This window comes from Schistocerca piceifrons, chromosome 3 (genome assembly GCF_021461385.2).
Source record: "Schistocerca piceifrons isolate TAMUIC-IGC-003096 chromosome 3, iqSchPice1.1, whole genome shotgun sequence".
In the NCBI taxonomy this organism is placed as follows: domain Eukaryota; kingdom Metazoa; phylum Arthropoda; class Insecta; order Orthoptera; family Acrididae; genus Schistocerca; species Schistocerca piceifrons.
In genome coordinates, this window is record NC_060140.1 from 419,798,021 (window position 1) to 419,942,199 (window position 144,179).

Below are 144,179 nucleotides of genomic sequence, written 5' to 3' on the forward strand. Positions count from 1 at the left end.
GTTTTCAATTCAGAAAATTAATATTACAAGTGTACTTACAAATACTTCAGTCTTTCACACATTCATAACATTATCTTCAAACTAAATCATTTTTAAAATAGTGTGAGGACATGAGTGATAGAGGGCACACACACGAAGACAGATTTGGTGCACGGCAGGTGCACAGCACTTCCTCATTCGTAGTTGTCTGGTGGCTCCTCATTGGTCACTAGCTTGGTGCTCAGACTGTGTGGAGGTGAGATGACAAGAGCCCGGGTCAAGTCAGTACTTGCATGTCAGGAAGTGGGAGTGCTTACATGCATTCACCTGCGACTCTACCTCAAGGTGAAGAAAGAGAAAATCTTTTGCAACAACCAGTACCAATGACAGAACCATCATATGTTGCATAGAATCACCTGCATTCAGAGACCATGCCACTGCCTGTGAGCATAGTACCTTGTTTGCCATCTATTTTAGCACATGAAAGCCTAATTAGGCATAGACAATTTCCAGTATATTTGATGGAGGGCAAGAAAGCAAACCCTGTCATATTCATAAGGGAATTCCACAATGTGCTGCTACATAACTGGATGGAAGCACAAAAGATTTGATTTGTAGTAAGCTATACATAAGGTGATGCTTTTCTTAGGCCTGCTGACATGGCTGAGCCCTGCCCGTACTTACGAACAATTTGAGCACGCATTTCTTGAAAAATTCTGGTTGTCATTTGAGATGTTTAAACCTCAGCCCTTTAACAGTGAACAAAGAGAACTATGTTTATATTTTGAAAAATATCTTAATAAGATGTGTTATTGGATGAATCCAGTTTCACATGTTGACATCTTAAAGACACTCAAGAGCCGGCTGCCAGCACATATCAAGGAAAAATTGGCAGCAATAACAGAGAAGCATCTCGAGTACATCCTCTCTGGTCTATTCTTGACTTTATTGATCTCATTTATGAAGAGGAGCAACCTCCAGCTGAGAGCAGGCATATATAGCCTGATACATCACATAATGGAAAACACTTGAACTATAACAACAACAACAACAGTGCAAACAATCATACACTCCTGGAAATGGAAAAAAGAACACATTGACACCGGTGTGTCAGACCCACCATACTTGCTCCGGACACTGCGAGAGGGCTGTACAAGCAATGATCACACGCACGGCACAGCGGACACACCAGGAACCGCGGTGTTGGCCGTCGAATGGCGCTAGCTGCGCAGCATTTGTGCACCGCCGCCGTCAGTGTCAGCCAGTTTGCCGTGGCATACGGAGCTCCATCGCAGTCTTTAACAGTGGTAGCATGCCGCGACAGTGTGGACGTGAACCGTATGTGCAGTTGACGGACTTTGAGCGAGGGCATATAGTGGGCATGCGGGACGCCGGGTGGACGTACCGCCGAATTGCTCAACACGTGGGGCGTGAGGTCTCCACAGTACATCGATGTTGTCGCCAGTGGTCGGCGGAAGGTGCACATGCCCGTCGACCTGGGACCGGACCGCAGCGACGCACGGATGCACGCAAAGACCGTAGGATCCTACGCAGTGCCGTAGGGGACCGCACCGCCACTTCCCAGCAAATTAGGGACACTGTTGCTCCTGGGGTATCGGCAAGGACCATTCGCAACCGCCTCCATGAAGCTGGGCTACGGTCCCGCACACCGTTAGGCCGTCTTCCACTCACGCCCCAACATCGTGCAGCCTGCCTCCAGTGGTGTCGCGGCAGGCGTGAATGGAGGGACGAATGGAGACGTGTCGTCTTCAGCGATGAGAGTTGCTTCTGCCTTGGTGCCAATGATGGTCGTATGCGTGTTTGGCGCCGTGCAGGTGAGCGCCACAATCAGGACTGCATACGACCGAGGCACACAGGGCCAACACCCGGCATCATGGTGTGGGGAGCGATCTCCTACACTGGCCGTACACCACTGGTGATCGTCGAGGGGACACTGAATAGTGCACGGTACATCCAAACCGTCATCAAACCCATCGTTCTACCATTCGTAGACCGGCAAGGGAACTTGCTGTTCCAACAGGACAATGCACGTCCGCATGTATCCCGTGCCACCCGACGTGCTCTAGAAGGTGTAAGTCAACTACCCTGGCCAGCAAGATCTCCGGATCTGTCCCCCATTGAGCATGTTTGGGACTGGATGAAGTGTCGTCTCACGCGGTCTGCACGTCCAGCACGAACGCTGTTCCAACTGAGGCGCCAGGTGGAAATGGCATGGCAAGCCGTTCCACAGGACTACATCCAGCATCTCTACGATCGTCTCCATGGGAGAATAGCAGCCTGCATTGCTGCGAAAGGTGGATATACACTGTACTAGTGCCGACATTGTGCATGCTCTGTTGCCTGTGTCTATGTGCCTGTGGTTCTGTCAGTGTGATCATGTGATGTATCTGACCCCAGGAATGTGTCAATAAAGTTTCCCCTTCCTGGGACAATGAATTCACGGTGTTCTTATTTCAATTTCCAGGAGTGTAGTTTCCATCCTTATGCACCTCAGCAAAGTAACAAAAATAAGAACTACAGTAACAGCGGAAATTACAGGTACAAAAAAAGGGATAGGAGAGATCATGATCCAGATTTCCACTATGCAATTACCAATGGAAGAAAGGTGTCCAGGTATCATGTTTCAAGGTCCACCACCACTAGACAATAAAAATCGATTGGCCAGGACATACCAACAACAGGAGGCACCCTAATATAGTTAACAATGGTTACAGACAAGGAAAAAGGGGACACCAACATGAGAGTGGATAAGGACGAAGGGAAACTGACTAACAATCCAGGCAGGATACAAACTGGACAGATAATGATCGTACTATGCATATAGTAGAGGTAACGCAAAGGGACAAAATTAATGCATCATCTACACAGGAAAACAGAAGCTGATCACGATAATCCCTCATTCGCTGACTGTGGAGAGGAATGGGGGCATGCACTTATTTAGAAAGTGTTTTATACATTACTTTCAGGATAGTGATATTATGGAGGAATTGTGTATGGAAGACTAAATGATATTAAAAAAGCAGAAGAAATAGTACAGGCTATGATAATGGCTAAAACAGGCAATGTGACTGTACCCATTGTACAGGATACAGGGGTGTTGACTAATATTATTCTACAAAGTTTTTTCAATGAAATTAGAAAGGATATAGCGATACCAACTTTAACAGTACAAAATTGCTCTGTCTTGACTCAGGTGGGTATAGATCAAAGGGAATAAAATTACAGGCTTGTATACTCATAACATTTAAAGACATCACTATAGAATGTACCTTTTTGCCAGTGGGAAAACTGTTCGCCAATTGTTTAATGGGAATGGATGCTTTCAGATTATTCAAAGTACAGATTAATGTAGGTAAAGGTGTGTGTCATTTTACGGTGCATGAGCAAGAGATAACAGTAGATTTGGTGAGGGTAAGAACAATTCATAATAGCTGTAGAGAGATGGTAGTGTAAAAATACAATTATTATAGACTGCCATATTATTACTTGGTGAACAAAAACATGGACACTTTAACAGAGAGAACATAAATGTATTAGCAATACAGGCAAAAGTCAATGAATCTATTTGCTTATTAGAGGCACAATGGGAAGAGTTAAGTATACACATCCAACATTATTCTCATATGTTTGAGAAAAGCCTGGGAGTAATAAAAGAATATGTCCACAAGATGGACATCTACTCCCAGGAGATATTCCATTATCTGTCTCACTCCATATTGGGTCAAAAAAGGAAGCGGAAAGGAAGAAAACAGAATGTGTAATTGATTGTGGGGTAATAGAACCTTATTATCTACCCTGCTATAGTCCCGTATTAGCATCTGCAAAGCCAGATGGCAGCGTGAGGTTAATACTTGATGGAAGGGGCATAAATAAAATTATCGTCCCACTGAGGACACAACCAGAAAATTTACAACAATTGCTCAAGTTTCATGGAGTTCGCTTTCTTACCTTGATCAATTTCAAAGAATCCTACTGGCAAATAGCCTTGCACTGTGAGAACAAAATGTACACAGAATTTATATGTGCAGGAAGGAGTTATGAATTTCATGTGTTAGCTTTTGGCTTTGGCTTTGACGTAAGTGCTGGTGTCTTTGTTGCAAGTGTGGATAAGTTATTGGCCCAAGAGCTGCTTAGCCAAGTTATGGTAAACATAGATGACCTTTTCATTGTGGTTCCCACACAGCAAGAGCATCTATGTATAATAGCATAGGTACTTTACCGTTTCTCTGAGTGTGGAGTAACGGCAAACTTGAAAAAGTCCGAATTTGGAAAAGAAATGATTAAATTTTTAGGATACATTATTTCACCCCAGGGGATTTTTTCAGACCCAGGGAAACTGGATGGCATTAGATACTCTCTGCCTCCACTAAACAAGAAAGAGCTCAAGGAGTATTTTGGCCTGGCCTCATTTTTTCGGAAATTAATGTCCCTCCAACTCTTAATTTGTGACACACTGTTGAACTTACCAAGGAAAAACAATACTAGTTTATGGACAAGTCAGTGCCAAAAAGATTTTGAAAACATAAAGGAGACACTTGTCAATGCTGATATTTTAAATCACCCTCACATGAACCACTATTTTGTCTAAGTACAGAGGCATCATCACAAGGCCTGGGGCATGTCTTTTCAAAATTAAAGAACTAAATGGTAAACAAACACCAAGAATTATTAGTAGAAAGCTTACAGAGTGCTAGAGGGCGCACTCTGTAACTGAACTTGAAGCAATCACCTTCATGTGGGTGGTTCATAAATTTGTATGTTATTTATGGGCAGGCACATGAAGTTTTACTGTGATCATGAAGCCCTCTCATTTCTCCTAACTTGCAAAGAGTTACACAGAAGGATAGCTTGGTGGTGCCTATATTTACAAGAATTTAGTTTTGAAATAGTGTACATTAGGGGGGAAAAAAACATAATAGCCAATTCACTATCAAGACTACCATATGGTCTGAATGACTTTTTGGAAATTACTGGACTGACCTCAGATATTAAGGGTCTTACTAATGTAATGCAGAATGTGTTGACCACGACATGTCAAAATTTGTCACATCATAGGACAGCACTAACAAAATGTAAGGAAAAGTTATGGGAAGCTAGGGATACAAATGCAAACAAGTTCTACACGATATACCAAGGGTGCTATTTCATAGATGCACACCAGAACAAGAAAGTTGGTATATGTGTTTACCAGACCTTTGATCATAAATTTATTAAGTACACTCATAACTTATGGGGCACTGCAGTGTCTCCAAATGTAAGGGCAAAAATCACCACCTATTGCTAGTTCCCAAATATGGGATGTAGTATAATATGGGATGTACTATACAACAGATGATCAGAAAAGGTGTAATACGCCGAAAAGCCAAACCCACCAATAAGCCTAGGGTGAATGAATTACATCTTATCATTCTGACGAAACCTCTTGAGTTAGTATCAATGAACATATCTGCAAGGAAAGGGAGGAGTGAAATATGTGATAGCATTGTATGGTGTCTTTTCAAAATACCTAAAATTATATCCTATAAGGTCAGTAACATAAGGCTCAATCGTAAGGAAAATAGTGGAAGGATATTTCACCAGCACGAAATGGAAAGAATTTGTCAATAAATACAGCATTAAACACATACCAGTATCTCGTTTTCATCCAGAGGCCAGCCCCATCGTAAGAATATTTAGACAGTTCAACCAAATCATCCGTACATATACTCCACGGAAACACATAAAAGTGAATCGAATTTGTATCACCATTCCAGCAGATTGTAAATAATTTACCACACATATCTACTGGTTTCACACTCACAGAGTTGAGGTTCAACAAAGTTACAATATATGAATGGGTAAAACCATTGCCAAAGATACCTAAAATGGAAATGACTATGGAGAAGAAGATGAGATGAGCTCTAGGGGATGTGCTGCTACAGTCACATTGAAAAGTGACAAAATATAAGAATTTCAATCACAAGTGGCTACTATTGTATACTGGACCATTTATAATACCCATTATTCCACATGCAGGACTAGTGTATCCCAACAGCAGGAAGGGGAAGGGATTGTATATATATAGAGACCTGAAGGAGTTTGTTCATTGGCAGAAACCAATATAATCAGTACAAACAAATTGAACAGATGGACGATAAGGAAACACTTATCAGTTCTATAGCAAGCAAATCATACACCATGTATATGAGGAGACACCGTAAATGCGCTTTATGAGCATATCTTGTATTAAACACCTAATCAGAGCAATAAGATCAATTTGATAAAATTTAAGTAAGCTCTAGGTAATACAGAGGTAAGATTATTTTAAAGGATGTTTACTGACATAATTTGAAAAATGTATTCTGATCTATGGCACATGATTGCCTTGGAGGGGAGAAGCAGTTCTGATATATAGAAATCGTAGTGGGAGATGCGTGGACACCGCAAACACTACAGCACATGTCAGGAAACTTGACACATGCACAGAATGATATGGCTTAAATAACGAATTACACTGGTAAAATAATACTGTGGGTGGCACAGTCAGAAGAAATTTATTTATCCAGCAAGAGGAAGGGTTTAGAAGAAGATTCTGGAGCTGTTACTATTAAGAAGGTATGAGATAAAGGATAACTTACGAGGACATTACTTTGCAAGACATTAGTGAAATTAGTATTGCCACCGGTGAATGTAATAATAAAAGCTGCTCAATCTGACGTCCTCTCCATCTATCTTCAAAGATCTATTATTGTTTATACAAACTAAAAAAAAGTCATGTTGCCCCTACTTCAGAGTCAGTTAAATGAAATAAAAAGAAGGCAAGGATATTTGGTCTTACAAGGATAGGGTAATACCAATGGCAGCAAAAAATGTTACAACAGGAGTAGCATTTGTTATGAATAAGAAAGTAGGGTAGAAACTGTGCTACTTAGAACAGTTCTCTGTTAGAGTTGGTCTCATCAGATCCAACAGCAAACCAATGTCAATAGTAATAGTTCAGATATATAAGCTGACATCACAAACAGAAGATGAAGAGGTAGAAGAAGTTTATGAGAATACTGAATGGATACTTCAGTATGTAAAGGGAGATAAACATCTGATAATCATGGGGGATTAGAAAGGTGTTGATGGGGAGCGAGTGGGAGAGGGAGTATGGTAGAATATGGGCTTGCAGTATGAGTGAGAGAGGATTACGACTATCTGTTAGTAATAGCAAATACTCTGTTCAAGAATCTCACAGGCAGGAGATATATTTGGAACAGACAACATGGAGACACGGGAAGATTAAAGCTGAATTACATCGTGGTCAGGCAGAGATTTCAAAATCAGATACTGGATTGTAAAGTGTACCTTGGAGCAGATATAGATTCAGATCACAATTTACTTATGATGAAGAGCAGACTGACGTTTAAGAGAATCATCCAGAAGAATCAGCTTGGAAGGAAGTGGCACACCGAACTACTGAGGAATGATGAGATGTGTTTTAAGTTCACTAAGGTTGTAGATACTGCAATAAGGAATATCAGAGTAGGCAGTTCACTTCCAAATACTATTTGACATCTATAAAAATGGAAAAACAGATGTCAGACAGACAAACATAGGTACAAAGAAGGTAACTGTGGAACAACCTTCTCTAGCAGAAGATATACTACAGCTAATCAATGAAACAAGGAAGTACAAAAATGTTCATGGAAAGGTCGGAATATAGCAATGCAAGCCACTCAGGAATGTAGCAAATAGGAAGTGCAGGTAATGGCTAAATGGCTGCAGGAAAAGTGTGAAGACATCAAAAAAGAAATGATCCTCAAAAGGATGGTCTCAGCATACTGAAAAGTCAAAACCCTCAGTGAAATTTAAAGAAATGGTGAAACAGGAATTCCACTGTTAAATGGAGAGGAGTGAGTGAATAGGTGTAAAGAGCATCTTGAAGGCCTCTATGAGAGAGTGACTTTAAGAGGTAGGAGTAGACAGGAAAAGAACAGGTAGGAGTTGATAAAGAGATAGGGGATCTGGTGTTACAATCAGGATTTAAAGTTGGTTTGGATGACTTGAGATCAAATATGATTGAAAGGATGGATTTAATTCCATCAGAGCTGCTAAAATTATTGGTGAACTGACAACAAAACAACTATTCATGTTGGTATGTGGGATGTACGAACCTGGCAGTGTACCATCAGACTTTTGAAGAAAACATCATCCACACAATTCTGAAGATGTCAAGAGATGACAAGTGCGAGAACTATTGCACAATCAGCTTAACAGCTCATGCATACAAGGTGCTGACAAGAATAATATACAGAAGGATCGAAAATAAATTTGAGGTGGGAAAGGTAAAGGCACCAAAGAGTCAGTTCTGATGATGTGGCTCATAATGGAAGCAAGAATAAAGAAAACTCAAGACATGCTCATAGGATTTATAAACCCAGAAGAAGCATTTGACAAGGTAAAATGGGGCAAGATTTTTGAATTTCTGAGAAAAATAGGAGTAAGCTATAGGGAAAGACAGTTAAAAGAACCAAGAAGGAACAATAAAATTGGATGACCAAGAACAAAGCGCTGGAGTTAAAAATGACGTAAGACAGGGATGCAGCCTTCCATCTCTCCTGTTCGGTCTATTCACTGGGGAACAATGACTGGAATAAAAGGAATGTTCAAGAGTGGTATTACACTTCAAAGTGAAAGGATATCATTGACAAGATTCCCTCATGACATTGGTGTCCTCGGTGATAGCAAAGAAGAGTTACAGGATCTGTTGAATGGAATGAACGGGCTGATGAGTACACACTATGGATTGACAGGAAACTGCAAAAAGATGAAAGCAATAAGAAGCAGCAGATATAAGAGTAGCGAGAAACTTAACAGCAAAATTAGTAACCATGAAGTATTCGGGTTAAGGAATTCTGCTATCTTGAAAACAAAGTACCCCATGATGTACAGAGAAAGAAGGACATAAAAAGAAGACCCACACATACAAAAAGGTCATTCCTTGCTAAGAGAAGTCTGGTGGTATCAAACACAGGCAGTAATTGAGAAAGAAATTTCTGAAAATGTACACTTGGAGGACAGCATTGTATGGAAATGACTCACTGACAGTGGGAAAAACCAAAACGGAAGAGATTCAAATCATTGGGGATGTGATGCAATGGAAGAATGTTGAAATTAGGTGGACTGATGTGGTAAGGAATGAGGAGGTTCTCTGCATAATTGCTGATGAAAGGAACACATGGGAAACACTGACAAGAAGAGGGTCAGGATTATGGGACATGTGGTAAGACATCAGGGAATAACCCCTATGGTACTAGAGGTACCTGTGGAGGGCAAAAACTGTAGGGGAGACTGCAGTACATCCAGCAAATAATTGAGGTTGTAGGGTTTAAGTGTTGCTCTGAGATGAAGATGTTGGTGCAGGAGGGAATTTGTGGCAGACCATATCAAACCAGTCAGAAGACCGATGACTCACAAAAATGTGAAAAGATCTTTCAGAAAGTGGCCCCCAGCTACAATATTTTGTAAAACTCATAAATAGAAAATGGAGAGCAAAACCTGCTATCCTGAGAACACTGTCATAAGTAGTATCTAGTCTATGCCTGAATATACCTGCCCAGTACAGACTAGATCAATCCACATGAAATACATCGACATAAGCCTTCATGGAACATGCAAAATAACAACAGGTGTATGAAATCCATGCCCCTATCATACCTCTACAGAGCTACTGGTCTTGTCACTCACAGCTCCCAAAGAACATTTCACAAATTCACAGATAGGATCACACAAACCATCAATGATTGACATCCTCTCTTTGGCGTTCGAGTGCGAGGCTGAACGACTGAGATCCTGTAGAAGGTTCTTAGATACAGCCATTGAAGAATCGCTACCTGACTATCCATCAGCACAGGTAATGCCCAGTGGCTTCACAACAAACTGGAAAACATGGAGGACCATGCATTGCATAGGAACAGGGGCAGCTCCAATGAAAACATTATGGGGTCCTGATAATGTGGATGACAAGTGCAACCGTGAAGTTGTGCAAGAAATGGAGCACAACCTGGCCTCTCCAGACCGTCCCTACTGATGCTACCTTGGCGATCTGTGGCTGGACGAGGATGCAGTTATGGATGTGGCCCAATGCTGGGCTGAAATACTATGATTTGGTTCCTGGACACAAAAAGGTAAAGTAAGTTTTCATTCATTCATTTCTGAGACTGTGTGCTTACTGAAGTGAATGATGCTCAGATAAATCTATAACAAAGAGGAATTAAACATAATCAGTGTGTTCAAAAGCTGAAAGCACTGATTCTGTTTTGTGAGGAAAAGCATCACTCTCTAGTAACAAAAGTCGCTGAGAGAGCCATGGAGATATGGAACACATATGACACACTCGGCATTTATGTGAAAAATATTCCTAACTGAATGCTTCAGCTATGAATGCTGAAGTACATTGTATTAGATGCATATTTCTTTATTTAAATAAGTTCATGTAGAGGGGAACATTTTTGTATTTAATACTTTAGAATCATTAAGCTGGATTCTTAAATGGATGATGCAAGCGATTTTAATTAATATTGTTGTGACATTAGAATTTTTTAACAACCTCTGCACTACCTGTGAAAGAAGTTTTTACAGTTTAAAACTAATAAAGACCTGTTGGAGGATGATTGTGAACCAGGGAAGGTTGAGTAACCTTGCACTTTTATCAAGTGAAAGAAAATTTAATTTTTAACTATTTAGTAGAACAATTTGCCAGAATAAAATCTAGAAGATTTAAAAAAATTTAATTTATTTACTGAAATGCCCGATAATTAATGTTTGGTGTTTCCCTGCTGTGTTGTAATGGTACCTATTAACAGTTACAGTTTTGAAATAAACATTAATTACATTAGAGAAGTAACTTGCTTTGATAATTATAACTGTAGATTTAAAAAACTAATATTGTTAAAACTTGGATTTGTAGCAGCTTACGAGAGGGCACAAACTTTTAAATTGCTCCAAGTGCTCAGACCCCAGGGCATGCGGCACATTTGGATTGTTTCTAACAACGCAATCTGAGATTGTGCCGGATGAAATGAAAAAAGCATGAAGGAATCAATAGAAGAAGCCAAACTTCTTGGAATGACAATCAATGAAACCAGAAATATGCACATCCAAGAAATCACATTACATGATAGACTTAAAGTTTTGTGGGAAAACAAAGAGCTGGTCATGAAACCAGTTCTAGGGAACAAAAAGTATTTTTTCTGGAAACATCCATTTGTAAACCAGAAACAGTTTTGCATGATCATGTTAAAAATTTAGGTAGCTAGCTTATTCCATTGAGTAAAAACAATTAGTCCTAAATCTAGTGTGCAAATATGCTGAGCAACTAAAATAAAAGTTGTAAGAAAAAGATGAGACAAAGACTTGTACTATGATTTTATGAACAGACATAAGGGGCAGCTGAATACATGAGTTTGGAGGTGAGCAACATGTTTCAGAAAGCTCCAAGCTGACATGTTATTTGATAAATTAGGTGAGCTGATGGACAACTCCAAGTTTATGACTATTTACCGTATAATTAAAATGTTTTTTGCAACAATAACTATTTTATACACATAACATTTTCATGTCTGATACAGCCCTCCAAAAATTAACAACCAAGATTCGAATCATGGACAAAAATGTTAGAAATTTATTTATTTAGATCCCATAAATCCAATACAAAGGGTCATTTGCATGGATGTAGAACATATCAGATTATTACAAATTATACAAAAGGAACTCATAAAAAAACCCTTGCAAGAGGAGATGACAAAATACACACTAAGAGGTGCAGACTAAATTACACTTAAAAAAGTTAAAATAAAGATAGATCTTAGTAGCTACATAAAACACATAGCAATGTTACCAATGACTTCAACTAATGTAATGCATATTTTTAAGTACATCAGATTTAATTAAAAGAAAATTCAATTAGTGTTGACAAAATTGAAGTATTCTTCAACCGAATAAAAGGATTTATCTATTAGATAGTGTTTGAACTTTTGTTTAAATTTGGGAAGCTCGTGGACATGTGATTTCAGTGTTGATGGGAGAGCATTGAACACCTGCAGCTCATGTAATGGACTCCTCTTAATACAAAACTAAGGTTTTTTAATACATAATGGAGGTCCATCTTCCTCCTGGTATTGTGGGTATGGTATGAATCATTGATTTTGTGTAGTTGCTCATTTCTACCAATCAAACCTAACAGGGAGTAGATACTTTGACATGCAGTTGTCAGTATCCCTAATTTTCTAAAGAGGTTTCTACAAGATTGTTTAGGCTGGACTCTGCTCATTATGCTAATAACTCTCTTGGGGCACTGAATATTTTTAGGAAGTGGCTGATTACCCCAGAAGACTATGTCATACAACAATAGTGAATGGAAGTAATTAAAATAAGCAACTTTTGTGGTGTTTCAGTCACAGACAGTGGAAATAATATGAATAACGAATGTTGCTGAGTTGAGTTTTTTGAGAAGATGTAAAATATGTTCAGTTCATTTTTGATTGCTATCAAAGTGTACCACCAGGAACTTCGATGACTCAACTTGTAGTAACTCACTATCATTACATTTAATACTTAACTGATCCACCACTTCTTTACTTACTTCAAAATGAACAAACTGAGTCTTGTTTTAACCTTCAGTGATAACCCATTATTTTCAACCAATTAAGTACTTCATTAAAGACAATATTGCCTGATTCCTCAAGACTGTGGTTGGGAGTTTTGTTGAGGAGGACAGAGGTGTCATCAGCGAAAAGAATATAATGAGTTTTAAAGGTCGTACACAAGGGAAGGTCATTGATAAAGATGAGGAAGAGAAGGGGGCCAAGTACGGAGCACTGAGAAGCACCACAGCCAGTAGAACCCCAGCTAGATGACACAGAGTCCTCCTCAGAGTTATTCAGCAAGACCTTCTGCTTTCTTCCAGTTAGGTAGGATTTAATCCATGAGCCAGCTGATCCACTTATACCATAAAATTCAGTTTTTGGTAAGATGATTTCATGGTTAACACTATCAAAGAACTTAGAAAGGTCACAGAAGACACTGACAGGAGATTATTTATTATTAAAAGACTGATTTGATGGGTGAAGGAGAAAATAGTGTGTTCTTTTGATACACCCTGTTTCAATCCAAACTGGCTATTGTTTAAATATTATAATGAATGAGGTGGTCAATAAGTCTTTTGCGAACCAGTTTCTCAAGTATTTTGGATAAGGTTGTTAGGAGGGAGATAGAATTATAGATGGTAATGTCAAATTCATCATCTATTTGAAAGAGAGGTTTGACAATATGGTACTTTAGTCTCTCAGGAACATTCCAATGCTGAACAGAATCATTGAATATATGGCACAGTATTTTACTTATTGGCTTACAGCATTCCTTTAGTAATGTTGAAGCGATACCATCAATGCCTACAGAATCCTTGCTTTTCATCTCTCTAACTATATTCTCAGTTTCATGTACTGTGACAGGAGACATTTTAACCTGATTGTTTTTTTTTATTAATAGCTTTTGAAGGGATAACATGGCTTCATTAACAGAAACTGTTTTCCTGGTTTGGGCTGCTGATGCCAAAAAGTGGTTGTTAAAAATGTCAGTAATTATTTCAAGATTTTCACTAACTTTATCATTTGTTTTAATTTCAGTGGTGTTTTCTGCAGTTGGGATTTTACCTGTTTCCCTTTTTATTAAGCCCCATATGGTTTTAATTTTATTATTGGAGACATCAATTTCTGATTTTACAGAAATACTCTTTGCCCTTCTTAGAATGTTTTAAGTATAGAGCAGTATAATTTGAAGTGTTTAACCATATTTGAGTGAGGCATACACATTCCTTTTCCTTCTGCAGGAGGTTTTGATGCACAAAGTTAACCAGTTTTTATTAGAATAACTTTCACGTTCAAATTTCACAGTCCTTTTAGTTAAGGCCACTTCAAATAGCCAGATAAATTCATTTAAAAAAGGATAATACTTCTCATTAACATTGTCAAAGAGCACAAATTGGTACCAATCAGCTTCTTGTAGAAAATTACAGAAGGTATTGATTGATTGTGCATTAAATACTCTGAAAGTTTTACTGCAGGAACTGTTTTACTAAGAGGGCTAACACCTTCAATTGAAAGTATCTGATAATCATGGACTGAGAGCCCATTTAACATACATTTTACAGTTGTGTTTAGATTTCTGCTTCAGTCGAAGAAGATGTTGTCTGTTTGACTCATGGAATTGGCTGTGACTCTGGTGGAAAATCCACCAGTGCTGTTAAATTAAAAGAGTTCATCAATCAATCAAGAAATACAAAGTACTTGCATTATTAAGTGTTGTAATTCTATTAAGTAATGTGTAATATAATTATTTAGTGTGAAGGATATTCTAAAACAACCTTTGAATGCAAATCAAAAAGATATTAAACAATTAAACACCCAGGATGGAATAATGAAAATATTATGAAAAGGATAGGCTGCTACTCATTATGTAGTGGATGGAGATGTTGAGTTCCAGACAAGCACAACAAAAAGACTGCTAAATACGTAAGCTTTTGGTCAAAATGCCTTCTTCTGAAATAAACAACCACACTCAACAGCCAGAGACAGTTTTTGTGCATGTGTCACTTGTTTAGGACTCTTTTTGTTGTGCCTTTCTATATGGTGAGTGGCAATCTTTCCTTTTCATAATCAAACACTATATTTATAAAGTAAATTACTGCTCATAAAACACTGCATTATCATGAATGCTAATATAAGGCATAAGTAGTCAGCACGTTTTTAGTATTAGTTTAGGATGTGTGAGTTAAGCAGTAAGGTTACCTAGTTTCGCATGCTGTAATGTGTGGATTAAATGTAAGTTTGATTTGGTGAGACCTGCATCTGTACACCAGTGAAGGTAAGTGAGTGCCTCCTGCTGGGTTTCCCCTTGGTGTCAGGCACAGTACAGATACTGGTTTATCTGCCCTAGTTACTAAGTACCTTGAATAGACTAAACTGCATACATGTAAATCTATGATTATTCTGCTGTTTACACTTAAGTACCTGGTAGAGGGTTCATCCGAACAGGTTACATCAAATGAAAATATTTCATGGCAAAGACAAAAGCCTCATCCTATGTCAATCATAGCAGCTAAGAATCTCATGCTAGCAGAGGACAGAATAGCACAGTACAGATGGTTACTTTATGAGACATGTTAGACTTTCTAAGTATTCTGACAATAAAATACAGTCTGTAGTTTGCTACCTCAAAACATTATCCATGTCATTATTCTGAATTAGGTTGTTTGTAATTCTAATTCCAAGGTATTTAGTTGAATCGACAGCCTTTGGATTTACATTATGTATCGTGTTTCTGAAATATAACGGATTCCTTTAGTTCTCATGTGGATTACCTCATCTTGCAGGTATCTTGTCTAAATCATTTTCCAATTTGTTTCGGTCTTCTGATGACATTATTGGATGGTAAATGACAGTAAAATTGGCAAACAATCTACGATGGCTGCTCAGATTGCCTCCTGCATGATTTATATAGATTGGAAACAGCAGGGGCCTGCAACACTTCTTTGGGGAATGTCAGGTATCACCGCAGTTTTATTTGGTGACTTTCCATCAATTACTATGAACTATAACTTTCTGACAGGAAATCATAAAACCAGTTCCAAAACTGAGATTATATTCAATAGGCACACATTTTGAGTGGATCCCCTTGTGAGGGACGGTATCAAAAGTGTTTTAAAAACTAAAAATAGGCAATCAATTTGAGATCCCTTATTGAAAGCACTCATTACTTCATGTGAATAAACAGCTAGTTGTGTTTCACAAGACTAATATTTTCTGAATCTATTATATGTGTTATTAGTTAATTTATCTGTATATTTTGAAACAAATCTAACTGGTAAACAATCTGGACCAAAAGACTTGGCTTTATTAAGTTATTTAAGCTGCTTTGCTACGCCATGGATATCTACTTCTAAGTTACTTACTCATGTTGGCAGTAATTCATGATTCAAAGTCTGGAATATTTACTTCATCTTCTTTGATGAACAAATTTCAGGTAGTCACATTTTGTTGACACTGTTTCTTTGAATTCAAGCCACATTTATCATAGTCTTACGTAATTAGTTTGGAAGGAATTGAGGCTGTCTGTCTGGAAGGCATCAAGCAAATTTTTGTTTGCTTTTTTTTAAAATAGGTAGATTTAGTGTTTATTTCTGGTGGGCTTGGATTACAATATCCTGTACTGCTACAAAGATGTTGGTGATCACTAGTCCCTGGCATCTGCTGTAATGGTCCCTATTTGCTTTGGATTATTTCTTGCTAAGGGGTTGAGTATGTTTTTATAACCATTTGAACTTTTAGTGAGCTCCTGAATGAAATGTTAAAAATAATTCACAGAGAAAGGATTTAGTATGATTTTGGATGATGTTTTATACGTAGCATCCACTATAAACCTTTATTTTTGTCAATATATCAAGGGTAGAATGAAGTCACCATTAACTTTTAATTGTATGAAGGGAGTACCTGTTCGACATGACACTCAAATTTTCACTGACAGCAACTGTATGATCTGAGTCAGGAGGTCAGTAAAAGGAACCAATTATTAATTTATTTAAGTTGTTAAGGGAAACCTCGACCCGTACACCACCTCACATGAACTATCTACTTCAATTTCACTACATGATAGACTACTTCTAACAAGCAACACATATGCCACCAGCAACTGCATTTAATCTATCCTTTCTAATTATTGTTAAGCCTTTTTTAAGATTTCAGCTGAACTTATAATGATCAGTGCTTCAAAGTTTTCTATTAGCCTTTAGTACTCCAGTTCTTTCCCAAAGCAGCTACAACAAGTTACTACTATCATACCTGTGCTTCCTAGGTCTACTCTTGTCCTCTGTTTCACCTGAACCATTTGAGGCTGAAACCCTTTCGCTAGTTTCCTGAGACCCTGTAAACTAAAAAACCACCCAGCCCCTGTGTAGTTGTCTCCTGTGTGTAGTGGACCCATGACCTATGAAGCAGATGAACCCTACGCCATAAGTCAAGAAATCCGCAGCCAACACTGTCACAGAAGCATCTGAGCCTCTGATTCAGTCCCACTATTTGGCTTTGTACCAAAGGTCTGTAATTGGCCCTGTCGATGATGCTACAGATGGTGAGATCTGCCTACATCCTGCAAGCAAGACTGGCAGTCTTTTGCAATTCAGACAGATGCCGGAAACCGGAGAGACTCTCTCCTGATACAAAGTGACACACATATTTAGTACCAATATGAGACACCACCTGCAGCTGGCTTTTCCCAGTGCTCTTCATGGCATCTGTTAGGACCTGTTTCACATCTGGAATGACTCTTCACAGTATGCACACAGAGTGCAGACTGAACCAGATCATACTGGATATAACATATTTTTCAGTTTTTGGTACTGGAAATACCTTGTTCCCCATTACACACCAAGATGTACTCTCCTGCTGTACCTTTAAAGGAAACTGACACAAAAGTTTTCTAAGCTGAGCTGTGAGCTCATATCTTACATTTGTTGTCTTACATGCATTTCTTGCCAGGAATCATTAACACAATGAAACCCACACTCAAGAGTTCCTCTGTGACCATTTTCATGGCTTGTAACTTCTGTCCAAGCTATTCAGAACGTTGTTCCCCCACGTGAAACCAGTCTTGTAATTGTTCAGGTCCATTTAAATAAACCACAGGTGTTCATACTCTAATCTCTTGCAAGGTTCAGTATGGAATTTTGTACTCTAGTGCAAAAGTCAAAATAGGTTATCAATAAGCTGCAGACAGAAAATTAAAAATCCCCAAATATTTACAAACAAAGTAAACTAATATCTCATTAGCTACTTCTTCTTCAACTTATTAGAATACTTGTACTCACGAATGTAAAGCCTGCATGACTCTAATACTTGTATTACAGATCCAGACCCTGCCAGTAAATAGACAGTTGACAGTGGTCTACATAAACTTAAGTTTTTTTTCATTTCTTTTCTTTTTTTTTTTAAAGTATCAAGCCTTCTTTTAAGTATCAAATACAAACAGCAGCTGAGCAGTATATGTGTACGAGCAGTGCCTCTTTTCTAATAACATGATTATGATTTTGAGTAGATTAGTGCTAATCATAATTTGTTATTAGTGTACTTTACAGAAGTAGCGACCAATACCTGTTCTTGTCAGTGTATAATACGATTTACTCCACATCCCTGACAAGTGTCTCTCATGCTGATAATTTTAGATTGGCATGTGAAAGAGTGAATGACTGAGTACCAATATAAACTGCCTAATCAAGCTAAAAATTTATTAAGAAACTCAGGCCTTTCATCAAAATCACTTCTGAAATGCAAAGACAATTAAATTTTTTTTGTGAACTGTTTTGCTATTGTTGGTAACATTTAAAATATCCCACCTAGGAAATAGTGTGAACACAGTGTACTGTTCCTGAACTTTCACCATATTCACCTTCTAAGCCTTCAAACACTGTATCATTAAGTATATTGCATACCACTTTGAGATTATGTCTTTCTAAACCACTGAAGTTCAGTTATTTGTAAATCAATTTAGTAGCTAATTTCAACAGCTGGTGCAGTTCTTTCCTGTATGGGTTCTCTATGTCTGAAAATTTTTCCACTAGTACATCACTGGATGTTGAGTCAGAATGGGAACATTTAAATGTACTCCCACTGCTCCTCTGGTTCAACCAGTTGTTCTTATTTCCTTTGAAAATGTGGACAGTGTCTGACATTACAAACATAGGGAGGGGGGCATATTACAGGAACAAATATGGACAGGTAAATTTTTTAAAAGGCAAAACATAATACCTGTATCAATGATTTTGCTATCAGAAATAATAACAACCACAGGTGGACCACAAGGTGAAATTAAATACATCTCCAGTGTTAATCTGTGGAGCTCTGGTTCTGACATCTGTTTCAATAGGAACCAAGTGAATGACTTCTTTGGACTGCCATACAGATATGTTCTACACTGTTGTAACTTCTGAAAATTTTCAAGAATGTACCTTTATCCACATAGCTACATCCTGAAATTAGAGTGGGCAATTTGTTGAATGCATATGTTACTGCAAAAATTATATAATGCACAAATGTAGATTGCAACAGATGCTACAGTACAAAATACATTTCACATGCTACTTAGTGTTAAAAGAAACACAGGTTTTACAAAACATGCACAAGTTTTGATACAATCAATACCAAAAGCAAGTTAATATTTTACTTAAAATTTTATTATGTTAATAGAATTAGGCTGTGTTAACTAGGGATTAGTAGGAGTGTTAGTCCCACTAGCTTCGCAGAAGAACATCTGCAAAGTTTGGGAGGTAGGAGACTCGATACGGGTGGAAGTGAAGATGTATGGACAGTTCACAAATTGTGTTGTAGCTCAGTTGGTACAGCACTTGCCGCACAAGGGAAAGGTTCTGAGTGGGAGGCTTGGTCTGGGACACAGTTTTAATTTGCCAATAAGTTTCATATCAGCACACACTCTGCTAGAGAGTGAAAATTTCATCCTGTAACAGATGCCTGAATGATAAGAATGGGTGAGCACTTCATATTATTTGTATACCACTTTTTTTTAGTAATGAAACTTCCTTTCCCACAGACAAGTTTCCCTAGACCATTATTCCATATGTAAAGTGTATTAACTTCCTGATTTGTCTCTCCCCAAGATTTTCAATGATACAAAGTGCAAATGGGCTGAACTGAGTTGTTTGATAAGTACAGTTTTTTCCCTTTTTTCCCAGTTTAAATTCTTGTCAATATGGACAGCTATGAATTTTTAAGTTTTCACCCTTACTAATATTTCGTCACCATGTGTTACATTTATCACTTGTTTAGTAATTTCAGATGTGTGGAACTGAGTATGTTGTAGCATTTTAAAATTGGAAGTGAGATTGTCTGCAGAAAATCATTCGATACTACTTTTGAGAACATTATTTACCATTTCTTCTGTTGCTGTATGTGTATTTGATTCATTACAATTCTAGTGTCATTTTCAGAACCATCAAAATCTCTAGTTCAGGCTCACAACAAGGGGGTCAAAATGAGTTCTGGGAACAGTGCTGCAGTTCTTGATTTTGAGCTCAAATTAAAAGCAAAGTTATACCTAGCATACATCAAAATCTGCAGCCGGTTGTACTTTGTTCCCTTATGCACTGCTGGAACAGGCTCCTCAAAATACTGAATGACACCTTCAGGCACATACACCGAGTGTTCAGTGTGATTCTTACACTCACTTACTCAATTTTTCTACAGGTATCACTACTTATCTCACATCTGAACTGCTGATAAATGCTGGAGCTCTACCTTTCTGCATTTGGCTATTCTTGATGTGGGATACAGGTGGTTAACCAACAGGTGAAGTGAGTCTCACTGACATAGTTTCAGTTTCAGGGAAGATAGCACCACAGATATGTAGGCTGGGGGAGGGTGCAATACCCTAAGTTTATCCTGGTCCCCATCTCTCCTATACTAGACCCCATAAACCTACCACTAAGCACCGCCAGTCCTCTGTCACCATAAGCTCTGGGCATGCTTCAGTGACCACTGTATGGTGCAGCAGTGTAATGTTGTTTGTCACAGGGAACAGGAATATTAGTTTGACCACCCAGATTGTTAGGATGGAATAAACCTCTATAAAAAGAAAAAAAACCCTCTGTCTGCAGGTGTGCTGTGTGATGAGACACGTGGCTGTTGAGGTGGAATAGTCGTTAAAGGTCAACCCCTGTGGACCTGCAGTTATATAAGGCTTACTCAGACATGCAGGGCTCTGTCTCAGTGGACGCTTATTTTCCTAGCTGCTCGTATGACCAAAATGGATCCTCCAAAATTTTCTTTTCCTCCTCCCAGTGGAAAGGGCAGGCCACTGTTAGGCACTAGCACCCAGTCTAATAATGGGGCTCATACAGACAGTCCTCCTGATTCAGGGGTTATACATAGTTCTTCATTATATTGTAACAGGATAAATGCTGCTGGTCAGAATGTATTTTTAATTGTGAAGCTAAAAGAGGGCAGCTTTGAGAAGGTTTTGCCTTTTTATATTTAGAAAGGTTTAGAGGGGTACTCAGAAATCCATCAAGTGATGGCATAATGGAATGCTGTTGGTTGAAACAATTCACCAACCTCTGGAAAGCTAAGTGTCCTGGGGGATATGTCCTGGAAATGGAGCTCCAAACAACTTGAACTATAGCAAAGGTGTTGTGACATACATGATCTTGTCAACACTTCCAATGAGGAATTGAAGGACGAGTGGGCTCAGGAATGGATCATTGATGTGCAAAATATATTGAAAAGGGTGGATGGGGATCTCATAAAATCTGACTCCTTCACCAATACCATCAATAGCATGAAACTCCCAGAACATACCAGAGCAAGTTTCCTTCATCTACACATATGGTCATTTTGTCCCTAACCCCATGTGCTGTTTTAAATGCCAGCACTTTGGGAACAACACCATGGGATGCAAATTGTGAAGCCACTTGTGGCAAATGTGGCAAGGCCTCTCATAATGACATAGGCTGTTTCTCCCCTCCAAAGTGTGTAAATTGCTCTGGGTATCGCCCTGTGTGAAGTAGGGACTGCAGTGTCTTCCTTGAAAAATGGAAGATAGAGGAGATTAAGACATAGAAATGTGTCCCACATGGAGAGGCCGAGAAGATCTATAAGGCCATGCAGCCTCCCATATTCACTACATCTTTTGCTTTGCTCCTTAAAAAGGTTATTTCGACAGCCAGTGCTTCTACACAAATGGAGGTTGCTAGTGACAGCACTAGTATGAGGGGTGTATGAAAAGTCATTGCAAAACTAAAAATCACTCATGTGTTTGCGGTAAACCTTTTTTTATTTTTCGATATAGTCTCCTTTTAGACTTATACACTTTGTCCAACACTGTCGTAATTTGTTGATCCCTTCCAAATAATAGGAATTGTCCAAGTCTGCAAAATAGCTATTAGTTGCTGCAATCACCTCCTCGTCTGAATAAAAACTTTGTCCCACCAGCCATTTCTTCAAATTTGGGAACAAATAGTAGTCTGAGGGAGCCAAGTCTGGAGAAAAGGTGGGGAAGGGGGGATGTGAAACGAGTTGGAATCCTATTTCCATTACTTTTTGCAACCACAACTGCTGAGGTGTGTGCTGGTGCATTGTCATAATGGAAAAGGACTTTTAGCAGTCCAATCTCCGGCGTTTTTCTTGCAGCTTGGTTTTCAAATTGTCCAATAATGATGAATAATATTCACCTGTAATAGTTTTGCCCTTTTCCAGATAGTCGATGAGGATTATCCCTTGCAAATCCCAAAAGAGAGCTGCCATAATCTTTCTGGCCAAAGGAATGGTCTTCACCTTTTTTAGTGCAGATTCTCCCTTGGTAACCCATTGTTTAGATTGTTGTTTGGTCTCAGGAGTATAATAATGTATCCATGTTTCATCCACAGTGACAAAACGATGATTAAAGTTCTGCAGATTCTTGCTGAACAGCTGCAAAAACGTCCTTGCAACACGATTCCGTTTATGGTCAAGCGTGAGCAAACGCAGAACCCATCTTGCGAATAGCTTTCTCATGTCCAAATGTTTATGCAAAATATTATGTACCCATTCATTTGAGATACCCACAACACTAGGAATACCCATAGCAATAGGAATCTCAAGCACCTTAACTCTTCTGTCATCCATCACCATATCATGGATTTTATCAAACATTTCTGGAGTCGTAAACTCCACAGGGCATCCAGAATGTTCAGCGTCACTTATGCCCATATGGTCGCTCTGAAAATTTTGAAACCACTTATAAACTGTTCTACTTGAAGGTGCAGAGTCACTGTAATGTTTATCAAGCTTCTCTTTAGCCTCCTGAGGCGTTTTGCCTTTCATAAAGTAATGTTTAATCACCACACAAAATTCTGTTTCGTCCATTTTTTGAGAATCACTCGACTTCCTTGATTCACACAAACACCAAACACAAAGGAATAGACCAATGTCTTGGTGTGCATTCTTTCCAAAGATGCTACTAACTAAACATGACCTCAATACGCGCTGGTGGTGCCATCTCTCGGACTTTGCACAGACTTTTCAAACGCCCCTCGTATCTGCATTTGTCAGAGCAAACCTCAAATTGCAGTTGGTTCAGAGCCTATAGTCGTCCTGCGACTGACAGATAAAGAGGCAGTTGCCACCACTGCAGACCTTCCAGTACCTCTGAAGGCAGAGCCAAGTAAAAAATCTGGCACTGACTTTACTGCTGCTGTGGTAGGCTCCAAAGCCCTCCCATTCTAAAAAAGCAAATAGGAAGCTTCCACTACAGGCAAAAACAGGTGGTAAATTATCAGATACCATTGATGTCATTCAACTTGAAGGCTCTGTTAGTTCTGGTTCAGAGCCAATGGACTGTGAACTCTTCCCATCGCAACCATCTTGCCCCAAGGCTAAAATCCACCTGTTGTGAGCTTCTCACGCCAGCAGAAAGACAGGGTGAAAGTAAAACCTTCATGATATAGATGGTTCCCATATTACAGTGGAACATGGTTGGATTCAGGACTCATGTGGAGAAAATAAAACTCCTGGCACAGGCAAGACCCCTGTGCTTGTATTTACAGGAAACGTATTTCAAAGCTACTGACACCCCTCTGCTATTGGGCTATGTCCTTCATCAAAAGGATGTTCCGACTGCAGACAGAGCCATGGGAGGCATTGCTGTTTATGTCAATAACACACACCACTCCTCTGTCCTCTCCTTGGGTACTGCCCTACAAGCAGTAGCTGTTGCCACTCATGTGTGTCAGATCATCACTATCTGCTAGATGTATTTACCTCTGCAGAATCCCATACACTCTGAGGCTCTCACAGGCCTCACAGAGCAACTCCCCCTTCCGTTTCTCCTACTGGGTGATTTTAATTCCCATAATGTATTATGGGCCTCAAACTATACTTGCCCCAGAGTGAGTCTTGGAGAACCTCATTACGTCTCAGGATCTGTGCATCCTTAACACAAATGATCCCTCTCAATTCTTGGCTGTTACTGGGCAATCCTCAGCCATCGACCTCCCTTTCTGCTCTCCAGCTCTTGAAGACTCTGCACAGTGGGAAGCAAATGGTGACCTTCATTCCAATGACCACTTCCCACCGTAGATCCACCTACAGAGCGGAGGATTGGTTGAACAGAAGCCACCAAAATGGATGATCAGAGGGGCTAATCAGGTGCTGTTCAGGAAGCTGGCTATGCTTGAATGCTGCAACAGTGTCCAGGAATGAGTGTACTATATCACAAGAGTGATCCATCATGCCACTGACCTAGCCATCCCAAAGTCCTCAAGTCAACTTAGGAAGTGACCTATACCTTGGTGAACAGATGATTGCTGTTAAGCAATCTGGGACAGGCATACAGCTCTTCAATAGTTTATATGCCAGCCAACAGAGGACAAAGTCAGGGCCTTTTGAGTCATGAGCATCAAGGCTTGATGCATTATTAAGGAGAGCAAGGAAGTACATGATAAGCATTCCTGGACTCTATAGATCATTCCATTTGTTCTATGAAAGTATGGGAAGCCAACAGGAGGATTTACGGTAAACACAGTCATTTACCAATAGCAGCAGTAGTGAAACAGAGCTGTCTCTAACCAACATCTGGAGATTTATGAATGGTGGGCTTCATGGGGCTCCCAAGTTGTGCAGCGACCGTAAACCATAAAATTACCAAATAAGCAGCAACCAGTCACAAACTCATGTTTCATTTATTCACTTTTGCAAATCAATTTCAACTGATTAACAGCCATCATCGGTGCTTTCAATGAATATGTGCCCTGAGTAGTAAAACTGTCTTAAGCAGATTAGATTAGATTAGATTAGATTAATACTAGTTCCATGGAACATGAATACGATATTTCGTAATGATGTGGAACGAGTCGAATTTTCCAATACATGACATAATTAGGTTAATTTAACAATATACTTAAGTTAATATAACAACTTTATTTTTTTGTGTTTTTTTGTTTTTGACCTTTATGTTTGACCGCTGCTTAAGACAGTTTTACTACTCAGGGCACATAATCATTGAAAGCACTGATGATGGCTGTTAATCAGTTGAAATCGATTCACAAAAATGAATAAATAAAATATGAGTTTGCAACTGGTGCTGCTTATTTGGTAACATCTGGAGATGTCGCTCAAATACTGGCTGAGCATTTTGCAAACACTTCTGCCAGTGCAAGATAAGATCCAGCATTTTGTCGTTACTCTGAGACTGTTGAAAAGGGTGAATTGGACTTCATATCCAACAGTTCTGAGTCCTCCAACTCCCCTTTCTCCATGTGGGGCTGGAATCAGCACTGTCTGAGACTCATGATACTGCATCTGGTCTAAACCAAATCTGATACTATGTGCTGCAACATTTACCAGCAGCATCTAAGGAAATCCTCTTCAAATGTTTTAATCTTATATGGCAGACAGGCAACTTCCCCAACTCGTGGAGGGAGGCAATTTTAGTACCTCTCCTCAAACCAGGGAAGGACCACATGTGTCCCAGTAGTTACACGAGTATTGAGTAATGAACAGTGTAAGAAAGACCCTGGAGTGAATGGTCAACTGCCATCTTATCTGGTTGTTAGAGACCAGGCCATTCTCAGTGTGGATTCCTGAGGTTTTGGTCCACTGTCAACAACCTGGCCCTCCTAGAGGCAGCTATTCGCAGGCTTTCCTACACAAGCCTCACTGTAACAGCATATTCTTCAATATCAGTATGCCATACGATACTACTTGGAGACACAGTATTCTCGCACAACTGCATCAGAGGAGCTTTCTTGGCCACCTCCCCATCTTCCTATGGTCTTTCCAGTCTCAGCAGTTTTTTAGAAACTGAGTTGGTGACATGCTATCTTATTGTTTTGAGCAGGAAAATGGTGTCCCTCAGGGCAGTGTTTAAGTGTTACCCTCTTTGCCATGGCCATAAACAGTATCATGTCTGTGGTAGGGAGTCCTGTACAGTGCTCTTTATTTGTGGATACTTTTGCTGTTTTCTGTTCCTCCCCTAGTGTTGCAACAACAAGCTGTCAGTTGCAACTTACATTGTGGAGGATAGAGGAGAGGGCTGCAAATATTGGTTTTCAGTTTTCTCCAGATAAGTGTGTGTATGTTTATTTCAATTGTTCTTGTCATATTGCTAATTTACCTGAATTATGCAGGAGGGACACCATCCTACATTTTCAAGACTCAGTGAGACTGGGCATTATTTTTGACTCCAAATTGTTGTGGTTTCCACACCTGAGAGACCTGAAAGCCAGAACATTCAAGGCACTGAACATCATAATGTGTCTTACTTGTTAGCCACATATCTTGAGGAGCAGACAGGGCACGTCTGGTCCAGTTTTATAGGGCTTTCATGTGTTCCCAGATGGACTATGGGTGCATGGTGTATGGATCGGTGAGGCCTTCTTATTTGAAGATCATTGATGCTGTCCACCATGATGGGATTAGACTAGCCACAATGCCATCTTGGATCCATGTGCGGCATGTGCTGGAGTCACTTGCTGTGGATCAAGTCCAACTGCAACTCAGGGTTTTACCTGTCTGCGGCCCTGGTTACTGCAGACACCAAGAATAATTTTAGTTTGGGTCAGTACAGGAGAGATTGCACTCCTGCTTCTGTTTTTAACGTGATACTTTCTGATGTTTTATATAAGCACCACAACTATGTAGCTGTCTTTATGGAGGTGTCTAAACAGGAAGCCTGAGTTGAAGGCTCCACCATTTTTCTGGATCTTGTCCTCAAGACCCAACTGCCTCAAGAATTTATTGTCTTCGACACAGATTTATGTGCACTCCTGCAGGCAGTGGAGCAGATGAGACCTCTTCCAGTGCTAAATTTCTTCTCTGTTCTGATTCCCTGAATGTCCTTCATTCTCCAACATCGTAACTGGCATATAAAGTAGTCCATAATATTCAGGATGCCCTCCTCCAACTACAATAACTGGGAAGGTAAGGGTCTTTCTGCTGACAAGGGAACCTCCCCATCGCACCCCCCTCAGATTTAGTTATAAGTTGGCACAGTGGATAGGCCTTGAAAAACTGAACACAGATCAATTAGAAAACAGGAAGAAGTTGTGTGGAACTGTGAAAAAATAGGCAAAATATATAAACTGAGTAGTCCATGGGCCACATAAGCAACTTCATGACAATGTGAGCTCAGGAGCGCCGTGGTCCCGCGGTAGCATGAGCAGCTGCAGAACAAGAGGTCCTTGGTTCAAGTCTTCCCTCGAGTGAAAATTTTACTTTCTTTATTTTTGCATAGTTATTATCTGTCCATTCGTTCATTGGCATCTCTGTTCACTGTAATAAGTTCAGTGTCTGTGTTTTGTGACCGCATCACAAAACCGTGCGATTAGTAGACGAAAGGACATGCCTCTCCAATGGGAACCGAAAACATTTGATCGCAAGGTCATAGGTCAACTGATTCCTCCACAGGAAAACATGTCTGATATATTCTATATGACACTAGTGACGGCATGTGCGTCACATGACAGGCATTATGTTGTCGACCCACCTAACTTGTACACTTGGCGAATGGGTAAAAAGATTCTTCTACCTTGCCCGATTTAGGTTTTCTTGTGGATGTTATAATCACTCCCAAAAAAGTGATGAAAACATAAGAGTTTGTCACATAAACTGAAAATAAAAAATTAAACTTTTCACTCGATACTAGATTTGAACCAAGGACCTCTCGTTCCACAGCTGCTCACGTTACCACGAGACCACAGCGCTCCTGCGTTCCCAGTGTCCTTGATGTTGCATAGCTTCCCATGAACTACTCAGTTTGTATATTTTGCTTATTTTTTCACAGTTTCACACAACTTCTTCCTGTTTTCTCAATTGATCTGTGTTCAGTTTTTCAAGGCCTATCCACTGTGCCAACTTATAACTAAATCTGAGGGGGGTGCAATGGGGAGGTTCCCTTGTGAGTACCAGGGCACATGGGTACTGTGAGGAACAAAAGAGTGGATCTATCAGCCAAGGAGGTGTGTCATGATCCTCAGTTACTTCACTGTGCCATCCCCCTGCATGGTATCACCTCCCTGCTGAGAAACAAAGTCATGCATCGATGGCAAGAGGAGTGGCTCAACGTGACAGAAAACAATCTCCAACTAGTAAAGCCCACAATGGGGCAGTGACGCACCTCCTTCTAGCCATATTGTTGGGGCAATGTCCTCCTTACTCTTCTTCACATAGGACACAGCCCTATGACACACTGCTTCTTGCTACAGTGAGGGGACCATCCAATTTTTGGTGCTTATGGAATACAGATTACTGTGTACCACATTTTACTGGAGTGTGTTTTATTTTCAGACCAGCAGGCCAAGGTGGATTTGCTGCCGGATCTGCCCTCTATTTTAAGTTACAATGAAATTAATGTGGTTCGAGTTTTAAAGTTTGTCCAACATTTTTTCCAAGATTTTTAGGGAGAAGGTTTTAATGTGTTGACAGGGTGATTGGCTCAACCAAGTTTTTTTGTAAGTGGTTAGCCAGTCACATTTCCCTGTTCTTTTCTTTCAGCTCTTCTGTGTTTGGCTCAACCAAGTTTTTTTGTAAGTGGTTAGCCAGTCACATTTCCCTGTTCTTTTCTTTCAGCTCTTCTGTGTTTTGTTTTCTCTGTGTTTTAATTCCATGTATGGCTACTTTCCCTCTATCTAACAATGGAAAACCCAGGATGGAATGTAAGAATATTTTGAAAATGGAAGTTGCTACTGACCATACAGTGAAGATCCTGAGTTGCAAATAGGCACATCAAAAAGGATGTCGTAAATGAAGCTTTTGGCCAGTAAGGCCTTCATCAAAAATAGACAAAACACACACACACACACACACACACACACACACACACACACAAACAAACAAACCAACAGACTGCAGTCTCAGGCAACTGTAGCCACACTGTGAGCAGCAGCACCAGTTCCTTGCAATCTATCCCATGTTGCCGTAACCCTCCTGGCCTCAACCTCCATTAATCACTGTCCTCAGCCATCCAGCCTCCCTGTTCCCATTCCAGCATTATACAGCCGTCATTCCACCACTGCATCCAGTCTTTTTACTTCTCTTCTTTTCCACTATCCCCTCTCCCCTGCCCACCGTCTAACTTCCCAACTACATATAGCTGCCCTACCCTCTTCATCTCATCCTTGTGCGCCCACCAGCTACACTTGTGCTGCCTGCCACCTATGGTGTTCCAATGTTAAAATAATAGCACACATAAAGAATATTTATTAATAACAATAAATAAATCAAGAATAATTTTAATTGACTAATCAATAATAATATATTAAATTGGCATCCAAGTACAGGGCGTCCAACAATTAGCAGTTGTTGTGTATATTGTATTCCACTATTATATGCATGTACTAATCTGTGTATTGTATGTGTGTTTTATGTACAATAATTAATATTGGTGGAGTTCAGTTGTGTGAGCTGAGCAGTTCCGATCCCCACTGCAGAAATTCACATCACTATTTAAGGCAAGCACACACAATGATCAACATTGTTGTCCCAATCTGGGTCTATGATCAGAATAGTCCCAACCTGTACATTGTAGAATAGTGCTATATTTTCACTTCATTCCCGTATTTTTTTCAGAAGTAGTCATGGGCAATTATTCTGCGTATTCTTTTCAGGAGAATTTTTTATGTGAAGTAGTATAATTAGGTGCATAAAAGCACATAGGAATTTTGTTTTTATAATTGGGTTATGGTCAAGACTTGATCACAAATTAAAATGGATAAAGAGAAAGTTTCAGAAGTTCGGAAATCTGTGAAATTCATAGTGTAGAGGAGACTGCAGATTCATCTCAACAGCAGACAAATCCTCTAACTTTAAATTTGGAACAGCTGAGACTTTTATCTGTGTCAGTACTGAGAATATCACAAAAGCAAATGGATATGTCAGTAGTGGTGCAAGACATGTCACAGAAATAAGCTGATATGTCACAGAAACAAGCTGATATCTCATTGGTGGTAAAAACAGTATCACAAAAGCAAACTGATATGTCAGCAATGACACAAACTATATCACAGAAGTAAGCAAACATGTGTCAAAAACAAACTGACATTTTAGCTCCAAATGAGGTAATAGTTAGCCAGCAACAACAAATCTCATATGAGATAGCAGAATTGCGAAATATGCAAAAGCATTTCCTTTGGAAATTCAAAAGATTACCCAAAAAATGCAAACCATTAGATTGAAGCAGGAGGACATAGAAGTTTCTGTAGGAGAGGTAACAGAAACTCTGACTAGCGTGGTTTCTGATGTGATCAGTTGATACAAGCAAGTTAAAATAAGCACTCAATTAAACTAGATGAATGGACATCTGCTAAGTAACAGCAGGTGATGCAATGTGTAGAAAAAGCGTAAAAGAAGTGGTAAGCAAATTGCCTATTGAGAGATTCCATTTTCAGAGACTATTAAGGAAGATATTAAGGAGGTAAAAGAAAATTAGGAGCGAATTTCAAACAATGGAAGGATGAGATAGTCCATTCTGTAGAAAATATATCGAAAAATGTGGGACAGATTCAAGGGGCAGTAAAAGATTTTAGAAACGAGCTGCGTAAAGCAGAGTAAACACAGGCCTTGGGCCACGAATCATGTTTTGCTAACGGACATGCTTCGCCTATAGGAAATGCAAATTACAAAAGAATGCATGCAGTGCCAGAAGCTAATAATGTGTACGCTGCAATGCTAATGGAAGAAAAATTGTTGAAGCATTGCAGTTTCAGCTGTTCTCATCCAACCATAAATCAATAAACCCGGTTGTATTCGTACAAGGATTCGTGGAGTATTACCAAGGGCATGGACTGAAGCGCATAAGATTCACTATGTTTCAGGTCATATCTAAGGTGATGGTGCTCTATGGGCCATGGATACAATGGATACATGCGAAACTTAAGAGGAATTTGAGAAGGCATTTCTTGCTAAGTATTGGTCCTGTGGCATGTAAGAATAATTAAGGAAAGAAGTATTTAACCCGGAACATTTCTGTGCAAATTCTGGAAGTCTACAGCAATACTTTGTGATGTATTTAAACAATGGAAGATACTGAGATGAGACTATAATGCATAAGGATATTTTGCACATTTTGAAGGTGAAACTTCCAGCTGAGATGCGATAAAAATTAACACACACATCAGAGGAGAATTTAGAAGAATTTATGTCAGTCTTGGACTCCACTGACTTAATACAGGAAGACATTAAGGCAAGATCAAATACACACAGCTCATACTCACAGGCAAATAATGCCTATGGCAGCCATATGAGCAATCAGATGATTCAAGAAATAAATGCGAGTCATGCCCTGCTGCATTTTAATAATTATGACCAACATCGTAACCAGTATAGTGACAGTAGGAATAATTTCCGTTATAGCAAAAACAGATAGAATAGACATGATAGACGATACAGTCCAGGATATAATGTAAATCCAAATACTATGAACTGGCAAAACAATAACAGACAGATGTGGTCTGGGCCAATGAAGAATGACTGGAGACAACAGACACCAGTTATTACACAAGTGAGAGAGGGTGCGTTTCATGCAAATGAATCACACTCGGAAAACTAATTCCGACCAAATCGTGCCCTAGAGGAGCAGTCGAGGAAAGGCATAGGGGCTATGGGCAGGAAGTCTGTATGATGAAATATAATGAGGGAAAGTTAATAGATGCAGCATCTACGAATATATTTAATAAATTAACCAAGAAGACCCAGTTACTGACATTTCCTGCACAACACTGCAAGATGCTGGGAGCAGTTGGCATACCATCCCAACCAGTGAGGATGCAGACGATGCTAAAATTGAATCTAGGAAATGCAGTGATAACATGCATGTTTCTAGTAGTTGATAAGTTAATAGTCAACTGTGTTCTAGGATTAGAGACTATCCGAGAGAAGGACACAAAATTAGACTTCTCTACTGAGAAGGTAAATTTTTGGATCAACTGAGCCCTAGCCCAGGTAGACTTGCTAAGCAAAGAGTGAAAACTTGGAAGATACTGTTGAGGGACACGGTTACAATTAATAATAAAAGAGCACTGTGAAATCAAGACAAGTTTGATCAGAGTGATTCAAGTATTAGAAGTACCTGAGCAGATACAACAGAAGTTAAGTGAGCCAGAGCACATTAAGGAATGGCAAAGAACGCAATTGTCTGTTCTATTATGCAAGTATACGGGAGTAACTGCAGAGCAACCAGGTATCATCAAAGGTTATACAAGTAATCTAAACAAAAGGCCACACAGAACATACTGCCATAGTTTCTATCCCATTCCTTGGAAACAACGCAATGCAGTCGACCAATAAATATAGAGGATGTTAGACTGGAATCTGATTGAAACTTCAAATAGTCCCTATTGCAGTCTGTTTCTCACTGTGCCAAAACCAGGTGGAAAAATACATCTAGTACTTGATGCTTGTGTAATTAACACAATAATTGTACCAGTATGCACTCACCCAGAAAATATAGACGAGTTGATTCAAATGCTCAGTGGAGTGAGGTATTTTACAACTGATTTGCGTACTTCATACTGGCAAGTCAAGTTAGATAATGATTCAAGAAAGTATACTACATTTGTATACACTGGTATTAGTTATCATTTCAAGGTTCTTCCATTTGGTTTGAATATCAGTGCAGGAGTATTCATATCTGCATTAGATGCAGCATTAGGACCTGAACTAAGGAGTCAGCTAACATTTTTGTCGCTGACATCCTGATAACTACAGATACCTGGGATGAACATGTAAATATACTGACACGAGTATTAGAGAGATTTTCTATTGTAGGAATAACAGCAAATCTACAAAAGTCACATTTCTGGCTGGAGAAAATAAAATCCTTCGGACATTTGATAAATTCAAGGGGTATTTTATCCAATGAAAAGAAAATCAGTGGAATAAAAAATTTTCCTGCTCCTAGAACGAAAATGCAGTTAAAAGAATTTCTAGGTCTTGCATCATTTTTTCGTCGATTCATTGAGGATCGGTCAATGAATTCTGAGCCATTATTAAATTTGTTAAGGAAGAATGTTCATTGCCAGTGGATTGAGGAATGTCAACGAGCATTCGAAGCAATCAAGCATGCTTTGTCCAATGCGAAGGTTCTATATCATTCTGATATATCAATTGAATTTTGATTAATGACTGATGCTTTATCTGTTGGTTTGGGTATATGTCTATTCCAAATTCGAATAATAAATGGCAAGCCCACCTTTTGCCCAATAGCTTTCACTAGTAGGCCACTGTCAAGTTGCAAGAAATTTTATACTACAACAGAACGGGAGGCACTTGCAGTAGTTTTGGCGTTCAAAAAGCTTCATTATTATTTATATGGAGCAAGAACCACAGTATATTATGACCATCAAGCTTTTAGCTTTTTACAAACCTGTAAGCTACTACATGCGAGATTAAGAAGGTGGACGGTCACTCTTCAGGAATACCAATTTTATATTGTATATATCAAATATCATAGCAGATGTGTTATTCCATCTTCCAGAAGGATTAGAAGATGGCATCATCTCAGATGAAAAAGAAGACGAATTTCCAATATTACTGATGAGAGGTCAGGTAAACCAAAGATACTCTTTAGAGTTATGTGGAGATATGACAATACTGCAACAAAGTGATCCAACGTGGATAAACATTAGACAGAAATTAGAAGATCCACAAGAAGATAAAATAAGCCAGTACAACAAGGTAGTGAATGATGTACTATTTCATCGTCGGAGCAATATGAATCAGACTTGGTGTGTGTGTGTGTGTGTGTGTGTGTGTGTGTGTGTGTGTGTGCGCGAGAAGTTAATAATGCATACTCACAACACTTGGGGACATTTTGGTGTTGCAAAATGTGCAAACAAACTGAGAATGTATTATTACTTTCCAGTCTTACGTAGGAAAGTATGGAGGCTACTGAGAAAAAGTGTAATATATCAGAAAACAAAACCGAACAACAGATGTCATAAACGCCTGTTACATTTGATCATTCCTGAAAAACTGCTAGCTATTTTCTCGGTCGATATCTGTGGACCATTACCGAGGGCTAAAGGGGGCTGTAAATATACCATAGCTTTCTTGGATATATTTACCAAATATGGAAAGTTCTATCCAATGAAAACTGCTACAACAGCTCCAATTCTGAATCATCTGTTCAATGACTACATTGCACATGATGGGAAGCCGAATGCAGTTTTATCTGACAATGCTACAAGTTTTACCGGATATAGGTAGAAGCATGCATTAGCCTGAGCAAATATAACATAAATCTTGACTTCCAAACATAATATGGGTGCAAACCCGATTGGGTTTTTTGTGAATTAAACAGATTTATGCAAACCTATTGCCATGCAAAACAAACAAGATGGATAGAATATCTTGATACCATTGCGGAAATCATGAACAGTTTGCCTCATATGACCACAAGCTGTAAACCGACTGAACTAATGTTTGAGAGAATAGAAAGAAACGAATGGATGGATAAGATTCCAAAGATACCAAAAGAAGAAACCCACTGACACGATAAGATTAGAATAGCATTAATAAATCTTACCAAAAGGCACGAAAAAGGAAGATAGCTTTTGACAAGAGGATATTACGAAGACAATTGTTTTGCATTGAGGTAAGAGTATTATTATGCACAAATCCACATGTGTCATTACTGAACAAAAGAAATAAGAAATGGCAGTTAATGTACGAAGGACCATTTGAGGTAATTAGGATACCAAATCCAAGAGCATATCTATTAGGACATCCTTTACATCCACATCAAGATTTAAAAAAGCTTCATCCCTGGAGGAACAGAGGAATGGCAGAGAAAGAAAATAATTTTAATTACGAATCAGATGAGCAAAACACACACACACACACACACACACACACACACACACACACATAAACACACACTGTTCACGTTTTGCGTCGCACTTCACTTAGCGTAGACCGGGACTGTGTCCTAGGCATGCCCGATGTGAACTGGCCGGGCACGGCCCGTGCTGCCTGAGTAGTTGTTGCTGTTGTTGTTGTTCCGCTGGCAGAGATCACAGCCGAATTCTCGCGTGACCTCTGGTGGACGGGAGTCTACTTGCGGCAACTACCGTCCGTGATGCGCCGTGCCGATATGCGCCTCCCGCGATCTTTCTGGGGGCTACTGCACTCCTCCTCCTTTGGGGGGTGAAGCCACAGTGATCCACTGCATCGGAAGGTGGAGCGTCGTGCAGGAGCAATGACCTCCACATCCATCGGAAGGCTGGAGTCGAGGGGATCTGCCAACCCTCGAGCTGGAACCTTCGAATACGGCTGGAAGTGACCCACACGAAGAGGCCCCCGTCATCCCACCACTGGAGCCTGGGACAGAACAGGAGTCAGGGCGTCAAACTCCGGATCCTGGTCCACCCCGGGAAGGGCAAGACCCAGTGGCGGGGACGATGGGGAAGGGACAACCACAGGTGAACCAGCCTCCTAAGAAACCGGGCCTGCGAGGGGGGCCGGCTCTCGCTGGGGCATCACTAACGATGGCGATGCCAGTGCTGGAGCTACTGAAGGCTGCCAAGGCTGAGAGCCATCGCAGTGCAGCGAAATCACAGGGGGGAGGGGTGGTAGCGTCCCCGGACAAACCAACACAGGTGTTGGCAATGGGGAAACCGGTGCCCGAGGGGTAGGAGGGTGGGTGCCCAAACGTGGACGTAGCTGATATTGGTGATGACGTACCTCCCGGTCCCCCGTCTGCAAGGTATAGAGCCGGCAGCCATTTCAGCGCAGGACCACCACCGGTATCCAACATGGATTGCAACCAAACCCACGTGCCCAGACCGACATACCCGGTGGAAAGCCAGGTACTCCGTTTTGTGAAGACTGGCGAGGACCGGGCCAGAGGAGGTGCAACAGAGGCCTAGGTTGGTGCCCGTGGAGGAGCTCTGCGGGGCTGCGTTCTCCCATTGGTGTGGTCCGGTATGCTGTCAGGAAAAACGTCCAAGCCTCCTCCGCAGGAAATTCATGCACATACTTTTTCATCTGCGTCTTAAATGTGCGCACCATGCACTTGGCTTCCCCATTCGATTTTGGATGAAAGGGGGGAGAGCAAACGTGCCGAATGCCGAAGCGCCTACAAAAATCCTGCAAGGCCTGCGAAATAAACTGAGGTCCATTGTCCGAGACCAGGGTGACTGGCAGACCTTCCACAGAAAAGATTTTTGCTACTGCCTGGATTGCAACTTCTGAAGTGGTTGAGGAGCAGTGAACCACATATGGAAATCAGGAATAAGCATCAATGACAATGAGCCAAAAGCCAATGAGAAACGGGCCCGTAAAATCGATGTGAACACATTCCCATGCCTGGGAGCAGGCGGCCCTGAAGAGAACACTGACCTGGGAGATGCCCTGAAGAGAACACTGACCTGGGAGATGCCTGTTGGCTCGCACACTGGGAACAGGCGGCCACCAAGTGCTCGATTTCTCTGTCAATACCGGGCCAGTACACATGTCTGCGAGCCAACGTTTTAGTATGGGAAACACCCCAGTGCCCCTCATGTAATAACGTGAGGACTTCCCTTCGCAAACTTGCAGGAACAACCACGCGAGGAGCTGTATCATCGGTAGCCAGAAGGAGAACTCCTTCCAAGACGGAGAGGCGATCTCGTAGAACAAAATAATTACAAAGAGGGTCCAAGGCCTGGCCTGGAGGTTGGGATGACCACCTCTGCTGAATGAGGTGAACTACTTGCCGGAGAATCAGGTCAGCTGCCGTTTCCCTGGCAACTCTAGAACTAGTGATCGGGAAGCCATCAACCGCTTGGCGGGACGCCATATCCAAATGAGAACACAGAATCTCCTCTCGATCGAACTTAGGATCCGGGCCCACCGGAAGACGGGAAAGAGCGTCTTCGTGGGCATGCTGTTCGGTAGGGCGAAAATGAATGTCATAATGGTACTTAGAGAGGAACAAGGCCCAGCGCTGTAGTCTGTGGGCCACCCTATCCGGAATCTGAGAGGCGGGGCCAAATAACGTTATTAACGGCTTATGGTCAGTGATTAACTGAAACTTCATGCCATACAAGAAAGGGTGAAATTTGGTAACAGCGTAGACAATGGCCAAAGCCTCTTTTTCCACCTGGGGGTAATGGGCCTGTGCGCGACTAAGAGTTTTAGACGCAAACGCCAGTGGCTGCTCGGAACCATCCGCATTGCGATGGGCCAGGACTGCCCCCACCCCATACTGCGAAGCATCTATAGCCAGGACCAACGGCTTATGGGGGTCAAAAGTAGCCAAACAAGGCGCTGACGTGAGGAGGCCCTTCAACGAGGTGAACGCTTGCTTGCATGCAGGTGACCAATCAAAAGGAACACCCTTGCGCAAAAGGCAGTACAGGGGGCGGGCAATGGTGGAAACCCTGGGAATGAACCAGTGGTAATAGGCAATCTTGCCTAAAAAAGCTTGTAACTCCTTCAGCGAAGCGGGCCGCGGAAGGTCAATGATACCTTGGACCAAACTTCCTAGTGGCTGGACACCGTGCCGAGAGATTGTGTAGCCCACATACTCAATGGACGGTTGGAAGAAGTTCGACTTATGCAGGTTGCAACGCAAGCCCACGGACCCGAATTTGAGAAAGAGGGTGCGAAGGTTGTGCAAGTGTTCCTTTGTGCTGTGGCCCGTGACAATTATGTCGCCCAGGTAATTAATACAATGAGGGATTGTCAACGTGACGCGCTCAAGATAACGCTGGAATATCGCTGGGGCACTGGATATTCTGAAGGCCAACTGCTGGTATTGGTAAAGGCCAAACGGGGTGTTGACAACCGCCAGCCGATTGGAGTCCTCATCAAGAGGTATCTAATGATAAGCCTCCGAAAGATCGATTTTCGAAAAATATTGGCTTCCCGCCACGGCGGAGAACAATTCATCAGCACGAGGCAAAGGATAGATGTCCACCACCAATTGGGAATTAATGGTGGCCTTGAAATCGCCACAAAGATGTAATTTTCCCGAGGGTTTCCTGACAATAACGAGGGGCGAAGCCCACTCACTAGAAGAAATGGGAAGAACGACGCATAGGGCTGTCAGCCGGTCTAGCTCTTCTTTTACCTGAGGGCGGAGAGCCAAGGGGAACTGCCTCATGTGTAGAAAACATGGGCGAGCCGACGCCTTCAACGTTAAGTGAGCTTCAAAGTCTGAAACATGCCCCAGGCCCTCCTCAAAGATATCCGGAGAGTCAGAGATCAAAGATTCTAATGAATGATAGGGAACATCTTCAGAGACCAACTGTATGGTGTCAGTGATAGAAAAACCGAAAGCTCGAAAGGCATCCAAGCCAAAAAGGTTAGTGGAGCTCGCATCACTGACAACAATAAAAGTAATAGGCCTAGTGACTGATTTGTAAGTCACGTCGGTAGTGAATTGACCCAGTAGGGGAATGAACTGTTTACCATAACCGCGTAGACGCCGGTAAACTGGCGCCAACGGGGGCGACCCAAGGTCGGAGTAAGTTTGTGCATTCAACAAAGAAACTGCCGCGCCCGTATCTACTTGCAGTTGTAATCGGCACGACCGAACCGACACCTCGATAAAGAGTTTGTGTGCCGATGCGTCGGGAGCCTGGCCCGATGAATCTTCCTGAATGTCAACGTCCATGTCCTCTGTAACTGCTTCCTTCGATTCTTTTGAGGCCGAGCGGCAAACTTTAGCAATGTGTCCTTTTTTATTACATTTGCGACAAACGGCCCAATGCTGGGGGCACTCCGACCGATCATGATGTATACAGGGTGTTACAAAAAGGTACGGCCAAACTTTCAGGAAACATTCCTCACACACAAAGAAAGAAAATATGTTATGTGGACATGTGTCCAGAAATGCTTAATTTCCATGTTAGAGCTCATTTTAGTTTCGTCAGTATGTACTGTACTTCCTCGATTCACCGCCAGTTGGCCCAATTGGAGGAAGGTAACGTTGACTTCGGTGCTTATGTTGACATGCGACTAATTGCTCTACAGTACTAGCATCAAGCACATCAGTACGTGGCATCAACAGGTTAGTGTTCATCACGAACATGGTTTTACAGTCAGTGCAATGTTTACAAATGCGGAGTTGGCAGATGCCCATTTGATGTATGGATTAGCACCGGGCAATAGCCGTGGCGCGGCACATTTGTATCGAGACAGATTTCCAGAACGAAGGTGTCCCGACAGGAAGACGTTCGAAGCAATTGATCGGCGTCTTAGGGAGCACGGAACATTGCAGCCTATGACTCGCAACTGGGGAAGACCTAGAATGACGAGGACACCTGTAATGGATGAGGCAATTCTTCGTGCAGTTGACGATAACCCAAATGTCACCGTCAGAGAAGTTGCTGCTGTACAAGGTAACGTTGACCACGTCACTGCATGGAGAGTGCTGCGGGAGAACCAGTTGTTTCTGTACCATGTACAGTGTGTGCAGGCACTATCAGCAGCTGATTGGCCTCCACGGGTACACTTCTGCGAATGGTTCATCCAACAATGTGTCAATCCTCATTTCAGTGCAAATGTTCTCTTTACAGATGAGGCTTCATTCCAACGTGATCAAATTGTAAATTTTCACAATCAACATGTGTGGGCTGACGAGAATCTGCATGCAATTGTGCAATCACATCATCAACACAGATTTTCTGTGAACATTTGGGCAGGCATTGTTTGTGATGTCTTGATTGGGCCACATGTTCTTCCACCTACGCTCAATGGAGCACGTTATCATGATTTCATACGGGATACTCTACCTGTGCTGCTAGAACATGTGCCTTTACAAGTACGACACAACATGTGGTTAATTCACGATGGAGCTCCTGCACATTTCAGTCGACGTATTTGTACGCTTCTCAACAACAGATTCGGTGACCGATGGATTGGTAGAGGCGGAGCAATTCCATGGCCTCCACACTCTCCTGACCTCAACCCCTTGACTTTCATTTATGGGGACATTTGAAAGCTCTTGTCTATGCAACCCCGGTACCAAATGTAGAGACTCTTCATGCTTGTATTGTGGACGGCTGTGATACAATACGCCATTCTCCAGGGCTGCATCATCGCATCAGGGATTCCATGCGACGGAGGATGGATGCATGTATCCTCGCTAACGGAGGACATTTTGAACATTTCCTGTAACAAAGTGTTTGAAGTCATGCTAGTACGTTCTGTTACTGTGTGTTTCCATTCCATGATTAATGTGATTTGAAGAGAAGTAATAAAATGAGCTCTAACATGGAAAGTAAGCGTTTCCAGACACATGTTCACCTAACGTATTTTCTTTCTTTGTGTGTGAGGAATGTTTCCTGAAAGTTTAGCCGTACCTTTTTGTAACACCCTGTATAGCACAACACACAGGACAGTAATAGGGGCCGGCGGCCGGAACTCTGTTTACGCGCCGTGCGGGAGCGGCGGTAACGGCCGGATTGTGCCGCTCGCTCGTCGTCCACCCCGGACGCAGTGGACGCGGCTGCGCCACCCTGAACCACCGCGACGTCGCACCACACTTCCAACTGTTGACCTACGGCGTGAGAGACTTCATACAACAGGACTTCCTCAAGGGAAGGGTCTTCTAACTGCAGGGCCCGTTGTCGGACCTCCCTATCAGGGGCCGAACGAATAATGACATCGCGCACCATAATGTGGGCATACTACTCTCGCGACTGCTCCGTGACAAAATGACACTTGCGACTAAGACCGTGCAGGGTAGCGGCCCACGCCCGGTAAGAGTGATGGGGCTGTTTCTTGCATTGATAGAACTCGACCCTAGCTGCCACAACACGCGTGCGGCATCGATAATATGAAGACAGCAAGGAACACAACGCGTCAAAAGACAAGGACGAGGGTTCCTGCAACGGCGCTAGCTGCCGCGAAACTTGATACAGAGAGGGAGATATCCAAGACAAGAAAAGAGCACGACATACCTCCACATCAGCAACATGAAACGCCTGGAAATGCTGCAGTCGTCTCGTCGTACGGGGGAAAGGGAGGAGGGAACGGCGCTGGAGCAGATTGCGTGGAGAGCAACGCCGGAAGCACTTGTTTCATGGTGGCCATGAGCTCCGTCTGCTGCTCAACCAAAACCTGCACTAAATCCTCCATGCCATGGATAAGCTGTGAAACCGGGACAACGACGCAACATGCGAAAGAATGACCCTACTTGTCGCCAATTGTGTAGTAACACTGTTCACGTTTAACATCGCATTTCACTTAGCGTAGACCAGGACTGTGTCCTAGGCATGCCCGATGTGAACTGGCTGGGCACGGCCCGTGCTGCCTGAATTGTTGTTGATGTTGTTGTTCCGCTGGCAGAGGTCGCGGCCAAATTCTCACGTGCCCTCTGGTGGATGGGACTCTACTTGCGGCAACTACCGTCTGTGATGCGCCGTGCCGATGTGCGCCTCCCACTATCTTTCTGGTGGCTACTCCAAAATATATATATATATATATATATATATATTCAACAGAGTGCATAAGAGACGATTCATAGCGATGATTTAAATATATGTGGGTGCTTTGAGAAGTTCTCAGAATGGAATAGAAAAAAAGTACTTAAGTCATTGAAACTTTTTTTATTTGTCAATGTAGTCTCCTTGTAGATTAATATACTTGGTCCCACAATTTTCCAGTGCCTTGATCCCATTTCGAAAATGATTTTGCTCCAGGCCTGCAAAATAGTTCTCAATTCTGGCTATCAATTCTTCGTTTGAAGTGAATCTTCGGCCACCAAGAAAAATTTTCGGTTTTGGGAAAAGATGGGACTCTGACAGAGCCATATCAGGTGAATAAGGTGGGTGTGGCAACAATTCATACCTCAGTTCATGTAATTTTGCCACAGTGATGGCACATGTGTGCGGGTGCACATTGTCTTGATGGAAGATGACTTTCTTCGTTGCTAAACCTGGCCTTTTTTCATGATCTTTTGTTGCGATTTGTCCATGAGGTTAGCATAGTATTCTCAAGTAACTGTTTGTCCAGTGAGGAGATCATCTACAAACAGAATCCCCCTTGCATCCCAGAACACTGATGCCATGTCCTTTTCCGCCAAAGGAATTGTCTTTGCTTTCTTTGGTGGTGGAGAATCAGCATGTTTCCTTTGCTTTGACTGTTGTTTTCTCTCTGGGGTATAATAGTGTAGTAATGCACCCAAGTTTCATCTTTGGTAACAAACTGGCACAAAAAAATCTTGTTCATTTCTCCTAAAATGCGCAAAACATTGATCCGATATGTCAATTCTCATGCATTTTTGATCCACCTTCAAGAGTCACGGCACCCACCTTACAGATAATTTTTTCATTTCTAATTCTTCAGTTAAAATGTGATATACCCCTTCAGATGACATCTGGCAAGCATGAGCAATTTCACACACTTTCAGTCGGTGATCCTCCATGACAATTTGGGCATTTTTGCAATGATTTCTGGAGTAGTGACACACCTTGGTCGACCACTGCGCAGATCATCATCTAAGCTCTCCCAACCAAATTTAAATTCATTTGTCTGCTTGGTAACAGTTGAATATAAAGTAGCAGAGCCCCCCAGCGTATTCTGGATATCAGCATGAATGCTCTTTCTTTACAAAATCTCGATTTTTTCCATCTTCGCAAACAACTACGCGCAAACAACAACAGAGTCACATCACCACCACAGCTCTCTTACAAGAGCACTGATGTGGCATTTATTTACAGGCAACAGTCCAATGAATATCATGTGAACAACTCGTTGCGCTAGCGCTGAGTTCTCATGGTGATTCCGAGAACTTTTCAAACCAACCTCATATATGTTTTGTTTAAGCAAGATGATTTTTAGTTTTATTAAGGAAAAGTTAATTATGATGTTTCTTAATTTCAGTTCAGACTATTAGTTATCAGTGGATATCTGTATCAGTTTTTAAGAAACTGTTGGTGTTGTAGATTGGCCAGAGCGCCAGCCCACAATAGAGGAAGCCGAAAGGCACGCGTTTAAGCTCACGCACGCTGGCGTGAGGTCTGGAACAGTTAAAGGAATTGAGTCTAGTAAAAAAAGTACGGAGTTTCTGGAATACTTAACTTTAATCCATAATTGGTGAACATCAGTCTGACGGTACATGCATCACAAGATAAATAGCAATTGATAATGGCGCCTTGCTAGGTCGTAGCAAATGACGTAGCTGAAGGCTATGCTAACTATCATCTCGGCAAATGAGAGCGTAATTTGTCAGTGAACCATCGCTAGCAAAGTCGGCTGTACAACTGGGGCGAGTGCTAGGAAGTGTCTCTAGACCTGCCGTGTGGTGGCGCTCGGTCTGCAATCACTGACAGTGGCGACACGCGGGTCCGACGTATACTAACGGACCGCGGCCGATTTAAAGGCTACCACCTAGCAAGTGTGGTGTCTGGCGGTGACACCACAGTTGGTATTAGGCACACAAGAATATTCACATCAAGAGCATATGACTGCATATATTCAAGGAAATGGCATATGACTACAGATGATTAAATATTTTAAAGACAAAAGTCACTTCTTTTGGTGGAGTAATTATGAAATTTGGTTGAGACAGATTACAAATGAGGATATGAGGAAGGACAATGCTGGAACAGGTTGAGCGAGATATGTGTGATCATTGTGGGGTGTTTGAAATTAAGTTGTCATTATTTAAAGTAAGAGTTTTGACAACAGATTAAGAGAACTGACTGGGCTGATTTTATGTAGATTTGGAGGTAGTAAATAAATTTGTAATTGAATTCTGTAAAAGTTAGAATCAGTTTTGAAGACTGACAGAAGTACAGATTAGTGATACATACTGTGAACAACGAACATCCAAGGAAGTTTTGTGTGTAACCAGGTGGGAAATAAGTTATGAACATGTGGTGGTGCAGTGTCATAAAAAGTAACCATCAAAGAGACGCAAGAGTGATTATCTGTGTGTTGAAGAGCAAATATATACTCAAGTGTGGCATACATAATAATGATTATTGTGCTTCATTAAAATAGTATGTGAAGACACTAAAGGGAATTATTATTAGATTTTACCACAGACAATGTGTGTTGATATGGTACTCTGATTTTCATAACTGACTAAATAAAAACCAAAATTGGTAAATATGACGAATTATCCAAATTCTGGGTGATAAAGGTAGATACTACTTCTTCTGAAGCTCTGAATTCAGACCAGTAGTGTGAGAATGGAAAGTATAGATACCAACGCTTTCTCTCACAGCACTTTTCTATCAGTAATGATTAGCATCGATACTTGTTCCGGGGTATGTTACATGTTCACACATCACCACCCTGTGAATGGACATATGAGGGTCTGATCCAGCCTTTCTTCTATCTGAGGATCAACCCTGTTTCTGACCATCTCTACCATACCACACACAGTAGCAAGAGAGTCATCTTCCATCTCTACCCACACCCGCCCTGCACATTCCATGAGACATTGTGCTCACTTTGCTACCATGATATCTTCACACTTGTTTATACCTGACTCCACCATTGCTACAACACATTATCTAAAGACACTTTCAGATCTGTCAATTAAAATCTTAAATAATTTTTGTAAACTGCTGGGTGGAACGTAAGGTTAAATTAGCCTTGTTCCAAGTTTTACATGGTTTTCCTTAGGAACCCTCAACCGAATGGGAAGGCTATTCTCATTGAAAGTCCATGGTCACATTAGCTGTTTACAGTGTTACTTAAATGGTTAATGTCAAATTATTTAACCTTATGATCAGTAGCAGGTGATTACGAAAGCTACTCAGATTACATAAGCAGCAAAAGTTGTCAACTGCCGCAAGCACATTCCACTCAGTAATATTGTAGTAAAACAGTAGAGTCATCTTTTATTATAATTTAGGCCCATAATTGTTTAGGGAAAGAGGGTCAATATGGTGTACCAATGTACGCAAAACTCTAATTTGGTTTAATGAATTGATATTGTGGTGAATGGCACGTAACAACTGTGAGAATCAGACATTCTGTGCTACGAACACATCTGTGTCTTAACAAACCAAAAATTTGTTTTAGGGACTCTTTGGAAAGGAAATGGAGAGATTAGACATGTGAGAGGAGGAGAGAGAGAGATTGCATTAATGTGAGATTCCATTATGGTATATAGTAAATGTTCAAATAGTTTTCTGCGCAAAATAAAATACAATAACTAACATCAAGTATTCAAGGTGTGTATATCTCCATATCAAAATTAGTTAATTATCCCGGTACAAATATTACAAGACGTAGATCGGATGGAGGTGAAGTTTGGAATGACTGTGCGAACCTGCATTTTCTATGATCATAGTTTGTCAAGAGATTATCTCCAAATTAATAAATTTTAACTTACTAAATTGTTGGACCTATCACTCGGACTCATCAAACATCATACCACTCAGTTGTGCCGAACGATCTGCATAGCGAGTAAAGGTTTTAGAGATTTCAGGTGGAGCAGATAACGATGAGGAATTTCTGTGAGATCACTAATGCAGAATACACCTCTTACTCTCCTGTGATATTTAAAACAAATTATTTATATTTTACAGGTTTTGAGAGGAGTAAAGATAAAAGGAAATAAGGAACTAAGCTAAAGCAACTAAAACCAATAATTAAAATAAAAGCACACATAAAGAATATTCATTAATATTGTAAAAAATGTAATTATTTTGTGTAAAGAAAAGTTACGTTAAAGTGACATGTTCCACATCATTAGGAAAAGTTGTATCCATGATCTATGGAACAAGGATTAATATATGTATGTAATAATAAATAAAGGGTGATTTTAATTAACTAATCAATAATAATATATTAAACACCCCTGCGCTACTATCCTCCCCCTTCCCACGCTATGGTTCTAGGTGCTTCAGTCTGGAACTGCATGACCACTACGGTCACAGGTTCCAATCCTGCCTCGGACATGGATGTGTGTGACATCCTTAGGTGGTTCATTATGTTTAAGTAGTTCTAAGTTCTAGGGGACTGATGACCTCAGATGTTAAGTCCCATGGTGCTCAGAGTCATTTTTTTCTTCCCACCCTAACCTCCTCCTTACCTCCCCCCCCCCCCCCCCCCCACACACACACAACTGCCCAACTGCCACTCCCATCATGCACTGGCCCTGCTGCTTGCAGTGTGGCCACAGTCGCCGAGACTGCAGTCGTGTGTGTGTGTGGGTGTGTGTATGTGTCTGTTGTCTATTTTTGGCGAAAGCCTTACTGCCCGAAAGCTTTATTTGTGACAGGCTTTTTGTTGTCCCTATCTGTAACTCAACATCTCTGTTATTTGGTGAGTAGTAACTTTCCATTTCATAATGCCGACTGTTTAAAATATGTGTGAATTCCAGAAGTTGCTATAACTAACTGTATAAAAATTCTCAAGTCTCTTTTCATAGCATAAGCATAAATTTTACAAACAGCGTAGTAACAAATCAAAATTTCAAAGACATAAAAAATTTCTAATAACTACAACATATGCACACTGAGATAGCAAAAGCCATGGAATATCTTCTAATATTGTATCAAATCTCATTTTGACTGGTTGTAGTGAAGAAACTCAATATGGCATAGATTCATCAAGATGTTGGAATCCCCTGCAAAAATAATGAGTCATGCTGCATCTTTTTTTAAAATTTTCAGTGATCAGTCTTCTGACTGGTTTGATACGGCCTACCATGAATTCCTCTCCTGTGCCACCCCTTCATCTCACAGTACCACTTGCAACCTATGCCCTCAATTACTTGCTGGATGTATTCCAATCTCTGTTTCCTCTACAGTTTTTATCCTGTATAGCTCTCTCTAGTACCATGGAAGTTTTTCCTTGATGTCTTATCAACCTGTATCTTGTTCTTGTTAGTGTTTTCCATATATTTTTTCCTCTCTGATTCTGCAAAAAACCTCCTTCTTCCTTATCTTATCAGTCCACTGCCTCTATAGCCACCCATAATTGTGGAAGTTTTGCCAGTGCTTGTGCACAAACTGATCTCTCAATTATGTCCATAAATGTTCAGCGGGAGCCAAGTTGGGCAATCTGGATGGCCAAATCTTTTGCTTGAATTGCGCAGAATGTTCTTCAAACTAATTGCGAATAATTGTGGCCTGGTGACATGGTGCATTGTCATCCATACAAACTCCATCATCATTTGGGAACATAAAGTCAAGGAATGACTGCAAATTGTCTCCAAGTAGTTGAACATAACCAGAGGATCCAGTCCATTCAATGTAAAGGAGCCCATACCACTATGGAGCCACCAAAAACATGCACCATGCCTTGTTGACAACTTGGGTCCATGGCCTTATGCCTTCTGCACAACACCATCCGCTCTTACCAACTGAAGTCAGGAGTCATCTGACCAGGCCATGGTTTTCTAATCATCTATGGTCCAACCGACATGGCAACCAGGCCATTAAAGGTGCTGCAGACAATATCATGCGGCTAGCAAAGGCACATCAGTCGTCTGCTGGCGTATCCATTCATGTCAAATTTCACTGCACTGACCTAATGGATATGTTCATCATACGTCTCACATTGATTTCTGCAGTAATTTCACGAAGGGTTGCTTATCTCTTAGCTCTCACAATTCTATGCAAGCACCTCTGTTCTCAGTCATTAAGCGAAGACCATTGGCCATTGGGCCGCGCATGATACGAGGTAATGCCAGAAATTTGGTATTCTTGTCACACTCTTGACACTGTGGATCTCGAAATATTGAATTCCCTAATGATTTCCAAAATGGAAGGTCTCATGCATTCAGCCCCAACTAACATTCTGCATTCAAAATGGAAGGTCTCATGCATTCAGCCCCAACTAACATTCTGCATTCAAAATCTGTTAATTCCCATTGTGCTGTCATAATCATATCAGAAACCTTTACACATGACTCATTTGAGCACCAATGCTACTGTCCCATAACTTTTATCACATCAGTATATCTATGCACAGTGAATTCATTTTGCTTTAACGCAACTGGTCTGACCAATAATTATAATTTTTTTTATTCTGGCAAATGGATGACACATTTCAAATTCGTGAGACATGTTTTAAGTGATTTACAATATTCACAAGTTCTATCAACCCTTTCCCCCAGACTTACACAAGTATACAGTTTTCTCAAGGTCCCACAAGTACATGCCCAAAAATACACAGTTTTTACAGAAGAATAATACAAATGGTTTTAAAATAGCTGGTTAGTGGCAAAACAATAGTTACAGGATGTTTTTGGACCTGTTTTATTCATTACATGTTTTGGGATCTACCCATCTTCAGATGACCTGATAACATACATATTTTGTTACAACTGTATAAATGTAGATCCTATACTAAACGACCATACAGCAACAAGACATTTAAACATAAAACATACCCTTTGATACAAAATGAACATACAACTCTGACAAAGTTGTCAAGTAAGGTCAAAAGCAACACAAATTTTACAATTCCACACAGCAAAATGAGATTTCAAATATGTGCACTACTAACAGCTGAATGATGTGGCTGGTGGCCATTTCTGTTGGTGTTATGTGGCAAGCGTAAGTGCTAAGGTCCTACTATGTATGATGCAAACATAATTACAATTTGCAATTTATAAACACATTAGGTTGAACAATAGACTGTACATGAACTTTTTTCCTTCTCCCCTTTACGTTATACACACTAGACTATGCCAACATGAGAATAAACAGCTACAAACAAATTACAGATAACTGCGTAAATATACAATGAAAAGGAAAGACAGAGCTTATCTTGATACGTAAAAACGTTTACATGCACCACAATGCATACAGAAAAGCAATGCCCAACCAAGCAAAACATGGAGCTACAGCTACTTATTTATTTCATATTTACCCTCTATTTGAATCAAGAACTCATTTATGATGTATACAGGATTTTGTACTAAAACACATTTTTACAGAACATAGGGTAAAACTAGTAGCCTATGTTTCTAGCATTTGTAGACTTAGAGAAAGCTTTTGACAATGTTGACTGGAATACTCTCTTTCAAATTCTAAAGATGGCAGGGGTAAAATACAGGGAGTGAAAAGTTATTTACAATTTGTACAGAAACCAGATGGCAGTTATAAGAGTTGAGGGACATGAAAGGGAAGCAGTGGTTGGGAAGGGAGTGAGACAGGGTTGTAGCCTCTCCCCATTGTTATTCAATCTGTATATTGAGCAAGCAGTAAAGAAACAAAAGAAAAATTCAGAGTAGGTATTAAAATCCATGGAGATGAAATAAAAACTTTGAGGTTCGCCGATGACATTGTAATTCTGTCAGAGACAGCAAAGGACTTGGTAGAGCAGCTGAACGGAATGGACAGTATCTTGAAAGGAGGATATAAGATGAACACCAACAAAAGCAAAATGAGGATGATGGAATGTAGTTGAATTAACTCGGGTGATGCTGAGGGAATTAGATTAGGAAATGAGACACTTAAAGTAGCAAAGGAGTTCTGCTATTTGGGGAGCAAAATAATTGATGATGATTGAAGTAGAGAGGATATAAAATGTAGTCTGGCAATGGCAAGGAAAGCGTTTCTGAAGAAGAGAAATTTGTTAACATCGAGTATAGATTTAAGTGTCAGGAAGTCGTTTCTGAAAGTATTTGTATGGAGTGTAGCCATGTATGGAAGTGAAACATGGATGATAAATAGTTTGAACAAGAAGAGAATAGAAGCTTTTGAAATGTGGTGCTACAGAAGAATGCTGAAGAATAGATGGGTAGATCACATAACTAATTAGGAGGTATTGAATGGAATTGGGGAGAAGAGGAGTTTGTGGCACAACTTGACTAGAAGAAGGGATCGGTTGGCAGGACATGTTCTGAGGCATCAAGGAATCACCAATTCAGTATTGGAGGGCAGTGTGGAGGGTAAAAATCGTAGAGGGAGACCAAGAGATGAATACACTAAGCAGATTCAGAAGGATGTAGGTTGCAGTAGGTACTGGGAGATGAAGAAGCTTTCAGTCTGATCATTCTTTTTATTATAAAACTTCTACATAAATATGTTTAATGAAAGAACATGTCTCTTCAAAGCTATCTCTGTTACATGGTGCCATTAACTCAAGTTGGCCTTAACTCTTACCTACAATGTAGGAAAAATCTGTATATGTTCTATGCTGAACACAGTAAGACGTTAGAAGGTTATCAATTGGCATTATTTGCATTACACATATAGAAACTTTACTGCACTTAGGCCATCCTGCATCAGAGTTTTCATCTGTAAAAAAGTTGTGTATAACAATCCCTCAATATCTGCTTAATCTATCTTTGTGAAAGGTTAGTGTTAACAAAGTTAACTGTTCAGTCTACAAAAAACAAGGGCTTTCTTCCATACCTCATGTGGGTAGATTGGGTTTCTCCTATCTATTTGTTGGCTTACCTAACAACTTTTAACACAGGCTACTAGTTTTACCCTATGTTCTGTAAAAATGTGTTTTAGTACAAGATCCTGTATATATTGTAAATGAGTTATTAATTCAAATAGAGCATAAATATGGAAATAAATAAATAACTGTAGCTTATGTTTCACTTGGTTAGGCATTGCTCTTTTGTATGCATTGTGGTGCATTTAAAAGATTTTACATATCAACATAGGCTCTGCCTTTCCTTTTTATTGCAGTTTTTTTAAATAGTTTTATTGCAGTTATCTAGAAATTGTTTGTAACTGTTTATTCTCAAGTTGGCATAGTCTAGTGCATTCAACATAAGAGGGTGAAGGAAAGAAGAGTTCATGTAGATTCTGTTGTTCACTGTAATGTGTTTATAAATTGTAAATTGTAATTGTGTGTGCATCACACATGGTAGCACCTTAGCACTTACACTAGCCAGGATTGATAAGCACACTCTGTGAAATAAAACCATATATGACTTATGATTGTCTTCGTCTAAGGATGGTATGAAAAAAAAAAAAAAATACTGTTCATCAAAAAATTGCATAAATTTTGTAACTGATGATATTATTTTTATTTGTAATGACATGATGGTTGTACCACAGGGCATAGCCACCTAGTACCAACTGGCTCTCTTAAGTGGGAGTGGCTGCAAGCCACATCACTCGGTTGTTAGTAGTACATGTTTGGTTGAAATCTCATTTTGCTATGTGGAATTGTAAAATTTATGTCTCTTTTGACATTACTTTGACAATTTTGTCCAAATTGCATATTCATTTTCTATCAAAGGGTATGTATTACATCTTAAATGTCTTGTTACTATATGGAGCTTTGGCATAGGGACAATGTGTACAACACTTGTATAATTTTACAACACTGTAACAAAATATATTTGTCACTGTTTCATCTGAAGATGGGCAGAGCCTGAAATACGTAATGAATAAAATAAGTTCTGGAAATATCCTGCGACTATTATTTCATGACCAACCACCTATTTTAAAGCCATTTTTATTTTTGTGATTACAATGAGTGCAGATTACAAAGGTTGCATGCCTCTACCATCACTTTCAACCAATTCTATTTAGTTATTTATTTATTTATATCCCATAAATCCAATACTGTGAGGCATTCACATGGATGTAGAATGTGTCAGAAATATTACAAATAATACAAAAGGAATACATAAAAGTACCTCGTGCAAGAAGATATCTGGCATAAGACAAAATACACATTAATAGGTATAGAAAAAATTACATTAAAAAATATGGTAGATCTTAATAGCTAAATGAAAGACACAGTAATGTTAACAGTGACTGTATCACAACGCACAATAGCACATCAAATTAGTAAATGAAAAAATCAATTACAGTTAACTTTACTGAAATATTCTTCTACCGAATAGAAGGAATTATCTAATAAATACTGTTTGAGCTGTTGTTTAAATTTGGGAAGCTTGTGGATAAGTAATTTCAGTGATGGTGGGAGAGCACTGAACACCTTGCAGCTCATGTAATGGACTCCTTTTTATACAATAGTAAGGTTTTTTGATTCATAATGGAGGTCCATCTTCCTCCTGGTATTGTGGGTATGGTATGAATCATTAGTTTTGTACAATTGTCCATTTTTACCAATGAAACATAACAGGGAGTAGATATATTGGCACGCAGTTGTCAGTATCCCTAATTTTCTGAAAAGGTTCCTACAAGAATGTCTAGGCTGGACTCCACTCATTCTCCTAATAACTCTCTTTTGGGCAATGAATATTTTTTTTGGATAGTGGCTGATTACCCCAGAAAACTATGCCATACAGCAATAATGCATGTAAATAAATAAGCAGTTTTTGTGGTGTCTCGGTCACATACAGTGCAAATAATACGAACACTGTATGTGACCGAGCCACCACAAAAACTGTTTAGTTATTTCCATGTATTATTGCTGGGCTGCATTTTTTGTGGAGGTGCAAAATATGGTTTTACAGAAGAGAAAATGATACACAGAATTAAAAAATGCACCAAAAGTGCTAATTATTAAATGTATATTGTGATAGCCTAAAGTAGCGACTTTATGAATTCTTAGTGAAAACTAAAGGAATCACATGAAATACATACGAAAAATCAAGAACTTAATTACATAACTCTTTTGCTTTTCATTCCATTATCATGTGGTCTGCAACCACCTTCATCAACCTTCAGCTTCCTGACTACTGCCAGGTCAGTCAGGGAAGTTCTTGAAAAAAATGAAAAAGAAATAAAAAAATCAGTAAAATATATTACAGGGGGTTAACCTTCCATCTTCTCCTTTATCTTGCATCAGACATCTCCTTCAAATTTCATTCTCAAAAATCTTAACAACTGAAACTTGTGGTTTTTATTTGACAGTAACAAAAAAGCTATTTCAGTTTCACAGGGATCTCTTCCTCTCAATGTACTATTGTTTCCCAAGAATACTGACTACATAAACTTGGGGTTTGTTTATAATAGCAAGAAAAAATATTTGAGATTGGCAGGGGCAGAATTAGCTTTCATGTAGTTAAATGTTCACAGAAATCTCAAATTCAAAGTAATTAACTTCATTCTCCATCCTATACAAAATGGAACATAATGCACAAAGCATAGAACATAGCTACCTTTCTACTAAATTAAAATTATGAATAATCTGACAATGTCATATAATAAGTAAATTCCAGGTTCGTAGTGTTCATTTTAATTATTTTGTAACCATGAATTATTATTAGCATTTGTCCAACTATTCCGAAATATTATACTTCAGTGTCAATTATTTGTAGTTAGCTTATCATTATATCTAGCGTTTCATATGAATCAGTTTCAGATTTTAGATGAACTATTCTAGTTATTTTTGCCAGTCCATTACTCTATCATCACAATAAGATTACCACGCAACAATTTACATGTCAGACCTACAGTAAGCATCTCTATAATGTATTGACATAACCCTAGATTGCCTCCCACCTTACTACCCCATGATTAGATTAGATTAGTACTTGTTCCATAGATCATGAATACGACACTTCGTAATGATGTGGAACGTGTCAGGTTAACAAAAGGTGTCTATACAAGACATGCCATTAAGAAATTCTTTTAATTTCCTTTTAAATGCCATATGACTATCTGTCAGACTTTTCATGCTATTAGGTAAGCGACCAAAGACTTTTGTGGCAGCATAATTCCCAAAGAGTTGAGAACTGTAGGATCCCCCTAAATGTCTCAGGTGAGCACCACACATCAGACACTGCTTTACAGGTAGCTGACTGTGTGTACATACTTCATACTGTACTATACTGTGGGATCAGACACTTTATTAATCCCTAGTTGACACAGCCTAATTCTATTAACATCATAAAATTTTGTATAAAATATAAACTTGCATTTGGTATTGATTGTATCAAAACTTGTGCATGTATTGTAAAATCTGTATTTCTTTTAACACTAAGTACCATGTGAAATATATTTTGTATTACAGCATCTGTTGCAATCAACATTTGATTGTTATAATATTTTTTGCAGTAATGGGTGTAGCTATGTGAATAAGGGTAAAATCTTAAAATTTTCAGAAGTTGCAACTGTTATATAACATATCTGTATGGCAGTTCCAGAGATGTCAGTCACTTGGTTCCTATTGAAACATATTTCAGAACCAGATCTCCACAGATTAACATGGAAAGTGTATGTAATTTCTCCTTGTGGCCCACCTGTAATTATTATTTCTGACAGCAAAATAATTAATACAGGTAATATGTTCTCCCTTTTACAAAAATTTACCTTCTCATATTTGTTCCTGTAATATGCCCCCTCCCTATGTTTGTAATGTCGGATACTGTCCACGTTTTCAAAGGAAATAAGAACAACTGGTTGAACCAGAGGTGCTGTGGGAGTACATTTGAATGTTCCCATTCTGACTCAACATCCAGTGATGTAATAGTGGAAAAATTTTCAAACTTAGAGAACCCATGCAGGAAAGAACTGCACCAGCTCTTGAAATTAGCTACTCAATTGACTTACAAATAACTGAACTTCAGTGGTTTAGAAAGCCATAATATCAAACTGGTATGCAATATATTTAATGATACAATGTTTGGAGGCTTAGAAGGTGAATATGGTGAAAGTTCAGGAACAGCACACTGTGTTCATACTATTTCCAAGTGGTGGGATATTTTAAATGTTATCAACAATAGCAAAACAGTTCACAAAGAAAATTAATTGTCTTTGCATTTCAGAAGTGATTTTGATGAAAGGCCTGAGTTTCATAATAAATTTTTAGCTTGATTAGGCAGTTTATATTGGTACTCATTCATTCATTCTTTCACATGCCAATCTAAAATTATCAGCATGAGAGACACTTGTCAGGGATGTGGAGTAAATCGTGTTATACACTGACAAGAACAAGCATTGGTCGCTACTTCTGTAAAGTACACTAATAAAAAATTATTATTAGAACTAATCTACTCAAAATCATAAGTATGTTATTAGAAAAGAGCCACAGCTCATACACATATATTGCTCAGCTGCTGTTTGTATTTGGTACTTAAAAGAAAGCATTTATGTAAGTTTATGTAGACCACTGTCAACTGTCTATTTACTGATGGGTCTGGATCTGTAATACAAGTATTAGAGTCATGCAGACTTTACATTCGTGACTCAAAGTATTCTGATAAGTTGTAGAAGAAGTAGCTAACGAGATATTAGTTTAATTTGTTTGTAAATATTTGGGAATTTTTAATTTTCTGTCTGCAGCTCATTGATAACCTATTTTGACTTTTGCACTAGAGTACAAAATTCCATGCCGAACCCTGCAAGAGATTAGTTTATTTGAATGTACCTGTACATTTACAAGACTAATTTCACTCAGGGGAACAATGTTATGAATAGCTTGGACAGATGTTACAAGCCATGAAAATGGTTACAGAGGAACTCTTGAATGTGGGTTTCATTGTGTTAATGATTTCTGGCAAGAAATGTTGAATATAGAGCATGTAAGACAACAAATGTAAGATATCAGCTCACAGCTCAGCTTAGAAAACTTTTGTGTCAGTTTCCTTTAAAGGTGCAGCAGGTGTGTAATGGGGACCAAGGTCAGATTCAGATTCTTTATTGGTCATTCAGCAATAGATTTCATCAGTTCACTTAACCTATAATTTTACAAAATAAATTTTTACATATTTAAGTTGATTTTGTGCATTTCTAAGAATTCTTCTAATGAATAGAATGGATTAGTTAACAAGAAGTTATTTACATTTTCTTTAAATAATTTGTCAGGCTTGATTGACGCATTCTGAGACAATTTGTTACATATTTTAATTGCCATATACTTATGACTATTGTTAGTTTTAGCTAATGTATTTGGTGGCAACAGCAGAGAAGTACAGGTTCTTGCATAGTAGTCATGCCTGTGATTTGTTACACTTAAATTAGGTAGTTCAGCAAGTATGTGGTTAACGCCGTCAAGAATATATAAATTAATAACTGTTAAAATTCTATATTTAATGAACAGGGGTTTACAATTTGTCCTATTATCTACCTTAGCCATTACTCTGACTGCTTTCTTCTGGGTCACCATAATTTCAATTATTTTTCTGCTGTTTCCCCAGAGTATTAACCTATACCTTAAAACAGATTGAAAAAAGGCAAAGTATGCTGTCCTTATGTACTCAAATGTCACACAACAATTCAGTCTCTTCAACAAATATATAAATCTTGACAACCGAACCACTATGTGATCAACATGAGAGTTCCATGTTAGAATGTTGTGAAGTATGATAGTAAAAACCTTGCCTTTTGTTTTTCTATTTTTGGAGTCTTTGATAGACTAAGCCACATAGTCTGGGTCTTTTCCTCAATTAATAGTAGACCATTTGCATTAAACCATGATGTTGCATTTTCTTTTGCCAATTTCATACAGCTTAAAAGGTTATCAAATACATGGTTTACATATAGAAAAGTTGTATCAACTGCATACATATACGTCTTTACATCTATATTTCCTGGTAAGTCATTTATGTGTAGAAGGAAGAGAAGTGGTCCTAATTTAGATCCCTGCGGCACTCAGTGTTGAACCTTGAGTGTGTTTGACAGATGACTTCCTTAACTCACCACCTATTTCCTTTTTTTGAGATATGATTTGATAAGTTTTAAACTTTTATCACATATTCCATAGTACTCAAGTTTAGAGAGCAAAAGTGAGTGGTCAACACAGTCACAGTGGTCAACACAGCTCACATAAGGTTACCTGTGTGTGAGCATGGTCCTCGAATGCTGCTAAAATGTCTCCAGCTAAGAGCTCTATGGCACGTATAGCTGACCTTCCTTTTCTGTAACCAAACTGTGATGCACTTAACATATCATTTAGTTCTAGGTACTCATACATCTACTGATATATTGTGCCTTCAAAGACTTTTCCTAGTGCTGGAATTAGTGATATTGGTCTATAGTTTGCAGTATCTGATTTGATACCCTTCCTAACAACTGAAAAAGATGTTATATCCAGTATGATCTGGTTCAGTCTGCACTCTGTGTGCATACTGTGAGGAGTCATCCCAGATGTGGTACAAGTCCTACCGGATGCCAAGAAGAGCACAGGGAAGAGCCAACTGCAGGTGGTGACTCATGTTGGTACTAAATATGTGTGCCACTTTGGATCAGAAGAGATTCTCCCTGGTTTCCGGCACCTATCTGAATTGCAAAAGACTGCCAGTCTTGCTTGCAAGATGAAGGCAGAGCTCACCATCTGTAGAATCATCAGCAGGACCAATTGCAGACCTTTGGTACAGAGCCAAATAGTGGGACTGAATCAGAGGCTCGGATGGTTATGTGACTGTGTTGGCTGCAGATTTCTTGACTTATGACATAGGGTGCTCCTGCTTCATAGGTCATGGGTCCACTACACACAGGAGACTGCTACACAGTGACTGGGTGGTTTTTTTTTAGATTAGTTTCTCAAGTAACTACAGAAAGGGTTTCAACCTCAAATGGTTCAGGTGAAACGGAGGACAAAGGTAGACCTAGGAAGCATAGGTATGATAGTAGTAACAGCTGCTTTGGGAAAGAACCAGAATACTAAGCACTAATATAAAGCTTTGAAGCACAAATCATTATAAGTACTGAAAGCTGGCTGAAGTTAGAGCTGAGTTCAGCTGAAATCTTTAATCTTTAAAAAGGGCTTGACAGTGTTTAGAAAGGATAGAATAAATGCTGATGAGGGTGGCATGTTTGTTGCTAGGTAGGCACAGTCTATCACATAGCGAAATTGAAGTAGATAATTCATGTGATGCAGTGTTGGTATCAGTTCTAGTTGAGGGAAAGGGAAATTTTATCAAAATTCAATGAAGGCATGGATGGGCTATGAAATCTGGGGCTGCTGGCAGAGCATGGTAACAGTCGACAGCCACCGGGCCAGGCAAGGTGAACATGGCACTCACAGGTACGGAGCTACGATGGCTGTATTGCACGCACTATTTGATTTGAGTGGAGCAACAATGAGGCAGGAAACTGCAGCGTTGCTATAAGTTATTGCGATGTATGAGGCAGGGCACTAGGCCAGAGCCAATAGTGGAGATTTGTAAGTGGCTTATGTGTGGGAATTTATCCCTGCCATAGTTTCTGTCTCTCTCTGACACTACATTAAACGTGAGGGAGAAACTAATTTAAACAGACAGGCAATTTCAACTTGGGACAGAGTGTGCCAGGTCAGTTGAGTGTCGAGACGGACCTGTGCTGGTCTATGCTTATAGTGGCCAGTCTGGCAGCAATGTTATTAGTATTCTGCATAAACTTGTACTTTACTTCTACGTACTTGTTCAGGCTATATTCTGCCTCCAGGGACACAACACTGGGGTTTGAGTCCAGTCCTGTCCTAGGAGTAGTAGTGGCTTGAGGGTCGCGGGTGACCAGCACACCTACCTTCGTCCCATGGTCAGACAGAGCAGGCCAAACAGGGCGGAGGGCGGTAAGGACCAGGGACAGTAGCAGTCTCCGGAACTGCGGGCAACAACGTGCTGCAAGTCACAATGCATTGGCGGGTGGTGACCTGGAGAGTGCAGTCGACTTCCAGCAGGGCGGCCTTGATGATGGCAGCAGTGGTGTTGGCATACCAGATGTCTGCTGAGCTGGCTGCACTTGCGGGACAGAGCACGGATGGCACGCTGAGATTACGCTTCACCCATTGAGTACTGTAAATCATCAGAATAAACAAATGTTACCGAATACCGCTGTATCACTCTGCACTGCCCCTTGACACTCTTGAACTTGCTCAGCTTCCTGACAAAATATGGTGCGGCGGGTCCTGGCTTCAGCTCTGCCAACTGGGGTCGGGTTCAACCCGCCGACCCCGCAGCAGTGAGGTGGTATGGCAGACATCAAACTTGACAAGTGGAATAAATTAATAATTGGTTCCTTTTACTGGCCTTTTGACTCAGATCATACAATTGCTGTCAGTGAAAACTTGAGCTCATGTCAAACAGGTAACCCATTCATACAATTAAAGTTAATCGTAACTTCATTCTACCCTCAATATATTGACAAAGATTAATGTTTAAAGCAGATGCTATGCAAAAAACATCATCCAAAATCATACTAAATCCTTTCTCTGCTAGTTATTTTGAACATTTCACTCAGGAGCCCACTAAAAGTTCAAATGGTTTTAAAAACATACTCAACCTCTTAGCAAAAAATAATCCAAAGCAAATAGGGACCATTACAGTAGATGCCAGGGACTAGTGACCAAGATGCCTTTGTAGCAGTACTGGATACTGTAACATCCAAGCCCACCAGAAATAAACACAAAATCTATCTATTCAAAAAATTAAATAAATATTTGCTTGATGCCTTCCAAATTGAAAGCCTCAATTCCTTCCAAACTAACTATGTAAACATAGGACAAATGTGGCTTGAATTCAAAGAAACAGTGTCAATAACAATGAAGTTACTAAATATGATTACCTGAAATTTGTTCATCAAAGAAGATAAAGTAAATATTCCAGACTTTGAGTCATGAATTGCTGCCAACATGAGTAACTTAGAAGTAGATATCCGTGGTGCAGCAAAGCAGCTTAAACCACTTAATAAAGGCAAGTCTTTTGGTCCAGATTGCTTACCAGTTAGATTTCTTTCAAAATACGCTCATAAAATAACTCCATACTTAACAATCTTATAAAACCACTCAGTCAATGAAAGATCTATGCAAAACACTTTTGATACCATCCCTCACAAGGGGCTTCCAATCAAATAGTGTGCCTATTGAATATAATCTCAGTTTTGTACCTGGTTTTATGATTTCCTGTCAGAAAGGTAAAGTTCATACTAATTAATGGCAAGTTACCGAGTAAAACAGAAGTGATACCTGACATTCCCCAAGGAAGTGTTGCAGGCCCCTGCTGTTTACAATCTATATAAACCATTTAGGAGACAATGTGAGCAGCCATCTCAGATTGTTTGCCAATGATACTGTCATTTACAAACAACTGATGTCATCAGAAGATCAAAACCACATGGAAAATGATTTAGACAAGATATCTGCAAGGTGTGGTCGTCCACATGAGTACTAAAGGAATCCATTAAATTTCAGAAGCACAATAAATTAGATACATCCACCAAACACCTAGGAATTACAATTACAAACAACCTAAACCAGAACAATGATATGGATAATGTTGTGAGGAAGCAAACTACAGACTGTGTTTTATTGGCAGAACACTTAGAACAAGGGATTCTTAGCTGCTAGGATTGACAAAGGACACAAAAAAGAAGGGCAGCTTGCTTAGTGTTATCACTATAGGGGAGAGAGTGTCACAGATACGAAATCCAAGTTGGAGTGGCAGTCGGTAAAACATAGGCTTTTTTATTTGCCATGAAATCTTCTCATGAAATATAAAACTGATTCAATGAACCCTCTACCAGGCATTTAAGTGTGAACTGCAGAATAATCATTAAGATTTACATGTATGCAGTTTAGTCTATTCAAGGTACTTAGCAGCTAGAGCAGATAAGCCAGCATCTATGCTGTGCCTGACACCAAGGGCAAAGCCAGCAGGAGGCATTCACTTATCTTCACTGTTGAACAGGTGCAGGTCTCACCAAATCAAACTTACATTTAATCAACAAATTACAGCATGCGAAGCTGGGTAACCTTACTTCTTAACTCACACATCCTTAATTAAAATGAAAAACATGCTGACTTCTTATGACTTATATTAGCATTCACGATAATGCAGTGTTTTATGGCAGTAATTCGTTTTAGAAATGTAGTGTTTCATTATCAAAAGGAAATATTCCCATGCACCATACAGTGGAGATGTTGACACACAGAAAGCCACAACAAAAAGAGTGCTAAACAAGTAAGTTTTCAGCCAAAATGTCTTCTTCTGAAGTAGACAAAACACACACACACACACACACACACACACACACACACACAAACGTGCACTCGCAAAAACTGTCTCTGGCTGTTGAGTGTGGTTGTCTATTTCATAAGAAGGACTTTTGACCAAAAGATTACTTATTTAGAAGTCTTTTTGTTGTGCCTGTCTGGAACTCAACATCTCCATCCACCAAATAATCCTTTTCATAATACTGTCATTATTCCATCCTGGAAGTTTCATTGTTTGATATCTTTTTGATCTGCATTCAAGCACAATTTCTTTATGAAACTCTTTTTATTAATGTCAGCCAGTTGGTTCAAAAGCTGGATTATGAAATTATAATGTAATGCACATCACTAGGGTGGAGCAGCATTGTGGGGAAGAGAGGACAGCACAGTCGACGGGAAGTAAGCTAATAAAACTAGTGGGGAAAAACGTAATAAGCTGGCCAGGGGCATCAAGACTCAAGGGGATGAAAATGTGGAGGACATGTTGCTCAAATTCAATACAGTGAGGTGCACACTGTGTTTCCCTTGTATACAAGTTTGGTACTGCTCTGGGTCTATGTGGCAATTGGCAGAGATGGAGTATTCTCTCTCTGGCAAAGGGGTAATACCATGGCTATCAGCCACATGGAGAGGACGTTTTTTGTGAGCTGAGTTCAGGGTTGTTGGAGTACATGAGGTGAGGGCCAACAGCAGTGGAGGCAGCTTAGTATCCTGTCAAGAAGAGTACAGTCTTGGCATTTTGAAACTGATGGCTCACTGGTGATGAGTGTGCAGTGGTGGCTGTAATTTCTGACATGTTGGACATGGTAGGTTATTGCATGACCTGCAAGTAAATTTGAGTAGCACGTGCCTGGAGAGGTCATGCTTCCATCAGGTACTATAAGATGATGTTTATGGAATTCCACCCTAGATTAACCACAGTGATTGTATGCTTTTAATTTGCCAGAAACAGTTGGAATTTGTTTCATAGATGAGCTGGTCATTAGTAATCAGGTTACATACTACAGTGAATGAAGTTTTAATTGTATGTAATAGGTGAACTTTGTGAGGATGTCATTGTTGAAATTCATTTAACTTAAGGCTTTTGACTTGTCGTTGTGGCTTGGGTCTAATACTGATTTGTTTCAGGTAAACATATGAGTAGTGGTTGATTGTGTTGTATGCTGAATGAGCAAATAAGGATCAACTGTTTGCACAAAAAGGTGATGTAATCAGTCCGCATGTGAAATGGAAGAGGATAGATGTTAATAGGAGCCAAGTTTGAGCTACATTGTCATGGATCCAAACTGAGAACCACCACAGGGTCTCTTAAGGAGAAGCCATTTTTATAAAAATAGTTTTTTTTAAAATATAACTCACAGCTTCTTTATTTATTTTGAAGTTTGGTTTTAAATATTGCTTTTGCTATAAGTAAACTGTATTTTTAGTAATGGTATAGTTGCCAAGCTTGTTCTTTGACCATTTTAAAGACACTTTTAAATTCTTAAGAGGTGAAGTTGTGTCACTAATGAGCCTTGATTTTAAACCTGTAACGGTGTTTGCTCTCATCTTTATTTAAGTTGTTAGTCACTTGAGCTCAAGTAGATTTCAGAAATGAAATGGGATTTATTATCCTTCTTTAAGGTTGTTACACAAATAAAGTTATCAGTTGTTATTATTTGGAACCAAATTTGATCAGTTGGTCACAGACTTCCATCCTCCTGTCCAGCTGTGCAACACCATGGGGTAGCTGAGCATTCTTGATTGATTGACTTGTGTGACAGTACATGTGAATCAAGTTTTTCACAAATACTTGGTAATATGAAGGACACAGTTTTCCTACATAGAAGTGAGCTCATTTATGAGGTGCAAAGAAGGAAGTTAGAATCAAATGGAACCATTTGGGATCTAGTTGAAAAGTACATCAGAATAGCAAAAAATATGTTGTACAATGGATTACCATGTCAACTGAAATAAGTTTGGTTCGTGCCACAATCTGAGCTACCTTTTTGGAAATTTTGGAAGTTACTGAACTTGAGGGGATGTTTTAGTGGAAATCAAGAATGGAGATTGGAGGTCCATTTTAATCATTATGTAGAAAGAATGGGTGACATGGTGGGCAGGGAACAATGTTTAGGAACTTGCAGCAAAACTATTACGGAATGGTTTTGGACTTATAAGAGGACGTTAATTAAATCAGGAAATGAAGCCAATCAGAAAGATCAAAATTGTGGTGGCAAGGAAACGATTCTTGAATATGTTTTCACAAGAATTCAAAATTCATTACACGAATTTTTGAGTAAATATTCAGATCTTTCTTTAAATTTGGTAGAACAGATAAAATAAGTTTTAGATTTTACTGTTGAATTTCAGCACAGAGTGCAAGCTACGGAAATAAGAGCTTTAGCTGTGCTAACACTGATAGCAGCAGAGGTGAAGGTGATTTACTTGAAAATATACTACAGGACATACAGGAAAAGAACATCTTGAAGCTATTTTAGACTAGAATCTGCAAAATATTTCCTCTCGGAATGCTGTTAGAGTTAGTGTGTACCCAATGTGGCCATGAACCAGGAACTCAAAAATCAATGGTAAACTATGTAGAATGAATTAAAAAGAGTGTGATAGCTCTGGATCTTTCATCAGTGAAGTATAAGTGGTATTTCACAATTAATGGTGGTTAGCACCTGACAATGGACAAAGACCAGTATTTGGTAGTCTCCCCAAACAAAGCTACAGCATACTATAGTTATAAACAATTCTTCTATGTTATACTTTTTCTTAGTAAATTAATTTAAGTTATGAATTAATGAGGTAATCTGTTCATCAAAGCTTGTACAGATCATAACATCACATATACCACAAATAAAGGACATCATACTGTAGATAAAATTTTAGCAGACAAACCTACGCTAATATGTGCAAGAAAGAGCACTGCTATAGGCAACATATCACTGCATTACCTGTTGATAAAACAATGTGTGCTACATGTAAACTGTGTGCTGGGTAAAATTTTTCAAGATTTTTCCAAGATTTCATGGAGCAAAGAAATGAAATGAAATGACCATATGGCACTGATGGTGGGGAGTCCCCACCTGGAGAATTTCAGCCAATGCATTGCATTTCTTTTCAGTTGACACTTCATTGGGCAACTGTTGATGATGGTGAAATGATGATGACATCCAGTCCCTGAGTGGAGAAAATCTCCAACCTGGCTGGGAATTGAAACCAGGCCCACTGTCTGGCAGTCACAAATGTTGACTACTCTGCTAACGAGTTAGACTTCCATGGAGTATTTATGAAAAATACACTGCCTAAAACATTGTGAAAACTGAAAGAATGTGGAAGTGTGAATTTAGATGTTAATGGAGGACCTAGAAGTCACTGGGTGAGATGTGTGAAAAAGACCTGAAATAGTATATACCAGTTGACTTATTCTGAGATTCATGAATGCCTGAAAAATTACATTATTATTTTACCAGCAACTATGTGGCCTACAATTTTCAATGATGTCAAGACCTTAAGACATACATTATTGGACATTCATGACTCATGTTCCTCATGACAGCTGAGAAGAAGAGAAATTGTGAATAAAAACAAGCACTACACATCCAGTTGCCAATGTTCCGCCGATTGATTCATGCAAAGAATATTCAAGTACTGCACTGATCAGTTTAGAAACTTACATCATCATTCCTAGTATCACACTGCCGAAATGTAAAATAAAGTTCTGAAGAATCTGTATCGGGATGTGATACTGATGATGTAAACTCAAATTTAAAACAGTTCATACAAGGCTTTGAGTTATGTGCAAACATCAGTATGCTTAACACTGAAATATGAACAATGAAAGAAACAACAGAGATTTGGTAGGAAGGTTCCATAAGATCACTCTTAGGTTTCTCAAAGGAACAATGTTTGAGCTGAATCTTGATAAATTTTATGAATCACCTTACCAGTTGAGATTACAATTTGAGTCAAGTGTAATATTGCAAAATATGCACATGTCAATTATACTCTGATACACAGATTTACTCCTACTGTGAGTCAACAGTACAAAATTGCTGAGATACCTTCCAACATCATACACCCTCCACCTATTGGCCAGACGTTAGACAATCTTGAACTGAATATGTAGGCCATAATGGCCATCTTGTTGACTTCTGAGGTGAAGAAATTGTAATATGTTTACATTTAAACAATGAAGAAACATGGGAGAACAATGTAAAACCAATATACACAGCCTTCAGTGTACCAGTTTACAGCTGAAGCACTGTATTTTATCACAAAAAAACTACAATTTAATTAAATCCATAGATCTCAAACAATGCAGTGACATTACTCAATATAACTACATCAGTGGGCTACACGGACATGATAAGAATACTCAGGACTTTTGACTATAAAGATACAATTATTTATGCTAAAGGTGGGGTTAAAACAACTTGGGTACATGCCATATACAAAAACACCTCAATATAGAATCAATGTGAGTATGGATGGCCTACACTGTGCATTTTGATGGACAGCAATAACTTTATTTTCACTTCAGAATATGTAAAAATATTATTGAGTTGGATGGCGAATAAATGATATTTAAGAAAAGAATAATATCATCTACATTACTTAAAGACTTGCTGTCACCATGAACCCTGTGCTATATACTACTCATTGACAGCTTTCACTTGAGTGAAGATGAAGCAGCACCTCGGGCCACATACCCTCCCAGCAGCACCAACAGATGGGCAGTGTGGAATTTATAAGGGAGTAAGTTCATGGATATTTTATAATTACCACAATGAAAAGTGCTAATAGCAACGGAGACACAGCTAGCTGCAGTAGCACTCAGCAAGTGTGCTGAGAAGTGGAACGTAAGTATTGATTTTCTGAGCTTTCATACGTATTCAAAAATATTGTACTAGATTTTATTTACATGTTGTGTACTACTGCAGATGTTAATCAAGTAGTCTTGGATGATGACATTATCATCATATCCAGCAATAACAATGTCAGTTATGCTTTTAGGTGCAAGTGCAGGTAGTGTGCCTACGTGAAGTACTGAAAACGCTTTTTGTGTGTGTGTGTGTGTGTGTGTGTGTGTGTGTGTGTGTGTGTGTGTGTGTGTGTGTGTGTAGGGGGTGGGGTGGGGGGGGGGGAAGAGAAGAAATTAGCTCTTTGTATCAGTGGCCAGGCCATCACCATACCTAAATTGATAAATTGATCGTGGGCAACTGCAGATGATCTCTTTTGTGAGTAGCAGTTCACATGTGTCAAAAAACTTTCTTCCTTACAGTTTACTTATCTGATGATTTTCTTTTCTGATGAGATGATGAAGTCCCATGCTTCTCGACAGAGCATAGGGGAACGATGCGGGAGACCCGCACTGCCATTCTATGCAAGTCATAATGGAGGTGGTTTGCAATTGCCTTTCTCTGACCATAATGAGGATGAATGATGATGATGAAGATGACACAACACACCCAGTCATCTTGGGCTCAGTGAAAAATCCCAACACTGCTGGGAATCGAACCCAAGACCCCATGCTTGGGAAGCGAGAATGCTACTGCGAGACCACAAGCTCTAGTATTGTAATTAAAACTTATTTGGCTTTGTAACCAAGATGATCTTTCTTTCTGTGAAAAACCTTTCACAGCAGTGAAAAAACTTGTAATATTAAATCAGCAAAACATAATAACAAGGGTAATGAAGATGATGAAGAGGTCCCATACTCCGAGGAGCATAGGGGACAATGTGGGGGACCTGCACTGCCGACTAGGCAAGGTCGAAGCAGAGGTGGTTTGCCATTGCCTTCTTCCAACTGTAATGGGAATGAATGATCATGATGAAGATGACACAAAAACACACAGTCACCCTGAGGCAGGGAAAATCCCTGACCCCACCGGGAATCGAACCCAGGACCCCGTGCATGGGAAGCAATAACACTACCGCAAGACCACGAGCCGCAGAGAATAACAGGGAAGCATCTGATTATTCTTATGCTCCCATGTACAAGTAGAAAACTGCTGTTATGTAGTTGCCATTGGTATGGGAACAGCTAGATATATCTACATCATGCCACCTTTCCATTGCATTCCAGTGCATTCAGTGCATATTAGCGAATTCTTCATCAATAAACCTGTTTGTACCATTGTAACAATATTGTGAAAAGGAAAGTGGTCTCAGTTGCCTGAGACTACACTTATGTGAGTGTGAGTTGCAGTTGCATGAGTCTGTATGTGTGTTTCTCATCTAATTTTGACAAAGGCCTTACTGACCGAAAGCTATATTTGTAACAGTCTTTTGTTGTGCCTATCTGCGACTCAAAATCTCTGCTATATGGTGAGTAGCAACTTTCCTTTTCAAGTATTATTACATTCCATCCTGTATTTTCCATTGTTTTATTTATACCATTGAGTTCACTGTTAATGTACGACTGACACTGCCAGAAAAACCAACCCGAGACTGGACAGAGCAATACTGAATGAAAACTTGAGGATCGAAAGTAAAGTAGGCTTTCTGTTGTCGACAGTATGTACCATGCTTGTATAGAATACACTCCTTTCCAAGCAAGGTGCACAGTGAACATCATTAACACTTTCACTTCTGCACTGATATTTTCAATGAGAGACCAGTACAAGGGGTAAGAAAACAAACAACATGTAGCTACTTTGTAGTAAGCTACCCGAGACCATGAGTCTATTACATTAAAATACACAACTAATATTCCAGGACAATATCCAAAATTATGTTGGTGGAGTTCTGGTTCACCCTGTATACAGGCATAATGGCCTATTCTGTAGAATGACAATGCATCTTATGAACATTAAATGTACCATGTGCTGATCCATGGGTACAGGCCATATTTTATTTTAAAGTATATTTTGTCGAGTAGAAGACATACAATTTTTTAAATTCCTGTTTTTAATTTGGTTTTAATGTTTTCCACTGATGATCTGATTGTAAAATAAAAACAAACAAAAAATTATTGTGTGTGACAGAAATTAAAAAGTTATAACCCCTTCCAATTTTAGAAATTTAAACGTTATATTTCTTGTTTGAGCATCTCCAATCCTCTTCATCTTCATAACATGTAAGGGTGGGCCAGGGCAGGTCCTTCACTTTTCTATCTGCTGGTAAGCTACTAAGCTTTCTCAATCTCTCCTCAGTGCAAATTTCACTGAGTGCAGATTTCACTGGGTGCAGTGTACAGGACACCCGTGACACAGGCAGCATCTGGTCTGAAGTAGGAAGGGAATTCTTTTGAAATGTGCCAACTGTTTTATGAAGTTTTCTCCTAGCAGCTGCTACATCACAGCAATCTAAAATGGTCTGAACATATTTTACAACTTCTCAAAAAACTCAGCTCAGCAACATTCATTATTTATTTTATTTCCGCTGTCTGTGACCGAGACACCACAAAACTGCTTATTTTAGTTACTTCCCTGCACTATTGTTTTATGACATAGTCTTCTGGGGTAATAAGCCACTTCCTAAAAAAATATTCATTGCCCAAGAGAGTTATTAGGATGATGAGCGGAGTCCAGGCTAAACAATCTTATAGAAACTTATTTAGAAAATCAGCAAGACAGACAACTGCATGTCAAAGTTTCTACTCCCTGTTATGTTTCATTGGTATAAATAAGCGACTATACAAAGCCAGTGATCCATACCATACCCACAATACCAGGAGGAAGATAGCCCTCCATTATGTATTAAAAAACCTTAGTATTGTACAAAAAGAAGTCCATTACATCAGCTGTAAGGTGTTTAATGCCCACCATCACTGAAATCAATTGTCCATGAGCTTCCCGAATTTAAACAACAGCTCAATCACTATCTAATGGATAATTCTTTTTATTTGGTTGAAGAATATTTCAGTTGTGTTAACTCTAATTGATTTTTTCTTTTAATTAAATCTGATGTACTTTTAAGCATTACAATAGTTGAAATGATTTATAACATTACTATGTCTTTTATGTAGCTATTAAGATCTACCTTTATTTTAATTTTTTTAAGTGTAATTTTGTCTATACCTATTAATGTGTATTTTGTCTTATACCTATATCTCCACTTGCAAGGGTTTTTCTTCTGAATTCCTTTTTTATAATTTCTAATAAGCTGACACGTCCTACATCACCATGAATGTCACTCTATATTTGATTTATGGGATCTAAATAAATAAATAAATAAATAAATATCTAACAAATTTTTCAAGATTCAAGTTTTGGTTATTAATTTTTGGAGGGCTGTATCAGACGTGAAAACTTTATATGTAAAAAATAGTTATGGTGGCAAAATCGTTTTAATTATTTGGTAAATAGTTATAAATTTGGTCTTGTCCATCAGCTCACCTAATTTATCAAATAACATGTCAACTTGAAGCTTTCTGAAGCCTGTTGCTTGCTCCAGACTCATGTATTCAGCTGCCCTTTATGTTGTTTCATAAAATCATAGTACATGTCTTTATCTGCATTCATCTTTTTCTTACGAAACTGAAGCTTTGTTTTATTTTAGTTACTCAGCATATTTTTACACCAGATTTATGACTAACTGTCTTTACTCAAAGACATGAGCTGGCTACCTACATTTTTAACTTGATCATGCAAAACTGTTTCCGGTTTACAAATGAATGTTTTTAAAAATAAAAAACTTTGTTTCCTAGAACTGATTTCATGACCAGCTCTTTGATTTCACACAAACCTTTAAGTCTATCACCCAATGTATTTGTTGGACTTGTATATTTATGGCTTCCTTGATTGCCATTCCAAGAAGTTTGTCTTCTTCCATAGCTTCCTTCATGCTATTTTCATCTTATTTAAGTCCTCACTTCCCTATTAGACCTAAAAAGTAAAAATGTAATTTTATGATATCTGTTTCATCCGGCACAATCCTAGATTGCTTTGTCAGAAACAACCCGAACGTGCTGCTGTGGTATCCAGTGGCATGCCCTGGGGTTTGAGACTTGGGACAATTTAAAATTTTGTGCCCCCTCATAAGCTGCTACAAATCCAATTTTTAACAATATTTATTTTTTAAATCTACAGTAATAATTATCAAATGAAATTACTTCTCTTAGAGTAATTAATGTTCATTTCAAGACTATAACTGTTAATTGGTACCATTACAAGTACAACACAGCAAACATTAATTATTAGATATTTCAGTATATAAATTAAATTTCCAGAATGAGATTTTCACTCTGCAGCGGAGTGTGCACTGATATGAAACTTCCTGGCAGATTAAAATTGTGTGCCCGACCAAGACTCGAACTCGGGACCTTTGCCTTTCGCAGGCAAGTGCTCTACCATCTGAGCTACCGAAGCACGACTCACGCCCAGTCCTCACAGCTTTATTTCTGCCAGTATCTCGTCTCCTACCTTCCAAACTTTACAGAAGCTCTCCTGAGAAACTTGCAGAACTAGCACTCCTGAAAGAAAGGATACTGTGGAGACATGGCTTAGCCACAGCCTGGGGGATGTTTCCAGAATGAGATTTTCGCTCTGCAGCGAAGTGTGCGCTGATATGAAACTTCCTAGCAGATTAAAACTGTGTGCCCGACCGAGACTCGAACTCGGGACCTTTGCCTTTCGCGGGCAAGTGCTCTACCATCTGAGCTACCGAAGCACGACTAAATTAAATTTGTTTAAAATCTTCTTGATTTTATTCTGGCAAATTGTTCTATTAAATAGTTAAAAGTTACATTTATTTTTCTTTCACTTGATAAAAATGCAAGGTTACTTAACCTTTCCTGGCTCACAATCATCCTCCAACAGGTCTTTATTAGTTTTAATCTGGAAAAACTTCTTTCACAGGCAGTGCAGAGGTTGTTAAAAAATTCTAATGTCACAACAATACTAATTAAAATTGCTTGCATCATCCATTTAAATATACAGCTTAATGATTCTAAAGTAGTAAATACAAAAATGTTCTCCTCTGGATGAACTTATTTAAGTAAAGAAATATTCATCTAATGCAATGTAATTCAGCAATTGTAACTGAAGCGTTGAAGTAGGAATATTTTTCACATAAATGCTGAATGTGTCATTTGTCTTACATACCTCCATGGCTCTCTCAGAGACTTTTGTTACTAGAGAATGATGCCTTCCCTCACAAAACAGAATCAGTGGTTTCAGCTTTTGAACACACTGATGATGTTCGATTCCTATGTGTTGTTGATTTACCTGAGCATCATTCACTTCAGTAGCCACATGGCCTCAGAAATGAATGAATGAAAACTTACTTTACCTTTTCATGTCCAGGAACCAGATCATCATAGTCTTTCAGCCTATGTCTTCTGACTAGTTTGGTACAGCCCGCCACAAATTCCCTCCTGAACCATAATTGCATCCTTGTCCAGCCACAGATTGTTGAGGTAACATTCTCTATGGACAGTCTGGACAGGCCAGGTTGTGTTCCATTTCTTGCACAACTCCACTGTCGCACCTGTCATCCACATTACCAGGATCCCACATGATCATATTTTCACTGGAGCCACCGCTGTTTCTATGCAATGCATGGTCCTCCGTGTTTTCCAGTTTGTTGTGAAGCCACCAGGCTTTACCTGTGCTGGTGGATAGTCAGGTGGTGATTCTTCAATGGCTGTATTTAAGAACCTTTTAAAGGATCTCAGCCATTCAGCCTCGCACTCAATGCCAAAGAGAGGATGTCAGTCATTGATGGTTTTTTTGAGGTTCTCCGTGAATTTATGAGATGTCCTTTGGGAGCTGTGATTGACAAGACCAGTAGCTCTGTAGAGGTTTGATAGGAGCACAGATTTCTTGTACCCCATTGTTATTTGCCAAGTTTCACGAAGGCTTATGTCAACTTTCTTCACATGGGTTGATCTGCTCTGTACTGGGCAGACAGCCACAGAATAAATAGTACTTGTGTCGTCGTTCTCATGATAGCAGGTATTGCTCCCCATTTGCTATTTATGGGTGTTCACAAAATATTATTGTTGGAGGTCACCTTTTGACAGATCTTTCAAATTTTTTGTGAGTCACCAGTTTTCTGACTAGTTTGGTACAACCCACCACAAATTCCCTCCTGAACCAACCTCATCATCTCAGAGCAGCACTTCCATCCTACAACCTCAATTATTTGCTGGAAGTACTGCAGTCTCCCCTATAATTTTTGGCCTCCTTAGGTCCCTCTAGTACCATGGAGGTTGTTCCCTGATGTCTTACCACATGTCCCATAATCCTGTCTGTTCTTCTTGTCAGTGTTTTCCACATGTTGCTTTCATCAGCGATTATGCAGAGAACCTCCTCATTCTGTACATTATCAGTCAACCTAATTTTCGCCATTTTTCTGTTACATCAAATCCCAAATGATTCAATTCTCTTCTGTTTCAGTTTTCCCACTGTCTACGAGTCACTTCCACATAATGCTGTTCTCCAAATGTACATTTTCAGAAATTTCTTCCTCAAATTAAGACCTATGTTTGACACCAACAGACTTCTCTTGGCAAGGAATGACCTTTTTGCCTGTGTTAGTCTGGTTTATAGGTCCTCCTTGATCTGTACATCATGGGTTACTTTGCTTTCAAGATAGGAGAATTCCTTAACTCTTATACTTCGTGGCTATTAATTTTGATGTTAAGTTTCTAGTTACTCTTATGTCTGCAGCTTCTTATTACTTTCGTCTTATTCTGGTTTAGTCTCAATCCATATTGTGTACTCACTAGCCTCTTCATTCCATTCAACAGATCCTGTAATTTTTCTTTACTATCACTGAGGACAGCAATGTCATCAGTGAACTTATCAATGACATCCTTTCAGTCTGAATTTTAATACCACTCTTGAACTTTCCTTTTATTTCTGTCATTGCTCCCCAATGTACAGACTGAACAGCAGAGATGAAACGCTGCAAGCCTGTCTTACATCACTTTTAAATCCAGCACTTTGTTCTATGTCATCCAATTTTATTGTCCGTTCTTAGTTCTTGTACCCATCTTTTTCTATAACTCACACCTAATTTTCTCAGGAATTCCAAAATCCTTCCCCATTTTACATTGTTGAATGCTTTTTCTGGATTAAAAAATCTATGAGCATGTCTTGAATTTTCTCCATTCTTGCTGCCATTATCAGCCGCATCATCAGAACTGCCTCTCTGGTGCCTTTACCTTTCCCAAAGCCAAACTGATCATTGTCTAACTCACCCACAAATTTATTTTTCATTCTTCTGTTATATTATTCTTGTCAACACTTGTATGCATGAGCTGTTAAGCTGACTGCGCAATAGTTGTCACACTTGTCATCTCTTGATATCTTCAGAATTGTGCCGCTGATGTTTTCTGCAAATGTCTGATGGTGTACTGCTAGTCTCGTAAATCCCACATACCAACATGAATAATTGTTTTGTTGCCACTTCACCAATAATTTTCGCAGATCTGATGGAATGAAATCCATCCCTTCAAGCTTATTTGATCTTAAGTCATCCAAACCACGTTTAAATTCTGATTCTAAAATCATATCCCCTATCTCATCTTATTGACTCATACCTCTTCTTTTCCTATTGACTCCTACCTTTTCTTCTATCACATCATTAAACAAGTCACCCCCTCATAGAGGCCTTCAATGTACTCTTTCCACCTAATCCCTCTCTGATCTGCATTTAACTGTGGAATTCCCACAGCATCTTTTCTTTAAATTTCACTGAAGGTTATTTTGACTTTTCAGTATGCTGATTCTGAGGATCACTTCTTTTTCGATGACTTCACACTATTCCTGCACCCATTTAGCCATCAATTCCTTGCACTTCCTATTTACTTCATTCCTGAGTGACTATATTGCTGTATTCCTATCTTTCCATTTTTGTACTTCCTCGTTTCATCTATTAGCTGAAGTATTTTTTCTGCTAGCAAAGGTTGCTCCACAGTTACCTTCTTTGTACCTATGTTTGTCTCTCCAACATTTGTTATTCCTTTTTTTATAGATGTTGAATTCTATTTGGAAGTAAATGACTTATTGTGGTATTCCTTGTCACAGTATCTACATCATTAGTGAAGTTAAAACAGATCTCATCATTCCTCAGTAATTCAGTATGCCACTTACTTCCATGCTGATTCTTCTGGGTGATTCTCTTAAATTTCAATCTACTCTTCATCATTAGTAAATTGTGATCTAAATCAATATCTGCTCCTGGGTGCAGCTTACAGTCCAATATCTGATTTTGAAATTTCTGCCTGACCATGATTTAATTCAGCTTTAATCTTCCCGTGTCTTTTCCAAGTATATCTCCTTTCTGTGTGATTCTTGAACAGAGTATTTACTATTACTAACAGATAGTCATTATCCTCTCTCACTCCTACTGCAAGCCCATATTCTACCATACTCCCTCTCCCACTCGCTCCCCATCAACACCCTTCTAATCCCCCATGATTATCAGATGTTTATTTCCCTTTACATACTGAAGTATACATTCAGTATTCTCATAAACTTCTTCTACCTATTCATCTTCTGCTTGTTATGTCAGCATATATATATCTGAACTATCATTATCGGCATTGGTTTGCTGTTGGATCTGATGAGACCAACTCTAACAGTGAACTGTTCTCAGTAGCTCACTTTCTGTCCTACTTCCTCTTTGATAACAAATCCTACTCCTGTTATATCATTATTTCTGCTGTTGATATTACCCTATACTTGTATGACCAGAAATCTGTGTCTTCTTTCCATTTCATTTTACTGACTCTGAAGTGGGAGCAACATGATCTATAAACAGTGATAGATCTTTGAAGATATATATGGGGAGGGTGGCAGACCGAACAGCTCTTATTATTACATTCATCTGTAACAATACTAATTTTATTAATGTCTTGCAAAGTAATGTCATCGGAAGTTACCTTTTATCTCATATCTTCTTAATAGTAGCAGCTCCAGAGTTTTCTTCTACAGCCTTCCTCTTACTGGATAAATAAATTTCCTCTGCCTGTGCCACATATAGTATTATGTTACCAGTATAGTTCATTATTTAAGCCATATTGTTCTGTGTATGCACCATGTTTCCTGACATACACTGTAGTGTTTGCAGTGTCCACGCATCTCCCACTACTATTTCTTGCCCCGCCAAGGCAATCATATGCCATAGACCCAAATGCATCTTTCAAATTATGTCAGAAAACATCCTTTAAAATAATCTTACCTATGTATTACCTAGAGCTTACGTAAATTTTATCAGATTGATCTTATTGTTCTGATTAGTTGTTTAATACATGATATGTTATAAAAGTGCATTTACAGTGTCTCCTCTTATATACTGTGTACGATTTGCCTGCTGTTGAACTGATTTATGTTATTCTGCATCGTCCATCTGTTCAATTTGTGTGTACTGATTATATTGGTTTGTGCTACTGAACAAACTCCTTCACGTCTTTATGTGGGCGCAATTCCTTTCCCTTTGTGCTATTGGGATACACTAGTTGGTAAAATCCTGCATGTGAAATAATGAGTATTATAAATGATCGAGTTTATAATAGTTGCCACTTGTGACTGAAATTCTTTTATTTTGTCACTTTTCGATGGGATTGCAGCAGCACATCCTGCCCCACCGAAAATTTAGTTACACATCCTAACCTCTTATGATTTTTTCTACCTTCTGCCCTTTCCTATAAGGTTCCTAGAGCTTATCTTCTCCTCCATAGTCATTTCTATTTTATGTACCTTTGGCAATGGTTTTACCCATTCATCTACTGTAACTTTGTTGAACCTCAACTCTGTAATTGTGAAACCAGTAGATATGTGTGGTAAATTATTCACAATCTGCTGGAATGGTGATACAAATTCAATCCACTTAGTGTGTTTCTGTGGAGTATATGTACAGGTGATTTGGTTGAACTGTCTAAGTATTCTTACGATAGGGCTGGCCTCCGGATGAAAATGAGATACTGGTATATGTTTAATGCTGTATTTATTGACAAATTATTTCCATTTCATGCTGGTGAAATATCCTCCCACTATTCTCGTTACAATTGGGCCTTAGGTTACTGACTTACAGTATATAATTTTAGGTATTTTTGAAAAGACACCATCAATGCTTCTCCCTTTCCTTGCAGGTATGTTCATTGATAATAATTCAAGTGGTTTTGTGAGAATGATAGGATGTAATTCATTCACCCTAGGCTTATTTGTGAGTTTGGTTTTTTGGTGTGTTACACCTTTTCTGATCACCTGTTGTATACTATATCTCATATTTGAGGAATAGCAATAGGTGGTGATTTTTGCCCTTACATTTGGAGACACTGTAGTGCCCCACATGTTATGAGTGTACTTAATAAAGTTATGAGCATAGGTCTGGTAGGCACACATGCCAACTTTCTTGTTCTTGTGTGCATCCATGAAATAGCAGTCCTTGGTATATCGTGTAGAACTTGCTTGCATTTGTATCCCTAGCTTCCCATAACTATTTTCTTACATTTGTTAGCTCTGATCCTTGCAGCTGTCCTACGATGAGGCAAATTTTGACATGTTATGGTCTACACATTCTGTCATGCATTAGTAAGACTCTTAATATGTGAGGTCAGTCCAGTAATTTTCAAAAATACATTCAAACCATGGGGTAGACCCAGTAGTGCATCAGCTATTATGTTTTGTTCACCCATAATGTACACTATTGCAAAAACTAAATTCTTGAAAATACAGGCACCGCCAAGCTATCCTTCTGTGTAACTGTTTGTGAGTTAATAGAAATGAGAGGGCTTCATGATCACGGTAAACCTTTGTCTGCCTGCCCATAAATAACATTCAAATTTACAAAATGCTCACACACCAGTAGGTGCTTCAATTTCAGTTACAGAGTACGCCCTCTCACACTCTGTGAGCATTCTACTCACACAACTAATAATTATCAGTGTTTGTTTACCATTTAGTACTTTTATTTGGAAATGACATGCTCCAGGCCTTGTGATGATGTGTCTGTACTTAGACAAAATAGTGGTTCATGTGAGGGTGGTTTAAAATATTGGCACTGACAAGTGCCTCGTTTATGTTTTCAAAATCTTTTTGGCACTGACTTGTCCATAAACTAGTATTGTTTTTCCTTGGTAAGTTCAACAGTGTGTCACTATTTAAGAGTTGGTGGGAAATTATTTTAAGAAAAAATGAGGCCTGGCCTAAATATGCCTTGAGCTCTTTTTTGCTTAGTGGAGGCATAAAGTATCTAATGCCATCCAGTTTCCTTGGGTCTGGAAAAATCGCCTGAGGTGAAATAATGTATCCTAAAAATTTAATCATTTCTTTTCCGCATTCAGACTTCTTCAAGTTTGCTGTTATCCCACACTGAGAAAAATGGTGAAGTACCTATGTTATTACACATAGGTGCTCTTTCCATGGGGGAGTTGTAATGAAAAGGTCAAGGTCATCTATGATTATGGTAACTTGGCTAAGCAGCTTTGGTGCCAATATCTTATCCATGCCTGCAATAAAGACACCAGCACTTACGTTTAAGCCAAAGACTGTGTGTGTGTGTGTGTGTGTGTGTGAGTGTGTGTGTGTGTGTGTGTGTGGAAAAACATGCGAAGAATACACGAAAAGATGCAGAATATTGTATAAGGAAATAAAACATAAGGTAAACGAGAAAGGAGCATCAAGGATGCCACAGAAAATTGTCAATGGCTGGCCATTTACATAAAATATGGGCGAGCCAGTCATCCTGTGAACAAATTAAGGCCCTCTCCCTAAAATCTTGGTAAAAACACTGGACAAGTCACATAGCTTTAAAACTTTAGCCACATTTGTTTGATTATTCCATAAAAGAGATGGAATATCAGCCGGAAAGTCAGCCATGGCCCACTGGTCAAAAACTAAAATGCAATCCAATACAATGTCGCGCACAGTGACCTGGACACCACAAGTACCACACATTGGAGGGCCCTCTCGCTGGAGCAGGAAGCCATGCGTCATAGGACTGTGGCCTATCTGAAGCCGAATGAGGAGAACCTTGTCATGTCTACGGGGCTGGAAAGAAGTACACCACAGAAGCATTGTGGGCTTGACTAAACGGAGCTTATTGTCAGTCACATCCAGCCCCTCATCCTCTCACCAGCTCATGACTATGAGCTCAATAGTGAGGTGAGGCTTGCAGGGGGATGGACACTGAAATACTTGCGGATCGAGACACGCCTCCTTGGCTGTGAAATCTGCCCTTTTGTTTCCAGCAATGCAGACGTGCCATCGAACCCAGCAGAAAACCACCTCCATCCCCAGTCACTGTAGCTGGAGGAGGGCATACTTGATGTTCTGAACTATTTTATCTGCTGGATACAAACGTTGCATTGAGTGAAAGACACTAAGTGAATCGGAACAGACAAGAAATTTAGGATGGAAAGAGCATCTCATCTGCTCCAGTGTCCAAAAGATCGCAGACAATTCTGCATCAAAGACAGTAAATGCTTGGGGCAGTTGGACCTTGAGGACACGATGAGGAAAAACAATAGAGCAATCAACACAATCCTCCTGTTTTGACCCATCTGTAAAAACAGCTACATAGTCATGGTGCTCAGATAAAATGGCAGATAATGTTGCATTAACATGGTGGCAGGAGTGCAGTCTCTGCACCAAATCTAAAATCACTCTGGACCTCTCCAGTACCCAGGGTGGCAGGCAGTTAAAAAACTGGATTTGGGGCTGTACAGGCTCCACAGCGAGGGATTCCAGCACACATTGGACATGGCTTGTGGACGGTTGGAAAAAAGACCCTCCAGAGGTGGATGAGCAACAATATGGTGAGTGGGTGAGATAGGAGCAGCAAGAAACCTACAAGCCTGGTGCACCAACAGGAGCGGCGCAGTTCTCCCACCTCAGCACAGAGGCTGGGTATGAGACTAGTCCTATAAGCACCCGTGGCCAGTCGAATCCCCGCATGGTGGACAGCATCAAGGATCCGCACATAAGAGGGTCTCGCTTAGCCATTAACCATGCACCCGTTGGTCCAGATGTGAATTCACAAAAGCCCGATAAAACTGGAGAAGACACGCCCTGTCCGCTTCCCAAGATCTGTGGCTAAGGCACTTGAAGATGTTCAGCGCCTACAGGGTTCTGGCTTTCTAGTCTCTCAGGTGAGGCAACCATCACAATCTAGAGTCAAAAGTGAGGCCCAGAAATACACTGTGTGTCTAAAATGCAGGGTAGTGTCCCCTATATGCAAGGCAGGCAAATTAAAAGGACGATGAGTACGATTAAAATGAACACGCACACATACACACACACTTAGCAGCAGAAAACTGAAAACCCGTCCTTGCACCCCACTCCTCTAACTGCCGCACTCTAAGTTGCAACTGACGGCTCACCGTTGCAACACTGGTGGAGGAACAGAAAACAGCAAAGTCGTCCCCAAATAAGGAGCACTGTACTGGTCTCCTTATTGTAGATATTATACTGTTGATGGCTATGGCAAAGGGGGTAACACTTAAAACACTGTCCTGGGGGACACCATTCTCCTGCTCAAGTCTATCAGACAATGTGTGACCAACTCGGGTCCAAAAAAACTGCTGAGACAGGAAAGACTGGATGAAAATGGGGAGCTGGCCACAAAAGCCCCATTGATGCATTTTTGTGAGAATACTGTGTCTCTAAAATGCAGGATAGTGTCCCCTATATGCAATTCAGGCAAATGAAAAGGGCGATGAGAACGATTAAAATGAACACACACACACACTTATCAGCAGAAAACTGAAAACCTGTCCTTGCAGCCCACTCCTCTAACTGCTACACTGTAAGTTGCAACTGATGGCTCACCGTTGCAACACTGGAGGAGGAACAGAAAACAGCAAAGTCGTCCAAAAATAAGGAGCATTGTACTGGACTCCTTATCATAGATATTATACTGTTGATGGCTATGGCAAAGAGGGTAACACTTAAAACACTGACCTGGGGGACACCATTCTCCTGCTCAAATCGATCGACAGTGTGTGACCAACTCAGGTCCAAAAAAACTGCTGAGACAGGAAAGACTGGATGAAAATGGGGAGCTGATGCAGTTGTGTGAGAATACCGTGTCTCCAAATAGTATCGTACACCTTACTGATATTAAAGAATATGCTGATACAGTGATGCTGACGGAGGAACACCTGCTGAATAGTCACTTTTAGGAGGGTCAGGTTGTCAACCGTGGACCGAAACTTTCGGAATCCACACTGAGAGTGGCTAAGGAGTTGCTAGTCTCTAAAAGCCAGACCAGACGATGGTTAACCATCCATTCCGGGTCTTTCCTACACAGCTCGTCAAGGCAATACTCCGATAACTACTGGGACATGTGCGGAGGAGAGGGATTAGAATTGCCTTCCTCCACGAGTTGGGGAAGACACCTGCCTGCCATATTAGATTAAAACAATCAAGGAGGATTTCCTTTGACGCCGCAGGCAGAAGTCGAAGCATGCAGTACTGGATGTGGTCATGACCAGGTGCAGTGTCAGAAGTCTCAGTCAGTGCCAATTCGAGAGGAGTTGTAGGCCTCAGAACTGTTCAACCTAAAGTCCAACTTTTCCCTCTCGATAGTCGTATGGTAGTGACAAAACGCTTGATCCTGACTTGCATTGGCAGTAGTTTGTGCAAAAAGCTCAGCCAGCGTCTGAGAAATGTTTCTGGGTGTTGTTTGGAGGCACCCCTGATTCAACACTGCAGCTATTGGTAAATGGCTGTGTTTACTGGAAATCCTCCGGATGGCTTCCCATAATTTTGAGGAACAAGTGGAATGATTGATGGAGTTCAGGAACTCTTGCCATGACTGCTTTTTGCTCTCTTTAATGACACGGTGAGCCTTGGCTCTCATGATTCGAAAGATTTAGAGATTGTCCACTGTCAATTAGTGTTTAAACTGTCGAAGAGCTGCACGTCTGTCCCGGATGGCTAGATGGCACTCTTCTGTCCACCAAGGGACAGGTCGCCTCTGAACACAGCCGAAAGACATTGGTATGGATAGATCAGCAGAGTGATGGATCACATGTGTGATGTGATCCACCCATTCCTGGATGCTGTCACGGTATTCAAACATAGCCAACTGGCCGAACAGCGTCCAGTTATCCCTGCCAATCATCCTCATAGGTGACTTCTGTTCCAGTAACATATCATCGACTAGCTGAAGGCAAATTGGGAAGTGGTCACTGGAATGAAGGTCGTCAGTGACCAGTCACCTCCCAGTGAACAGAGTCGGTGAGGGCGGAGAGCAGAGAGTTAGGTCGAAGGCTGAGAATGACCCAGTAGCACCACAGAAATGAGTTGGAGTACCAGTGTTTAGGAGGCACAGCTCTCGAGATGTCAGGAGGCTCTCCAAAACTCGTCCCTGACAACAAGTAGATGTTGAGCCCCACAGGACATGGTGGGCATTGAAGTCTCCCAGGAGGAGAAATGGTTGGGGGAGTTGTGTGATAAGATCTGTGAGAGACTTTGAGTCTACTGCATCCAGTGGAGGTAAATAAAGAGAATGAACTGTAAGCTGCTGACGTGCACAAATTTCAACTGCAACTGCTTGTAGGTCAGTATCCAGAGGAAGAGCAGAGGAGTGGTGCACATTATTGACAAATACAGCAACCACCCCTTTGGCTTTTTCCCCAGTCAGGTCATCCTTGTGATACAGGGTATAGCCCCGCAATGCAGGGGCATCATGTGCTCTGTAATGTTTTTCCTGTAAATACAAGCACAGAGGGTGTTGCTGCGCTAGCAGTTTCAGTTTCTCCATGTGTACTGAATCCATTCACATTCCACTGTATAATGGGAGCCATCTATCAGGGGGGTAGTACTTTCATCCTGACCTTCTGGTGGGGAGGGGAGCCCACAATGGGTGAAGGCTCAGATTTGGAGCAAGATGGTTGTCCCAGTCAAACATCAAGCTCCATAGCCTATAAAGAAAAATCCACTGAGATGTCAGAGAGGTTGATGTCAACATCGTCAGGCTGTTTTCTGCCTGCTTCCACTGGTGTGGAACGTTTTGCCTTTGAGTTTTTTCCCTGGGTAGACTCTGCAGCCACAACTGCAGTTGAGGGTGTGGCAGGATTTGACAGCGTACCAGATGGAAGCTTTGGAGGGGCAGGGAGCTCCACAGTGTCAGCAACCACAGCTTTTTCTGATTTTCTCTGGGGAGGGACAGGCTTAGACACAACTGCAGCAGCACAAGTGCAGGGACACACACAGGTACTAGTGGCAACAATAGCAGCCTCCGTTTGTGTAGCAGCGTCAGCTTTCGGAGTGGGCTGTTTAACAACTGAAGTGAAGGAGGTGGCAAAACATGGGGACAGCATGGCTTTATACAGTTTTTTTGCTTCAGTATAGGGGATGTGCTTTGTTGTTTTAAGTTCCTGTATTTTCCATTCTTCCAGATACATGCTGCAGTCCCGACTCCACATGTGGTAAGGTCCGGAGGAATTTACACACTTCAATGGAGACAAACAATCGACACCGTCATGGGCAACCTGACTGCACTTGCCACAAGTAGCTTCTCCATGACACCCAAGAGGAGTATGCCCAAAGTGCTGGCATTTGAAAAACCACATTGAGTTGGGTACATAAGGCCACACACTTAAGTGAAGGAAACATGCCTTAATATGCTTAGGGAGTTTCATGATATTAAACGTCATGATAAAGGAGTCGGACTTAACACAGAACCCCATTCACCCTCTTCATGATATTTTGCACATCAACTATTCCTGCTGGAGCCCAATCATCTTTCAGTTCCTCTTTGGGAATGTCCACCAGATCCCTGCACATCACAACACGTTTGCTGTAATTCAAGGTGGTGTGCAGCTCAGTTTTGGTGGCATACTCCCCAAGGGATTGCGCGTTCTGTGGATTCTTAGTTTCTTGGGAACTAGCGCTTTCCATCAACAGCATCCCGTTACGCAATCGCTTAGCAGATTTCAAACTGCCAGCAATGTCCTTGAGCCCTTTTTGAATACAGAAAGGTGAAGCTTTCTCAAAGCTGCCCTCTTTCCTTTTAACAATTAAAAATACATTCTGACTGCCAGAATGTGTTCTGTTACTAGTCATGATACCCTGAAATTTCGCTCCTGAGTCAGGAGGACTGGCTATATGTGCCGTCTTGTTGGATTGGGTGTTGGTACCTACCAGCGGCCCACCCTTTCCACTGGGAGGAGGCAAAGAAGATTTCAATAATCCATCTCGGTCCCACAAGCAGCTATGATTACCGTAACTTGGCTGAGCATCTCTGGTGCCAATTATCTTATCCACGCCTGCAATAAAGATGCCTGCACTTCCGTTTAAGCCAAAGCCAAAGGCTAACACACAAAATTCATAACTCCTTCCTGCACATACAAACTTTATGTACATTTTGCTCTCCAGAGCAAGGCTATTTGCCAGTAGGATTCTTTGAAATTGATCAAGGTAAGAAAGTGAACTCCATGAAACTTCAGCAATTGTTGTAAATTTTCTGGTTGTGCCCTAAATGGGACGATAATTTTATTTATGCCACTTCCATGAAATATTAACCTCATGCTGCCATCTGGCTTTGCAATTGCTGATAGAGGACTACAATAGTGTGGACGAGAAGATTCTATTACCCCCAAGTCAATTATGCATTCTATTTTCTTTCTCTCACTTACTTTTTTTGACCACTATATGGGATGAGACAAATAACAGAATGTCTCCTGGGAGTAGATGTCCATCTTGTGGACATAATCTTTTATTACTCCTGATCTTTTCTCAAACAAATGGGCATAATGTTCGATGAGTATACTTAAATGTTCCCTTTGTGTCTCAGATAAACAAGTAGATTCATTAACTTTTGCCTGTGTTGCTAATACATCATGTTCTCTCTGTTAAAGTGGTTGTGTTTTTGTTCACCAAATAATAATGTGGCAGGATATAACAATTGTATTTTTACACTACCATCCTTCTACAGCTGTTATGAATTGTTCTTACCCTCACCAAATCTACTGTTATCTCTTGCTCATCCACTGTAAAATGACATGCGCCTTTACCTACATTAATCTGTACTTTGAATAATCTGAAAGCATCCATTCCCATTAAACAATTGGCGATCAGTTTTTCTACTGGCAAAAAGGTACATTCTATAGTGATGTTTTTAAATGTTATGGGTATACAAGCCTGTAGTTTTATTCTCTTTGATCTGTTCCCACCTGCAGTCAAGATAGAGTAATTCTGTACTGTAAATTTGGTATGTTTATATCCTTTCTAATTTCATTGAACAAACTTTGTCAAATAATATTAGCCAACACTCCTGTATCCAGTACAATGGGTACAGTCACATTGCCTATTTTAGCCATTAGCATGACCTGTATTATTTCTTCTGCTTTTTTAGTGTCATTTAGTCTTCCATACACAATTCCTCCATAATATTGCTACCCTGATGGTAATGTATATAATAATTTGTAAATAAGTGCGTGCCCCCATTCCTCTCCTCAGTCTGCGACCAGGGGCTTATCGTGACTGGCTTCTGTTTTCCTGTAGGGGTGACGGGATGACGCAGTAATTTCGTCCCTTTGCATTACCTCTACTATACGTCCTCTCTCCTGTACATGTCTCCTGTTTCCTTGTCTGTAACCATTATTAACTATATTAGGGTACTTCCTGTTGTCGGTATGTCCTGGCGAATCAATATTTATTGTCTACTGGTGGTGGACCTTGAAATCTGGTATGTGGACCCCTTTGTTCCATTGGTAATTGGGTAATGGTAATCTGGATCATGATCTCTCCTATCCCTTTTCTGGTACCTGTAATTTCCTCTACTACTGTAGTTCTTAGTTTTGTTACTTTGCTGAAGTGCGTAAGGATCCAAACTGTGCTGATTGTTTCCATTGTTATTGTTTTTGTTATAGTTTAAGTGTTTTCCGTTATGAGATGTATCAGGCTATACATCCCTGCTCTCAGCTGGAGCTTGCCCCTCTTCATAAATGAGATCAATCAAGTCAAGAATAGACCAGAGAGGAAGTACTTGAGATGCTTCTCTGGTACTGTTGCCAATTTTCCCTTGATATGCGCTGGCAACTGACTCTTGAGTATCTCTAACACATCAACTTGTGAATCTGGATTTGTCCACTAATGCATCTTATTGAGATATTTTTCAATACATCAACACAGTTTTCTTGCTCTCCATCAAATATACTGGAAACTGCCTATTTCTAAAAAGGCTTTCATCTGCTAAAACAGATGTCAAACAAGGTGCTATGCTCACAGGCAGTGGTACCATCTCTGAATGCATGCAATTCTATGCGACGGTTTGATCATTGGTATTGGTTGTTGCAAATTATATTCCCTTTCTTCACCACCTGGTATTGTCACAGGTGACTGCATGTATGCATTCCCACTTCCTGACATGGAAGTATTGGGTCTTTCCATCTCCCCTCTAGCTACCAATGCAGAGCCACCAGACAACTACCTATGAAAAACTGCTGTACACCTGGTGTGAACCAATTGCGTTGTTGTATGTGTCTCCTCTATCACTTATGTCTTCGTACTCTATTTTAAATATTACTTTATTTGAAGGTAGTGTTATGGACAAGTGAAAGACTGAAGTATTTGTAAGTACCGCATTTAATTTTAATTTTCTGAATTTGAAGTTTTTTCTTTTTAAGCATTCAACTTTAAATTCACTACTTTCAAAGATAATGCTGTGCATGAACGAAAGAAGGAGTGAAATAGTTAATAGTATTTGTTACTATTTCTCAAGTATGCTGTATTCTCTGTTAGCATTTTTTTAGCTATGGATCCATACTGTTCAATTGCCAGTTATTGGCATATTGGCTACTTACTATTATAAAATTACTGGGATCAAATAAAACATGGAAGACAGAGTGTATGGATAGGTTAAAAATGCGATAAGCAGGGTCAGGTAAAAAAAGACATAATTAGTTTAAGAAGACTATGGAAGGCAATAAGGTAAAGATAAAGCCAATTTGTTTACCTTGGCAGAAATCTCTATTTAAAGATCTTGCTGTGGACACAATTAATTTAAATGGTGTGATAGTACACAGGAGATTTAACAACTGCATGAAACAGCCTGCGCTAGTCGTAATATAAAACAGGGGTATACCTACTTTCAGAACTATTTTCATTCCCTTACTGGAAAATTGCCATTTAATACATGTTTCTGTCCAAATTTGGTTTTTATGGTGTGTTTCTTGTTAGTAACATAGACTTTTAATGAACCTTTAAAAGAAAGCTGTTTTTCATAGGTAATTTTTTCTTATGTTTCGCATATATATGAAACGTACATGTGTAAAAAGTTTCAAAATCAGCTGAATTGTGTACTGGTAGTATAAGACACATTTGTATGCTAAACTTTGAACTGTTTTCCATTGTTTGGTAATGTATACAAAAGTGGAGTAAAAAAGGCTATCATATCTTGAGCAGCTGACTGCCTCTTTAACTTCAGTTTCATCATAAGTAGTGTTTGCTTTTGTTACAATAATTAGCAACTAATTTCTTTATCCTCCTCATTTCAGTTTGGAAATCATTTGACTATCAGTAGTGTAGGATGCCGAGAAATTACATTAAACTGAAACCTTGAAGACAAAGAGACAGATATGCTGTGGTGGTTTAAGGAGAATGTATGCCAGGTTCAAATAAAAGCTGTTACTCAAAACTGTAATTTAAACATGCCACTGTGTCTGAGAGTAATGCTAAAAAGGTCTGAAAACATAGGCAAGAACTGTTCTCAGTGAAGATGAGAATACTTCCTTGGCTAAATGGGCCTTCCCTTAACTTCACTCAAGGTGAAACAGATTGTTGATGAGTATGTTCGGCTCAGTACTGTAGAAAGCATATTTACCAGTGAAAAGAAGTTTTAAGGACTGGCTTTCAACTTTTACTAACACCCAGCTCTAATCACCCACAAATTTCAGAAATTCTAAATAATCTGTAGGAGCACACCAACATGCCTATTTGTCTTTCCCTTATAAGCATTCCCTGTAAGATTAGGAATAGGAACTATCAGACCAAAGTGTCTAAACAACTGTAGGGAAGAAAATTCTGAAACAATTTAAATAAAGCCAAGTAAAGAGGTGATAGTAATACATGTTCTTTTCCCTCAACATGAAATTCTCCCACAGTGGAAACCATTCATGTTGGAGCTGCACAGAACTGACTGTAATGTCCCAGAAATGAAATCTTTAAAAATTCGTGTTGATGTTAAAACAAAGGAAAAGTTTTGAAACAGTCAGCAGTTTAAAAACATAACAAAAACAACATATACAATAAGGTTTCATCAGGAAAGTATGAAAAAAAACAACTATCCATCAAAAGTGACAGCGACAATTCATGCTGTGCATGATAGATACAGAGGTAAGTCTGTAGAGAAAGCAATATTCTATAAAGAAATGCCATGTGAGGTTAACTGGTGCTGTGTTATAACCAGAGTGTTGGGAGTGCTGCTGCTTTGAGATTTAGGCAACCACCACGTGATGTCAAAGAAAAATTAACCTCCCCATTGGAAAGAGGTCATTCACCAGCCAATGCACTTGAGTCGATTAAGGTTGAAATTCAGCTGAATTGTTCAGATTACTCTTTAGTCCTTGCAGACAGAAGCAAGTGTCCTGATTACAACTTTTGTCACTATTTGTTCATTGAAGTTTTTAAGAAAAAGCATGGACCAACAGACTTCAACAAAGAAGGAAAGTAGCTATTGCAATAGAGATTAGGGGAATACAATATCGAAGTTGGAGCTGTGTGTGCCACGATGATTCTGAAACATTATGGTATGTTAAAGAGTATGGTAAGAGTACATTTACAAATTTTTAGTGTAATGAGAACTTTATGCATATACATTTAGCTCTTATTAACATTTGTATCATTTTTCAGCGTTTGTTCACCACTGATGCTAAAAGTCCATGCTCAGATAAAAGATGCTTCCAAACTTGTATTTATGGATTCTACTGGTTCTCTGCACCATGATAGCAGCAGAGTATTTGTTTTACTTACAGTGAGTGTGAGGTTTACCACTTGGGAGTTTTGATAATGTCTTCAGAAAGCTGTGGAGTTATAGAAATGAGATTAAAGTTGCTGAAAGAGATAGAGGGGGAAAATATTTTTGGGGGAAACATCAATGGTCCAAATGTATTTCTTACTGATGACAGCCAGTCAGAGCGAAATGCAATTAGAAGATGCTTCCCATACACAAAAACTTTGTTGTGTATATTTCACGGCCTGCAGGCAATGTGGTGCTGGCTTCTCAAAGCAAAGACACTGCTACACCGCAGCAAAAACAGTGTGAATTCTTCCAGAATTTCAATAAAATAATATCTATGCCAACTAAAAATGAAGCAGTGGTAAACAATAATGTTATGAGAGCAAACATTGGTGTAAATTAACAAAATTTACTGAAATACTTGGAAGGGTACTGGGATAGGAGAGAACTGTGGACCATTTCACATGGAGGAGGTATGCTTATAGAAGAACAAACAACTCTAATATAAATGAGGCCTTAATGAGAATTTTAAAGGACAGAATTTTTGAGAGTGCACACACCTTCATTGTGGTGCAGATGGTGGACTTCTTTCTCACGAAGGTGGATTTGTATTTTCAGAGGAGACTTCTCGATGCTGCTAATGGAGCAAGTCCTAAGCCTTTTTCCAGGCCTATAAAGGCTCCTTCACAGGAAATTCTAGCAAAGATCAGACAAATCAATGAGGATGTCCTGCTGGTTCCCAGTGAAGAAGGAGAGAACCATTTTCACATTGTAAATATGGCTGTTCTTGTTTGCACTTGTCGCCAAAGCAATATAGGGAAGATATGCAAACACATAGACTGGGGCAGTACTGTTTTACCATCAGAAAACTACAGGGAGGCAATAGATAATGACAGTACACACAGACTGCATTATTTTATTGCCACAAATGAGGAGCCTCTGAACATTTGGAGCAAATGGACACAGGATTGATCTATGAAAGCCAAAAACAGATGCCAGAGAACAGTTCAGATGGAGACAGTTCCAGAAAAAAGAAATAATGATTTAATAGAGGAAATACAAGCTCGTCTCATACATTTTTCAAATAAGTCCCCTCAGGAAATGAGGAAAGCACTTGAAGCCATGTGTAAAAAATTGAGGAAGTTTATAACTCCATCTGCATGTGCATCTTATTTGGCAAATTTTGGTGAAGGTAAGTAAAACATAAATTTAAATAAAAGTTATGGAGAGAAAGTAATTCAATGTTGCATGAATTCTCATGCCACCAGCCTTGCTGCAGGTGTAACACCGGTTCTCGTCAGATCACCAACGTTAAGCAGTGCCGGGCTTTGCTACCACTTGGATGTGTGACATTCTGGTCTGCCAAGCGCCTTTGGCAACAGGGCGCACTCACCCCTTGTGAGGGAAACTGAGGAGCTACTTGACTGAGAAATAGTGTCTATGGTCTCATAAAGTGATATATGCATGGGAGAGCAGTTTGCTGACCACATGACCCTCCACATATGCATCCAGTGATGCCTGTCAGCTGAGGATGACACAGTGGCCGGTCGGTACCATTGGGCCTTCCAAGGCCTGTTCAGATGGATTTTAGTTTATGAATTCTCATATTTGTTATAGGACAATCGAGAAAAAAATCGTGGTAGCTGTGATCTTATTCAGCCCACTGCAATTAGCAGAAGAAAGAATAAGTTGTCTGGTCGCAGATCTCATCTGTGGGGAAGCCCAAGACCACACTCTAAGCAAAGCATGGAATTTGTAAAAACATTAGAAATTTCTGAAATGGTAAGTATTACATTTTTTAAGTCAAGTATGGCACTTCAACATTTGTCTAGCAACTTTCCTTTCCCCAAAGAGCATGTATAAGGAATCAGGTAATTATTATTTATTTAACATTTTTAAGTTTGAGGGACCACTTCTAGCATGGCTTGCAATGTTTCTTCCAGTGTTGACCTCCGAACAGACAATGCTATTGGCTCACTTGCATAAACTTAATACTGTGTGTTAATGGTGGGATAACCAAAAACTAATCCAAAAAGAAATAAAAAATTGCAACTGAAAACTGCCTCCAGACTGACTGCACATCCAGTATGGATGAAGGCTAAGGTGTGTAAGTTTCCAGCACCATTTTAAACTAATTCTTATTTTATCTGAAGGTAGCTCTATTAGCATAATTAAAAACAAAGAAAATATTTAATTACGATTTGATGTGACTGTCACATGGAATAAGTTGTAGACATTGCTATTAAAAAAAAAACTGAAGTCTCTCCACACCTTAAACTTGGTGTGGATAATTTCATTACACAGAAAGCCAGCTGAATGATACACTACACATCAGTCATAAAGTATTTATACACTCTGTTTTGCTTGAAAGAAAAAAAAGACAGTATTATTTGATGTGTCTGTAAAGGGGGTTTATGTCCCTACAAGCAGCATTATGTATTTCCATGGACCTTGGGTTGTGACTTTCTCATGCAAATATGAATGTTCACACACAGTTCATAACATGTCTTGCTCCAAACCACTGGCATAGGTACAATATGGAATAAATGCTGATGGGTAATACCACTCATATTTTGAGTTACCACAACTTTCTGATTGGCAGTTGGCTCAAGTTCCCCATTAGCTTAAAATCTGCATCCTGACAATGATGCAGACACTAGGACATCACAATAGCTCATTGTTTGAAAGGAGTGTGGTTCAGCCACACTACTTTTAAAGAAGCTGTGTCCTATGTAGAACACTGTGGATGGAAGGGGGGGATTTAAAATTGTTGCGGTGATATCCCAAACTGAGTACCATAACTACACCATCTACACAGAAGAACTACATATGGCATTGATTATCACCCATACTAATGTACTCACATTCAGACTGTATTCTACTCTTGTTTACATGCTAAATTATTAACATCATGGCATTTTATTTCTTTGATTCAGTATGTCTTGCATGTACAGTAAAATTGCCATTAAATAACACCTAAATTGTACTATCTAAACTATGCCTATATTTTTTTCTATTATTGGATATCTAAGTGTTTTTGAAAGGTTTGGCGTATAAATATTATGACTTTAAAAGTATGTAATTACAAAACAGAAAGATGTAAAAACACACAAACATGGAGCAAATTGGACTTTCATTTCATTATTAATTTACTGGTCATTTGAAGCTTATTATTGATCATTAATCACTAGTGCAGTGTTCTTTTATGGAAGAGACTGATTTAGTGCATGTGAAAAACTTTCCTGCCAAATGTTATAATGAATGTTTTTAACAAATGCAAAACAACAAAATCTATACCAAAAAATTAAATAATATTTCCATAAAGAAATGGATAGGAAAAGCAATGTTATGTAAACATTATTTCCCTAACCATTATTAGTGCAACAAACTTACTAATCCATAAGTTACAAATAAAGGTTTTCAGTAATATTAATGTGGATTTTAATTTCTTTTCAAGTTACCATTCCATCACTAGCTATGCAGCCATCCTAAGCAGCTGTGGAGTTTTGAAGATGCATGCAACTGCTTACTACAGCATTGTGTTTAGTATTTTCTTAATCTTGGATCCCACCTGATGAAAATATTAAGGGAATGACTGCGATAATTAAGTTTTTTCTTGAAGCTTGTGCCTAGCCTGATTGTTGAAATGTATAACTTTTTCCCTTAAACCTTGGACCAAACCCAATTACTGAAGCATGTAAGTTTTTTTCTTTAAGGTTTGGGCCTAAATTGGTTAATGAAGTATATAAGTTTTTTGTCTTAAAACTCAGGCCTAACCCAATTACTGAAAGATGTGTTTCTTTAAGGCTCAGATCAACCCAATTATTGAAATATACAAGTTTGTCCTTAAATCGGGATATCCTAACAATGCGGATACGGGTCATTCCACGTGAAGTGGCCTAGGGCTCCCGGCTCATCTTATTTAAACTAACTGGGATTTGATATAATCTTCTGTAGTATTTCTTGAGTAAAATTGGTATTTATCCTAATCCATACCAAATTCACTTAGACCTAGATGCCTGGTGCCCTTAAATCCCCAATCAAGCTTATTACACATACATCTCTCACTGCCATTTGACTAGTGAACAATGATGTTCAAATTTAAATATTATTGGGCATAGCAGGCCCATGGGTATTGCCATAAACATAAATGCAAATTAAAAATGTTCAGAATGTAATCGTATGTACAAATTAATTTGTGATGTCAATGAATAATGGCTTGTTCCATGTCACTACAATCTATCATTCAAAACTGTTCCTGGAACATGTTACAACTAACCAACTAAGAAGCTATTTACCCAGCTAGCACTCAAGCTTATTTCAAGGTGGATATTGAGTTTAGGTTCAGTTGAAAATTCAAGTTTGAAAAATCAATCTGTTACACAGTTTACATCAAGCTGTAAAAATTTAGCTTGAATTAAAATAATTTCCCCAAGCTTGAAATAAACTGTAATTTTCCTGGAAGGCTGTACAGCAGAAGCGCGCGCAGCATAGCTTCCATAGATGTCCACGGGAAGCGCCACAATTGTTTATAAGCGTTGCACTGACGGCCATTTTACCTTTGTGACGCGCGTTAATGATCGTTGACTGTTGTGAAGTTTGTTTTATACTGGAAAATAGTTCGGTAAGTGTGTGGCGTCTCCTGCCTTGCAGCTACACCGGGTCTGAAGAGGATATATAGTGTATTACAGGTACGTTGGTGCATTTTTCTCTAGTGGTACATTAATATTACAAATGATAAATATTATTATGTAATGTAAAGAAATATCATATTCTTTTACGTAGAAAATTTGAACCTGGGTGAAAGTGAAATGGATTACCAACTAAGAATACATATTACAAGTTGTTCAGCAAAAAGAGGTCATTTCAAACTAGCTCTCTAGTACGTGGCACCAATAAACTAAAACTTAATGTTATTTTACCTTTTTAAAATCTCGCCTTTTTATATATATCACCCTATTACATTTGTTTACTTGTAAGTACTCGCGTGTGTCACACCATGAATAAATAATCGTGAAGTGCAAAAAGTTTCTTTGCGAATACAAATAGTAATGACATGGTGAACGGGAAAAAGTACATCAAGAACCAGTCACTACATAGGTGTCAGTCTTTTTTATTTACGTAGCTTTGACTGCTCTTTAATTGCGGTAATATGAAATTCCTTCCCGTTAGTATGACACTCTTGCACAAAGTAAACATACTCAAGAAATTCATGTCAAAGAAGTATTAAAGTTGGGGCAACAGTAAAATCAGAGTTGCAGTCTGTTATTACGCCATCAGTCTTGAGAGATTTTGTTGAAGCTGTTAATTCTTTCTGTGATGATGGACACAAAATTTCTTGTGACTCATGCTTGGCAAAAGTTAAGTATATTCATAATAAGTGTAACATTACTTTTCATGGAAAGTAGTGGCAAATTTTGGATCTGGCCTGTACTGTGAAGGATGAATCTACTGAGAATGATTGTAGTACTGTTGAGAAAGCTTACCATATTCCAACATTTATGAACAACAGGGGACACTTCTCATTTGACTAGAACATTAAAAAAAACTGAGTTTATTGTGAATGTGTCTTCCTTTTTAATGTTGTATTTAGCTTAAATAGTGTGTTTAGTTGCACTAACATAATTGTGGATAGAATAAAACGTCTACATTTTTCTAAACAGTAGTTTCCTTATAAGCTTACAGTATGAGGTGTATATGATTTCAAGTAATTGTTTCTTTATATTTCAGATTAAATGGCCCTGAAACTGTTAGAAATAGTGATGTGTGTCTTCTTCATGAAGTCATTGCAAAATTACCAAAATGTAATCTTTACTTTAAAAATTTCAAACAAAAAGTCATTTCAAATTACTTTAAAAACTCTTTGGAATGAAGTCACCAGAAGCAGCTGCTTACTCAGTGACGTTTATACTAGTTAATGATTCTTACTTCATCACTGAGTTTGAAGTTATTTTGGTAATCTGGGGCATAAATTATATTTAGGTTGATCAGTTTCAACTTTTTACATTTTTTATGTTTAGGTATGGCTAACATTTTCTTTTACCTGTTACAGGATCATTATACCAGTAGAAGTCAGCAATATTTGATCCTGCTCTGGTCTGTGTGCTGGGGCCGGAGGGGTTTCAGAATAATTAAATTTTAAAATAAAACAATTTTAAACACTTTGAAAATAAAAAATTTTAAACATACATGTCTTAATAATTTGTTTCACACCATTTCCATTCTGATATTTATTTAATTAATTAGGTTCAATAAATTCAGATTAATAATTATATAGCTTAAAACAAGCTGTAAATACCAGGCTGTATTCCACGTGTGTAGATACAGCTGGAGCCAAACTTGATAAGTCAAGCTTGAAATATAGCTTGAACTCTGCCAACTTTGATGTTTGTTTCAAGCTTGAATCCAACTAACAGGCCTGAATATTCCAGCTTTGATCAAGCTTACATACTTGAACTTTACATCTGGAAACAAGTTTGAAACCAGCTTACTGTGCTATCTGGGTAGTTTACAAAATAGCCCTTTAGGACTACAGCATAGTAAAATTTTGTTTTAATTGCTCTTTTTATGAGGAATAAACATAATGAGTAAAAACTGAACCATGTCATGTCTAAGTAACCTTGCCATCCCAATTTTGCTATTAAACACAACAAAAGAAGACTTCTAAGCTTAAAAATGTCCATAATCCAACCTGCTTATAAAAAAGGTTTACTGACCTAACGGATTTTCAAAATAATTTCTAAGACAATATTTTGAATAAAATAACCTTCTGCCTCTCTCTCTCCATATGTGTGTGTGTGTGTGTGTGTGTGTGTGAGAGAGAGAGAGAGAGAGAGAGAGAGAGAGAGAGAGATGCATGAATCTTATAAACAAGAGAGAGAGAGAGAGAGAGAGAGAGAGAGAGATATGCATGAATCTTATAAACAACATGCAAACACACATTTATGGATTGCATGCTGCTAGTGTTATTCATATCTGTGTGTGTAAATTATTTACGGCATGTGGCTGTAGCAAGGACAGGTAAACGAGATTGTCCAGAAAAATGCATTAAACATAACTAATATAATATCAAAATCACTTAAAACCTATTATGCCTTGCAGCATTAAGTCTCAGACATAGTTCCCCTAATAAAACTCCTCCATCATGCTTGTCAAACAGGGTACTTTAAGTTGTTGAGATATCTTGCTTCAAAAAAACTTAGTAAAACATTTATCATAACCTAAATAGGCTAGTGTCAGTCAGGGGGGTGTATTATGCACAGTCTTTTTCTTCATTTATATTTCCCACAAATTGTCATGCATGGAGGACAAATTCCATTCACTAATGACAGTACCGAGTAATCCGAGATAAAAATCCAAGCCAGTTGACAGAGAAATGAAATAACTCAACAGTGTTTCTGTTAGCTTCTTCGTAAGTTATTGGCATTTTTTCACAAATTCGTGACCTAGTTTCAAGCGTTCCACCTCTCCTGACTGTTTTTGTTCTTTAACCGGTAAGTCCTTGTAAACGGACTGCAGTTCATTACGTTTCCATGCACAACCTTCACGGTGTCTATAATTTTGGTCTGTGGGGTTTGTAAATTATTCTGAACTTCGGTCATTCTGTTAAGCCTGTCCACGATGTCCTTCCGATCTTTAATCACGGCGAGAACTTCTGATGTACGGTAGCTTATTAAGTCACGGGGGAAGTCTGTGAGTAAATCTCTCGTCAAATCTCTGCGCAGCTCCACGCGTAACTTTGCGCTCAAATCACTTAAAGTTCTTTGTAAGGTCATTGTACAAGTCTGTACACAAATCGGGCTAGTTCGTATTTAGGTCACATATAGCAAATGGCTTTTCATATTACTTGAATTTCGGTCACTGATGACGCGCTAACACTTTGTTCGTTCATTATCGGCTTCTGTTCACGTGACGTCGAACAAATTCGTTTTTCGGAATCCACGCTAGCGCGTCTTCCGCTCTTATCTTGAGAAAAAATGCTCCCTGGGGTCGCTTGTGAGCTGATCTCATCTACTGTGAATAATGTTACATCACTCTTCGGTACATTTTCCTCCCCTGTATCAGTTGAGTTTAAATAAAATTCATGCCTAATCCGCTGATATCCGACATTTTGTGGTTGACTTGCATTTGTCGTCAGATTACGGACAGCGACATTTTCTACATCTAAATTTGCATCACTATTCCAAACAACGACTTTGCTGACTGGTTCCGTATTGACAAATTTAAAAAAGAATCTGCGGAAAATTAAAATAGAAGTCTTCGTTGAAACATATTACGAGACTTTTAAAAACCTGATGTGTAATTTACATTGTGACTAAATGGCAACAAATTGTTGTTGCGTTATGGTCTACATAATATAGAAGCAGTTTTTTTTTCAGAACAACAGTACTACTACTGATAATAATAACCACAGCTCCACGATTTTTAGTACGGGATAGGATTTGTGTCTAGTACAGATACAGAAGCTACCAAGCGTTATCATGTCAGCTTAATAGTTGGATGGCTCCTACCTTTGTTGCAAAATGGTTGTTTGCATATTTTCGCAGTTTACCTCCAGTATAGTATTAGGAAATTTTCCTCTGTAGCTTTTTTTACATCTTCGATTTTGCTCATCGCCTCATTCATCCACGATTGTTGTAAACATGAAACACAGAAATGAAGTACAATTAGTGCATTTACAATGTATGCGACACAACACTTTTATCTACTCACTTTTATGTTGATTCAGCACTGTCCGGCCACTGGTAACCAGTTGAAATTGGCGGCGAAGTGATTTTCTTATTTTCTCTTTTTTGTGTAAATAATGATAGGTCTTTGGAGATACATGGGAGAGACTGAACAGCTGCATTAATATATTGTAAAGTAATATCCACGGAAATTATCCTTTACCTTGCAGCCACTACTTAGCTCCATTCTATTAATGATAGGCTCGTTCGTATTCTTAGTGTTCAACTGTATTGTGAAGCAACGAGCCAGACATTAACATAGAACATCCGATACAAAAACAAACACAAAGCAAAGAGTAAATGATTATGTGCACACTAGTCTTTGCCGCTGCCCCTGTACTGTGCACACGCAACTATTCGTCTGCGTGCTCCCACATAGCCCCCTCCCTGACGAGCGGAGCTCCAGGAATGTGCGGAGACTTGTACCAGACCCTTCACCCGGCTCTTCTGCGAATTTCCAGCTGTACTTCCTACATCGTCGTATCCTCTCGCGGCTTCATCCGGCTCGCTGTCCTACCATCCGTTGCACCCTTCAGGGGCCCCTCGTCTTGCTGAAGGCCCAGCTCCTCTTATTGTCTTACATCTTCTAGCAGTAAGTGAGCCGGCTTCACCCAGTCTATTGACACAGTAACAATCTTATCACGAACTAGGATAGTCATGGCGTGGTCTGTACGGTGTAGTACTTTATAAGGTCCCATATATGGCGGCTGCAATGGAGTTCTGACTGCGTCAGTTCGCAATATTACATGCAAGCATTTGCTCAAATCTCGAGGTACGAATTGCGGCCTAAAGCCATGTCGTGCTCAGCCAGTTGAGCCCTTGCTCTAGGTAACAAGTACGTGAGGTCCATCTTGTCTGTACTCTTCTGAGAAAACTCTCCGGGTAGGCATAGGGTTCCCCCGTATACTAATTCCGCTGTTGATGCTCAGAGGTCAGGTTTGAAAACAGTGCGTAGGCCTAGTAACACTGGTGGCAATGCTGCTGACTAATTCTTGCCATGGCACATCAAGTGTTCGGTGCCACCGCTCTACCATGCCATTGCTTTCCGGATGATAACTTGTTGTACGGTGACGGCGAAACACGCAGCTCCAGGAACAAGGAGGATTCGAACTGACATCCTTGGCCCATCGTGACATGTACCAGACATCCGAACCATGCTATCCATGTCGTCAAAAACGCCTGACTGGTTGTCTCTGCTGGTGTGTCTGAAATGAGGATTGCTTCTGCTCATCTCATAAATCTGTGAATTGCTGTCAGTAGATACCGACAGCCTTCAGACATTGGCAATGGCCAACAATGTCCAGATGCACATGTTCAAAACGACCAGTTGACCTATCAACTTTACCACTGGCTTCTTCACATGGCGTCCCACTTTACATCGCTGACAATCCAGACATGTCTGTGCCCACTTTTGACTCTCTTAATTCCTGGCCACATGAAACGCTCCATCATTAATTTTACACTCGCACAGGGTCCCGGATGAGCCAAACCATGTAACCCTTCAAATACTTCCCAGTGCAAACTTTCCGGCTCCCTGTGAGGTATCGCACCATAACGGTATTGTCTCACCTTCCGGACACAGTTTTCTTAACTTCAACCCAGAGGGCGTGCTCTGCCGAAAAACTTGCAGTTGTGCATCATCCTTCTGCTCTCTCGCCATTGTAGCATAGTTCACTGAATACTTTATTGCCGCAACTCGTGAGAAGTAATCTGCCACCATATGCTCTGCCCCGTTTAATATGTCATAAATCAGTAGTGAACTGGCTTATATATTCCAGTTGCCTAAATAGCTTAGGTGACAAAGTATCCATACGCTTGCAGAATGCGAAAGTGAGCGGTTTGTGATCTGTGAACAATGTAAATGGTCTGGCTTCCACGTAAGGCAGGAAATACCTTATGGCTTCGTAAGCAGCCATCAGCTCTCTGTCATATGCACTCCAATTCCGCTGTGGGTCTGTGAGTTTCCTGGAAAAGAATCCTAAAGGCTGCCAGTGACCAGCAGTCCACTGATGCAACGCTGCCTCAATCGCCACCTGACTTACGTCAACAACAATAGCTAGCTTCGCATCTTTCCCTGGGTGAGCTAGTAAAACCGTTTGCTTTAGGCTTTCCTAGATCCTCTCAAACGCGTGCTGCACGCTTGATGTCCATTGTAGCTTCTGATTTTTCCTGGTGTTCGTGCCCACCAAAGCCTTCGTGAGTGGCGCTTGTAAAGTCGCAGTTCCTGTACTGTGCACACGCAACTATTCGTCTGCGTGCTCCCACAAGCTCGTATCTTCTTAACAGTAGCAGCTCCTGAATCTTATTCTTCGACCTTCCTCTCACTAGATAAATAAATTTCTTCTGACCATGTCACGTCGACAAGGCATCGTTTTCATAATATAAAATTTTTCTGCCAGGAAACGTAGTAGACGTAGGTTTTTCTTTCTTCTAAATAAAACACCACTTCAAACATGAAATAAACAGTGCATTGAATACTTTTTGTTACAAGTTCACACTTTTTTCCTTTACACAAAAAACGAAACGTCACCATAATACATTATACCATGGAGGGGTCAGAAACAAGAGAAGTGATTAATAAAAGAAAACTGCTAACAAATGAACATTAAAAAAATTGAAATTACTGAGATGAGGTTGATTCTATACCAAATGTTGTATAATCTTTTTAGATTTATCTTCCTATAAATCATGAGAAAGAGAGAAATAAACAATTAAAAGAACTATATCTGTTACTATTGATTATCCGTCTTGAGCTGACTGCAATGGTGTTTCTTTACATAATCTGCTCCTTCCCTTCTTGCTAGCACTGCTTGGTGTCGACAGCATTCATTTCACTTCCCCACTTGGCAGTTTTTGGCATTATGCAGTATTTCCTGCGTAGCACTATTTACAATACACTTTCTTAACTGTTTTTCAAGTCAATTGTAAATAGTGCAGCGCAGGAAATGCTGCAGAATGCCAAAAACTACCAAATGGATATGTGAAATGCAGCGTGTCGACACCAACCACTGCTAGCAAGAAGAAAAGGAGCAAATTATGTAAAGAAATACCATTGCAGTCAGCTCGAGACAGATAACCTATAGTAACAGATGTTAACAGCTGCTGTGGAATATGGCCATGCAAACAAACGTGAAAAGATCTAGGCTTGAAGGTATTCCAGCTTTGGTACACTATAACTCATTTCCATTTTCTTGCTTCCCTATCACATACAAACTTTTGTCATTTCATGCTCCAACTCATAGAGTTTTATCACTTTCTTGGTTATTCTTTCTTTTCCTCGTGGTAAGTACCATCCCACCAGGAAAAAAATGGAAATGAGTGCATGGAATCGTTTCGCAGGAGGCCCCATCTGGGGAAGTTCGACCACCAAGTGCAACTCTTATTTCAATCGACGCCACATTGGGCGACTTTCGTGTCGTGATGAGGATGATATGATGATGAGGACAACTCAACACCCAGTCCTCGAGTAGAGAAAAACTCCAACCCGTCTGGGAATTGGACCCCTGGCCCACTTGCATGGGAGGCGAGTACGTTATCACTCAGCTAAACAGGCGGACATCCCATCAGAAATATTTTGCCAATGGAGAGATCATCATGATACTTTCAATTGTAGGCCACATGTCCTGTGGATACACATTATGTGTCTCTAGTGCAATCGTTTCTAATGCCTTTTGCATCCTCATATCTTGATTATTGTTGATTCTTCCTCCTTATAGGGGCACTTTTCCACACCTAGTGCAAGTGAGTGCCCTGAACCTCTGTCCACTCCTCTGCCCTCCCTGACAAGCCATTTGGCTGAGCTAGGATGACTTGTTATGCTGGAAGTCTTTTGCCACGATTGATGATGATTTATATTCAAGAACTAAGCAGTGGCGGAGTTTGCACTTGGATCCCAGGATGCTTCGATTAGTAGTCAAAGATGCAACGCCATTTTTCCCAATTTTGATCACTGTTGTTCTCAGCATTTGGTCTGGGCCGACATCACATGACACCTATTCAAGTTGATCGTTGAATATTTCACTCAATGTTTTTACTTACAAAGGGCAGCCAGTCCTCTAACCAGACACACTGAACTACTTTGCCAGCAAACACCTAGACAAAGAACGAATTACATCTTTCCACATTGGTGTCTATGTGTGAGATCTATTCAACATCGCACCCAGATAGGGTGGTTCATCTGCGTGTTCTAATGGGGTGTTATTCCAGGAAACTTTGAGTTTCCACTTTGCTTACCGAGATCGAAGGTGTGAAGCGCTTTTTTAGGTCTTGGATGAAGTTGAGAGTTGCTTTGATGATATTCTGACAAGTCTCTGAGACATTTCTCCAGCTTCCACTTTATGTCCTCGAAAGTCTTCCCCGAGCTGTAATTGACAGGTCATCTGCATATAGGAAATATTTAAATATGGAATTGGCTGGTTGTTAATGTATCAGTTGAAAAGTGAAGGGGCCAGAACTCTTCCTTGGATCAGTCCATTTCTTTGCTTTCTCCATCGGCTCGTTTTTTGCACTGAGAAGTACGAAAAATTATCTGGCTTGTGAGAGAGACTCAATGATGTTGACAGAGTGATAATCTTTGAGTTCGTTATAGAGTTTCTGGAAGGGCAATGTATGGTTGACCGTGTCATATGCAGAGCTGAGGTCGACCAACGCTAGTCCTGTAATATTTTATTTTTGTAGATATAGTATGTTGGAACTGGTGCACTTTCTAATTTTTATATATGAAATTACATTTTTCTTCTTTTAATTTTTTTTCAATTTTAATCGATAATTTTCCAATATAAAAAAACTGGCGCAGTTTCGAAATTCACTGATTTTTTTTATAAAATTAGTCATTTTTAAAAACAACAAAAACGATAATTTTTCAATACAAAAATTGCATGATCACCTAGAGACACTCTTATTTTAAATAGAAAAAAAGTTTTTTTGACAACAGACAACAGACAGGCAACAGACAGCAGACAATGGACAACAAATTGATTTGATTTATAACTGGAGTAAGCTAAAGTTATGGCGCAATTTGATGTACTTGATCTCAGTCTCAGTTTCATGTGAAATCGTTCATAAATCACTTTGGTCGTCTACTTCAATTTAGAACACACTTTGTGCAATAAATGCAATCAACAGTTTGTTAATAACAAAAACGGGTTGGAGTACCATAATACAGAAAAATCCACAGGATAGAAATTACTGGCGCACTTTCAAATTTTCCTGATTTTTTTCGGTTTCGATTTTCGCGGTTTTCAATTTTTTCGATTTCGATTTTCGATTTTTCAGTTTTTCTTTTTCGAATGATTAACTACAGACAAAAATTAGTTTCTTCAACGCTAATTCAATTATAACAATCACTACAGTATCTGATTGTAGCAATATCATTTATATATATTAAAAATTACATAGAATTGAGTTCTACTACTTCATTTAATCCAAGTATATCTCCATGTGAATCATCTTCTGTCAGATATAATCTAAATGGTGATCTAATTAAAAATGCTTCAGCTATATTACTCTTTTGAATTTTTATATTTTGTGAGCTAAATGGTGTCTGTGATCTGTTATATTTTTCAAGTGTTTCTGTATTATATTCGCTGGGTGGTATTATTAACTCTTCAATAATTGCATTATATTCATATTTTAATTTAGTTTCAGATATATTAGCTGATGGCACAATTTATCTATCTACAAATTTTCACAAAATATTCTGTGTTGTGAATCATGAATCATGTGTCAAGTTTTGCCTGCTATACATAATTATGTAGGCTAATGTATCATTTGGTATTTTATCTTTAAAAGTAGCACATAATTTCATTGTTGTTTTGTGTGCAGTTACTAAATTTTACCTGTATGACATATTGATTACATAGATAGGATAGTTTGTTATAAAATAATATGGATTTACATCAACAGTCTCTTTCAATAACGTAAGGTGTTTAAAATCACGAAATGCATCGTAAGCTTCTTGCGGATCTAAATTCCACATTTCTTGTGGAAAAACTTCATTACACCCATTTTTCAGATAAATATTCTGTAGTTTAACATGATTAAATAATGATGAGCCTTTAAGCTGATTATTCTTTCTTTCTGTCTGAAATACTACAAATATAAAATACAGCATATCAGATTTAATTGAGTTATAGTAATTGTGATATCTAACTCAAAATTTTTGTTACCATTTAATCCAGCTATCTCTGTAGTTTCTAAGTCATAAAAATATATCGGTATTTTAGGATTTTTCAACATAATTTCTCGTTGCTCTAGTTCATAATTTGGCTCATATTTCACAACTGGTACTCGAACTTCCTTATTTTTTACTACAATTTTGTCTTCTTTTGGTAATGTATCTTTTATTTCAACACCAACATTATTTTACTCAGGCCATCTAAGAACACAATCATTTACGCTTAAACAGCATGAAAAATCACAATAATATCTCCTTCCCACGTTACCTCTTTGTCATCTTTGAAAAATCCACAAGCAATTCTAGAGGATAAAGTACTTCAATTGCTTTCTTCATAATTTTTTTTACTGTTGACTATATGATTTTCCAAGCTTATTTTATCAGTAACAGATGAAGTCAATTTCAAAAAAACTGATCATCAAATAAATGGTTGTTCAGTTCTAGATAAAAATTATCGCCATTCTTTATGGTTATAAAGTCAAATAGTTTTGCTACACAGTTAACAATTAGCTTTTACTGGATTTTACATCATATGTTGGATAATGTGTAACAACAGCTCTAATAATACTGAAGTTTATGTACAATTGAGCATGGTTAGGATGTACCCAACCAGCACCAATATAAATATCAATTCCTGTACCCTTGTTGGGGATATTTAAATTATTTTTTGTTTTCTCATTCACAGGAAATGAGTAAAACTGGTAGCTCTCAATTTTGTTCTTTACAAAGAATAAAATTCCAGACTAACTATCACATTAGCACCATTTAAATCAATTAAATTATGATTTTCATCAGTCATAGTTACAACTAAATCTTGAATTTTATCATGCATTGGAACAAATAGAGGATGCTTTGGTTCATAAATTATAGGTGCTCCAAATTCTACATTTGGCTTAATTGATGCTATAATATTCGTCTCACGATGGAAATGATCATTATGCTATATATACATTCCATCACATAGATTAAAATTAACATTAATTAATCCAAATGTTATAATTTTAGGAACATCATTAGCAACAGTCTTTTCATTTGCATTTATAACTTGATTATTAAATCCTAACACACTTCCTATATGATCCTCACTTTTAATGTTCATAAACAACTTAAAATCAGACTCAATAGTAACTCTATATAAGGTTTCATCCACTTTAATGCATATATTAGGCTTCTTAGTGTGAATTAATTTTTCTAAATTTTTCGAAGTATATTGGTCAGTGGGAATTTTTATTGTTTGACCATCACAGTGTAGTTAATTGTGCCCACATCTAAAAGCAAACTAACAAGTAGACGTAAGATTTGTTTATTTTGGAGTATTATAATCAATTAAATAAAATTAATAAAATTTCGAGTGATGATGATGAACAATAAATAGACTCTAAAAATTCAAAGGCTGTAAAGAAACTGTTCATCTTGAAATAAGCTCTTAAGTAAATCTAGGATTTGTCTACTAGAAGGTACGCTAAAAAGAAAAATGTTGTGCAAATGTGGAAAAGAAATAATGACAAGTGACATTTACAGTCAATCAAACATATAAAATTAATTTAAGGTAAAATTTTATTAATTGCTACATCAATAGGGCTTCCCATTTTTTCAATTCTAATTTTTTAGAAGTGTAATATTTTCATCTCTATTAAATAAGGACTAAAGATGCAACCTCTGCTAACTCACTCAAATACATGATTATAGCACAAGGAATAAGTTACCAATATATAGCAATTTAGAAAAGATGATTCAAGTAATTTAATTATTTTGCATAATTTTCTAGGGAACTCAAAGCTAGAGCTAAAAATTTTGGTATTACAGGATTTAGTAAATTAAGGAAATCAGAGTTAATTAATGCTATTGGGTTACAGGTGTTTCAATTTCATCCAGAGTTATTCCAAAAGCCTAGCTCGAGATCACTACATGTACCTAATATAAATTATTTTTATAGAAGTGATGGTAATGTTATTGAAAAAACGTGATCACCTAGAGAAGAAAAAATAATGAGACTATATCAGATTAATCCATTCAGTAGCAAACTGAGAAATAAAGAGAGTCTGAGCCATTTAAAAATCATTTATTTGAGATTAAGGAAATAAGATCGAGATTTAATGAAAAATTTCAAGCTTGGTCTGTTCAGTATAAAACTGTCTTTAATGATGCTAATATTGCTAAATTGGACATCATTAGTGAGAAAACAGATTATGTAACGAAAACAATCAATTCTATAGTTGAAGTAGCCAAAAAAGCTAATTTTAGTAAAAGAGATAAGTTGAATATAATATTCAAAAATCCAAAACTGTTTTATCCAATTTCTACAGGGTGCAAAGCATCATATAATACTCGAGAAGCTGTTCAAGTTTTGTACAATAAAATTAGAAATATAGTAACATCTGATGAGACTACTAATATAGCAGATATCTCATTTACTTTTCAGATGATAGCGATTCCTAGAGGCAGAGGTGGTAGAATTAAAAAAAAGATTGTAGATCTAAATGAAGATGAGAAGACTAAAATATGTATCCCAGGAATGAATAATAATGATAATGTGTGCTATCCTAGAGCAATATTAGTGACATTAACACACCGTACAAATAATATTTTGTGTAGAGAACTAACTATGAACAATATTAAGAAAATTGGAGATGGAGATATACACAGATTAGAAAAAGAGTTAACAGACATATTATGTAATCAGTTGGGTGAATGCAATGAAGAATGGTATACTTTACACAACACTACAAATGTTGAAGAATTTTTGGGTATTCAAGTAAATGTTATATGTTCTGAGAATTTCAGATTAGTTATCTATAATGGCCCTGAGAAAGAAGTAAAGATGTATCTGCGTAAAGATCACAACAATTTTGATATAATAACAGTACGAAGGCTTTCTTGACATCATTATATTTCAGTAAAATATGTAATAAGCCATATAACAGCAAGTGCGGACATTAATGCAAAATATCGAGAAAAATGTGGGTACTATGCAATGGCCTATAACACGAAACTGTGGAAAACAATATATACTGTGAAAACTGCAATAGATATTTTATAATGAAGAATACTTAAAAAAATTACCAACAAGTTTGTGATATGGCTTATAAATGTGAAGGATGTAAACAGATTTGTTTGAGATATAAAGAACACAATTGTGGTTTTGAACTTTGCAGAAATTGTACAAGTAGCGAAAATTGAAAATCACAAATGTTACATGCAATCTGTATTGCAAAAAGGTGGTATTTGTTAAAGAAACTTTGGTGAGAATTTTATAGACCAACAGTGCCCAAACTGTAATAAAGATGGTTGTTATATTAACAGAGAATTCCAAAATCGTTATATATTCCAGTACTGCGAAAGTGGAAAAATAGTTGGATTTCTTAAGAGAGAGAATTGTATCTATGTAGAAATATACACGTGGTTTGATTATGAAGCTCAACAAGAAACTGGTACACATATTGCGAATCTCGTAATAGTTCACAATTTTAAAGGAGGTACTGTTTATAAATTTGTTGTTGTTCTTGTGGTCTTCAGTCCTGAGATGGTTTGATGCAGCCCTCCATGCTACTCTATCCTGTGGAAGCCTCTTCATCTCTGAGTAACTACTGCAACCCAATTCCTTCTGAATCTGCTTAGTGTAGTCATCTCTTGGTCTCCATCTACGATTTTTAGCCTCCACGCTGCCCTCCAGTACTAAATTGCTGGTCCCTTGATGCGTCAGAACATGTCCTACAAAACGATCCCTTTTTCTAGTTAGGTTGTGCCACAAGCTTCTCTTCTCCCCAATCCTATTCAATACCTCCTCATTAGTTATGTGATCTACCGATCTAATCTTCAGCATTCTTCTGCAGCACCACATTTCAAAGGCTTCTATTCTCTTCTTGTCCAAACTATTTATCGTTCATGTTTCACTTCCATACATGGCTACACTCCATACAAATACTTTCAGAAACGACTTTCTGACACTTAAATCTATACTCGATGTTAACAAATTTTTCTTCTTCAGAAACGCTTTCCTTGCCATTGCCAGTCTACATTTCATATCCTCTCTACGTCGACCATCATCAGTTATCTTGCTCCCCAAATAGCAAAACTCCTTTCCTACTTCAAGTGTCTCATTTCCTAATCTAATTCCCTCAGCATCCCCTGACTTAATTCGACTACATTCCATTATCCTCGTTTTGCTTTTGTTGATGTTCATCTTATATACTCCTTTCAAGACACTATCCATTCCGTTCAACTGCTCTTCCAAGTCCTTTGCAGTCTCTGACAGAATTACAATGTCATCGGCGAACTTCAAAGTTTTTATTTCTTCTCCATGGATTTTAATACCTACTCCAAATTTTTCTTTTGTTTCCTTCACTGCTTGCTCAATATACAGATTGAATAACAGCGGGGAGCGGCTACAACCCTGTCTCACTCCCTTCCCAACAAGTGCTTCCCTTTCGTGTCCCTTGACTCTTATAACTGCCATCTGCTTTCTGTACAAATTGTAAATAGCCTTTCGCTCCCTGTATTTTACCCCTGCCACCTTCAGAATTTGAGAGAGAGTATTCCAGTCAACATTGTCAAAAGCTTTCTCTAAGTCTACAAATGCTAGAAACGTAGGTTTGCCTTTCCTTAATCTTTCTTCTAAGATAAGTCGTAGTGTCAGTATTGTCTCATGTGTTCCAGTATTTCTACAGAATCCAAACTGATCTTCCCCAAGGTTGGCTTGTACTAGTTTTTCCATTCGTCTGTAAAGAATTCGCATTAGTATTTTGCAGCTGTGACGTATTAAACTGATAGTTCGGTAATTTTCACATCTGTCGACACCAGCTTTCTTTGGGATTGTAATTATTACATTCTTCTTGAAGTCTGAGGGTATTTCGCCTGTCTCATATATCTTGCTCACCAGATGGTAGAGTTTTGTCAGGACTGGCTCTCCCAAGGATGTCAATAGTTCTAATGGAATGTTGTCTACTCCTGGGGCCTTGTTTCGACTCAGGTCTTTCAGTGCCCTGTCAAACTCTTCATGCAGTATCATATCTCCCATTTCATCTTCATCTAAATCCTCTTCCATTTCCACAATATTGTCCTCAAGTACATCACCCTTGTTTAGACCCTCTATATACTCCTTCCACCTTTCTGCTTTCCCTTCGTCGCTAAGAACTGGGTTTCCATCTGAGCTGTTGGTATTCATACAAGTGGTTCTCTTTTCTCTTTAATTTTCCTGTAGGCAGTATCTATCTTACCCCTAGTGAGATAAGCCTCTACATCCTTATATTTGTCCTCTAGCCATCCCTGCTTAGCCAGTTTGCACTTCCTGTCGATCACATTTTTGAGCCGTTTGTATTCCTTTTTGCCTGCTTCATGTACTGCATTTTTATATTTTCTTCTTTCATCCATTAAGTTCACTATTTCTTCTGTTACCCAAGGATTTCTAATAGCCCTCGTCTTTTTACCTACTTTATCCTCTGCTGCCTTCACTACTTCATCCCTCAAAGCTACCCATTCTTCTTCTACTGTATTTCTTTCCCCCATTCCTGTCAATTGTTCCCTTATGCTCTCCCTGAAACTTTGTACAACCTCTGGTTCTTTCAGTTTATCCAGGTCCCCTCTCCTTAAATTCCCACCTTTTTGCAGTTTCTTCTATTTTAATCTAGAGTTCATACCAATAGATTGTGGTCAGATTCAACATCTGTCCCTGGAAATGTCTTACAATTTAAAACTTGGTTTCTAAATCTCTGTCTTACCATTATATACTGTATCTGAAACCTGTCAGTATCTCCAGGCTTCTTCCATGTGTACAATCTTGTTTTATGGTACTTGAACCAAGTGTTAGCTATGATTAAGTTGTGCTCTGTGCAAAATTCTACCAGGCGGCTTCCTCTTTCATTTCTTCCCCCCAATCCATATTCACCTACTATGTTTCCTTCTCTCCATTTTCCTACCACCGAATTCCAGTCACCCATGACTATTAAATTTTCGTCTCCCTTCACTATCTGAATAATTTCTTTTATTTCATCATACATTTCTTCAATTTCTTCATCATCTGCAGAGCTAGTTGGTATATAAACTTGTACTACTGTAGTAGGAGTGGGCTTCCTGTCTATCTTGGCCACAATAACGCATTCACTATGCACTCCTATTTTTTTATTCATTATTAAACCTACTCCTGCATTACCCCTAATTGATTTTATATTTATAAGCCTGTATTTGCCTGACCAAAAGTCTTGTTCCTCCTGCCACCGAACTTCACTAATTCCCACTATATTCAACTTTAACCTATCCATTTCCCTTTTTAAATTTTCTAACCTACCTGCCCGATTAAGGGATCTGACATTCCACGCTTTGATCTGTAGAACGCCAGTTTTATTTCTCCTGATAACGGCGTCCTCATGAGTTGTCCCCTCCTGGAGATCCGAATGGAGGACTATTTTACCTCTGGAATATTTTACCCAAGAGGACGCCATCATCATTTAACCGTACAGTAAAGCTGCATGCCCTCGGGAAAAATTACAGCTGTAGTTTCCCCTTGCTTTCAGCCGTTCACAGTACCAGCAGAGAAAGGCCGTTTTGGTTATTATTACAAGGCCAGATCAGTCAATCATCCAGACTGTTGCCCCTATGACAAATGAATTCTGTAGATGGATGATATTTGAAAAAAAAAAGTGTTACACATTCATAGCTCATTGTGCTAAAGGATACAATTCACAGTTCATTTTGAAGTACTACATTGCAAACACAATAAAATCAAATACTAAGAACATAGGTGCTAAGCTGATCTTATTAGAAATAAAACAATTAGGTTTAAAATGATAGATACTAGAAATTTTATACGAGGTCCCCCTTAGTTGTTTTCCAAAAAGATCTGATTAAAAGAATTGAGGAAATGATAATTTCCACAATTGTTCAATCCACAGAAAATAAAAAATTAAATAGACCCTATTCCAGATACATGACATTATTGTGTTGATGCTATGAAAATAGAGAAACATTTCACAAATGGCATAGCTCCAGAGTTAAAGAAAATTATGTGTTCAATATGAAGAAAGAAATTAATGAGTGCTGTAATTCTGATGTAGATGTATTAAGAAGAGGTTTTTTGGTATTAAAAAAACAGTTTATGGAGATAGCTAATATGGACCCAATCTGTTATTTAACAGTTGCATGTGTCTGAATAGCTATTTACATATCTAAATATTTATCCAAAGATAAAATTGTGATATTGAGTAAAGAACAAAAGGAAAATTATTGTAAAGAATCCATAGGCTTGTTAAACAGTTTAAAGAATCATAATATCTTGCATCCTCTTAATGGTGGAGAAGTAAAAATAGGCAGGGGAAAAGTAAATGGATTTGACAGAGAAATTTATTCTGTTTATCAATACTATGGTTGTTTTTGGTATGGTTGTAAAAATGTTCTAAAAGTGAGACATTTCACAATAAAAATAAAGAAACTATGGATGACCTTTATCAAAAGACTTTAACAAGAAGTTGAGAAATACGAAATGTGGGATATAATGTAATGGAGATGTGGGAATGTGATTGTCTTAACTCTCCAGAGTATAAGAAGCTTAAAAAATTTAAACAGTTACCGGAAGTTGTCAAACCACTGAATCCAAGAGATGCTTTTTTATTGTGGTCGAACAAATGCAATAAAATTAAGACTAAAGCATATGATGTTGGCACAAAAATAAATTATATTGACATGTGAAGTCTTTATCCTACTCTGCAATTTTATGATTTTTATCCTAAAAACATCCAGGAAAAGTATATAGACCAAAATATTATTCTAAAAATTGGTATGGTTTAATAAAATGTAATGTAGTACCACCTAAAGGATTGTATCATATTGTTTTACCAGTAAGAATAAATGAAAAACTGTTATATCCTTTGTGTGACAAAAATGCTCACGGAAAAGATAAATAAATGCAATTGCAATGATGAAAGAAATTTTATTGGAATTGGACGACTGATGAAGTGAAGAAAGCCGTAGAAAAAGGATATCAACTTTTACATGTTTGTGAAGTATGGGTTTTTAGAAATAAAAGCAACATATTGTTTAAAAATTATGTGAAACATCCTATGAAAATAAAATTAGAAACGAGTTCACATGATTTTGAAGTTGATGAAGAGTATATCAAAATAGTTAAAGATAAATTTGGTACTGACTTAGATCCTGATAGAATAATGGAAAAAACAGGAAAACGAACTGTTGCTAAGATATGTCTTAGCTCATTATGGGGGAATTTCGGGCAAAGGCGAAATATGAGTGAAACAGAATATATAACAGATTTGCAGCGACCTTATGAGACACTGCTGGATGATCGATTACATAACATAAATTGTGTGAGCAAAAGTATTCAGACACCTTGATGAAAATGGCTTAAAAGTTCGTGGCACTCTCCATCGGTAATGCTGACAATCAGTTTGATGTTGGCCCACCTTTAGCCTTGATGACAGCTTCCACTCACGCAGGCATACTTCCAATTAGATGCTGGAAGGTTTCTTGGGAAATGGCAGCCCATTCTTCATGGAGTGCTGCACTCAGCAGAGGTATCGATATCAGTCAGTGTGTCCTGGAACAAAGTCGGCATTCCAAAACATTCAAAGGTGTTCTATACGATTCAGGTCAGGACTCTGTGCTGTCGTGTAACCACTCCGTCACAGGCCGTGCATTATGAACAGTTGCTCGATTGTGTCGAAAGATGCAGTCGCCATCCCCGAATTGCTCTTCAACAGTGGGAAGCAAGAAGGTGCTTATAACATCAATGTAGGCCTGTGCTGTGATAGTGCCACGCAAACACCAAGGGATGCAAGGCCTCTCCATGAAAACCACGACCGCACCATAACACCACCGCCACCGAATTTTACTATTAGCACTACACACACTGGTAGATATGTTCACCAAGCATTCACCATACCCACCCCCTGCCATCGTATCGCCACATTGTGTACCGTGATTCGTCACTCCATACAACGTTTTTCCACTGATCAATCGTCCAATGTTTACGCTCCTTACACCAAGCAAGACGTCGTTTGGCATTTACTGGCGTGATATGTGGCTCATGAGCAGCTGCTCAACAATCAAATCCAAGTTTTCTCATCTCCCATCTAACTGTCATAGTTATTGCAGTGGATCCTGATGCAGTACAGAATTCCTGTGTGATGGTGTGCATAGATGTATTCTCTTCAACTTCTGCGTCCCTCTTCAACTGTTGGCAGTCTGTCAGTCAACAGATGAGGTCGGCCTCTATATTTTCTGCTGTATATGTCCCTTCACGCTTCCACTTCACTATGACATCAGAAATAGTGGACCTAGGGATCTTAGAAGTGTGGAAATCTCGCGTACAGACATATGACAGATGTGACACCTGATCGCCTGACCATGTTCAAAGTCCGTGAGTTCCCTGGAGCACCCCATTCTCCTTTCTCACGATGTCTAATGACTACTGAGGTCGCTGATATGAAGCACCTGGCAGTAGGTGGCAGCACAATACAACTAATATGAAAAACATAAGTTATGGGAGTGTCCAGATACTTTTGATTATGTAGTGTAGATATCAGTTATAATGTTCAAGAATTATTAAGTTGAAAATAATACAGTGAGAAATATTTTTATAACTGGATTCACTACACCAAATTCAAGCTTAGATTGTATGATATGTTAGACAAAGTAGGAGCATCTCTACATATTTCGATATAGACAGTATAGTATACAATGGTAACGGTGGAAATACTGTGGAAACAGGCTGAATGTTAGGCAAATGGATTGATGACTTAGGAAATAACTTGATTACAGATTGGACTTCAATTGTATCAAAAAGTTGTTATTATGAGAAAAATTATAAGAAAAACAGAAATGAAGATAAAGGGATTGACATTAAATTATAAGAATATTCAAAAGCTGAATGGTATTTCTATGATAAGATTAATCAAGAGTGAAGTGAACGAAAAGATACAGTTAGAATACAGTCAGATTTCAAGAATTGTTGATACCAAAGTGTTTCCATGAAACAGGCTAAGAAAGAATTCTCATATCAGTATGATAAAAGAGTAGCTCTAGAAAATTATGATATAGTGCCTACTGTTTATGAAAATTGTTTATTATCTAATAAATTTTAGTAAGATTAAAATAATTTTTCTGTATCTTCTAATACAAGAATAACATTCATACCACATTTGTTGTATAATAATTTAAATTTATTAGTTGATTTTTATTTTATTCCCTATCAACTAAATCTATAATTATTGAATGGGCAACTACTGAAAATAATGAATAGGCCTTAGTGTAATAATGAATATGCTTTAATATAAATTTGTTCTATTTTTTGTAAATTATTTATTGGTAAATTACAATTTGCTACTTTATTTACAGTCATAAAAAAGAGAATCTGTTTCTTCAAATACTTCTATATCAGTTTCATCATAACTATTAAATCTCATTTTTTATTCTTCTTTATAAATTTGCTTTAATACATTAATACTCTCAGTATGGTCCAGACTTCTGAAATGTAATATAATTAGAGATGGTTTAAAATATTCTTTGCAAATATTCTGTTCAACTTGCTTCTCTCTTGGCGTATTATTTCTATCAACAAAAACATTAAATTTAAATTCATGCCACTCATTAGTCATATTTATGTAAAATTAAAGAATTTGAAAATAATGAATTTCACAATCTGGAATTCATAATGTGACTAAATATTTATTTGTTAAAGTTTTTATATTTATTTTTGCTAGTGAGGTGGGTTTGATCATTAAATAATCCCTTAGTGTGCTCAATCTGCTCACTTACTACTAAGCTGAAAGTGTAATAGGCTGTCAATATCTAGGTTATTAGAGACAGATGACAAGTTCAGATTGTTTCAAGGATGGGGTAGGAAACTAGCTGTACCCTTTCAAACGAACTATCAAGTCATTTGTCTTGAGCCATATTGTGAAATCAAGTCAAACACAAATCTAGATTGTTGGGTGCATATTTAGATCATCATTTTCCCCAGTCCAGTCTACTAACCACTGTGCCCTTTTGTTCGGTTAGTTTATGAACAGTTGCATTATTAGCACTTTTTTATTGGTCAGAGATAGCCTTCCATTACCTGCAACATATTTAACTAATGTAATCTGTAAAGTTATTTTCTCAGGTATAACACTTTTTCTTTTGTTATTGCAGAAGAGGCTCTTCAAACCTGGCTCCATAATGAAGGAATCTTCTCATTACTGTCTGAGAGAAAGGAACTCAGATGGCATATGAGCCTTGTCAACCTCACAATGCAGCAAGCAACTGACACCATGAAGAACAGAAATGCAGCACAAGCCAGAAAGAGAGAGAGTTTCTTAAATGTTACAATAGACCCTGATAGTAATTTTTATTTACTGGAAAAGAAAGTCAGTGATGAGGCGAGTATTTCAGCTATTGATCTATTTCCGTTGTAATTTTTCCGTTTTTCTAGATGCAAAGGTTACTGTGATTATATCAACTATTTATAATAGAAAAGAGACCTAAAAGAATGCTTCATGGGCGAATTTCCTGTCTATGTTTACAAAAATAGGAACTAGTGTTGCATTGACAAATAACCTGTATACAATTGGTTTTTTAGTAAACTGGTGGGGAAGGTTTCTTCTACCTGCACTTCTGTCAGAACATCACGTTTTCTAACGCTATGTGTATAGGGTCAAAGCTTTAGCAGCGCACTGCACACTGGATTTCCCAGGTACAGCAGCAAATACGAATGCATTAATGGTGTCCTATCTTGAACTCTGGGGATAGGGGAAAATCTACATTATCTAAACGTTGTACAGATATGAAATGAGCCACAATGAAACCAAGTACCCCAATGAGATCGAAATCTGAAACAGTAATTTGTGGTGTAAAGAGCTAGCAGAGAAAATGAAGACATTATGAACCATTCTTTTTTTTAAGTGAATAATTATGTATTTTACTATAGCATTAATGTATACCAAAAAATGGTACAGTGACCAAGCAGTTGGTAATGAATGATGTTTCTCTACCACAGATGTAGAAACATCAGTGATACAGAAAGTTAACAAGTCTTCAAAAGTGCAACATGGCTATTATTAAATTACCAGTAATGAAAACTACAAACAAAGACATGGAACAGGTAGCATCATAATTAATACAAAGTCATACCAAACAGTTTTATATATGATTGGCGACCTAAAAATCAGTATAATATATGCCATTATGATCAAAAATTTACAAAAATATGCCCAGTAACATAAGAAATACGAAGTAACAATATTAAATTGAGGAAAAATTTCTGTAGTAAAATAAATTACTAGGTCCATTTACGATTATGATCTATTGAAGAAGAAAATGTACACGAGCAACAAGTTAAACATTGCTGTTGCATTATGCTTTTTATTAATGCTATCAGAATATAGTTAGGAACAACTTGTTTCAATATAAATCCTCATTTTTATTTCAATTTCTGAACTTTGAGTTGCAATATACATGAATACCTTGTACAAATTTTCAAATAAAAAAGTTTTCCTATTGTTAGCAAACAAAGCACTGTACTATACTTTACACTTTGATCTTCGCCAGAAGGCCGAGATGCCTTGTACTGCAAAAGACCTTTCGATTTCAACTGGCAGGAAAGAAGCACATTTAAAATTGCAAAGTTATGTGTGTGTTGGCCAGTTATTTGGCAGCCTGAAATCGGTATGAGGTGAGATGAATGTGTTTGTGAGGATGAGCACTGGCAGATAGTCCCGGGGCCATCAAAGTGCCTAGGACAGTCCAGAAGTAGCGACTGTTGTCAATCTCAGGTGTGGGTACAAAGGCTTGGCCAGAAATGGGTAGAATACTGGTATGGGGACGTACGGATGGCGTGTCGTTCACTTAACACGGCCAGGTATGCTCCAGCAATGGCAGAGCATCAGAAAAACTGAAAACTGGTTTTTTAAAGCTCTTTGAAATTCAGCAATAATTTACCTACATAACAAAGCAAATCTGAATACATCTGCCATCTCAGATATATGAGTCACATCCAATGACACAACAGTATTTTATCTTTAAAATTACAGAAGTTAATAAACATTTTCACAGTGAACCTCTGAACTAAAAACTTTTACATGTTCATTTGATTTCAATACTCAATACCTCAGATGGTAGCATTGCACTATAGCTGTAATTCCTGAAAGGTGTATCTATCTGATTTCTTGACTGAATGTATGTTTTATAACTTTTCATTACACAAATGTTTGACAAAACATTGTATGTTCCACAAGACCACAGAATATGAATGCAGCATGAATAGCTCATATTTAGTCATATTTGATATACTTAATAAATATGTTACTATTTTTGTCAAATATTTATTTAACTATTGATTGAAATTGCTGATATAAAATCATAGAAAATTCAGAAGTGCTCAATCACATGTGTTAGATGATAGCACTATTCCAAACAAAAACAAAAGACCCTTCTGTCAGGTAGCCACAAATAATTGTTTAAACACTATTTTGCGACACTCTTGTCATTTAAAGGAAGCCCAAATGAAAAATAATGCTGATTTATTTATTTACGTTAATGCTCTGAGTGTGACCAAATGCTTATAATATTTTTTTTATTTAAGTATTGTTATAATATATTAGTTTAGTGCAGGAGGTGGTCAAGTTGAATCAAATCATTTCTGCAGAGCTTAAGAACAATGTGTATCAGTGACGATGTACTTGAGCCAATGGTAAAGCAGCTGTGGCGAACGCCAATTAAGTCAAGTGAACACAGATCTTTGAGTGAAGAGCTCAAGGGAGCTATTCTGTGCACTTTTACGTTAGATCTTGTAGTAGGAGGGCACCATATAGGTCGAGTTCTGAAGAAGGCAGATCTACCGGTGGTAACGAGGTTAGTCGATTATGTAGGTGATTCAGGACAGTGAATGGCCACTACCATTCTTTAACTTCTGAAGGCACTTATACATATTTCGAGACGTTCTTATGTTCTACTGCATAAGATTCTAACTTTTTCCGCTACCATTTTTGATCTGGTGAATATTTCATATATTGCGATCATATAATGGACTTATTTTTTGTACATCTTCGATGACCATTTAGTTTGGGGATTCTGCTAACATTCTTGTAAAGCTCTCAACGTACCTTTACTGCTCCAATTAGTTTCTGTTTGTGTTTTAATTGGACAATGGAGAACCATTTTCTGTATATTTGTGATGTCCTTTCATAAGTAAACATTGTTCTGCATAATTCGCTGTCATCAATTACAGAGATTGAAACAGAACCTTTTTTATTAAATAATTCATATTTAATTTATTTTATATTTATGTGCACTTTTTAATTAGCAATGCTCTCCAATGCATGGACTATTTGACTAGAGTATCATAGCTATTATTATTTACAGCAAGTTAGTTGCTGGATATGAAAGCAGACTTGCATGGCTCGACCACTATGGCTACATCAAGTTCTTCTTAATAAATATAGCCATGCATAACACAATTACCTAATTTATGAGCAATATCAGGTAAAGTCACAGTTGGTTTGCTTATATGGACTATTGGTTAGAGAGCAACTACACAGCAGGAAGCCATTATGTAGTGTTACAAAATGTCCAATATCATGTGAGTCTAAATCTAGATAATTAGGAGAGAACTTTTCATGAAAAAAAGTCATTGAAATGGAACAAAGTGTATGATACCCTTAGTCTTTTTCTAGCACCTTTTCTATTTTCCTTGACACGTCTTTTCCCACTTTACCACAAACAACTACAAATGTATTCATTGTTTTCCCACTTGTTCCATTTGTGGGACACTACTGGCCCTTCTGTATGCTCCACAGCCGTCATAGCAGTGGGAACAGATCCAAAATTTGATTTTATGTATAAATTTTTCCTGAAATTTCAGCATTAAACGTCAATAGTTTTGGGAGTTCAAGTGAAGCCACTTTTATGCTTTCGAATGAATAAATTATGATTTTCAAAACGTTGAAGGTCTGGCAATTATAGTTGCAGGCATCAATGCAGTGCATCTAACTTGTAAAAATGAGGAATAGTGGTAAGAAATGTATATAACTAACAACTGAAATGCTACAACATGCGAAAGGACTTTAAAAACACCCTTTTCTCACTCTCAATTAATTTGTCAACATCAATGAACTGCCAACAAATAGCCTCTGCTAAGTCGTGAGCTAAATAAGCCACTTGCATCATTATAATGTAGTACTTTTAGTCAATCAGCAGCTTCCACAATGAAAGGTGTAGCATCCATTATGAAGAGTAGTACACTGTCATGCACTTAACTTCCTGAGGTTGCGTGCTACCTACAGATATGCTGAACAATTTACTCCTGTTATCGAGATTGTCACCAGTACTAATCATTAACACTCTTGAATGAATTTTGAATTCTGAAAACGTCCCCCAGTCGCTGGCTAAGCCATGTCTCTGCAACATCATTTCTTACAGGAGTGCTAGTTCTGAAAGGTTTGTAGAAGAGCTTCTGTGAAGTTGAAAGTTAGGAGACGAAGTACTGGCAGAATTGAAGCTGTGACGACAGGTCATGAGCCATGCTTGGGTAGCTCAGTTGGTGCTAGCATGGTAGCTCAGCATGTTCGGTCAGAGGGTTAGTTACCTTCTGTAATAAAAAAATTGAGTGAACAGATCAACAAAGAACGTGAAAGGGTGTCAATAGAAGTCTGCCCGAACAAATTCAATGAACAATATAGAAGAAAATGAAATTAAAAAAAAGGTAGAGCACTTGCCCGCAAAAGGCAAAGGTCCAGCGTTCGGGTCATGGTCTGGAACATAGTTTTAATCTTCCAGGAAGGTTCAGCATAATTCTTAATGCCTCAATTACTATATAATTATTATTAGTGTTACTAGTATTGTTATTTTCAATTATTATTTTATTAATAATGTAGATTATTACTATTGCGATGGTTATGTCACATTTTTTGCAGATGTGGTTCCCAGAGGCCTTGCAGCTGTTATATGGTTGGTCTAAATTAGCAATAAATAAATAAATTAAATAAATAATGCACAAAAAATTTATTTTTTCTAAATGTTCACAGGTTATTAGACATTTGTTGCTTGTAGCATCTTTTTCCATAGTTACCACAATGATATTGGCAATATATCTTCCGATATGGTCTGTGCTTTCATTAATTAAAGCACATATATTTTTATCTGCAGCCTTTTGTCTGGTTAGTTGCACTGTTTTTTTGGTAGTATCGGCTGATGTAGTCGTATCTTAATGTGGAAGAGTCGAGAGGGGATTTACCCGTTTATTTTTCTAAGAATTCACGACATTTAGGGTGGTTCATTTCAGCTAAGGGAACATAGGCACAAAGGAAATCTTTCAATATTTGCACTGCACATTTGTGTTTCTCTGTTGATGCCGAACGTTAAACAGTTTTCCATAACTGCTCTTACATCACACTGTTTGGACTACAGTATTTTACCATCGGTTGAAGCTACTGTCTCATCATGTTGAAACATGGACTGTAGCAATTTTGCTTAAATACTTTGCTTCACTTTATGCGTTTTTCCTGGACTATATTGCATAACCTTCTGACTTGCCAAAAAATGTTTACTTTATCACTAGCTCTTGCGATTGACATAATTATTGAGTCTGAATACATTATAATGCTAATTATATCACCAAATTCTGCTTTTATAACTGAGTGGTTTGTGTGCCTGACTGCCAGGTGGAAGAGCAACCTCAATTCCTGGTACAGCTAAGACTTTTATTCTTGGTGGGAGAACTGAAATGGCAGCCACTCAGCCATTCAAAAAATTTTCAGATGATAGTCATAGAACAGACAGAATTTAGCTTGGTTATAGTTTGTGGAACTCACATAAGCTGTAGTATGCTCCTTCTCGCTTTAACGGTCTGGTTATAGGTAGATGAAGCCACATACTATTTACAAATGTCTCTTCGACTGAATTTTTTGTTTATTATAATTGAAAAACTTGGGTTAAGCGTTAACTTGTAAATTTGAAGTTGCTGAGCTGAGCTTGGAAACATCACTCTTGCACTTACATGCAAACTACCTTGTAATTATAAGTTTCTGTTCCTGTAATTAAGTTGTTCCAGTGGTTGCCCATGGTCTTGCTTTTGGAAATAAACTAATCGGAGATTACACTGAATTGCCTAAAGAGTATTCAATGAAGATTTGGTACTCACACAATTTTAATTGCATCGCCCTTAGCAGCAGATAACAAATCAATAAATGAAATAAAACCTTCTTGGATTTCCTTCTGCTTCACTTCGCAGTGTTGCTGCACACACATTGTAGTAAGAAACCCAAGAAGATTTTATTGGATTGAAATTCCGGTGAAAACCTTGATTTGTAATACTTCAGGGAAGGTACCGACGTCAGTCGCAACTGGGCACTGAAATAAGTCAATGGCGAAAGCTGAAAATTTGTGTTCGACCGCTACTCAAGCTTTACGTGAACAGTCGCCTTAACCGCTTCGACTCTATGAGGACGCTCACCAGGTGACCCAAATTCTCAACTTATCGCACACTACGAAGTAGCGTCCCTGACCGTTTACCTCATTACTAGCAGCGTTTCCTGTGTTCCTGCAAGAGGTGCGGACCATACTGAGCGTTCGCACTGAGGATATCATAGCAGTCAAGCTTCTGGATATACTGTATACATGTGGTACAGTGTTTTGCCTCTCCGCTGCATAAACAGTACCAACTGAAGGTGGTTAGGAGTCTCATAAAATATAATTAATGTTTTATTTACATTTTTCTTGTACCGTGAAAAATGGTCGATCCACTGAGTAAAAACTTCCTTAGTCATGCTCCCCTTCAGCGTCATCACATATTTTCTGCTAAGGGGAACATTCGCTATCCTCTCTGGGCTCAGTCTGTGCTTCTTGAACAAAATCATGGTGGAACATAACGTGCATTCGAATTCCTCAAACATACAGAGCGGCCGTAGTTCTGGGCGATAGGAATAGTCGTAAGAAGGACACGCTACACTGAAAGGGGAGAATTACAATAAACTCACAAGTGTTCTCGTATGGAACATCCAAGGTTTGAAGAACGCCCTGCCTCTCTTTCCAATAGAAACGCTAAGAAGCTATTACGTCGTCATACTGACAGAAACTTTCCTAACAGAGGAATACAACGTACAAGGAGGGTATTACGGAATCCATTCATTCGGCCGTCATACTCCAGGAAGACCAGCGAGAGGGGTCTCAATTTTTCTGAAAACAAGCATAGGAGCAATAAAACAAATAATAAAAGAAGAAAACACAATCATCTTAAAGACTAACCAACTCTCAATCAGCGGCATGTACGCACAACCACACATTTCAACAGAAGACAAAATTGAAAGAATTACAGAAAGTCTATCGCAAACGAAAACAGATGCTAGAGTATCTCGCAGAGGACGTCAACACTAAGACAGATAAACCAACCATAAAAACGGAACTGATTAAGGAGACACTAGAAGAAGCTGGATACTCTCTCATTAACGATCCCAACATGAAAACTTACATTGCTCTGAATGGAACCAGCACCACAGACCTAGACTTCTACAGCGGAACAGACATCAAGTCACTTAACCAAAACTCACTATGGAACTCGGCCATGGCTCCGATTAGAAAACATGTATCAATCTCAACAACCTTCGAAATCACTCGCCGAAAACAAGCGCCCCTACCGCCAAAGAAGAAAATATCTAGGGAATTAGATACGGAGAAACTTGGACACAACGCTAAGAAATAGACAAAGCAAGACAGTTAATACAATAACACGAATAACTAAAGCTACCTAATGGAGCAAGCACAAGATACACTCAGACATCCAAGAAAGGAACACTTTGTAGTCTTCGTGGACTACCGCGAAGCTTTCGACCTCATCGACAGAGTGACACTAGTGTAAGACTCAGTCATCTGATAGGAACCACACAATCTTTGGAAATCACAGTCTCAGATATCCTCAGGTACAACAATATCCAAATATCAGACAGCATAGTAATATCCATGAACATAATCCAGACTAACGGAGTTCTACATGGCGATCCAATTAGCCCAGTGACATTCAATATCATGACGGCAGACATCACAGACATAACCAGAGACACCTCAGCATCACTTATTCTCTAAGCGGACGACATGGCAATAGGCTCAGAAAACACAGAAGAGCTCCAAGGAGTCCTCAACAGGTTCACATCATGGGCAGAAAGAAATGAATTGAAAATCATCCACAGCAAAACCAAACAAATGGCTATTAGGAAAAGAGGGAAACTCACTCCCAGAAATACAATGACCCTGCACAATAAACCTTTAGAGGTAGTGCCAAAATTCAAGTATCTTGGAGTCACCCTGCAAATCACCTTGTCATCCTTCAGTAACCGTGTAAAAGACAGAGCTGCCGCAGCAATAAAAGCCATCTTCATCCAACAGCCTCAACAAATATCTCTTGATACAGCAATGTTACTGTTCAACACAGCCATGTCTCCAACAGCTGTCTATGGGATCAACATCATCTGTGAAAAACTCACCCTAAGCGACGTGATAACAATAGATAAGTCAAAGCTCGCTACATAAAAAGGAGTCTAGGCTTCGGGAAGTTAGCACTCTCAAGCATAACATACGTATTAAACAAGGAAAACTACTTCATCAACGATATCAATATGCAGTATGGCTGCCAAATACCAAGCCCTACGAAAAAGCACATCAAACCCTCACCGAGAAGCGCAGCCACCTGGCCCGATTTCTACTCCACAAACGCCATAATGACGGACGAATGGAAACAAGCAAACTACAAGCTACGACACGTAGTAACGCGTTACGCCACACATGGATTTCACCAGAGACTCTGCCAAAACAAGAGATTTCACCAGTCGAACGAAGGCTGTGTTTGTGATTTGTGTAACAAACATTGTGAGAGATACCACTCGCAAAACTGGAAAATGAGGAAAACTTCGATTACAAAACTGGATCTGGAGTAACTATTCATTAGTAATTTGTAATTTCTCTTCGCAGATTGTGCGCTTTTCAATTAATAATAATGTAACGTGCAAAAGCATTTCCACATATATCTGACGTGGTGTCAGAAGTTAGGGGCTATCTGAAGGTTATAGCACTCCTGAAGAATCAAGTTTGTAACATTATTAGATGTATACGCTTTTTACAACAATGAAAGTCACCTAGTGATATTGCATCAAATATTAATAAAAAGTGGCAGGGAACATCGACATTGTTTGACAGCTGGACGACCAAATGCTAAACATTGTTTATGTATAAAGTCGAACCTGCAATTCCTTTTTTTGGAGTCCTAATTAATACTTGTAACCACTTGCAAACAGTGAAGATGTGTAGTACCCACCAGGGCCTGAAACATTCTGTGATGGTAGTGTATTACTAAGAAGCAAATATACACAATTATATATGTAAGTGATATATGTTATTCTGATAACTGTGCCGTGCCATTGCACTTGTGACGTGCTTTTCCTGAGGCAGACCATTCTTAAATGCACTGCATACGCTTTTGTCATATTTTTTTCCCAAATTCTGTTCTACCGGTAAGGAAAAGTTACCTTACAACTAACGACCGCGACAGGACGAATTGTATGCTCAGGTTTTACACATGTTTTTTTCTGTAAAATGTTCTATGCTGAATACAACGACTGAGGAAACGAGCCTGCCTTAGTGACCGAGCGGTTCTAGGCGCTACAGTCTGGAACCGCGCGACCGCTACGGTCGCAGGTTCGATCCAGCCTTGGGCATGGATGTGTGTGATGTCCTTAGGTTAGTTAGGTTGAAGTAGTTCTAAGTTCTAGGGGACTGATGACCATGGAAGTTAAGTCCCATAGTGATCAGAGCCATTTTTTTGAGGAAACGAAAATACAAAGACAAATCCAAAGACAAAGAGGAAAACCACAATATGAATGTATGGAGAACATCCGATATCAAAATAATATATTGCAGCCATCACAACAATCAGATAAAACACGAGGTAAGGGCATCTTCGATCGATAGCTTACATTTTGATGTTACGAATCTTGAGATTTTACTGTGGACTTATCATAACCAGTCTGGAATTTTTACATTTCAATTTACAATATGAAAACAAGGATTATAATTATATTTATTATTGAGTACTTAATGTTAGCGACATAAAAGTTGACCGCTTTTGTAACCCGTGTAGTTAGAATATTGGCGCGACTTTGGTCTGTTTTGTAACGTGGCGCGCCATACTGGAAATTTCTGTGAGAAATTTCGCTATCGATTACAGTATTGTTCACAAGCAGGCAAACTTTTGTAAATTAGTAGACATTAAAATTTCAAGCATTGAATTTATTATGACGCAAATTGGAAAAATCGATGAAGTAGATAACGTAGAGGTAATTTCACCCCAGGACAATGTCGAAAATGACAACATGGCGGAGTTCAACGTTGAAATTACAAGGACGGCCGTCATTGAGACTGAGGCAGAAATTACATCCCCCCCTCACCTGAAACAATACAGCACCACTCCCTGTAATACATCCATTCGTGATGTTGTGTCAAGGTCAGAAAATATGATGAAGAAAAATTTTGATCACATCTGACAAGATCCTGACACGAAGCGAAACGATCGTAAAAAGTAGACAGGATGACAAAATTTAATTATCATTAAAACAAGTATCCAACAAACAATCAGAGCGACTAAAAAGTAATTTGGACCATATCTCGAAAGACCCTCACGCGAAACTGAATGATCGTGAAAACAGACAAACAGAACAGATAAAGATAACAATGACGTCATACACAAGGATCTAAGAGCAGATCTGGCAACAGTGCTGGGCAGCAAGCTGGTGGGGCAACAGCTCACAGCAGAATGGTGGGTCTGTGAACATAAACATAGCGCCGGATCAAAACAACAGCCAGTATTATAACAAGGAAGAATGAGCACATGTACAACCCTGACTGCAATAATTATCCGCTTGATAATGGAAACCTGAACTGGCAAATTAGGACAGGACCACATGGGGACAAAATCACATAAGTAATGCAGTACCACCCTATCTGATCAACTGAAAAAGAGGAGATAGGCGTAGGCCCAATCCCAATAACACGAACTGATCACTAGATGGCAACGAAAACTGGTCGCTGCCCGACAACCAAGCCATCAGAATAGTGGAAGTGACTGATAGCCATTCTCCACCTGCTCCTAGCAGACCAACAAACTAGACACGACCGTATCCAACCCTCCAGTGCATGTCGCAGAATGGGGTGAGGGCAGTACATACAACAGCAACGTAAGTGTGTTACTATACAATGATGAATTAGATACTCGAGAAGAGCTATGTTGTGACATCGAGGCATGTAAAGAACAGACGGAAGAGATAGTGCAAGCAGTTGTCAATGCGACAGTTGAAGGAATTCCCGCTATCGTTATTACGGACATAGGAGTAATGACGTATGTTGTAGGTAGGTACTAACTTTTATAATAAAATCAGTGAGACAAAGCAGATACCCAACCTTGAAGGTGGAGAACTGCAGCATTTTGGGAACTATTGTGGCGAAAACCCAAAGCGTTAAATCACAGGTGCAGGTCATGTTAAATTTAGGTAAGAGAGCAATTAAGTGCACATTCCTGTTAGCCAAGGAACTGTCAGCGTCCTGCATAGTACGTTTAGAGCTTTTGTGTGAGGGGAATAGTGTAATTTACCTCTCTCATGGAAAGTGGTTTTTGACAGTTAACAGGAAAGAAGTCATTGTGGGTCTGTCAAAAACGAAAGTACGGTATTGCAGATTCTACCATGGTAATAGGGTGAGGATTATGCAGAAGAAACTTCTATATATTGATGACGTACAGCCTCGTTATTTCGTTGATGTGAAGTCAAACACAAATGAAACGAATGTGGAATCTAACACGAATCACATTTGTGACAATGTAGCACAATCCCAGTGCCTCAAAGCAAGGTGAAAAACTGAAATTGTCGATTTGTTAACAAGATAAAGTAATTTTTCTGACAAAACCAGAATTATCAAGGGCTATCAATACAATATGGAGGTAGCTCCACACAATATCTACTGAATTCCCACGTACCCCGTCCCGTGGACAAGGCGCGAAGCTCTGTGACAGGAGATACGAAAAATTAAAAAAAAGTAATTAAAGCATCATTATTCCCAGTCAATAGCCCACTGCTGGCAGTAATCAAGTTTAATGGAGAAGTCACTTAGTTTTCAAAATACGTGAAATAAATAAGATCAGAAATGCTCGAAGAGCAAATACCAAAATTTTATGTAGTACGATATTTGACCAGTATAGATCTTCATGCTTCTTACTGACAGATTTTGTTAAAAGAAGGAAAAAAACAATAATAAATACGCAGGAACAGAACGTGGGAGATGCAGTGCTTCTTCAGAACCACCCAAAACCTTAGTTGAGAACGAAGAAAAACAAGAAATGGCAGCTAATGTACACTGGTCCATTTAAGATAAAAGTCCAACATGGAGAATGTTATTTAACTGCCTATTCCAATTCAGACAGAATGAAAAGACTGTGCCACACAAAGACATGAAGAGATATGTGCAGTAGTGATAAGATTTTCATTTTCCCATGTTATCTAATACATTATTACATGTTTGTAGTTGTAAGTTTTACTGTACACTGAGACAATCAGAATCACATGGATAGTACATTTGTGCAGACTAATTTTATGTGTTATTCATGAACATAAGAGTACTGTCAGTATGAGCATGTACTGATTCTCACAAGTAATGGACATATATTTCTCAGACGTTAGTGCAAAGTTACACAACAGTAAGGAATAATATTCAAAGGAACTTTCAAATTAGTCTGTTTTGTAAATACATATGTAGAGCAATACTGTAGTTAGTATATGTTGTAAATACTTTTCTTTTGTTTTTCAGTGTACATTCTGTTAATGAATAATACTCAAAGGAACTGCTAAAATTAGTCTATTTTGTAAATATGTAGAGGAATAGTGTAGTTACTATATGTTGTAAATATTTCTCTTTTGTTTTGCAATGTTAGATGAATTGTAGTATTTAAATGTACAGGAGATCAAGCACTATGCGCAAGGACTAATTTCACTAGATGCTAATAAGAAAAATTTGATTTATTGGTATCAACAGATATTTGCAAATAAGGTGAAATTTGGTTAAGATATAACTGTAATGATGAGCAGTCACTGATAACGTGACATTAGTACAATACCATAAGGAGTAACAAAGCACAGAGAACTATAAATAAAACAGCATAAAAAGTACACAGTTTAGCAAGAAAAGAATGTATCACAACTAGTTAATAGATTGTCGATTTTCAGTTTCTATTCTCATGTTAATACAAGTTCATATCGATATAGCCAGATGGATAGTGATGGTCTTTGCGAAACATTGGGTTCAGTGACACATTCCAATAAGGTCAAGCAAGCTTGTACTTATGCAGTGGATTCCCTGTGTGTTTTGTCTGGTGTTTATTTCTGTTTGCTAGTCCCACCATTTGAGTATTGAACAAGGATGTCCTCCTAGGAATTTATGTAATGTACATAGACATTGGTCTGTATAAATGCTTTTAAAATAATTTAAAAATAGAAAGAAAACAAAGTGCTAAGGCAAAATCTGTACATTTCAGGTCTACGGCTACATACTGAAGTCATGAAATGACTCTACAGACGATAAATTACTAATGCACATAATAATTTTAAACTAAGAAATACAGAGTATTCTCGAAAATTTTAAAAATTACTACAAATAAAAATGTAAATATCCGATTTGTTGGGGAGATCAGATAGACAGAGAGCAAAGCTAGTACAAAAATGTGGTTAAACACAAGGTGTTCAGAAATGGAGTGCATGAACACTAACAAATAAAAGATGGGACACATAGACCTAACCAGAAAACTGCAAATGAACGTTCAGGAACTGAAATACAATCCCAAATAACTGACATGGGTCAAACAAATAAAAGCAGACATTTCAAAAACAAGTATTATAAACTACTGTAGGACAAAAATTGATGTAATGACAATATTTTTTTTTGGTGTGTGATAAGACAAACTACATACTGGAGAGAACTGATACTGACGTACAACTGTTGCATGTAACTAACCCTGATAAGCGACCGATCAACCTGATAGTGAAGATCAACCAAGCATATCCCATGACAGGGTAACATGGCTGCACGGAAATGGTAATGGTAGCAGACGACTGGCCAAACTTACTCGCTGACATCACAGTAGTCCACCTACTTGTGGCACTCATTGCATTTAGAGATGCCAACTTTAAGTGGAGCCAAAGTGGACAATTCAAAATTTTATTATTATTGTTATTATTATTACATTACTTTTATTATTATTATTATTGTTCACAACACCATTACACAATGCATACATTATAGGTGCTACAGCAGGAAGCATACATTTACTTAAAACAATATTCAACTGTTAATACTGCGAATCCAGCCATTTCTGTGAACCTCTAGTTTCTTTGCTAGTTTGAAGTTATTTTCCTTTTCTGACTTCATAGCTTTAACAAGTTCTTTCCTGTTGTCAGATTTAATAAATTCAGCACATTTCAAGTGGTAGTTAAAATTCACAAATAGTTCAGCTTGTAAGATAGCAGCTACAGTAAGTAGTATTGTATAAATATATCTACTCTATTTTGAAATTTTATTTAAAGGCTTCAATATTAATTTTAATAGTTATAATAATGTAAGGGCTTCATCCAAATCTAAAACAAAGTCATTTGTGGCACCCATAAGGTGACTGAACTAATATATTTTCGTTATTATTCAAAGTGAAGGTAAAGGAGAGTATGCAGAAGGCAGTGGGCAGGCATATGTCGAACGATCGCTATAGAAGGCTCTGAGTCAATTTGAGTGGGAAGGCGCACTGGTTAACTGGCCGGATGTAGATGAGAGTGCCATTTGCGTGGGAAAATGATAGGTTCCTGGTACCTTCTAGAACAATTTGAGCGTTATAATATCGTTCCGGTATCAGAAGGCGCGTGTGTGATTGCGAATGCTGAGGGGACCCCACCCTCCCACTGCGAGGAGTCGAGAGAAAATAGTCCCAATTGTTCTTAACTCTTCAGGTTAAGAAAAATATATATTAAGTGTAATCTAATGCAAGTAATTGAGGACAGGGCTTAAGAAAACGATCTCGTCTCTTAGATGCTATTTTCTTTTATTAGTTTATAAAATGGATAACGACGTGATTACACATTGGCGCGGAGGTGCGAATAAAATGGAGGGATGCGCTGGTTATGGCGTTGGCACTTTCGCTCTGGAGAGTCACTCTGGGTCCTTCATGATGTACAGACCCATATCTAACTGCTCCGCTGAAAAGCTAAAATTTATTCGGTCAGTAAGTACTTTCACAGTACAAAAGACTTTCCAGGCACTGCGCCATGTGTCTGGAACAGCAGCTGGGTAGCGACAGGTTATTCCACAATTTTATATGCCAGTAAAAGCGTATGCAAGGCAGTGATTTTCATTGTGTGATACGAAGTCTCATTGGAACTCCGATGAACTTTAGAACTACGGTAGAACCACTTATCGCAATCAAGATGCAGTCCCATCGTCATGGGTAACTGATTTCTTGCATGGCTCCGCGCTGATGTAAGTTTCTATTAAGTCTTCAAGATTTTACTGTACGCAAGATGGTCGTAGAGTCGAATGCAGTTAAACGAATCTAAATTTATAGTGTAATGTGGTAATGCTCAGACGAGCGAGTGTTTGTTGCAGTTGCATATTAGAAGTCCTGCATGGCAGCGCAAAATTAATTGTTTAACTCTGTTATCTAAATTCTATGTATGTAAAGAGATTGTTCTAGAAGGGGCCAGCGTATATTTCGTTGTTCTGAAGGATATATCCTGATTCATTGTGAAGATAATTTATTAACATAAATGAGAGATGTGTCATCATATAGCGCGTAAGGGAAAACGTTAGCCTAATATTCTGTCATTTATTTGCTCTAGGATTAACTACAGGTGCCAAATACTACTGTAATAGCAATCCCTTGCAGTTGTAACATGTGCTTTATTGTAGGACACAGCTCCTCTAAATTATATTTTATTCATCACTGTTGGTACGTGTTCTTATTTGCTGCAGCACACTTTTTCATTACAATATTACTTGGTTGATTTGTTGCTTCCCAAGATTGCTTATAGTGAGTAGCATCGAGAGTGAGAGCAGGACTATCTTTGAGAGCCAAACATCTTCGATAAATATAAAGGTCGTGTTCTGGGGTGCTTACGACATGTAACAAACGTTTGGTGGACGTTGGCCCGCTGGACAGACGATTTAATACAATCTATGTGGCACCAAGGCCCTCAAGTGACTAACCACTGTCACTGATACATTAATAATAATATGCAACTCATGTTATATGACATTCCAGCATTTGGTATAGTCGCAGTGCTAGTCAGTTGGAATAAATCTCAGTATAATAAACTGCTCCCCCAACCCTGCTAACTTCCAGGCTTTCATCTTTTCCACTTTCAAGCTGTTTCTTTCATTGCTCCGGATATTTATCATCACATCGAAAATCCGCTCTAAGAGCGCATGTGACAGTGGCACTGCTAGCAAACGTTGAACAACTTTCAACAAATTATGTGCCCTGTGTCTCTTAAAAAACGTCACCCATTTGTTTGAAATGTTTGAGTATGGTAAATTCTTAATGAATGGCAAGACGTCGTTCAGTGCATTTTTCAGAAAATAGTTCGTTGCCGTTTATATTTATGTTGAAATAATTTATAAGTTTCATCATGTTCTCCATTTTAAGGGGCTCTTGAAGATTTAACTTATATCTAAGCTTGAAGACAGAATCTTCACTGAAGTGAAACCATTTTTCTAGATATTGCAGAAACCTAGTATAGACAGGCTGAGCTTTTCTGACAAATTTTTCTTGTTCATATTGCGAACATTTTTTCAGCTCTTGTAGAGCTTGAGTCCAAAGAAATTACTTCTGTGTCTATTAATAATTTCTGTGCGCAACTTCAGAAATACAGAATACATTTCAGTTATCTGTATATAATCACTTTACATGTGTTTTAAGGTTTTAGTAAATAAATGCAAAACATTGTCAAAAAAGAAATGTAAATCTCTTGCTTCAACATCCACTTCAGTGGTCGTTTTCATGGGCTATGAATATCCAAATAAGTTCGGCAGTATTGCCTTCACGCTGGGTTAGAAAATAGAATTTCAATAATGGACAGTTCTGGAACAATCTGTTTACATCAGAAAGAAGTCAAAAAGTGTGTAGGAACATGCTGGAGTAGCGCGGAGTACTCTGATTGCAGGAATTCCAAAAAGTTCTTTAGCTCACTCATCTTCTTCACCCTTGAAGAAAACTTATTACTTACTTAAATGACTAACGATTCAACATCGTATGGCAGTAGTTTTAGTCCATAATTCGCAGTATTGCACAGTATATGCATATGACAATGTTCTGCAATGTGATGTGGTGCTTCAAATATTTCTTACAACTCCACGATAACAGATTGGTTTTCCCGTGATTGACAGAACAGTTGGCCGCACCATAAGCAACTGGTTGCAATCCTGAAGGACCAGTATTAATAAAGCTCTCTTTAAGCTTCTTGGCTATAGAAGTTGATGTTTCGTCAGTGTCTTCGTAAAAATCTATCAGCTGAAGTTGTTCGCATTTCTTGGTCGAAGTACTAGATAAAACTGGAAATAGTTATATATTTACTTTATTTGAAGCCTCACATGCAGTTGAGAATGGAGTTGTACCGACTTTTTTCAGACTTTGTTGCAGTGAATGTGGAGCCAATACATTCTCTATTATAGCTTCAGCTTTAGTGCGCCCACAGCGAATTTTGGATGATAGTTTCGAGCCTTGAATAAAAATGTAAGATAATATTTTCACAGTCTTGTGAAAGGTAACTGTGATGATATTTCAACCGACGATTTGTTAATGTTAGTTCCGTTGGTAACACTTCCTCTTCCTGACTAGTTCCCGCTGGCACTAAATACTTTTGAAGAGTGGGGTTTCTTAGTACATCCCGCACCTGATCAATATGAGTCTTCGTATTGGCATGATGCTTTACCGCTTTCACTGAGTAGTATTTCACTGTAAAACTTACTGGCATGTTACACAATATTCGGTTTATTCATCTTGTTTTGAAAGCCATCCCGAAAAGTCTGTTCCTTGTTGCCATTGTCATTGAAATGATACACACGGCTCTGCTTTTTAGCCTGCTGTATTTGAGAAGCTCACCACAATACGATGTTATATACGTACACATATCACTCAGTCACTACAATGCCGTTCTTAAACACTTCCGTTTTAACTAAACAAACACTGTTATTTGCCTTGCTTCACAAATTTTACTATCAGTGTTTTTGCACAACCTAGGTTTCGGGTTATAAAGTCATTTTCAAGTACATAACTGATTCCCAGCAACGGCCTTGTCGCAGTGGATACACCAGTTCCCGTCAGATCACCGAAGTTACGCGCTGTCGGGCGTGGGCGGCACTTGGATGGGTGACCATGCGGGCTGCCATGCGCTGTTGCCATTTTTCGGGGTGCACTCAACCTCGTGATGCCAATTGAGGAGCTACTCGACCGAGTAGTAGCAGCTCCAGTCAAAGAAAACCGTCATAACGACTGGGAGAGCGGTGTGCTGACCACACACCCCTTTTATCCACATCCTCAGCCGAGGATGACACGGCGGACCAATGGCCCACTCATGGCCCGAAGACGGAGTGCTTTTTACTTATTCCCAGAGACGATAATGTTTTAAACTAAACGCGTGCCATGTGCGGTTCACCTAATACAGCCACGACAAAATACTTCACTACATCAGTCAGCCACACGCAACCGTTAGTGTACTTGGTGTGTTCATTTGTTGGACAGCGGTATTCTTTTTAAAATTAGTAGGTCTTTATTGCAAGCACCGATAATACAATGAAAACGTGACATTGTCACGACCTGTTTTGTATGTGGAAGTGACATGCAACTGCCATAACAAAATAGAAGCTATTTTTGGCCTGCCTTTCCTAGTTAGTTCTTATTGTAGTAATCTGCAAATGACCTGACGACAATGGACACCACGGTGTGATAAAAGTACAAAGCCTCTATGACCACTTTGATGCGGCTTGTCAAACAAATGAACGCGCCAACTTATATTTAAGTGCATTGGAAGTCGTGGCGACAAATCCACAGTGCTCCCAACTTGTGACACAATTTGATACAAAATATTGAAACCAAAGACTAATCAAATTAAAAAGTTTAATTAGCTTTATTATCATTACTTTGTTTCTGCAAAAATATTTAAAAAAATAAAATTATTAAATATGAATTTAGCCTAATGAAAGGGAGGCTGAAAACCGGACTTTTGACGTCTGGTCGGGACGTTTGACCGGACACCATATTTTTTATTTCAAAAGCGGGTGGTTACCAACTCTGATTGCACAGTAACAATTGGAACTTTTCAACTCCAGACTACAATAACACAAAACTGTTCCACAGAGCAATAAATATGTAAAACGAACACAGAAACAATTTTAACGCAAGTGTGTGGCAAAACTTCGATTGTAAAAAATTAAAAAAAAAGAAGAAGGAACACTATCCAATAACTTTTGAATCAGAATGACTTCATCATTAAAGAATGACAAAGTGAATCAATACGTCAGAAGTATTTACATAAAACATACTGTACGATGTTTTTCGAACCAGATACTGGTGACTTAATACATACTATATATCAGTGTTATGTAAAATTTTCTCTGGCTCACTTACTTAGAAACTTTGCCATTTTAAATTACTCGAACCAGGCGAGACCAAAGGTTCAAATCGCAATTTTCGGTCCGTTTTCCTTCGATACCGCATCTGAATGGGTGAAAAGAAGAAATTTAGTCTGACCACAGCCAACACAGTTTCGTGTATCCTACATGAGCCAATAAATGCTCAAACCCTGCTGCACAAAAAGCCATTTCTGTCAATCTGCAAGACGAAGTCCAGCCACAACAAGGTAACTGTATCCCAAGTCCCATTGCTGTTGGTTAACTCAAGGTGAATTCCGAAAGAGTGGTATTCCAGAACTGAGAACATTGAGACGTATTGTACAATAATTATGTGTCGCATTTTGCGTAATTTTTGAAAATAAGTCAAACAATCTGTAATTAAAAAGTTTTCTTATAAAAATCTGTAATGATCTAAAGGACAAAAAACGTCCTGTAGTGGATAGAGATGGTAATGAAGTAGTTAGATTAAACTTCGAGACACTTTCAAATTTTCTAGAACAAAATACGGTGTTATCCAGAATTACCTCTGGTACCATCTACTTCTGCTGTTCTTGTCAAAGAGAGAAGAGGTATGATCATGAGCTCTCCGTGTTTTGTAATCTTTAGCTATAATAATTTATAATTTGGTGAAAACGAGTCTGCAAATGATTTGTAGAATCATTTACTTGGTCACTTTAATTAGTGTTATTTTCTATATGTTTTAGAGGAACGGGTATGAAAATTGTGTGGTCATTGTTTAAGAGCAAGACTACCGAATGCTATATCACGTCATGTTGCCTAAATATTGTTTACGTACAAAGTACGTAATTATCATATTGGAGTCCGAATTTATATTTGTAACCTCATATATTACCTGGAAGATAAGGCAGTATTACCACAGTCATAAAAGCTTTCAAACAATGAAAGCGTCCAGCAGGTGCCATAGTCTGACACATTCCGCGATGACATTGTATTAGTAAGAAGTAAAACAGGTAACTGCACCGTGCCATCGCACTTGTGACATACTTTTCGCGAAGGAAACCATTCTCAAATGCACTGCATACGCCTTTGTCATATCTATATATTTTTGTAAAATTTTATTCAACCGGCAAGAAAAAGCTACATTACATTAGGCGTATGTTATAGCAAATGGACGATATTTCCAGCTTCTATCACGAGAATATATTGTGCTTGTGTATAATACAAGTACATTAATAAAGATTTGAATTTTTATAACTAAATGGGTGTCTCATGGCACAGTTGCAGTCGCAGGCTGCCTATCTAATATACTCGTTAAGAGCTATAATCTTATTTTACAGATTGAACGCAGTAAGTCAGGTATTACAGGTACAAATTGTCTTATGTCATGAGGCAGCGTAACTAAAAGCGCGCAGATTACCTGTACTGTGGTCAGGAATAATTTGAGAAACAAAGCACTAAGCGACTTCCAAAAAACTTTGCACATAATTTCAGTCCTTACTGAACTTAATTTTGCTCTGACCATCTGACACAAAATGACGACAGGACTGCATATTAACAATTATGCAGTAAAACTGTATCATCAGGCATAACGTTTTAATTTATTACTTCCTTACCACTAACTTTAACTTTAATCGCAACACACTTTGTAGGCAGTTTCCACATATGTCACTGAAAGTATCTGCAAAATTTTGTCGCTGTACAACACATAGTTCCGGGGATACGACGATTTATACATGTGACCCGCATTCTATGAAGAATCGTGGGTGGGAGTTTACTGGGCGTAGAAGTATACAATAGTATTTCACTCTTCAAATTCCGAGCACTACTTTCGGAGTAATTGTAATACTCTCTAAGAAAAAAAAGAAAAAGACGAACCAAGAAAGAATCATCCAAATGGGACAGCAATTGGTGATGTGACATACATGTGCAGACAAACAAATGATTATAATTTCAGAAAAACTGGATGATTTATTCAAGTGATGGAGCTTCACAAATTGAGCAGCTCAATAACGTATTGGTCGACCACAGGCCTTGCCTTTATGCAGGCGGCTATTCGGACTGTCATTGACTGACAGAATTGTTGGATGTCATCCTGAGGGATATCGCGCCGATGTGCGAGGATGACAACCAAAGGGGTCCTGGTACGAAAGGAAATGACACCTCAGACCATCACGTCTGGTAGTTAGGCCGTATGGCGGGCGAGAGTCAAGTTGGTATCTCACCTCTTTCCATGGCGTCTCCAGACACGTCTGGTCATTGGGGCTCAGTTCGAAGCAGGACCCTTCATTAGACAATTCTACTCCAGTCTGTTGATTTCTGACTATTTGTCGAATATGGGGTGTCTAGTATACCTGTTTTCTCGGATCACTAGACAACAATTCAAGTAAATCATATTAATGAGTTTTATTACAAAAAGATGACAATACTTAACTTTTAGAAACATAGATGTGTCGCAAGCAAAGGGCGACATATACATACGCAAGTTTCTTCAGTATAGTTAGTGCTAATACAAGTGAAGTAACACAGTAGACTCTTCTATTCAGGTCGCTAGTCTTGAAGCTTCTGTAGAACAGGGGCCACGGCCAGTCGGGCGCGGTGCTTATGTTCTCTTTGCATAGAGGCCTCTGCTGTCGCGTTGTCGTCCTGGAGAGGGGTCGGTCAACGTGCAATTGGCTGACGTCTTCTTCACAGCTCTCTCTGCTCTTTCGTTCCCGACTGGCGTACCGGCAGTTGCCTTTACGCCGTAACACAGTGAGATTCTTGACCGAAGATGTGCCTGATGACTTCGTGGACATCGGTGGAATAGCAACTTGCGACAACCAGGAGTATCATTCCTTTTCACGGCAGGACCCCTTTGGTTGTCATACGCGGCTTCCTTACAGCACAGCGGTACTTGAACGATATTCTATGCCCAGTTTTGTTGCCCTTCATAGCGTGTCATCCTGGACTTATATTTCAGCAAGATAATGCCCGCCTGCACATGGCAAGCGTTTATACTGCTTTTATTGATGCTTACTAAAACCTACCTTGGCCAAAATGGTCACCGACTCTTTCCTGAAATGAGAACGTCTGGAGCATTATGGGCAGGACCCCCTACTAGCTCGAGATTTTGATGATCTAACAAGCCAGTTGGAGAAAAACTGGCATGATACCCTTCAGGAGGATATATAACAACTCTGTCAATCAATGCCAAGCCAAATAACTGCTTGCATAAGAGTCAAGAAGTGAACCAACACGTTACTGACTTGCTGGATTCATGAAGCTCTTTCTCTTGAATAAATTATATAGTTCCGCTGAAATTGTAATCATTTGTTTGTTTGCACATGTACATCACATTTACTGATTTTTTGGTCTTATAGTGAATTTAGAACTTAGGATTGATCTGTTATGAATATGAAATCGATTGCTGTCACGCAAAAGGTCATGATTCATACCATGGCACAGAAATACATCCCGTCTGATGAGGAGGAAACAGATTGTTGCACCGTGATAATATTACTATAAAAGGAGCACAGGGGAAATGTAACTTTCATTTTATGTGTGTCATTTATATGTTCCGAAAGTTGGTTAGTTTGTAAAAAAAAAGAAAAAAAAAGTCTCTTACAAACCAAGAGGAACTAGATATGCCACTTTATTACAAAGATGTCCAACAAGAATGAGAATTCAGCGAATATGCAAAAATTTTTTACTGGGGGCTGGAATACTAATAAGAGGGTAAGGAGTAAGCCTGTAACAATGGAAGTAGCTGTTCATAATTCACATCTTAGCTCCAGAGAAACTATGAGGGCTTCTGGAATGCCTCTGAGCACTATGGGACTTAACTGCTGAGGTCATCAGTCCCCTAGAACTGAGAACTACTTAAACCTAACTAACCTAAGGACATCACACACATCCATGCCCGAGGCAGGATTCGAACCTGCGACCGTAGCGGTTGCGCGGTTCCAGACTATAGCGCCTAGAACCGATAGTCCACCACGGCCGGCTTCTGGAATAATTCAGCCCAGCGTTCTTTGCATTTTGAGCGCAAACAGCTTTAATACACATGATCTTGCGCCATGCGTGTCTGATATCCTCAGTGCTCAGTTATCAATAGTATCTGCACCGTGTATGTCTCTCTCCATTACTGGGAGACTGGCGAAAGCCGGACCGTAAGAAGGTTCAAATGTGTGTGAATTCCTATGGGACCAAACTACTGAGGTTCTCGGTCCCTACACACTACTTAAACTAACTTATACTAAGAACAACACACGCACCCATGCCCGAGGCAGGACTCTACCTTCGGCGGGAGGGGCCACGCAATCAGTGACATGGCGCGTCTAACTGCAGGGCCACTCTGTGCGGCCATAAGGAGGTCCGTGAGCAGCGGTGGGCAATGATATACAGGCGAGCGAGGCAAGCAGAGAAGGGACTTGCTGGCAGCAGTGTGGAGTGTTGATCTGGTTTTACCTAGGAGATGTTAGCGCTCTGTTGGGCCAAGTATAGCTAGAAGGCAGTGGCCTAACCCGTGGAGAGTTATTGCCGGCATAGCGCCGGTTAGAATTTGAGTGTCAGCTACTGGACCGTTGGAAGAAGCAAGTCTGCTTGGAGAACAGTTGTGGGCCTTTCTTGTGGACGTTATAGTGTGCCCTTTTCTGTCACGGGTAGTAATTTCGTTCTTAGCTGATGCATGACATACTACATCCATGTTCCTTTCGTATCTAGCTTGTGGTTATTCTTCCAATATAGAGCTGTGAGGGAAGGCTGTCATTTATATTTTCTGCCAGGTTGTGTTTACCCGATTTTCTGGACCCATACTCGGGATTTGCGGTGAATCTGGATTGTAATTAGGGTTTTGATTCCTATTGACCATACTACTGGGCAGTGTGACTTGGTTGACTGTGTACATAAGCCCACGCTTACTGTTGAAAGTTTTCTGTAAGCTACTTGTCTGGCAGTTTATCTACTCAGTTTTATTTATTGGTGTTTTGTATTTTATTAGAATAGTCTTCTGCTTCTGTGTGTATGTTACAGGAAAAATTAGACATTATTTAAATCGTGGTCTGGAGAGTTACGTGCCTAGTAAGTGGATAAAGTATGGAAGAGACCCACCATGATTTAATAACGAAATTAGTAAGATCCTGAGGAAGCAGAGGCTGTTGCACTCTAGGTTCAAAAGGGCACGCGCAGACGATGACAAGTGAAGTTTAGTAGAGATTCCTACGTCTGTATAAAGATCTGTGCGCGGAGCATACGACAACTACCACCGTCACACCTTAGCAAAAGATCTGGCAGAGAACCCAAAAAAATTCTAGTCGTATGTGCAAAGCGATATGAAGTGGAACAAGCATGTGGAAACCGTGGTAGGGAAGACAAATGGATGACTTCGGATTATTGGGAGAATTTTAGGAAAGAGTGGTTCACTTGTAAAAGAGACCGCATGTAGGACGCTGGTGGTGCCTACTTTTGAGTACTGCTCAAGTGTTTGAGTTCCGTACCAGGTTAGACTGAAGGAAGCCATCAAAACAATTCAGAGTATGGCTACTAGATTTGTTACCGGTAGGTTCGAACAAAACTGAAGGTTATGGAGATGCTTCGGGAACTCAAATGGAAATCTGGAGGGAAGGCGGCGTTCTTTCTGGGAAACACTATTGAGAAAGTTTAGAGGACAGGCATTTGAAGCTGACTGCCGAACTGTTCTGCTCCAGCCAACATACGAGAAATAAGGGCTCATATGCAGAAATCCCTCGTACATCTGCGGAAGAGGTATCTGTTTGGTAAGGCAGCTAGCCTGAATAAAGCCGGTGGCTTCCAGGCAGGCCACTGCCATGGTAATACCCATGAAGCACTTCCCCTATCATTTTGTTTCAGTGATTATCATACAGTTTCATTCGCCTTTGGTGTATCTAAATTTTTCCTGATTGATAGTAATCTGATGGCTGTTATGTTTAGGATAAACCACTGTTTGATCTCACAGTACTTGCACGACTTGAGTAGCAGTAGTAGAATTAAATTTGGCTGTAGAGATAGATTTTTGGACGCTGGAGGTTGCTATTGCATTAGGGGCAGCTTTAGAACTTCCCCTGAGCAGCAGGAAAGTTCGTGGGGCCTCCATTTGTAGTCACCGAAACTGGCCGTGGGCCCAGCAGGGCACTGGTATATGGGCCGCCATTCTGGCGTTCGGTCTTGTTCCGCTGTCGGCCAAGCAAGAGGGTGGAAACACCATGGCTGAATGCAAAATGATACTTCTTTAGAAACTGGCGGCGCCGGCCATCCTGGCGCCGGGCTAACCACTTTATTAGTGAGTGGATGTGGTTTGAGAGCCTCATCTCCTTATCCTGTGTGAGAGTCCAGGTACTGCGGCGTCGGGCTGGTGCCTGGCTAATGTGTTTATTACAAGAACAGCGTACTCTGTGAGACGGACTACAAATTTCTTCGATTTCGTCGCGCCTCGCCAAAACGGGCCTACTAAATCGTTTTACGGACGAGACAGAGCTTGTTTTCACTAGCAAGCTTCCCTCATGTTGTGAAATGCGCTGGGGGTCTGGCTGCAGGACCTCCAGGCATTGTGTGCTGTTCTTTTGGTGAACGGAATGTGTACGGCACTGCAGTGATTGGTTGAGGAAGATCGGGTCTCCTTGCTAGAAAATATGATTGGCACGGTAACCACTGCTGGGCCATGATAGATTTATTCAAGAACATTGGGGGGAATATCTGTTTCTGGAAGGTTTTGAGCAACAGGAAAGGCGAGGACTTGCATTTCGACTACTGTGGAGTACAGTCGTTAGAGCTCTTCTGTTACTATGGAGAGAGCAGTTAGTTGTAAAGACATCCGGACACCGAGGAGAAGCTGTATGTTTTTGCAGTCATGAGGCAATTACCAGCGGATGTGAGGTCATCTCCCGCAGTACGATCCGCCAACAAAACAAGCAGCTTCTGCAGTGCCCAAGTGCAGACGACAGCATCTCGTCTTTCACCACCTATATCGGTAACATTGCGCAGCTTCGGTAAGTTCAGAAGCTTATCAATCGTTTTCATGGTCATCTTACTCAATTGTTGCATGCTTAATTATTGCACGCTTAATTATATTTTGATGGGAGAGACCAATCAGTGGAATGATGCAGCAGAGTGTGCTTGCGTAGACTGGCATCCTTCCACTCACAATAGCCAGTCTCATCTACACATAAATTCCAGTGAGGTTCCCCAAGTCTGTTGTTAACCAACCTGAGTTCGTGTGAATAAAACGTTATACATTTGAAGTTTCTGTTTATATGTTTGTTGTCTCTTGAACCTGATATCAGTTAATAAATCTATTTGTGATACCATAGGTGCTTGTTATTAATTTTTCAATAATACCCATTGTCATTCACTACGATGTCGTTTATTTTGTAGTGAGTTGGACGGAATTAATTTCGTGTCAGGCTAGTCAACTCATTATGTGATCCACACGGGGGACACTGTGGTTACAACTTTTTAGTCCTTTGACAGACAGAGAACTGCCACCACCATAGGCTAGCTTGCAAGACAGCTGATTTTAGTAAATTTGAAGCACTTTTTACTAGCTATTTTCCGAAGTCGGCACCTGTGATTTATTTGTTTCCATCTTCTGTCTACTGGACTTAGCCGTTTCTTTATGTCTATTTGGTCGTCTCCTGTCTTTGCTTGCTTGCCTGCTACCGCCTGAGATAAGTGTTTGCCTTACTTTGGCATTCTGTATTTCAGCTATACATATTACCAACCAAGGGGCATTTATATTTATAGTTAATTTCCCTTATGATTCACTACAGCTGATTCATTCTAAATCTTGCTAAAGTAACACTGTTAGCCCACCTGCCTGCAAAGTTAAGTTTTGACGTAATCTTAAGGTCCCTTAAAATAATTACTAATGGACAATTTTTTATTCTTAACTAAATTTCGTGTAAATCCTATAGCACCTTTGGCCACTGAGAAACTTGTTTCCATGGCCTCCAAGTGTCGATTCTGTTATCCTGTATGTACCTTAAAGATTATCGAAGGTTTTCGAATAGTGATATTATGTTCAGTTAAGACTGGTCAAGGTGGCTTATGGTGGTCCTTAGTATTGAGACATCTCGATCCTTAATGAAATTTGTACGTAAAATATAATGACTTGAAAGTGCTTCACCATGATCGGCGTTTATCAGTGGGCCTTAAGCCATTGGTTCAGTTGCTAAGTGTAGTTGTTTGTTTGATCACTGAAGTTGTTGATCTGTAATTGTTAACAAGCAACGCCATATGGTAATTAATAATTCCTGCATCAGCTGCTGTATTCCGGGCCCACCAAAGTGCGTTGCCCTTTTTTTTTTTTAAATTATCACCTTGCATTCAAGCATTTTAAGAATGATATTTCTTGATGCGGCGAGCCTTGATTTCACTGCGTGGTTGACTAGACTTTACTGCTCCCAATACTAAATTGCTTATTTTACTAATTTTGAAGTGTTCACTTGTTTTTTGTTATAAACTATTACTGAAGTAGGGGCAGTTTTGTTAACTCCGCTCCTTAGCACTCCTCAGTAAGCCCCCCCACGGCCTCACATGTATCACTTCACTATAGATTAAGCAGCTGAACTGCATAAGATGCATGAAATTCTATTGTTTGATTCTCATGCGACATCAGGATAATGTAATATTTCTTCGAACAATTCTGTTTACTGATAAAACTGCCTTTACAAATCATGGGAAGCTAAATGAAAGAAATCTGAATTGCTGGTTCACTGAGAATCCGCTCTGACCAAGGCAGGTAGAACATTAGAGGCAATATAATGTGAACGTTTGGCGTGGGTTAGTTGGAGTCTACATGATGAATTCCTTCTTCATTGAAGATGTATGTGGTACCGATACAATGGGTGCATGATCACTACTTGCTTGCGGCTAGGAAGGTGCTCATGCAGTTCTTTCCCGGTCGCTGTATAGGACGTGAAGGTCTTAAACAGCAAGCCAGAACGTTCTATTAATTTGTCGTCATTGGACTTTTTCCTCTGCGGGAAACTCAACGATGAACCCTCAGCACTAGTTCCGACAACCAAAGAGGATTTAGAACTTCGCGTTGTTGCAGCATGTGGTATCGAAGAAATTTCAGTCAGCGCACAAGTCCTTACACCAGCGACTTGAAACATATACTGCAGTAGACGAGCGTCATTTCGAGCAGTTGGTGACATAAATGGAATCTTAAAAAAGTGTTTATGACAACATTCATTCCAGTTGGCATATCAGTCGAGCCACATGCAGCCAAGAGTGGTTAGTGTTGATTTCAAATTAAAGTTTTATAGACAATTTCGCTTTTGTAAGTAGACTACCGTCACTGCTTGAAGCCATAGCGTCCCATCAGCTGGACGAAACAGTTAATGTATAACATCAAAACAGATAAATCGTAAGTTCTAAGAAATATGGGGATAAGTCAATAAGTTTCTGCAGTTTTACATGAATGGTCTTTAGGATGTTTGTATCACTTCTCGGGCTAACCAGCCGCTGGAGGGCATCGTTGTCCTCGCCTGTGGTACGTTGCAGGTTTGTCGCATCAGCCTATTTTGCGTTGTTGCGACATTAAGATGGCCGCGCCAGTCTCGGTCTGCACCACTGATGAACAGCATCCAGTAATCCGTTTTTTGTGGTCTGAAGGTGCATCAGGAGTCGAACTTCATAGCAGACTTTCAGCACAGGACAAATACACATAAGCGAAGAAGAAACTGTTGTAGATATGCGTATTCAAGTACAGAGATACGTAAATAGGTAGAAGACGGCACTGTGGTCGGCAACCCTTATATAAGACAAATGTCTGGCGCAGTTGTTAGATCGATTACTGCTGCTACAGTGGCAGGTTATCAAGATTTGAGTTTGAACATGGTGTTATAGTCGGCGCACAAGCTGAGACACACCATCTCCGAGATAACGATGAAGTCGGGATTTTTCCATACGACCGTTACACGAGTGTACTGTATCAGGAATCCGGTAAAACAACAAATCTCCGAAATCGCTACGGCTGGAAAAAGATCCTGCAAGAACCGGACCAACGACGGCTAAAGAGAATCATTCAGTGTTACAGAAGTGCAACCCCTCCACGAATTCCTGCAAATTTCAGTGCTGTGCCATCAACAAGTGCCAGCGTGCGAACCATTCAACGAAACACCATCGATATCGGCTTTCGGAGCCGAAGGCCTACTCGTGTACCCTTGATGACTGCACGACCCAAAACTTTACGTCTCTCCTGGGCCATCAATACCGACATTGGATGTTGATAACTGGAAACATGTTGGTCGGACGAGTCTCGTTTCAAATTGTATCGAGCAGGTGGACATGTACGAGTATGGAGATAACCTTATGAATCCACGGACGCTGCATGTCAACATGGGACTGCTCAAGCTGGGGCAGGCTCTGTAATGATGTTGGGCGAGTGCAGTTGGAGTGGTATGGAACCCCAAATACGTCTAGATACTACTCTGACAGGTGACATGTACGTAAGCATCCTGTCTAATCACCTGCGTCCATTCATGTTCATTGTATATTTCGACGGACTTGGGCAGTTGCAGCAGGACAGTGAGACACCCCACACGTCGAGAATTGCTACAGACTGGCTCTAGGAACACCCTTCTGACTTTAAACACTTGCGCTTGCCACCAAACCCCCCAGACAAGAACATTATTGAGCATATCTGGGGTGCCTTGCAGCATGCTGTTCAGAAGAGATCTCCACTCCCTCACACTCTTACGGATTTATGGAGAACCCCGCAGGATTCACGGTGTCAGTTTCCTGCAGCACTACTTCGGACATTAGTCGAGTGCATGCCACGTTCTGTTGCGACACTTCTGCGTGCTCGCGGGGGCTCTACACGATATTAGGCGGGTGTACCAGTTACTTTGGTTCTTCACTGTATTTTGTCACAGCGAAATGCTTACTAACGGATTGAGAAGCTCAAAAATGGAAGGAGCATGAACCATGATGACAGAACGGGGTGTACAGCTGTAGGCACAACTGATCCCAATATTTAACCAGTCCGTGTCTTGATTCTGAATAACATACGAATGACTGTTGATCATCAGGCGTGGTGTT